At 42.9% G+C, this 144,179-nt stretch overlaps 3 protein-coding genes and 1 long non-coding RNA gene across 6 annotated transcripts in view; 2 read left to right on the forward strand and 2 right to left on the reverse strand.

Moving 5' to 3' along the window:
* The first annotated feature begins 3,757 nt into the window (after positions 1–3,757).
* Positions 3,758–83,267, forward strand: LOC144114902 (rap guanine nucleotide exchange factor 1-like). 3 transcript variants are annotated; one of them, XM_077648918.1, is made up of 21 exons: positions 3,762–3,985; positions 14,002–14,207; positions 15,350–15,522; positions 20,957–21,101; positions 30,425–30,525; positions 38,256–38,480; positions 53,509–53,761; positions 54,101–54,220; positions 55,200–55,358; positions 58,521–58,707; positions 60,543–60,772; positions 62,501–62,583; positions 63,830–63,935; positions 65,954–66,032; positions 72,103–72,280; positions 73,031–73,346; positions 75,769–75,863; positions 77,459–77,639; positions 77,737–77,834; positions 78,322–78,453; positions 78,907–83,267. In XM_077648918.1, exons 1-21 carry the CDS (start codon positions 3,961–3,963, stop codon positions 79,043–79,045), a joined length of 3,231 nt encoding a protein of 1,076 aa, XP_077505044.1. In that variant the 5' UTR covers positions 3,762–3,960; the 3' UTR covers positions 79,046–83,267. The 3 variants fall into 3 exon arrangements, with proteins under 3 accessions (XP_077505045.1, XP_077505044.1, XP_077505043.1); XM_077648917.1 differs by having other exon boundaries at positions 3,764–3,985; positions 38,217–38,480; XM_077648919.1 differs by lacking the exon at positions 38,256–38,480 and having other exon boundaries at positions 3,758–3,985.
* Positions 83,268–98,034: 14,767 nt separating this feature from the next.
* LOC144114903 (dolichyldiphosphatase 1-like) lies at positions 98,035–115,433 on the reverse strand. Its single transcript, XM_077648920.1, has 8 exons — positions 115,282–115,433; positions 114,506–114,606; positions 107,321–107,405; positions 107,133–107,226; positions 106,937–107,035; positions 103,765–103,893; positions 101,468–101,557; positions 98,035–98,503 (listed from the first exon to the last, which is right to left on the reverse strand). Exons 1-8 carry the CDS (start codon positions 115,382–115,384, stop codon positions 98,464–98,466), a joined length of 741 nt encoding a protein of 246 aa, XP_077505046.1. The 5' UTR covers positions 115,385–115,433; the 3' UTR covers positions 98,035–98,463.
* A 10,121-nt stretch (positions 115,434–125,554) lies between these two features.
* LOC144114906 (uncharacterized) lies at positions 125,555–126,998 on the reverse strand. The gene is made up of 3 exons (XR_013311162.1): positions 126,626–126,998; positions 126,385–126,554; positions 125,555–126,301 (listed from the first exon to the last, which is right to left on the reverse strand). It is a non-coding gene; the product is annotated as an uncharacterized LOC144114906 (long non-coding RNA).
* Positions 126,999–127,009: 11 nt separating this feature from the next.
* Positions 127,010–144,179, forward strand: part of Tgt (tRNA-guanine transglycosylase) — a 19,572-nt gene continuing 2,402 nt past the window's right edge. The window contains exons 1-6 of the mRNA XM_077648921.1: positions 127,010–127,259; positions 127,439–127,507; positions 127,621–127,838; positions 133,917–134,032; positions 134,150–134,288; positions 142,690–142,765. Of these exons, the coding sequence (XP_077505047.1) occupies positions 127,035–127,259; positions 127,439–127,507; positions 127,621–127,838; positions 133,917–134,032; positions 134,150–134,288; positions 142,690–142,765 (843 nt within the window). The 5' untranslated portion in view covers positions 127,010–127,034. The remainder of the gene's footprint in view (positions 127,260–127,438; positions 127,508–127,620; positions 127,839–133,916; positions 134,033–134,149; positions 134,289–142,689; positions 142,766–144,179) is intronic.

The raw sequence follows: 144,179 nt of genomic DNA on the forward strand, positions 1-144,179 counted from the left end.
AACGTGTCCACACGTACCGCTTCCCTGTGCCTGTTATATGTGAGCCCAACATGCCGTCTCCTTTCCGCATTTCTGGGTACGTGCTGCTGTGGCCTCACGAAGAAGAAGAAACGAGAAAAGTGTTAGTTTGCATACGCCCCGACATTGCGCACGTCCGCCACGTCCTACGGCCACACAACGCAAACCATTACATCTGTTTGATAGTCACGCTAAAAGGACGGGTCTTTTCGATAATCGGTGCCTACATTCCACCTAGAGATTCCATTGATACTTCGTACCTATATTCAGCTATCCAGAGCTGCCCATCTCATATAATAGTGGGAGATTTTAATGCTCATCACCCTCAGAGGGGCAGTGCTTTTATGAATAACCGAGGCAGGAACCTGTTTGACTTTATGCACTCCCAGAATTTCGTCAATATCAACGATGATTCACCTACGTTTTTGCGTGGCACGTCGTACAGCAGCTGCTTGGATCTGGCGTTTGTTTCAGGAAGTCTCCAGTCTTACATCAGCTGGTGCAGTGACGTGGAAACACATGGGAGTGACCACATTCCAACGTATGTATGCGTCAAGTGGTACGCACCTACTATTTCGTCTCGCGTGCGATATACAGACTGGCCTGCCTTTAGAACATCCGTGGAGACTTCCTGTGCGGACCTCACAACACCGTCCAAAGTATAAGGCTTGATTACGTCCTCTCTCGGTGAGACCACGCGGTATATATGTGCGTCTACGCCAGGATCTACTATTGACGTGGAATCGTGGAATTCGAAAGACTACGCGCAGTCCGTCGGCGCGCCGAAAGGAAATACAGAAGAACTAAATCCACGTATGATCTCGCCCTTTGTCGCCGAGCTCAACGACAAATAAAGCGCCACCTCGCGAGATTAGGAAGACAACATTGGAGGCAGTTCTGTTCATCGCTGGACCCTCGCAAACCGCTGTCGCGTATTTGGCATGTAGCCAGGAGCTTGCGTTCACCCCCACAAGAACGGTACCCTTTCCGTGCCATGTCCATTTACCAATGCCGTAATAACGTAGAGGTAGCAGAAGAATTCTGCAAAATGGTTGTGGGCACAACTCCGGTAGCATCAAACAGTTTGGAGGCTTTTGTGCCACCTTCACCAGACGACCACAACGATATGCTATTCATGATGCCTGAACTAGAAGCTGCTCTTTCCTCGTGTAGGCGTACATCTACACCTGGTCCTGACGGGATTTCGTACGCGTCTCTCTCTCACTTTGGCATGGAAGGCCGAACTGCGCTGCTCATTTACTACAATGATGCATGGGCTTCCGGAATCGTTCCAGAACACTGGAAGATCAGCCGCCCGGTTGCTCTTTTGAAGCCTGGAAAGCCTCCTTATGAGCTTACATCATACCGGCCAGTTGCACTAGCAAGCTGCGTCGGTAAGGTTATAGAGCGAATGTTGCTGGCGCGGCTCGAATGGTTTTTAGAGCAGAATGCTCTCTATCCGGACATGATGACCGGGTTCCGGCGAGGACGTTCTTCGATTGACAGCGTAATCGACCTCATATCGACAGTGTAACATGAAAAACGTAGTCGCCGACTCGTCGCTGCTGTTTTTTTTTTGGACATCAAAGGGGCCTACGATAATGTACTTAATGACGCCATCCTTGATGCCCTTGACGACATAGGCGTTGGCGGCCGGATGTACTCGTGGATTGTGAGCTATCTCAACGGCCGGTCCGTTTACATGTCTACGCCTGATGGAGAGACTACCCGTCATCAGGTTTGCCGTGGAGTTCCTCAGGGAGGAGTTCTCAGCCCAACCCTATTTATTGTGGCGTTGATTGGACTGGTGAATGAACTTCCCCCTCACATTCACATCAGTGCCTATGCTGATGATATCTGCATCTGGGTTTCGGGTTCGACATGTCCGCAAATGCGCGCGAGATTACAACGTGCCGTGTCATCTACTTCAAGGTACCTACGACGTCAGGGTTTGCACTTAGCAGCTGAAAAATGTGCTGTGGTCGCATTCACGCGCAAGTCTGTCTGCCGCTATCCGGTAACACTTCAAGGGGTCGCAATACCATATGTCTCCCACCACAGATTTTTGGGCATTATTGACCGCGATCTGTCATGGTCGAGGCATAGAAATATGCTAAAGAAAAGACTCACTCTTTTTTGCCATGTCCTTCGCTTCGTAGCAGGCATTAAATGGGGCCCAACGGAGCTCTCCTTGCTAAGACTTTACGATACTCTCTTTATAGGCTACATTCGTTACAGCCTTCCTGTACTCTCTACCATGAGCATTTCCTGCTTGCGGACATTAGAGAGTGTCCAAGCACAGGCGCTCAAGATATGCCTCGGATTAACACGTTGTGCCTCGAACAAAGGCACGATTGAGGAATCTCGTGCGTGCCCAATATCGATCTACTTGTCACATGAACCACTTCATGTATATTTACCCGCGCTTACACGGCACCGCTGCCACCCGCTGACGGAGATTTTTGATGAGCGACCGGACAGCAGTTTTGCACGTGCACTGCGCTTCCATCGGTCCGAATTGCCATCAGACTATGCCCTGCCGCATCATCCCTTGCAGCCACCATGGGTGATGGCCCAGCCTTCAGTATGTCTGCATGTCCCTGGCATAATCCAGAAATCTGTGATGCCGGTAAGCGGACTGAAGCAACTTGCTCTTGCCTACATCTGGTCAGAATACCAAAACTGTGTGCACGTATACACGGATGGATCTGCGTCACCAAAGGCATCAACAGCAGCTTTCGCAATCCCCGCTCAGCAGACGACCCGCAGATTCATTTTAGGACGCAAGTCTACTTCAACCGCTGCAGAGCTTGCGGGCCTTCGGGAAGCGATCCGCCACATCTGCGGAGAAACGCCTCAGGAGTGGTGCATTTTCACTGACTAAACATTTTGGGATGCTTCCTACACCACACCGCCTACCAAGCTCTGGCTCTTGATATCATTAGTCTCCTGTCATTTGCTCAGGAAAAAGGCCACCGTATAGTGTTTCTGTGGATCCCTGGACACTGCAGACTCGATGGAAATGAGACAGCCGACGCTGAAGCAAGGAGCGCCTTCAGCAGTGGCCTGCGTACAGCTGTGCCGTTCTCTAGATCGGGCACCACTTGTCTCATTTCGGAATCAATGAGGAGTGCAATGGCTAGGTACTGGGCCCTACCACTCGACACATACGCCTTGAACGGCTAGACCCGGCGATGACCTTTTCTGTTCCTCGCGGAATACCACGCCCTATAGCATGTGCAATCCATAGATTACGTTTAAACGTCGCCTTCACGCGCAAATACTTGCACTTAATAGGACAAGCGGACTCCCCGAACTGTACCACATGTGGCGTGCAAGAGACCATAGAACATGTTTTAGTGGTGTGTCCAGCATACACACGTGAAAGACTTCTGCTTGCATCTGTTTTCAGGTCTATGGACACAAGGCCCCTCTCGGAGGATTTGACCCTCGGCGCTTGGCCAGATAGTTTGAAAACTGTACAGACAACGCGAGCGCTCTCACGCTTTTTAAGCAACACGGGCCTTGCCTCGCGTTTGTGATGTTAGAAAGTGTGCATTTTTTAATGTATTTTTTCATCTGCCGCCTCCCATCATCACCACCCCCCATCGTGACCCTCTTTTTTCTCCACTGCCCGTTCCCCAGTGCAGAGTATCAGGCAACTACGGCTACCGAGTGACCGAGCAGCGAGCCGTCAGCCGTCGATCGCGGATTGCGCCTCACAACAATGGGTTCTTTCGTCTGTGCGAGGAGGCGCTGGCGTGAGCCGAGGCTGTAGCTGTAGCGCTGTAGTGTTGAAGTTGTTAAGGGACGATAGTGGACGACGGAGGGTATGCTTATAGTTTTTAACACGATGGAAATTCTTGTTAGAAGAGGTTTTGTTATAGGTCTCCAAAAACTTTCATTGTGTTAAAATGCCGGTGAAGATTGGACTGGTGAGCCATGTCAAAGAAACCAGACAAGCATGGTGAGCATCACTGTTAGCGATATTCATGTGAAACTAGAAGCTAGCGTGCATTTTACTGTACCAATATTTTCTCGTGCCTTTGTGCTACTCGCTGTCGTATTTTGAAGCTACCAACTTGCGCGAAATGTGGTATGCTGACTTTAAGTGAAGTTTTGTGTGAACTTGGCTCCAGAGGACTTCGTCGATCGGGTGCCTGTTACTCCTTGTGTTTACATATTCGATCACACTGCGCGTTTCGTGATCGTCTGTTGTGCGTGTGCTTTATTGCTTTTTTTTTAAAGCGTTCACGTTTCTCTCCCATCTTCGTACGTCTTGTACGTCGCGTAGCTCCACCCGTTTTTTACATGCAACTCGAGAGCGTTCGGAGCGTATCTAACCCACGCAAAATTCGCGTTCTACAGGAAGGTGAATCACAGCAAGAATGCTACCGAAGTGGCTGTGGTATTCACGCTGCCGACAGGCGCCAGTTTCTGGTTTCAACTCAATGGGTAGCAAATTAAACGGTCTCGGCGATGCATGCCCTCGTTATTCCGCATCTTGACGTCTGTGAGGTTATCACTGGCGAAAGCGGGAACTCGAGCATGCTCTTGGCGCGAATTACTCATATCAGTGACAAAAACTTCCCGACGTTGTCAGCGACTACCGAAGTCATCCTTTTTTGTTTCATGCATCTGCGTAAATAGTCGCACATACGTCAGCGTGCGAGCTAGCGACCTAATTAACTTAATTATAGTCCCGACTCGGCGTGTGGCGACCGGTTGTTTCTTGACGGTTTAAATCGCGAGAGTGATCGTAGAGATAAGTTCGCTGGATTTTGCCGCAAATAAATGCCACTGCGGTGAATGTTTCCGTTCTTCATTTTAAGTATTCGCAAGCCTATGTCGTTTGGGCCGCCCAGAAGGACATGTATTAATGCTTCTCTCGGCGGAATCACTGACTTGTTTGCTTTCAAATTTTCCTTTGGATAGGTTGGCGCAATGTAATATTAATGAAACACATTCACAAGTGACTGCCAGTGGTTCTTGAGTATGTTTTTTGGCTTAGCATCCTCACAAGCGCTTATCAGGTTGTTTTGTGGGAAAGATTAGGAGGGAAAAGAGAGAGTAGATACACCCTCAGAATGTAAGAAGAGTGTTGTGAAAGGTTAGATTTTATGGAGCATAAGTGTGTAAGGCTATCATGCATCAAACGCAGGGCTAGAAATGTCTTTTTATTGTGCTAAAGGACTAAAAGTTTGCAAAAAGTTGCAATTTGAGACATTTCCTCTAATGTGCCTAAACACTTGTGGCGGATCTCTTAGCAAGATAAAGTGGAAAAGGAATGTGGGTTTTTATAAAATTCTCTAAAAAGCAGGTTTACTGTGATCATTACTCATCATTGCTCACAGTGTAAAAGAAAACACAAAGCACATTTGTCTACTTTGTCAGCAATCCCTTGGTAGCTGCTTTCACTGTGAAATTATCTTAAACATTGATTCGCTGCAGTAGCCATGGATGTTGCTTTAAATGTTCCTCTTCACTGGCTGTGTTGCAGATTTTGGCGAAGGTAGAATGTACTGGGATGCTACAGCAGGGGTTACCAGCATATTTATTTTGTTGCATGAGTGCTAAGCTGCAGTTGCAGATTTTCATGATAAAGTTTTGCTTGTTGTCCCCCTTACTTCTTTTTAAGTGTAATCTGCATTTGTGATGTACAAAAGAGTCAGTTGATTAGCTTCAGAAATTCGATTCAGTAACATCTTTAGGTCAGGTGCTGCATGTAAGCTAGCACGATGATGCAAGAGGAGGGTTGCTTAGGCCAGTTGGTTTGGATTCTTGGTTTGTTTGTCCTGTTTTCATGTTTATCTTTCTTTCGCTGTGTTGGCTCAATACCACAAATAAAAAGATACACATGGGCCATGGTACTGTGCACTATAAACTCGGGTAGTTTCATTCTATTTGAACTTGAAGCATAGAGCAGTTAAGGCGCAATGCAAGAACCTGTCCTCATAGTTTCATTCCGACCTGTGAAGTAGAAAACAAGAAAATCAATTTTATTGAAGTGCTCGTGATGTGTACAGTGCACGTGTCTCGAACTGTCCGTTATAGCGATTTTCAAAGCATGCTCATGGTCCATCATGGATGCTCATGGATCCATCACTCCTTGCTCTTTCCAATGCATGTGAGCACTGCTGCTGCAGAGAGTAATAGTGTACACAAAAGCAGATTCTTAATGGGCAAAAATTTGAGTGAAATTTTTGTTTTGAAACAAATTTTGGAGATTTTTTTAACATGTAATTTCTGAAATTATATTTCAGTTCACTTTATGGGGTTTAACATCCCAAAGCGACTCAGGGTATGAGAGACACCGTAGTGGAGGGCTCCGGATAATTTCGGGCACCTGGGATTCTTTGACATGCTCTGACGTCGCACAGTACACGGGCCTCTATTATGCCTCCATGAAAACGCGGCCAAAAAAGGTGCCATAGTGGAGGGCTCCAGAATACTTTCGACCACCTAGGGATCTTTAACGTGCACTGACATCGCACTGCACACAGGCGCCTTAACGATTTGCCTCCATAAAAACCGCGGCGGCTGCGTTTTTATGGAGGCAAAACGCTAAGGTGCCTGTGTGCTGTGCGATGTCAGTGCACATTAAGGATCCTCAGGTGGTCAAAATTATTCCGGATCCGTCCACTACGGCACCTCTTTCTTCTTTTCTTCTTTCACTCCCCCTTTATCCTTTCCCTTAGGGTGGTGCGGTTCAGGTGTCCAATGATATGAGACAGATACTGCGCCATTTACTTTCCCCAAAAAACCAATTATTGTTATTATTGTTATTATTAGCCGGGATTGAACCCTTGTCTTTCGGGTCAGCAGCCGAGTGCTTGGCCACTGAGCCACCACGGCGGATGAAAAAAAACTATTTTTCACATTCTTGAAATTTTAAGTCAGTTTTTCTCAGTTTGTGTTTCTTCACTAAACTGCTTATCTAGTAAGAGTATTATTTGAATTACAGCAGTGCAGAAATTATTTGAGTGCACTTTCTTGACCAAAATTATGTGAGGAATGTAACTGTGGGAATGTTTTATGTAATTTTTACTATTTTTCTCCTCAAAAACTCTAGCGATTTTAACGTGCAGTCTTGCAGCAGGAACTGACGCCCTTCAAGAGAACATTTTTTCATTTATATAACCATAAACTAGCAAGTTCTTTTCACAGTTGATTAATAGAGGCCTTCCTTATGCTCTCTATTACATGAAAATGAGAAAATGTTTAGTATTTTCAGAATGATGGTTTTCTTAAGCACACTTATTTTCCTAATCCAGCATTCATAACTTCCTTTAAGAAATAAAAACAAGGTTTTGCTAAGGTGATTATAGTGCTAATATACATCAACCCTGAAAATTTAATTCAAATTGAACAAATAGTTAAAATTTTTGTTTTAGCCTTGCATCATTCTCACTTTCACTTAATTTTCAGAGCAAGCAAGAAAGGTTAAAGTGAAATCAGTTTTAGGTTTTCTTGAAACAGTAAACCTGAAGTTGCGTTATGTGCTAATTGTTTGTTTAAAGAACCCTAGGTGATCGAAATTAACTTGGAGCACTCCACGTGCCACTCTTTTTGTCTCCTTTCACTGGTTCCTTCATCCCTTCCCTTGCAGTGTCATTCAAGTGCTCACTGAGAGTGCAACAGTTTCTGCACCTTTCCTTTCTTCTTAAAACATACTTTTGTATTTAAAGTTGGCTTGGTACCAGTTCTTTACCAGACTAGTTGAAATCTTCATCCTAGCTTTGCAGAGATTGCTTTGGGTCAGTGTAGCTGATCTGTTGTGTTTATTTTTTCCAGGTTGTTAGTGTCAGTGTTTACATGCCAGCTGATCATATGAAGTCAGTTTGGTGATGGCAGAAAAAGAAGTTCCTGTCAAATTGGCAACTGCTTTGAGCCATTTATAAATTCTTGCCATGTAAGGCACATTACTAATGACATCCTCGTTTCTAAGCTGCATTTTTGTATTCATTACTTGAAAATGTTATGTTGCACATTTTTGACACATTAAATAATATGCTCCTTAATGTTTCTGGCATGATTTATGCATTCTCATGTTCCAGTTCTGGTGTAAAAAACCAGTATGTGGTCAGAAATCACAAAAATGGCGAAGCACTCGAGGGCCAAAAGTTATTTGTTCTAGAAAGCTAGCAGTTAGCACATTTTCTAAATTTCTGTAAAAATCTTATCATTGCAGCTACTAAGCCTAGCTAAGGTTGAATAATCTTGTTCATAAAAAACATTGTACTTTAAATCACATTGATTATTGAAGTAAACTGGGCAAGTTGGTGCAACTTGATCACATAACAAGAACTGCAAAAAATACTGATGAAAAAACTGTGCTAGTTAAACAAGAACAATGCTTGTCCTATCATCTGTTTTTTTTTTTATCATGCTGTTGTTACATGATGAATAGTAATGTGTTACATGCTAATGTAGATTACAGGCTGTTATTGCACGTGTTGTCGGACAGTACCTATTGACTTCTGAAAGATGTATGCAAATGTAGGTTTTTTTCACTCGCTTTAGTGTCTTTATTGAAGGGTTATGTCCAGAGCTTAAGAGCTGACAATCTGAGCTATTTAGTGGTAGTCCTTACAATGCACGATTTGTAAAATTTCTAAGGTACCGAATATCAATAAAGTAGTAATTACTCATTAGTGTCCACCTGAGCGCAGCCTTATGGCTACAAAAGAAAGCTTGCAGGTTTCTCAGAAACTTAAGTGTTGAAGATAAATTCACCCTGGCCTGGGGCTTAAGATATTCATTGAATTTCACTTCTGCAATGGAGTTTGGTTGAGCGTTTCTCAATTAAATGGTTTTATGTTCCTGAGTATTATCTTAGCTGTGCTGCTATATTAAGTCACTTGATGCATCCCAGATGTACATCCTTTGTCAAAAATATATAGCCCAATGGATTTGCTTTTGTGCCATGAAGTGTGACCTGTTTGTGTATCGCCAGCGTCATGCATGTGTCAAGGGTGGGACGAAGTCTGATCCTTATGCCTCAAGAGCTTGGGACATCCAGGAGCACTAGAGAAAGCCCCATTACATGGTTTATAAGCAAACCCTATGGACTGTATATTTTTGGCAAAGGCTGGTCTATATTTGAGCAATCTGAACGAAAGAGTCATGGGAAAAACTCATTAATCTTAAAGAGTGTAGTGAAATTTCTAGCATGCGTTTTTTTTAGTAAGGTAGACTTGTATGTTTTTGTTGTTGCATAGACATTGCTAGTAACAGGGATAAGTTCTTTTCCTGCTTTTATGTGGAAGTTTTGTGGTTCGATAATAGTAATTCGATTTTGAGGTTCGATAATAGGGTATTTTGGCATGACACGATGCATGATGTACTGCCTCTAGACAGTAGTTGCAGGTGTGCACATGCCAAAGTGCAGGCATGGTTAGCACCCCATGCAAATAGATCAGGTTATGGTCAAAGAGGCTGTTTCTTTCTCATGAAAGCAGCTTGAAATTAATTTAATAATTCCATGTCATGGCAAAATGAAGCAGATGTGCATCCTTTATAGTGCAGATGCCCATGCCAAGAGCAGAATGCTAATTTCAGGAGTTTAACAGGATGTTATGGAGTTTAAACTTGTGAACATTAAGTTCATGAGTTCTTTTGTCATTTGAGATCACTATGGTGTTACCTTTTTACAGCTTGTGAAATTGTTCCTTTGGTTTAAAATGTAAGACTGAAGGTATCTAGTTTTAAGTTTTAGACTGTAACTCTTAGGCGCCTGTTCCTGCATTCCACGTCATTGTCGGCGTAGTCGACATAACCAGTTGTCCAAGTAGCAGAACTAAACGCCACCTCGTAGGTGGCTTCCACGGGAAGATCTCCGAGTGTGGCTAGCAGCGTGACATGCCTCCTGCCAACATGCGTCAGTGCAGTCGACGCAGTTGGCGTCACACGCCACCTGACAGGTCACCCTGTCACCTGAGGGGACAGGTGACAGGTAGTAGCAGAGCGAAACACCAGCTGCCGAGATGAAAGTGGAAGAATGGATAGCTGTATGGTGGCTAGCAGCGTAACACGCCACCTGCCAGCGGTGGCAGGTGGCATGTGAAGAGCTGTGCTCAAACTTCACATTGCCAACTGTTGTAATCGTCTGTCAATTTTTTTAACCATCCTTCCACTGTAGTGGGCTGCTGTCCTAAATCTGTGAATTGCAACTGTGCAGTTGCCTGGCACACATGTAGTGATAGATGCATTATGAGGAAATTTTATGTCTGTGAAGATGCTTGCAGCAGTTAGGCAACTCATGAAGATGCTTGCGGCAGTTAGGCAACTCATCTCAGTGTTTTAGGTTTTTGCAGTGCATGTGGAATATTACACTACAGCTTCAAAATTTCCGTCTCCACCTTCATTTGGTTGACACTTGTGCTTTAGTTTTTACTCTCTCCTTAAACTTTTCAGCCTAGGTGTTTGGTACACTTGTTTACAGTGTTTACATTACTGCAAAATTATTCTGGCCATGGGTGTTTTTATAGAAAAGTACCATCATTCATATGTCAGCATTGATATGTACGCTGTCACTGCTGTTTTATATGTGTTTGTGGAGAATGTAAAGAAAGGAAGTGAAACTGTGAATATAACCCTCACTGCATAGATAAGGGGTCTGTTGGAAAGAATTGCTGAATTGCATGCACTATTCTTCAAAATGACGTGGTATGGTTTAAAATTATTTTCTGCATTCAGGGATTGAATGTTATGTTGTGAACAGGTTGAACTCATTACATCCAAGATTGGTTTTTGACTGTTTGAGGGTTGGCATGGTGCCATATATAGTAATTGGGAATGCTACCTGACAATGTAGTGAGAAAATAGAGTTGAAAGAAATAGCAACAGGCAAGGACATGCCCTAGGTGGTCATAATTCTGGCTTAAAGCCACAGGTTTTTATTTATTATTTCGTTAAAATAGGCATAGATTATTTATTTCTATTGTGTTTTATTTTTGACACCAAACTGTATCCTCGATGTGGCTATACCGAATGGCTCAGGTGATATCTCTGCTGTTGTTTTTGTTCATGCTGTGAGCATGCTGAGACAATCACCATAAGCACCTAACATAGCACAGTGATTCTGGAAAGCCAAAATTTTGGGTAACAGGCACTGCGCCATTGGATTAAGTAGGGGAGGGCGCCAGCCATGAGAATGCCAGTTTTTGAAAAATGTAAAGGTATTTCTGAATGAAACTGTTGCGCCTTGATGCTGGTGTGATGTCAAATGCCATTTTTTGGAATTATATTTTGTTTTCTGTGTAAAATGGGCCGGTAATTTATTGATGATAGGCAAGCATTGTTGACTAACACGCTATATTCATTCCACTTGTACCACGTGCATCCTGGTATACTGCGGCTATATCTGCTTGCACACATGCTCACTTGGCATATATGTTTGCTTTATTTGTAACATTGTTTTTTTATAGCTGAAGGCAAAGAAATGTAGTGAGTCATGTTTAAGCTATAGGATCAGGTGTCTGCATAGTGTACATTGCATTTGAATGTTTAAAAATTTTAAGTAATTTGAATCAGCACCTCTCATGCCCATTCCTTCTTATATTTCCTTGTACTGTTTATTTGCATAGTTTCTACAACAGCTCATGAGCAGTACTGCAACTTGTACACCTCTATTGCTCTTATTTCTATATCCATGGCATAAAGTGGCTTAATATCAAAAGCTGTTTTTAAAATTTAGCTTGTGCACACATTACATAGAAGCACGTCTGTCTCTATTAGTAGGCTATACATTAGTGCAATAGATAGTGGACATACAAAGGACATGTTGTTGGCCTGGCTGGTGTAATTCTTCAGACGTGGTAAAGTTGCACAAAAAACAACACACACAAGACAGGGTACCTCGTCCTGTACACAAGATAGAGCGTTTGTCCAGTGCCCTATCTTGCGTGCATTTCTTTCTCACAACTTTAGCATGTCTGAAGACATACGAAGAAATTTATGTGTGACTATGGAAAACTGGGGGCACATCAGCTAATATTACAGGTGCTTCCCTTTTGTGAAACAGCAGAAATAATCCTACTGATTTGCATGTTTGAAAGTATTTAGCATTGCAAGAAAGAGCCTAGTTTCTGCAGTTTTTTGCTCTTAATGATAAAAGATGTGGCACTTATTTCTAAATCGCCTAAATGTTTATGTATGTTCCTGGTTTGCTGTCATTTAAACTTTGGTTGTAGGCGTTGCTGGTTAAAATAAAATGGTGGAAAAACAAGGCATGTTACTAAGTGCCACCTTTGTCAGCACCAAGAGCGTTTTATTGAAGTTATCGTGTGTCACTTCGGATTGGGCATACGCACCGTACACATAGGTTCATACTCGTGAAACAAGGAATTCCTCTTTTTGAACTACGTGGTGAAGTGGTCACAATAACCCATGTTTTACTTTCATTGAGGAAGCTGTAGAAACTAAGAAAAAGGCATTTCACAGTAGCTTACAACGAACACATTCCTTTCCACTCCAACTTACTCTTAGAGGAGAGAATGCAATAATAGACTTATCGTGAGTTGTTAGATTCCTAAAAGAATGAAATGTCATGAGCAAACTGTTAATACCTTAAAATCCAGTAGTTCATCAGCACAACAGTGCAATCTTTCCAACCCTGTGTTTAGTGCATGATAGCCTCAGCTGCTTATGTGTCATTAAACCCAACACACCAACCAACCAGCCAGGCAATTTTTGCTACACAAATAGGTTTTCTCTTTGTTAATATTTATATGGTTTCAAACTAAGATTTCCTTAGTTTTTTCTGCTTCTCATTCGGCTCTCACTTACACCGTAACAATTGGCAGTGGCAAAGTTATTTGAATGAAGTCTAAGGGACTTACATTGCTGTGCTAGAGAGCTCTGTATAACTTGTCTGACCAGCTGTGTGGCTTTTACTCATGCGAAGTGAAATGAGTGGAATCAACCACCTCTCAAATATGCTATCACACTTGGGATTCCTAAAAAGTGATGCAGTGAAATACCATGTGCCTAAACAAACTTTTCAGGTGAACAAATTTTTTGCAAAATCCTGTGCCAAAACAGTGTTATGTCCAATGCAAATGAGGTTAAGTTGAATGAAGTTTAGCATGCTGCAACTTCAAGTTCACCGAACATGTTTGAAAGCACTTATCTAGGTCAGAATGCTTCGTTTTGTCAGATGTGCAGCAATTTTTGTCTACGAAACTTTTGTATCTTCTTTTAGGCAGATCTGGCTATGCAGCTGGCTTGTAGCTGAGCAGTAGTCCTGTGTATTGGCTTGTGCACCTGCCTTAGTCAGCCATTGCTGTAGCCAGACGGCAGTCACATTTCATGGAGCAGTGCAGCAGCTTTTTTTTTTTTTGAAATGGCAGACTGTTTTATGTTTTGAATGCCTATGTAAAATACCAAAGTTAAGCAGAAAATTACCATGTTTTATCTAAAGGGCTCAGTACACAATAAATGAATCTTATTTTCAGTATGTGAAATAAATGCCTTTAGGAGCCATTTAAATGCTTGATATTTGCTTCATTTGATCGAAATTGGCCGCTGTGTGCTCATTTCAGGTGAGCAAACTTTTCCATGCATCAACATTTCTTTAAGGTCCCCTGAAATTTTTTCACATCGTATTTCATTCTATATAACACTGTCAGAACCCGGCAGATTTTGTATTCTCCAGTACTGGTTTGTGCATGCAACACTTTCAATGTGTATTGGAGACCCTTATGTGGTAACGCTACCGGTCTATATTATGTCAGTTAGTATAGTTAGTGCATTTTTTCGTGACATGAAGTCCAACATTTTGCCTCTGCCTCTTGCCCTTTGATGAACCACACCTTGGCAAGTGTCCTTCCTGCTCTGGAGATAGGCGTCTACATTTTTCCTCTTACCTTTCGATGAGCCATACCTTGGCAAATGTCCTTCCTGCTCTGGAGATAGGTGTCTTTATTTTTCTGCTGTAGGGACATGAAAGTTTAAGCAGGTGGACTGGCTTTTCCCATGCAGAGGTGGGCCGTGCCAAAGGGAGTCGGCTGGCACGCCGAGCACGCTCCTTCAAGGAAGACATCCTGGGGAAGATCCACCAAATGCGGACACCCAGTCGAGCCGCCTCCCCACAGCAGACACATAAAGCCAGGCCTCGAGCACGGGATGCAGAGCAGCTGGATGCTCCAGCCACTGGCCCAGCAAGTCCTGCTGGCAGCCCAAGCAAGGCAAGCCTTGTCAAGAAAGCACTTGCCTTGTTCGCTTACGCCAATATGGCATTGCTGAACCACAGTGAAATCACAGTGGAACAATGCATTAGTTAAAACGTCTGAATGTATGCAAGCTTTTAGATATGCTAACAACCTGAGTGACATTTTAAAACCATTGCAGTAGGCTGAGTGACATTGTAAAATCGTTGCAGTAACACTTGTTTAGTCTTTGGAGGAAAATAGAGCTGGCCCTCCTTCGGACTGCGATGCTGTCTCAGTATGAAATAAGAACATTGTTAGACTTTTTTGTGTTGAGTTGTCCAGAATGTTTTCATTGAACATTTTACTGGCCATTTTGCCCAACGTTGGAAAGTAGTTTCATCGGGAAGTAAGCTATGTAAATTAAACACTGCCATGCAGTTGGGGAAGTGACACAGTGCACGCTTATTTCATAACTTGGGCTGTGCTAGTCTTAAGTCACCCACCACTGACATCTTATAGCCATTAAAGAGGCTGCGGCTTTAAACCACAGCTAGACACAAGGTCTCCCATGAAATGGAAGTTCTTTTGTAGCTGTGTAGCAGCAGTCCAGCGTGCTTAGGTCTGCAATTTTAATATGCAGCAAGCTTAGGCTTATGCCAGAACGAGGTAAAGGATTCTCATAGTAGTCCTTGATTTGAAGCTCAAATCATGCTTCACACGTAAGCTTAAAGTCTCTACAGCTGCTTGCTGCACTTCAGTTGCTGCTCTATCATCTTTTCATGTGTTTTGTAACTGTAAATTCAGTAACGTTTTGAGGGCAGTTTGAAAGCACACTGTTAACTGTATAATGCTCCCTAAAAAACAATGCATGTGTTTAAAAAAGAAAGAGTCTGTGAAGGAATATTGACTATTTGTTTTCAACTTCTCTGCTATTTAAATTTTATTTTTTAGCTTAATCCATTTTGCCTCATAATTGCTGAGTGCAGGCTTAATTCAGGTGATGACCAGATGCAGATTTGATTGCAAATGCACTTTGGCACCTGTGGTAATGTAGGTGCTGATAACACATACGAGTTAAAAATAAGTGAGTTGCTGATAAAGATTCTTTGCCATCTTTCAAAGGTTAAGGAAGTATAGCTTAATCCTGTGCTTTATCATGTACATTTGTACTCTTACAGGGGGATTCACAAGTGAACAACGACATGAAGCAGATCTCAAATGCCTTGCGATACTTTCAAGATTCTGTTGAGAAGAACACCTTGGGGCATTTGCCTGGTTCAGCCAGCATTGTGCTTGAGTATGTTTTGCACCTTATATCACTTCTCAAGAAAGACCTCATCAATGACCAGAGGTAAGCATCATTGCATGCAAGTTAGCTACAGTGCTGTATTGTTATCTATATGTCATTTGAATCTGTGTGCAGGAGTTTGATTGTTTTTGGTTTTATAGGGTTTAACGTCCCAAAGCAACTCAGGTTATGAGGGACACAATACACGAGACTCTAGCATTTCGCATCCACTGAAATGTGACCGCCGCGGCCGGCATCGAACCTGCATCTTTCGGGTCAGCAGTCAAGCACCGTAACGACTGAGCCGCTGCGGCAGGTAGATGGCTAGAATGTTTGGAGGAGCACTAGTCTTGTGGCCATGTTCACTCTTGCTGACCTAATTTCATGGGACTAAGCACCCTAATTCAGGTTTTCTATTCGATTTTATTTTATTTTTGGGCACATGGCTATGCTGTGGACAGCATGAGGGCCGCAGTTGTGGGGTCTCTTCTTATCATATAGGGTCATAATGCCTAGTGTCACAGGTGGGAGCCCTTTTTCTAATTTTTGACCCCATTGTATTTGTTCATGTTATGTGGTAAAGTGAGAAAAATAAAATGCCACCAAGCTAGGGGCAAGAAGCTAGCGTATAATATTTTATCGCAGGCATAGTCTTCACCCGCAACACATTAAATGACAGAAGTGAAAAATTCGACAGATACTGCAGTTTGGCAGCATTTGAAGGCACATTGCATTATCACATTAAGACACAATATATAAATTGAGGAATTTTTCCTTAATAAATTTAGAAAGAAGAAGTTTCTTTCTAAATTTATTAAAGAAAAATGTTCATGACAGTTGTGCCTACTGTAATAGCGGCTGACGGTAGTTTGTAATTAATGCTTATGTTTTGAATCGCCAAAATCATTTTTCAAATAATTTTTTCCAGGGCGCAGAATTCATGAACGATTCCTCAGGTGCTTTTTTGTGAGCAGAATGCTCTGCCTAAAATTTCCTGCTGAAGTAATAACAGTGGATGATATCCATCATGATAAACTCTGCGAAAGGCTAAATGCTTTCTGTGTTGAATAAGTTTCCTGATTACCGGGGAAAATTGTAAGGCACTCATTAGACCTTATCAGGTGCTTAGTTCACAGGCCAAAAAAAGTAATTATGCATGTATTGTTATGACAGCCATTACGCTGAATTATGCTTGAATAAAGAAATAAAGATGGAGCAGTTTCTCAAGCTTATGAGTTTGCACTTATGTTCATTTATATTTCTGTAGATGTTTAGCACAAGATTAGTGATTATATTTATGACATCAGTAAGTCATCACCCTTGATAAATCGTCACTGTAAGGAACAGAAAAATGCTTGCCCATGCAAAGCCGTAAAAATTATGGGGCATTTAAGCTCCTTAAGTGTGTGACATGTTAGCATTAATGAGTCTCGTCAGCGGCTCCTCTTGCCCACACAGACATGAACACTGTTTCCTCTTTATAAATCCTCGCTTTAACCAAGCCGTACGAACGTGCCTGCATGGCCTAGGGGTAGCATGTCTGACTCTCAAATCAAGGGTCAAGGGTTTGATTCCCAGCTGATTACCCCAGTTTTCTCTTCAGAACAGTTCATTTACCTTGTATAGACCAACACCATGTTTACAAACAAACTGGGGGTTTTCAGCAGGCAGTTACGACCGGGGGGGGGGGGGGGGGGGGAGGAAGGAATGCACGGAAGCAAATATTTTCGAAGCAGTTTTCTGATTTTGCAGCGCACCTGTGATGTCCTCCCTTCATGCAGAAAAAACAAATTCATCCTAGAACAGGCTGTGAACGTATGTAGCGTCTTTTCAAAGGTGATGTGTATTTAGAACACCTACACATGGGAGTGACTCCCGGCTGCGGGCACGGAATGGGAACGCGGCCCATATAATCGCATGTAACCAAAACTTTCTGAAGTATTTTTCTCTTCTGTTTGTTAACAGTTCGCGAGTGATTTGAAGAAAAGTGTGACAAAGTATGCTACGTCACTTCGAAGCAATCTTTGTAAAACACCACGATAAATGTGTTTTGTGAAGCCGGGCATACCTTAAAATGTGCTCTACCTGCTGGGTGTTTCCCCAAATCAAGCAAGCTTCTCGTGTACTCCTACATGCTGCCTCGTGGGCTACGTTTCCTCGCAAGTACCGCCGTTCGAATTACCTATACATCATCGATAGGTTTATTTTGAAGACAGTCCCCAAACAGTACGATAAATGAACAGTGCACTGTAGCAGACGACTCGCACCGTGATTACATACATAGGCAGCGCTGCCGGACGCCAAAGCCGTGCAGGCGGCTGTGGGTATCGTCTGTGCCGCTGTCTGTTACAGTGCGTGGCTCTCTTTCATGTGCTTCATGCCGCTTGAGAACTGCTTTTTCAGGTAATGCCGTCTAGGCTGTGTAGCTTGAAGAACTGTGTTAGTGAGCAAATGCAGCGTACGCGGCAACATGTTGGACTTGACAAGCTTGCACGATTCTGCGTGAAATGAGGAAGCGTACTTTGTCACACTCTTCTTCAAAAGCTCACCAACTGTTAACAAGCAACTGCCTCCAAGAGTACTCTGTGAAACAAGAAAAATATTTCTGAAAGTTTTGTTTACATACTGTAAAAACCAGAATGTAGGTCGAACTTTTTTTCACAAAACCATGGCGAAAAGTCGACCCCCGTCTTATATACCGGTCACTGGCAAAAAAAAATTACGGAAGTTTTGCAACAATGGGCGGCTGAAGTCAACAGCCTCCATCACCATCGCCATCGGTAGCAGCAGCGCGGTGTGGCTGGTGCGACGACGTTGTGGCACTGCCATTTTGAGTTTCCGTTGTTGCAAAGCTATTTTGGTTAAAGGCTGCTTTTTCACATTTTGTTTCAAAATGAGCGGAAGCCGACGCCAATTCACAGTCACCTTCAAGAAAAACAAGATTGAGTACGCGGAAGCTCTTGACAACCTGGCGGCACAGTGCAAATTTGGAGCATCCGAAAAGAGCATTCGGTACTGGCGGAGGCAGAAGCTGCGTATTACAACTTGCAGCAACCAGAAGAGAACATTTCGTGGGCGGACCGCAGCGTATCCAGAATTGGAAGGACAGGTTGCAGCCGGGAGCTGCCGAATGCATCCGCGTGAAAGCAGTGCTGTGATGATAAGGTGCTGACAAACACGCGGGTCGATGAGCGCGCGACACTGTTAAAAAATTGGCAGGGTGTACATACGAGCAGCACTTAAATAAATATAAATACTGTCACCATTGTGCAACCTGTTGAGTCACATTTGTTTCAAGGTAAGGGTGTCTTTCAATACTTTTCCCATTGAAAAATATTTTCTCATTTTTATAATTAGTTAGTTGGGGGGTCGACCTATATTATGGTCCAACCTGTAGTCCGGTTTTTACGGTACGTTTCTATGGGCCACACACCCATTCCCTGCTCGCAGCCAAAAGTCACTCTTTTGTAAGTTTTTTAAATATGCATTGCCTTCGAAATGACACTACATACTTTCAGAGCCTGTTATAGGATGAATTGGTTGTTCTGCATGGAGGGAGGACATCACAGGTGCACTGCGAATTCAGAAAACTGCTTTGAAAACTTTTGCTTCCATGTATTTCTATGGGCACTAAGCCTTCTGTTCACCCCCAAGTTTTTCACCAGTCGGCGAAAGAAGCGCCACCGAACCCTGCTTTACTTACATGTTCTAATGACGTTTGAGTCAGGTTGCAACCTTCTAATCACCAGTTTTCCAATTTCTTAATCACTTTTCAATTTCACCACTCCACTTGTGACATAGCCACCTTTTCTACCAATCCAAAGTTTCTCGACACAATACCGACAGATTACACCGAGTTTTCCGCTGCATGCGACCCTTAATGCTGTGGCGTTAAAACCTGTCACTCACTGCATTATTTGTCCTGCTGGCAAAGTTCAGTGGTACCATGAAAGAATGCATGAAGTTCGTAAAACGGGTCTTTTTGGGTGTAAAGTCAAGTTCAAGCGCTGTGCATAAACCTTGCATTTAAAAACTTTTCAAGATTGCAACTCTTCGCCGACAAAGGCTACACCACTCCACGTCTTTTGACCCATCTCTGCCCCACTGACATCACTCGAAGGAGCGCTGTCAAAATGAGTGCAAGATGCTATGTGTCTTGATATTTTGCCCTCTTATAGAAACATAACTTGACTAAAAGAACCTAACTTTATCGTTTAATCAACGCAGTGCAATTCCAGTTGGGAGAAAAATGTTTACTCTCATTAAAATTATATTGAGATTAAAATGCTGATATAAATTTTGGAGTTTGTTTGAACAAGAACATGTTCGACGAAAGTCAGTCTGGTTGAGTTTGAAATAAAATTTAAGAGATACTCAAACCAAGCAATAGTTTGTTTTAAGCGCAGTGTTTCGAGACCAACTCACGGTGACTGATCTCACCCCTGATTAGTCACCCCTGAAGAAGGGACCGAGTTGGTCTTGGCATGGTGGGCTTAAAATAAATTATTGGTTGGTGTGAGTATTTCTTAACTTTTGAGTTTATATTTATTTGCGAAGGGTTGTATTGACGCTATCTGCTTTCCTGTGTTCACTGTAGTATGAGGTGAGCGTAATCTTTCTGCGCTGCAATCACTGGCACATTGCACTTGCTGTCTAAAAACAGCAGCGCTATTACATATGGTCGGTGAGCGCATTCGTTTGTCAGGACCACGATTTTTATTTGTAGCACTTTGTAATTACTTTTTAATAATGTAGCTGTCCTTCGATTCGTTCTGAAAACCAAAAATTTTTGAAGCATGAATTCAGTCTGCACATAGTGGCGTATTGTGTGTTTTACACTCTTAGCACATTTGAACTGCAAGCAAAAAGTATGATTTTATGTACCTTTTACGGCTAAGCTTTGCTTTCAAATACTGGAGGAAAAGTTGTTTTAAAAAGAAAGTGAAAAAAATGGAAAAAAACCTAACTTGCTCACTTGTTGTAAGTTGATATAGTGCTCAAGCATTGATAGTAAAGATGAGGAATGTGAAAGACTAAATTTTCGCTTTGAGCGTTAAAGTACAATAAAAAAATTAAATCTTGACCAGAATATGCATTTCCAATGTAAAGGAGCTTTTTTACCACATGTTTCGTAAGGTTAGTGCTTGTAACAGCATTACTGTGTACATGTTTACTGTGCAATCTTCAACACTTGAGAAGTTTTTAAATATTTAAGCTGTCTCATTGAATTACAACTAATGCTTGGAGTGCTTTTTTGGGGGTACAGTATAATGTTAAGTGCATGCCATAAGTGACAAGTTGTCAGCTGTGTGAAAAATCGTGTGGTTGGTGTTCAACTTTTGCTTATTTCATAGCATTCATATTGCCACTAAGTTGTGATAATGCATTGCCACGTGACAACACTGGGTTATTGGTTTTGATTTTTATTTTTCTCTTGCTGAAGTGCAGAAAGCACTCCATTCTCATTGCTGTTTCGTTGCTGTGCACACTTGTTTAGCTCTGTGCTCATCTCTACGACCAACCAAGTCTACCAGAGCTTATCAAGGTTCATCGAATGGGCAGATGACGTGATGCTGAACAGAGAAAGGGCAACGATGGAAGGGGTTAACCAGGTTGTCCAGTCTCTTCAGGATTCTCTCAAGGTCAGTTGGATACATACACACTGTTCCGTTTCTGTTCTCATAATTTATTTGCCTAATGTGTTGTACGTGTACAGTGTTTTATTCTTCCTTTTCATGCTAAGCTTTTGTTGACATCACAAACTCCTAGTTTTGTAAAATGTAAGGGAACAAAAGTGCGGAGGATTTTTCAAAAATCCATTGTGTAGCTTAGGATTTTTTTTTTTTTTCTGACTAGTCCTTTGCATTGTAACTCTCAAAACAAGTGTGCATCTAAACTACTTTTCAGCAAGCACTCCTTCTTCACTTTTTCTTCATGTCATGCAAGAACTCTCTGATTTAGCAGAGTGTGAGTTCCATACTGAAAGTAAGCAGAAACATCTCTGCTCTGGTGCTGTCATTCACAGGCTTGACAATTATTATCCTCACATGGTTGCTGAAAAAGAAAAATAATTAGGATCTTGTTGACTATGCATAATATGTCTATGCCCCTTCAAGGAGTGTATTAATGGCCAGTTTACATGTTGGAAATTCCACTGGTACCTTTTGTCTCAATCGGCACGCATATCAGTGGAACCTCACACATTAGACGTTCCGAAAAATTTAGTAGCCACAAACATAAGTGATGTGCCAAAATTCTGGGGCCACAATAGTAGTTCATTTTGTAGTTTGTATTTCTTTGAACAGAGATGTAAAAATTATTGTAATATTTTATTAAAGCCGCCGCGGTGGCTGAGTGGTTATGGTGCTCGGCTGCCGGCCCGAAAGACGCAGGTTCGATCCCGGCCACGGCAGTCGAATTTCGATGGAGGCGAAGTTCCAGAGGCCCGTGTACTGTGCGATGTCAGTGCATGTTAAAGAACCCCAGGTGGTCGAAATTTTTGGAGCCCTTCACTACGGCGTCTCTCATAGCCTGAGTCGCTTTGGGACGTTAAACCTCCATAAACTATAAACCGTAATATTTTATTACTTAATGTTTGCTATTGTCCTACCCCTCATTCAGCATGTAATACTCTGTCAAGTGCACAAAATAAAGTGCACTTACGAAAAGTGTCACTTGCTAAAAGTGCACTCGGCGAAGTGTGCACTCAGGTCGGAGTGCATTCACAGAACACACTTTGAGGGCCGAGTGCATAGCCTCACCAGCAGTGACTTCAAACACACAATATGTATAGTGCATAAAAAAGTGCTCACAGTTTATTTTACTTGCTGTAACACTGTATATACAAAGAGAGATTTCTTCATTATAGCTACAAGCAAAGTAACACAACAAAGGAAAGTGGTGTGAGGCAACTCCACTGCACGCCGCTATCTTGTTAGTTGTCAAAATTCTGGGTAATCTTAGCTGGTGTTGGCTTTTTTTTATTTCTTTTTTTTTCATTATTGAAAACTGTTTTAGCTCGTTTTATTTGCGCTGTCACGTCAAGCAATCAATTTTTAAGAGTCCTTTTTCTTTTTCATCCACCTGTTCAAAAATTCTACTCATTTTCTTTTGCCATTTCTTTTTTACTGTGAGTGCACTTTGCTTTCCCATTTAGCACTGCATAGCCTGAAGTGTCACTCAAGATGCCGAAGTGCACTTCTCATAAGTGCACTTCACTTGCGTGGTTGACAGGGGTATAACGTGAACACAGCAACTACTTATGTTTTGTTTTGTACATAGTTGCTGACACTTAAGTGGTGTAAAGAGAGGTTCTGACTAATGTGAGCTTTCTTTCAAACATCATGCTAATGGAAATGTAATTATTTTGCATTTTCATCTGCATTTTGTCTTGTGGTGTGTTGTTATACTTATTTCTAGTCAAAGTTTAGCAGAAAATTGTCAAAGGCTGTCTGCAGAAATGAGTGTGTGGAATTACAGCAAATAAAGATATGCCTTTAGTGCAATGGCCTGTTTAAAGTTAAAATGATGTGCTGCTGTATGTTATACCATCTTTACTCACATAATTTGCGTACTTTTTTTCTTTAAATTAGGGCTTCAAAAAGGGGGTGCCCAAATCTCCTGGAAATTTTCTGAACACGTCCTAAAAATCCCTACAAAGGTCACAACGTGCAATATATACTATATATGGCCACCTACACAAGGACCCTCTCATCTGGCACCCCTCACTGGCCAACAAAAAAGTTGATTTCAAATATAAAACATACCCCCTCCCACCCCGCCCCGCCCCGCCCCACGTTATGTAGTTCCTCCTAGGATGGCATGGCGGTGCATGCACAGCTCAAAGCAATAAACTTGCAATGATACAATTGCAAAGCCAGCAGAGGGAGGAAAGGAGATAACAGGCTATCAGATAAAGCAGCGCCCTCGCATGCGGCCCAGCTGACTAGCGGCAAACCGAACAGCAAGCAGTTAGTTGTTTTGGGTTTGGGTGCATGCGCAACTGTTCATCCGGGAAAGCGACCGCCAGCACGAGTGAGCCAGTTAAACGGCGCACATTTCGTGCTCTTACCAATCGCACCTTTCGCAACCGCACACGGAGACACAGCCACGCCAATCTTCCCAAGCCTGCCTTGCATGCACTCATTTACATGCTGGTGGTCTGGTGCAGAAGAGAGCGTAAAATATGCTTTTCTTTTTCTTTCAAAAATCCTGGTGAAAAATTAGGGGTACGCAAATTATGCGTAGGTGGAAATTATGCAAGTAAATACAGTACTGGTTTTTGTCGCTGGAGCCTTCATTTTGTTTCATGTGAACTAAACTGTGGCCACCCATCAGCATCTCTTGCTTGTTTAGCTTTTACTAGAAATTTTGGGAAAATTGTGGCACTCACTGGTTATTCTTGATTGCAGCTGATAATAGCAAGGGAACCAGTGCAAAGTGATGCCACAAGCATTTTATTATTGTCCATCTTTGTGCAGTACAGAGTTAGTGAGGTAATTGTTGTTTATAGGTGAAGGTTCCTGGGAAGACGACTAAACTATGCAGGACTGTAGGCTACGTGTTCAGCTTTGCTTTCTTATCCCAAATGCAACACCAAGGTCCCACTCTCTAACCTGATTAGAAGCGATGTAGAGCAGAGATCTGGGTAACGGGGCGCACTGCAGTGCGTCCTAGTGTGGGTGAGGAAAAGGCACAGGAGGGCCACTGGAGCTAGCTCCTCTGGCGCCATTTGCACAAGGAATAGAATACCAAAGAAAGAGTGTCAGGCAGGGCAGTAGGGCCCAGCACCCGATATTGGAAGCCTTTGTGAGCCAAAGTTAGGCACATCCATCGGTGCGCTGAGAAAATTTCATGGCGAAACTATATATCTTTCATAAACAGTCATAAAAAAAAAATGTGGGAGCAAGTCCGTAAACTGAATGGCATTTACTCCCCATTCACAATCCCTTAGGCACACAAATAGTTTCTAGTTCCTCACACTACACACATTAATTTTTAAAGTACAAAAGCACAGCTGAAAATCAGACTTCAGAAGTGGCTGTTCAAACGAGCCTTATAACAACTTAATTACTCTTCAAGAAATCCATAAAGTTCTGTCGGCTGGTAAACAGACAGCACCTGGCCCCGATGAAATGCATTACGAAATGCTGGCCCACCTCTCCGAAGTTGCCATAGAGGCTGTTTTACAATTCTTCAACAAAATATGTAAATTGGAAAAATTACCGAAAACTTGGAAAAAAGCAGAATCCACCAACCTATCCTGGTAGTTATAGACCGATAGCACTCATGAGCTGTCTCGCAAAATGTTTCGAAAGTGCGTTGAATATGAGGTTAATGTTTGTCATTGAATCCCGTTGACTTCTTGACATCCACCAATGTGGATTCAAGAAAGCGTGTTCAACAACTGAGCGTCTCGTCCGCCGAAAACAGTATGAGAAGCATTTACACACAAATAACTCTTGTCTAGCAGTTTTCTTTGATTGATATGTAGAAGGCTTAAGATACTACCTGGAGGTTTGGGATTCTCCGCGACCTAGCAGACCTAGGTATCCGTGGAAGAATGCTCAACTAGCTCCTTGGAAGATTTTTTGTCTGAATGTTCATTTCATCTACACCTTGTACACCTTGGTTCAACTGTCTCGAGGAACTTCATTCAGGAAAATTGGGTGCAGCAGGGATGTATTTTAAGGACTACGCTTTTTGTCGTGAAAATGAATTCCATCGTCAAAATAATTCCAAACTCCATCATGTATTTCGTATATGTTGATGACCTTAAATTGCATGCATATTCTCCAGCTTATACCTTAAAATTGCATGCATATTCTCCAGCTTATCAACGTGTGAGAGACAGATACAACTCACATTGAACAAACTAGTGATTTTGGCAGATAAAAATGCATTTAAGTTTTCCCGCAAAAACAGTTGCCATACTTTTCTCACTCAAAAGAGGCTTGCAGATTGATCCCACCCTGCACCTAAATGAAATTATACTTCCAGAAACAAGGTATAGCATTCGACAAAAAACTCGACACTCATTCCTCCGGCATATAAACACGCTGAAAAAGAAAGCCTCACAATCTCTGAACATACCGTATTTACTCGCGTAATGAAACAACTTTTTTTTCCAGAAAAGTTGACACCAGTTTGGGGGGAGGGTTCATTACGCGGGAAAAAAAAGTTTCAACAGATTTTTTTGGAAGGGTTGATATTTCATATCATACCTCCGTCCACCTTCCATCATCAATCATCAACAAACGCGCGTGGTCGGACACATTCGTGCGGCTGGTGTTTAGTTTAGCATCGTTCACTTTGACGCAATTTTGCGGCAGCTGGTGACGCCAGCGTGCATGGAGATAACAGGAACATTCCGAACACCAGCCCTGCAGTGCAGGTCAGGCGGGCATTTTACCCCAGGTTAAAAAGACACAGGACGGTGACGAGCGCGTAAAGCGAGTGACTTAGCTTACAGCATACAACGTCTTAGCGGTCTGCCAAGTTCGCCAAGCGTGCTGCCGCTTTCCCCTGTCCCTGCCAGAGCTCTCCTCAAAAGATAAACAAGTGGTGGTGTTATCAGCGCCCCCCCCCCCCCCCCCCCCCCCCCGCCCTTCCTTCTGGTGGGAGCTCTTCTGAAAAGATAAACAAACAAATTATGTTATGGGGGGGGCAGCATCTTGCTGCACTGCCAAGGTAGGTCTGAGCTGGGATGGCGCGAAAACTGAGGAACCAGCTACAAAAGGCTAAAGGTGAAAAAAAAAAAAAAATTCTGACCGAAAAAAGGGGAGGGAGTCGGTTCATTACACGAGTAAATACCGTAATTGAAGTGCTCTCAAGGAAGCATTGGGAGTCTGATAGAGCATGCCTTCGGCACAATCATGGCTCTCTGGTATGTTCATCCTTAGATTATGGATGCTTTGTGTACAGTTCAGCAAGACCATCATACCAAAAAAAAATTGGATCCAGTGAATAACTCAGGCCTGCGCTCCTCTAGTGTAGTGCATACAGACCATCTCCCATAGTCAGCCTCTATGTAGAAACGAATGAGCCCCTGCTTGAAGTTAGAAGAACCGCTCTGACTTGTGCATATATCCTTAAAATAAAATCTCTTCCAAAACATACCTGCTATCCAGTTGTAACGAAGTGTATTTCTAGAATAATATTCAAAAACAAACCTCAAGCTACCAGGCCACTGCTGTTGCAATTTGACGAGATGTGCCAGATGGATGGATGGAAAAACTTTATTTTCATCAGTATGCATGTGCGGACGATACCGTGCTAGATGGCCATCAGCCCATGGCTGACAGCTACCTGAGTGGCCCACTCCACAGCCCGGGTCTGGACGACCGGGTCTGAGCTGGCCAACACGGCCTCCCACTGCTCGAGAGAAGGATCACGCATAATATCCACCGGTAGCGGCGTTATGCTACAGCTCCATAATATGTGGTCATAGGTTGCCAGTTCCTGACACCATTTGCATTCCGGCTGAACGTCCGGGTAGGGGTAGGTTCTGTTTAACACATATGGGTTATAGAAAGATCTCGTCTGCAATCTTCGCCAGGCACATTCCTGTGCCTTCACCAATTGCTTGTCTGGGGGCGGGTAAAATCTCCGCTCAAGCTTGTAATGGTTAGTAATGTCGTGAAAGGTCACCAGACCATCTCTCATGGACCTCACCAGAACGTCTGGCTCACCTGCTCGGCTGACGAAACCTCGAGCATTCATGGGAGCCGCCTCGTTCCCAGGGTTCCCAGAGTATGTCGGTACCCAGGCAATTGCCACGTCCGTAGTTCCTCGCCCCGTAGCCCAATTTAGCAATCGTGTCGCTGTGACAGATAATCTGCTCCTCACCAAATTTTGGATGGCTGTCTTAGAGTCGCTAAAAATCAGGTGAGCTTTAGTATTAGCTATAGCTAGCGCTATCACCGCCTCCTCTGCAGTTTCTGAGGAGCAGGTTTTGACTGATCGAGAGGTGACCAAGCGTCCCGGCCCGTCCACCACTGCAACTGCAAATGCGTCCTTGTCCTTATACTCGGCGACATCTACGTAGACTGCCCCATTGTACTTCCCGTACTTAGCATGTAAAGCTCTGGCTCTTGCCTTCCTGTAGTCCTCGTGATGTATCAGATGCATATTTTTGGGCAAAGGTTTTATGTACAAGCCCTTGTGCATTTCTCACTTACCTAAATTTTCATGTCCCCAGCTGGAGCATCAACTCCAATGCCGATCCTCTCCAATATGTCCCTTCCTCCTCTCGTTTTTGAAAGTCTACTGAGTTGCATCACCAAGTGTGCCTCCCGCAGTTCTTCCAGGGTGTTGTGCACCCCTAATCCCAGCAGCCTTTCGGTAGACGCATTGTTAGGCAACCCAAGGGCCGCCTTATACGCCTGCCTTATCATAGCCTCCACCTTGCCTTTCTCTGTCGCGTCCATCGTCATATAAGGCATCGCATACGCTATTCTACTGAGCACAAATGCCTGTACCAGCTTACCCAAGTCCTTTTCCTTGACACCTCGCTTACAGTTGGCAATTCTCCTGATTAGCCTCATGGTAACATTGACCGTATTTTTAAGCCTTTCCGAGGCGTCCCTATTCTTCCTGTTAGTCTGCAGATACATACCCAGGGTCCTGATCGTTTGGACCTCAGCGACCGGTGCACCCCCCACTTTCACCTGTGCCGGAATCTCGGCGTACTGGACACATTACCTGGTGTTGCACAAAGAAGAGATCTACTACCTCCATGGTAGAATTTCCCTGCAATAAGCAATTTCACTATTACACAGTTCCGTAAAAAACAAACTCCACAACAACATATCGTACAAAAATTCTTTGCACTCGAGGAAAAATACGGTGGCTTCACGGATTTTTATACTGATGGTTCGAAGACTGATATTTTTGTTGGAAATGCAGTGGTACGAGGGAATTGGGAGAAAACAGTACGACTGGTACGAGGGAATTGGGAGAAAACAGTATGACTTCCACAGTGTGCATCCATCTTCACTGCCAGATGTTATGCCATCTGTGTAGCCATAAAAAAAATAGTAAACAAGAGCCTTGCAAACAGTATCATTTTTGCAGACTCACGAAGTGTGCTCTCAGCTCTTCACCCTTGAAACGCAATCACTCTGTTACTTGGTCACATTATACACAACATAACAGCAGCAACAGCTCAAGGGCAAAACATAAAAACTCTGCTGGGTCCCATGTCATGTTGGAATAAAAGGCAATGGAAAAGCAGATTTGTGCACTTCTCAAGTTGTGGGAAGCAAATAAAGAAAGTAGATATGCCCTTTAGAGAGAGAGAGAGAGAGAGACGGAAAGGCAGGGAGGTTAACTAGGCAGCGCCCAGTATGCTACCCTGCACGTGGGAAGGGGAATGGAGGGAGAGATAGAAAGGGGAGAGAACAAAGAGAGATGCTCACTTTTGCACATGCCCGTTGGCCGTTACTTGCAGGGTACACAGGGCACACACGGATAGTTCACAACCTTGCACTCAGTCCTGAGTCTTTCGAGAACTTTAAAAGTGCCTTCAAAGCTGTCCTCTGCGATGAAGGCTTACTCCAAGGACCCAGAATCTTGGCTTCAGTGAGGGGCCGAGGATCTAAACGGCGGAGTGTTGCAGCGAGGAGTGCACGGTCACGCTGAAACTGAGGGCAATTACAAAGAAGGTGTTCTATAGTTTCGTCGCACCCACAGATCTCACACGCAGGAGAGTCTGCCATTGCCCTTTAAATATGCCCTTTAAAGATTGTATGAACTTAGCACATTGTAAATTAAGAAATAAATGGCAGTCTGTTGGAACAATGAAGTAAATAACAAACGATACTTGGTAAAGCCAGCTTCAATTGAATGTAAGTTTTGCACCCACTAGGAGCTTTTCAGGGAAGTGATTATGTGCTGTCTTCATATAAGACACACACACCTCACATATAACTTCGTACTGACAAAACAAGACAAACCCCTATGTGAATTATGCAGAGATGCGCTAACACTAAGCCATGTTTTATGTTCATGCCGAAAACTGGAAACACTTAAAAAAAAGGCATCTTGCAGTGTTTTACAATGATCACATACCATTCCGTCCAACGCTGCTCTTAGGTGAAAATGGTCTTGTTGATTTTTCCTGTATTTTTTGGCTTTGAAAATAAGCAAATGTTTTAAACACGATATAGTTTGGAAAAACAATGAAATAAATTAGCAGACGTTTTTAACCTTTTGTTCATTGCATGATAGCCTTAGTTATTTATGTGTCTTCTGTTAGTTATGTTAGTTGCTTTTTTGAAAGCTCTGCATGAACCCTACATATATTATAAATAATTTTCATAAATCACTGCTCGCAATATCTCGCAACCGGTTAAGGTGGCACCTCACCGCCGCTTCCCCCACCTTGATGATGTCGGTGTGCAGTCTGGGTGGGCCTTTAAAAATTATTTATTAATCATGGGGTCCGCGCGGAGCCTTAAAATTTGCCTCGAATACCCGCAAAGACCACCTCTACAGATCTGTTGCGCTAGAATATGCCCATTGAAATGATTTCAGGGTCCCTTTAATGTGCGCAACCTCCTGCGCTGATTTACCTTTCTTTGCTTTCTGTACTCCATTCAACTCTTCCAGTGCCTTCTCTTTCTCAGTGGCCCGCACCGCCTCTTTTTCTATATCCGTAGCCACGTTCTCCTTTGAACTTTCTCATCTTGGTTCTGAATGTTCTGGTGTATTCTGAAGTATTATTAGATGTCTCTCATGGAATATCAGTGATTCTTTGTTCTCAGTTTGAGGAATTTATAATTTTCTGCCGCAGAAGGTTAGGGACCTTAGGCATTACCACTTTTAAATAGGCCAAGTGGTCTCTGCTGGATGGCAAGGCCTAGCTACATGTAGACGGAGGAGGGGACCAAAAGGTTTTCATGCAGCACATCCATCAGGCGACACATGTAATACGTATTGATATTTTCTGCCTTTTTTTTTTCAGGCCTTGATTGAAGTTAGCCAGAAGCAGTCTCAAAGCAAAGATAAGAACAAGCATGTGGGTACCACCACACCCAATGGCATCTACAGTTCTAAAGCAGACAAGTGAGTTTATAAAAGCCTTCCTGCAGGGCTCTTGTGCACTGTCAAGAACTTTATGTGCAGTTGCAGCCAGAATAACATAGAGCACGCTTCACTTTTTCGACTGTTGTCATGTGTTACATAGGGAAAGTAGGAAGGTTTCTTCCGTTTGTGCACAAGCATAGCCATTCGCCAGCATATGTGTTAAATAGCACCCAAGTTTTTTGTAGGTAAGGCATGAGAGGACTTGTTCGCAGAAGCATGCTCCATATTATTATGGCTGCGGCTGGACCTTTGTTGATGGTCGCTAGTGATTCTGCATCATAATATTTTCTGGTTAACCCATTTTCTCATGTCCTCGCAAGAACACCATTTTAAGTGCCCTCACATGCTATGATGCGAGATCATTTTAAGAATTATAGTTATGCTTGATTAATCCTGCATTCATTAGATGAAATGGCTCATGCATACCAGCTTGAAATTATGGGTATACTTCTCTATTTCAACTCATTTTCGGAACTCGCAAACTTTATGCAACTTTGATTGACACAGTTACGCAAAAAACACACGGAGGAGTGAAGGCAACAGACAAGCGCTGTTCTGTTGTCTTCGCTTGTCCATATGTTTTCTGTGCTTTTATGCCAGTCATGATTTACCTACTATCCCAGACCCACACCTTGCTAAGCTTTATGTAACTCTGCACAGGATATTTATTTGCTTTTCTGTCGGCATTCCTTCTGTTTTTAAAGGGTGGTCATGCAGAAAAGCTTCACATGAAAACAGAAGTGAAGCTTAGTCACTGACAGTGTATAATGTTCACGTAAAATCTATGCTGTTGGTGTTTGGTAATACAGTTGAACCTTTTTAGAACAGACAGCAGAGAGCAGATTTTGGCTCTTATATGAGAGGTCCGTTGTAAGCAAGACTCCAAGCTTTCATCGTTTGCAGATGTGCTGCTACTTTGATCTTGCCGCCTTGTGAAAGACTTTCACAAAAAAGGCTACAAGCGTGTTGAACTAGTTCATTATCTGCAAGAGTAGCGGTGTAATTTTATCGGCTTGGCTAGTGGCGTTCCTGAGAACAGTTCATGACTTCCACTGCACCGCAGCTGCAGATATGTTGCCAAACATTTGTATGCCAATTTGCTGCAGAAAAGTACAGTTAGCCCACGGTAAGTAAAAGTTGCAAAATCGGAGAAATATTTCGGTAAATAGTGCTTCGAGATAAGCCAAGTACCAAAAATTCCAACATACTGATGGTGATTTGCAAAAATTTCAGTCTTTTCTGTGGAGTTATTTTGCAGAGCAGACTTCTTTACACAAACTGGGCACTTAATTATCGAAAAAGGAACCCTGTAAAGCGGCACAGCCGCTCATTAAACAGTGAACTATGAAGAGTGCTCGTGCTTCGAGTGCACAATTGCATTGATAACGCATCCGCGGCCGCCACTATGTGAGAAGGAGGGAGATGGTGGGGGCTTGAAAGCCCATGTCTTCTTGCATGTCCCTCCCTAGGTTTGCCAGTGTTGCCTCGGGAAACAGATTCTCCACATCTCCTGCCATTTATCCAAGCTACTAGGCCAGTAGCAGAGGCAATGCTCATCAGCTAAGAACGCAGCGCCGAAATCATACTTTACAGAATGGTGGCAAGGACGGCATTGCGCCGGGCTAGGATGTGTTTGCTTGTTAATTGTGGCACAACATGCAAGCTGCAAGCTGGCAGTCCTTTTCTTTTTTAATTTCTTGGTCGCAGGAGCACCACGAGCAGGAAAACCTGCTGTGCGAGGCGCAACATGTTAACTCCCTCCGTTATGTGCTTCTGTCACTCATGCTCGTATCCCTGTTAGTAGGTTGGAAGCTCTTTACGCAACAGTTGCATTTGAGAAGACTCTCCGATGTTTTGCAGTTATCGGGCCTGCTCTGTACTAGTTGCAGCTTTAACATCATATCACTGATCATGTCTTGCCTTCTTTCTCAAGCATGGACGCTGTGTGGTTTGCAAGTGATGGCAGCCCATTTGCGGAGTTGGAAGGAACTCCTACAATTTAATATGTCTGTTATAAGCAAGACAGTAGACAAAATTTGAAGGTAATTTATCCTTTATTACCGGATGTCTTCTATATCTGGCGTCTGTTAGAAAAGAGGTCCACTTAAATGGGAGAAATGGGGCGGCCAACCAAGTAGGCGAAAAATGTTTCTTAGTCCCAATTGTCCATTTCAGTTGTGTGTCTTATAACGGGGTTCAACCCACCCTCACACATTTTCAATGAGAGGCAAGCATTGCAGTCACCACCATTGCAAATGCATAGACTGCTATGCACTATGACAGCTTGCCTCATGGCCTTGAGGTCATTGCTTAAATCTATTTACAATTTCTTTTTTACATAATCAGTATTCCCAATTCTGTGTCTAGTTTTGTTTCTGTTTCAATATTTTCACTTAATTGCTGTCATTGCATCTTGTTAGCAAAGCCCTCAAGTAACAGATAGTTATGCACGGTGAACACTGCAACCTTATGTTTTCGTTATGATTTTGTTCATGTTTTGCACATACTGACATTGTTGTATATTAGCTGACTTACCATGTTCATTGCCACAAAGTGTGCCTGTGTCACGTGCATGCATTGTATCGGAAAACAAAAGTGCAGTTTGCAAGATGAGACATTATCACCATCAGTAATTGGTGTGCCAATGCTGTGCCTATCAATAGCCATGCTGACATGTGTGCCACAATATACATGCAGTCTAGTGGACAGATAAAGTATGCATTGTGGAAGCTTTTCTTCTACCTTGATTAAATTAGTTTTCTACCACGTAATGACCTATAGTTTATGGCTAGGCATACTGCTACAGCTCACAGCTTATTCCCTGTCATTGGTGTAATTTGGTACTCATTTTAAAAAAAGCATATTGAAATATAACAGCAAAATGTTTTCCACTCGTAGTCATGAAGGTAGGTTGTGGGGTTATAAACAATCTGCATAAAGCTGAGCTTTGAAAGTTTTTGCTTTTCCAGTAACTAAAGTGGGTCTGTAATTTTTTGTTACCATAGCTTCTCATGGGCCATAAATGTTATTTATACTGGGAGTCTTCCATTTGTTGTGTGTGATCCTTTTTTTTTTTGCGTGCTCGTCATTCTGCACTGTTAAACTAGTGTTAACCCCTTTTGGCCTTTTTTTTTCATTTTATTTTGTATTAATAGTTATTTTGTTTATTTTTTCTAATAGTAATAGTGATGATATTCTATTATTTTATTGTGTTTTTACTGAATTATGCATTAGTAATGAAGGCCTCAGCTTAGAACTGGTTCTGTATTGCATCTTTTTTGAGGAATTCAGATTGCTGATGTGTTTTTGAATTGAGGACAGCAGTAATTTTGCGCCCCTCCCTCTCTGCATTTCTCTCCACCTATTGCTTTCTTGTCTTGGGTTTCTTCCCCCCCTTCCACCTGCCATCTAATATTCAGGGGCGTGCCCTAAGCTAGGCATTTATGGTGTGGCTGGCATTCTTCTTTTGATTTTTTTTTTCTTAATAAACTGCTTTACTTTAGTTGAAGAGGTGCTCTATAAGGATGGAACATTAATAATCAGGCCACACAGGCATGTGTTGTAACTGCATAATGCCTCAAATTCACTAATGTCATCATTTTTGGAGCCAGTGCCACACACACATTTAATGTTTTTAGATGTCATGACAGTGACAACACAGAGAAACTTGTTTGTTTTTATCGAAATGTGTAACCTATAGAAATGTGGTGTAACAGCTGTAAACAAGTTCACTACAAATACAGTGTAATATAAAAGACATTTTGTGGTTGTTAACATGAACTTAAGTCAGCAAACAACTCAAGGTTGCTAACTCTAGAGGGATTGTCCTTGTTTTAGAAAGCATTCTTCGATCTATGTGGTCGATGTCCGTAAAAATGTATTCGTCCTTTCTTCTTGTCAATGTTTTGCACCACTTGATGGCTTGCAGGAAAGCCAGGAACTTGACTGTCGTTGATTGGGTATTTACAAACAACTGTGTACAGCAATACGTTAGTAACAGCATTGGACCTCTCTGGACGCCCTGTGAACCCACTTCATGGCTGCTCAAGGACACTGTCCACGTGCCTGACTCCAGACAAGAACAGAATCACAGTGGTGCGATTAGCGCCCCTCTTCGCACATAAAAGTAAAATACACAAACTAGATCTTCAGCCTTACATCACTGTGACATCATTTTTTAGCTTTTGTATTCTTCCAAACTGATGTCATCATTTTTCGCTCTTCGTCATACACTTTGCATGGGGATTACATAACACCATGTATGCTTGATGCAAATAGTGACCTTAGCGTGATGCCCCTCCGTGTGGGCCGGATGCGTACTGCCAGTTGTAGGTATCCAACACCTTTGATGTGCAGCACAGCTCTTCCATTGTTCACACAGGTCACTATAACCGAAGCTAATTGTAAAAGCACCTAACCTTACCTTGAAATTACCTTATTTTCACTGCATGTTATGGATCTGTTAATTGGCAGAAGTATGTTTCATGGAAAATAATGGCACCATCTAACAAGAGCGCTGCAGGCAATTGTGCACATTACATGCAGTGGTGAGGTGCAGCAAACTCAGTAGCTGGCAGATGGCATTAAGGCTACCTCTATTAAATTTGTGTCTGTAACACAGTGTAAGCATCATTGAAATGTGTGTAGGAGGGGCATAAAGGCTGTTTGACGTGGTGAAACTTCACCGACAAAAATCTGGAGCTGTTGCTTGAGTGGTTGCATGCCTGAGGGATTGTTTGAATGATTGATTTCGGGCTGTAAAACACTCATTTGCACTGCACACATGAGCCATGGTACATGTACAGTTGCGGCCAATTCACTGAAAACGGTTTATTAGATGAAATGACTTGCTTTTATTAAAACAAAATGATCAGTTATGCGGGCTATGCACTACCTAAACTGCCTTATTAATACTGAAAGTATGAAGGTCCACAAAACGCATGCTGCAGCAACACCCACCAATAAAGCCACAGCCAGTGGTGCACCCTATGTTGATAGCTCACGGCCTTCCCGCACTTGTCATGTAATGCACCGCCACGAATTTCTCATTGGTTTAGGCTAAAGCAATTGCAATGATTGCAACAACTACATGACACTGTGACCAACTTGTTGGAATCTTGTCATCGGGCAGTTGTGACTAGAGTGGCGGCCATTCCACTTGGAGTGCAACAGAAATTGAATACAGCGGAATCTCGGTGGTACGAACACGGTTGATACGAATTTCGCGATGATATGAATATGTAAAATTCCCCGGCCGGAGTGCACTGTGCACAACGTGCGAAATTTCTAATGTTCCGAACTGTCTCCCAAGCCACATCGGATGATACGAACATGCGAGCCGCAATCGCACCCTTGAGCACTAAGCACTGCCCTCACATTGCCGAAATTGCGCGGTACGCAGCCCTTACATCGCCGATATTGTGACCGCTAATTGCGCAGTACGCACCGCGAGTAGCGGTGCGCGACCCTCACATCGCTGAAATCGCAATCGCTAATCGCGCAGCACGCACCACAAGCAGCGAGTGGCGGTGCGCGGCCCTCACATCGCTGAAATCACGATCACTAATCGCGCGGTACACACCGCGAGCAGCATGGCCGCACGGCTGCGAATAAATCCCATCAGCCATAAACAGACCTGCGTGCATGCGTTTTCTAAGCTTCTGCATATGAATTTTGTTTGTTTGGATGATACAAAATTTCGGATGATACGAATTTTTTCGCGACCCCGTGAGATTCGTATCACCATGATTCTACTGTAATTGCTGCTGTAAATCGCATCATGTGAAACAGCCTGTACAACACTCATTCTTACTGCACACAGATTGCTCAAAATAATTTTTCCATCTTGTAAAAATTTGTTCTGCCTTGCATGAAATGGATGCTTTAACAAATTGGAAACAAAGCCTCTGCAGCTTCTTTCATAAAGGACTATAGACATCAAATTTTTGCTTGCGTGTTTTCTTCTTTCAAACGATGTGTTAGACATTCGTTTACATGGAGCATCCTGTGGTATTCGTGTACAACTGCTAAATAATTTATAATCAAATTCCTTCTTGATGCTGTTTCGAATTAATCCGTTGAACGATGACTGTGATACATAGTTGGTGTTTAGGTCACATGGGGCATAAAAATACGGCTATATAATTGATGACAGGTCATTTTTTGTCATTCCAGGTATTGGAAGAGGCTGGATTAAATGTCGTAGTGAATTAAAACTACATATCAACAATTATATTACACTTTTTCTAGTGGATCACGTGACCAAAACATCAACTTGACGTCACAGTCGTGGATGAAACCGAAACAGCATGAGAGAAGAAATTTAATTATAAATTATGTAGCATTTGTAGGTAAATATCAGCTGGTAATCCACTTATTCTAATGTCTATCACATTGTTTGACAGAAGAAAACGCATAATAAAATTAGGTGTCTATAGTCCTTTAAGCTTTTGAGCGCAGGAGCAAGGAAAGAACCCAGTAATTTTTAAATTCTGTAACGGCCATTTTTGTAAATATCACTTGCATTGTGCAGGGATTGGCACAAGGAGCAGAACCTAATGTATTTAAAGGAATTTGTGTTTGGGCATACTTCTTGTTAGGGCTGTTATGGTGTTACTTGTAAGTACACTGAGAAGTATCAGAGATTGGAGCAAGCATGTCTCTTTCAGGTTTCATTCACAATAGTTGAATGACCACCTTTCTATGAACAATTTATGACTCCTGGTTAGCTTTTGATGGAAATTGCTTGTTGTTGTTATTGCTAGGGGTGTGGGATAGCACTTTTTTCCAAACTGAATTGAATACAAATCGAATGTTTTTACGATTATTTGCTACTTGTGCAAATATTCATACAAAATGCGCAGTTGTGTAAAATAGCGAAGCACTAGTGGTGGTGACTCAACACTAATCTCCTCTAAGGGTCAACACAGTCAATATATAACTCTTATAACTGGCAAGTTATATACGTATAGGAAAATAACCTTTTGCTATTGATGGCAAAAAAGAATAAACTAGTACCATATCTCAGTACATGAGACTGGTGAGAGCTACATGTGAGCCATTGGGCTCCGAGATTGGGCACCAAAGCAGGATTTGCCAACTTTAGCCATTTTTGCGTCAAGTCTTGGAGGCCATGTATAGGCATTATGAACATCGCCACACGAATGAACTGCTTCGCGACACTAGACCCTACAGTGGACCTTATTCGAACTTTGTGCCAGTTATTTTAAATGTATTTGAGAACTGTGTAACATATTCAATCCATTTGAAATAATTTTGAGCTGCACTGTTTGATTTGTTTGACAAATCAAATAGAAGGATATTAAACTCGCTGTTCTAAATTTTCTAATACTCACAGAGCCCTGGTAATTGGTTTCAAGTGGAACTTGATGTATCTATTTGAATGCTTTGAGTATGTGGCATTGGAGAGAACATGCTAGCGGAAAATTACGAGCAGCGATGAATGATATTTCACTCCAGTGAGACACTGTGTTGTCTTGGATCCCACAAAAGCAAAAGTATCATCTTAGACTACAATTTCCAAGTACAAAAAAAATTGCATAAGGAGAAGGTAATAAGATGGTGAAAAGCTGAAATGCAGGGTTTGAGTAGCACTAGGATTGCACTATGTGAAATGGGAATGATAGTGAATGGCCTTAAAATAACCCCAGTGAACAACACACGTGTGTGTGCCACATGCTGGTTGACAGCAACAGCCACCGCAACTCTCTGCCGGAGCTGCCCCTGACCCCTCGTGAGCGGCAGATCCTGGAGTCCACGCGAATACCTGACAACGGGACCACAGTGGTGGCATCGGCAGCCCCTGCCAAAGGCCCTCTCTGCCACTCGGCTTCCTCCGACAGCATTCTGAGCTCGGCCCTGCGGCCAGACTTTCCACCCCCCAAGCCGCCCCTCCCGCACTTAACACCACCCAGGTAGGGGGCCCTGCATGCTGGCTTGCTTTCATGCACCTCTTTTTCTCCGCTTGGGGCCAAGAGCTGTGCTTTTGCAATTTTTTTCTCACCTAGCTCACCTGTGTCCATTAAACTGAGTGGCAATCTCAGAATAATAACCTGGGAGACTTGTGAGAAATGAAATATGTAATTTCAGTTAGATTATTTGGATCAAAGGCTGATAGGAGGGAGGCATGGAACTGTTATTACGCAGCTGTCACCTTTCCCTCCAGCTATGCCTCCCTGTGTGTGCAGATATCCAAGAGACAAAATTTGCTGCTTGATATAGTTTTCAGCAATATTTATCTTTGGTTATTAATTGCAATGAGACAGTTCCCCTTGAAGTTTTAATTTCTGGAAGCAGCATGCCTTCTGTACTTGTTCCAGGCTGAGGTGTCATGTCAAATTTTTAAGGCTTGCCTTCCACAATTGTCTGCGTATTCAGTGGACATGTAACTTCAGTGTATTGTGTGCAGTGAACTTTTTTTAATTTTGTACATTCCTAAAAAAATGTCAATGGTTGCACTATTTTGACATTGCTTTCTTACACAGTGGAGATTAAATTAAGCAGCAGCACTTAGATTAATAGTTGACATGAAGTTAGTGGACTGGTGGACTGAATTTTTTAAAGTCAAGGATAATCAATAGGTGTAGCAGTAGCCTGAGGATCCAGTGTTTTTTGTGATTGGAGACAGTGCAATTAAGCTTAGCAGTCCCGAAAACGTTAATAATGGTCATGCTTTTGGTATTCATGCCTCATAGAGGAGTTTTCCAGCAGTGCAAAGCAGTGTATCGTTTAGCATATTCATATTACATATGATTTAGTTGTTTTTTTTTTTGCAAGACAGTTGTGCTTTCAAATATGTGGAGCCCGCAAGAAAAGGGTGCAGAGCATGGGCACTGTGCAAAACCAAAATTTTTTCGCACCCTTGTCTTTTTGCAAACTGCCTTGGAATACTGCTTGCAGCAGGCATACACACAATATCTGTTGCAGAAAAATGCACACTACATAATTCAGTGGAGGCTACAGGGGTATTCACTTTTGTCGTGGCTCCCAGGTTCCATAAGTTGATGCACCTGACAATGCATTAATCACAGATTTTCAACACACATCAGGGAGCATAATGTTCACATTTTATGCTTTTGTGCATGGCACCTACAAATGGTGCATGGGTTCCTAACAATGTTTGTATATTGATTCACATATTTTCATTTGCTCTCAATTTTTTGCTGCAGCCATTTCAGCAGCTGCTATGCATGCATTATATAATGTGAGCATGTTTTAATCAATCCATAATCACTCTTTCACATTTTCTCTTTACATTTGCACTTGCCTTGCATTTTGTTTCTGAATGTGTTGCTTGCTTTTTTACTAATTGTGTTCCCTACTAAAACCTACTAACCTCAAGCTTCTATTAGTTCAGTGCACTGATGGTGCTATCACTACTGAATTTCTAGGTAGTAAGCAACATGTATTAAAAAAATGATGTATTTTAGTTTTCCTGGCTGCTCATACAGATCAATCTTTGTGTCACGTTATCCAGTAAGCCAAACATGTGTCTACTTTATATATATATATATAGTGTTCCAAGCTGCAATTTTTATAGGTGCACCTGAACTTCAGGTGTTTTTGTGCATATTGAGGAAAACTGCAGATGGAAAGCCAGGGATCACAAGGTTACTAAGGCCTCGCTATGCTATCCACTTAAACTGCATGTAATTTGGACCATAAGGAATGGAGAGTATTGTTACAGTCTTGTGATATTAGCCATTTCTTACAGTTGGATTAATGTTCTTCAGGTGTGAAAGATACCAGCATGCTTGAGAGCATGTGTAGTTATGAGTGTCATTAGCAAATAATGTCTTATTTCCTGAAAGCATGTGTAACTTATGCCATATGCTCCTATCATTCTGGAAGGTAATGCAAGGTTTGCCCAGCATTAATTAATGCCTGCTGTTACTAGAGAAGCTAGAACACTGTTTGGATGTTGCAACATTGTGCAGATTATGCACTTGTTGACTTAATTTATTAGTGCAGGAAATCATACTACATTTTATATTACCTTCTAATGAAGTAGAATGGTATAAATGCTGTGTTATCACTATGCATTTAATATCCAAACCTTATATGCTCACAGGACTCCTGTTTGGTAAGGTTTTGTGTAGATGTTGTACTCTAAGTTGCTTGCTGACCAGCTATAATATCTTTAAGCCTATTAAGTAGATTTTTTTTTTATTTATATTCTCAGTTTTATCCTTTGTACAGTCTATTTACGTTATGTTATATTCGTGTGGCCATGGCTCAGCACACACAGTGCTAATTATGGTTTTACTGAATTCATTAGACAAGGAGTTAATGTATTGGTACTGGAGCAGACACTGCAAGATCAGGACGTCGTCTTAGCTCAAAAGTCATTAAGCCTACAATAATGCAAACATGGTTTGTGGGCTTTTCATGATGAACTACAGGAAAAGTGTATAAGGACAAGGAACTAGTAACTTAGGCATGTGTTTTTAATCTCTAATTGTCTTCACAGCTGTAAAAAATTGCTCACAAAAGTTACCACAGTTTGAGAATGTTCTCACCTTTCAATTTTTTCTTGTGTTCTTGTATGGCACATCATAATTAGTGATGTTTCCCCATATTGCATTTTCTAAACTGGACAGCTGAGGACCTACAGGTGCATCAGATAACCTTCTACTACTCTAAAATTGCTTTGTTATTTAGTTTCTCAAACCACTGTACTTGTTTTCTTAGCTGTGATTCTGTTTGCTTGTTTTTTGTTTGTTTTTTACACTGCTTTACCACAGAAGGCTGCAGCTTTTAAAAACTCATTCTCCCTAAAATTGTCCTTTGAGATCACGTGCACTTGCCTTAGTGCACCCTTTAAAAGCGATAGCCTTAAGGCTCCCTCCCGTTCAGCGGAAAAGGCAGCATCGTCGTTGTGTCAAGAAACCCATGTCATATCCTCTTTACTTGATGTGCCATGGTATTGCCTGCATACGGCAGCCACTAGAAAACCTCCACAATCTGGTATATGCCGCTGCCTCAACAGATTGGCACGCGAGCAGTATAAAGTTTTCTCAGTGCGGAATCTGTGCCTAGGTGGAGCGCTCCATTGCCACCATGTGATTGTGTGTGTAGTGCAGGGAGTACTGATCAGTATGTGTGTATAAAGCATTATGTATGTAAGCTGCAGTGTGGAAGAGTTCAAAGACAAGAAGCGGAAACTGTGTTGTGATAAGTGTGTGGATGTGAACAAAGGACAGTGACTGTGTGTGAACAGAACGCTATCGCTTTATACTCTTAAAGGCGGAACCTAAGTGTTCCCCTGAATTTTAATATCATGCAAGATGAGTTATACAATACTAGCACTGTTGAATTAGGAATTAGGAGAGGAGACGAAAGGAAAGAAGTACATAGAAGTTTTTGTTTGTTCCTTTGAACAATCATGTTTTTTTTGCTAGAAGCTGCCTTGATTTGGCTTTTTTTTTTTTAATATTGCCTGCATGTTGTGACGACAAGAAACAATAAAGCATCTCAGTTTAAGTCTGCTGTTTGAGCAGGGAATATAGTAGAGTAGTGTCTTGTGAAAATGTGCATTTATGCAGTTTCATGTATCGCAGGGCTTTCAATGAATGGGTAGATGTAGAACGAGTTAGTCTTTCTGTGAAGATTGGTTTTGATGAGCCATGATAACGATGCATGCATTCAAATCGTGGTAACACCATTGTTGTCTATATTTTTGTGTTAAGGCTTGGAAAATATTTTCACTAAGTATCCTGTTTGGGCTTTTGTCCTTGATATGACCTTAGCGCATGCATGTTTTTACAATGCGCATGATGCACAAAATGCATGGTGATGAATTCATTCTAATTTTTTATGAAGTGTTGTATAAATCATTTTTTGTTTAGTGCTTTAGTTACAATTTTACCTTTATCGTGGGTTATGCAGCCATTTTATGTTATTTTTGGCCTTTTTAGAATGTTTAGAGACTGTGATGGATTGTAAAGTGTGTGCATGTGAAAGTGTGTAGGAAAGCTGATCTTTTGTCACTGCACTTTTCACTCTAGTTTGGTTTCTTGTATGACACATGGAAGGGTCTCAAATACTCTTCACTGTACAAGAACCAGCACTGCACATGCCTTACACACACTGCTTTCGGGCATCAGAATTATAGCTTCTCAGCTAAAATACCATGACGTCTGTGACTGCATTTTTCTGAAAGCCGCTTACATAAAAGGTAGCAGCTGTGGTCACATGATTTTGACAAAACAAGTGATTTGAGCTTAGTAAAAAGGTAATGCTCTTGATTGAAGCGTGTAGAGTGTGTCAGTTGTGCATAAGTGGCTGCGTCTGCAGTGCATCACATATGAATATGAAATGTGCACACTCCTGTATGTAGCAATACAGTCGCCGACCAATTTTTCGGGCTCGCCGGGACCCAGGAAATGGTCCGAATAATCGAGCAGTCCGGAAAATCCGTGAACTTCAAACAGATAACTTTTCTGCAAAAAACCAGCTTTCAAAATTGCAAAAATCGCCGCTCCCCATGTTCCGCCTACTAGCGGTAATATCGTAATAAGGAACGTCTTGCAAAGCACTGTGTCGCGAACAACCAGCGGTACAGTCCAGGCACAGACCAGAGGCAGCGGTCAGTCCAGAGCACGCACAAGGGACGCAGCGCTCGGCGCTTCTCGTCGTCTTCTTCGTTAAGCGCCAGCCTCTGAAGATTCCAAAGCCGAAGGCCAGTCTTACAATATTATGGTTTCTTCAACTAGTCACTTTAGATTGCTCTAGAGCGCTCTGAGAGACAACCGCACATTTGACTGGTTCTTTCTGTGTGCTCGCCTTCAGCTGAGAGCGCTCTGACGTGCTCCAAGAAAAAAGTCGGAGCGTCTCCGAGGCCTCGGCGTTCCCTACACGTAGGCAGAAGCAAGTGTAGGCTTATGATGCCGTCACGCAGTTGTAGCATCCTTGCTCTGTTGTGTTTTGTGAGTGCCGCGCTGTGTGAGGCAAAATGTCCAAGAGATGCCAGATAACTACGTTATGCGTTACGTTGAGCTTCCCACGGGATGCTCATTTTTGCCGCAGACGGAGAACCGGAGTAGTGATCGATACAGGCTAAGCGGCGACCGCGATGCAGGCTGTGTGCAACCACGTACGGCCACTGTTGACACCAGCAGCAGTGCCGCGTCGTGGTTCCAGAAGTTACATCCATCTTCTGCTTGCTGCACGTCTGCTCTAAAAATTTGCTGACCATTCGGCTTGACTAGTCTTGCTATGCACTCAGAGCAAGAGCGGCTCCCACTCTGGCAAATCCTAACCATCGACCAGACGACCAGACGAAGACACCATTAGACTGTATGTGAGCCATAGTCATGTATTTGTCATCTCCGCGCCCTCTCATGTCACAATACCAGACGGCGCGACACAGCCGCAAGTCATGCCATGAACGAATGCACCCACCATGCAAAGCAAGAACAGCCAGTTTGCATGGAGCAGCAATGCCCGCGAAGACCGAGAGGTAACGCATGGGAAGACGCGAGCAGAAGCCATTGCCTCCGAATGCACTCCCGCACTCCCCCCCCCCCCCCCCCCCTCTACCGCGTTTGCTGCCCCACACTGCGGGTGGCATCGTCCAAGCCACGGCGGACGCTGCCACTGTCCCACTGTCCTGTTGCACCATTTTCAATGCGATCGCGTGCTCTCGATGGCAACGGAGAGCGTCCCATTATCTCGAATGTCAACGATGGAGAACAAATAGCCAAGCCGATCCAAGCCAGTCCATCTGATTCACTCCGTCAGCGCCCGCCAATTTTGTTTTAACCCAAGATGACGCCTTTCACGGCGGAGAACGAGTTGGTTGTCACAGCGATGCCCGCGTGTCTATACTAGGACGAAATAATGAACTTTCAGTTGAAAATTGATCTCCTCGGTATTGTTGGTGTCTGTTTTAGTCCAAAAAATTGAACTTTTAGACCCCACAAAGTTCGAAGTATCGGCTGTGAAAATGTACACGTTCCTATGAGGTGCGCGACGGTTCCTCAGCGAATTCTGAAATATCGCGCAACTTCACATTATTGGAGCCCGAAAAATCGGTCGGCTACTTTGCAACCTTTAACTTTCGAAACTGAATTTTAGAGGTGCTGAACTATGCAATAAAGTTAACGCTGTCGTACCCAAGTAGTTAAACTGCAGGGTATTTTATTTTACTCCATACAGATTTTACCTTTAAAAGCCATGCATCATCGATCAGTGCAATCTGTGCAGGTGGATTGTGCAGCAAAGTGGACATTTTGTCTATGGCTGAGTGCGATTGAAAGGCAGGTAAATAACTAAAGATTCAGTGATTTAATTTTGACATTTTAATTTTACTTTTTGTGACTAGACTACATTGCGGAATTTAAAGGGATACTGAATAAAAATTGGGGAATATTGAGAAAGTACCTGATTTGCATTTGTAAAAACCCAAGTATACACTCATCATTCGGTTATTTTTAAGCGGATGGATGTATTTATGACATTTTGTGAGCGACCGCCGGGCTGCACTCCGTGCACACGTACGAGCTAGAGGGCATGACGTCAAGCTTACCCTTAGCAGTGCCATAGGCAAGCTGGCTTGGCAATGTGCAGTTCAGGAAAGCCCGTACGTTCACTCCTCTTGTGGGCACGAGATGGCACTACCAGTACTGTCTCTGCAAAATGTTACTTTTTTGGTTTGCTATCACTGCAGACAATGGGGATTTCTGATTAATTCTGACCAAATCAGGCAAGTAGACACCCAAAGTATACAACCTTGCGACGGGTAAAGTTGATGTCAAGTCCCGTATCGTGGTGCCCACTAGATGCGGTGGTCTGAGAAATATTCATTAAAATAATTCTGCTTATTTCTGTTTCAAAACTGCTGTATTGGTCACTCTTGGTGCCACAGCCGTCATTTCGGCCAGAAATCTTGTCTGCAGATTTTTTGTTCACTATCTCTTTAAGGCTGTCAACATTTAAGTCAAGCACATTTTTAAAAATATCTGAATCAGCATCATGGTTTGAGAAATCTATATGAAAGTTATTCTTATGAAATCACATGATACCAAAGCAAAATGCATGACTTACGCTGGAAGTATAGCCCAATTTTATGCTAGAAGGACACATAAACCATGAAACTGATGTCACTGCTCAATTCTGACCGTGCACTGGAGCCAACTGCATCAGCACTGCCTATCTGGCTGAGTAAAGTGACGACAGAGACTCGCACCCATGACTTGTTTTTGTTTGAGTAGTATTATTAGTATCTGATTGCACATACTCGAAGGTTAAAATCTGTGAAGATAATGAAAAACAAAGAAACTGGATTGATGGTTAGTGTTTGCAAGCTGAACCGTGATGTCAGTTCTGTCATTTATTGGTGCCCCTCGAGCAAAAAGTGGGGCTATGCTTCTGGCACAGGTTGCACGTTTGGTTTTAATATCAACTCATTTCATGAGCATAATCTCACTGTTGGTATTTTGAACCACGACAATCAGAAATTTTTTAAAACTGGGCTTGTTTTTGGTATTGACGACCTCCGATTCTGCAATATAATTTTTTGCCCTGAAAACAAAAATTTACAGGTAATTAGTCATATCTCATGTGCACTCTATCACAGACATAATGGCTGTGTTCTGCACAGACCACATTGACCTATGTTTCATGGTGTTTAAACGAAAACTCTGTATGGGTTAAGAAAAAACACCTTGTATGCACTTTCCGTCTCACGTGGGGCAAAGGGTGTTCTTTTTCATCTGAGCTCTCATGTTACCAGATCCTGATTTGTTTCCTAAGTTGTGCATAATGTTATTTGAGACTACTTTGCTAGAACTGTTAAATTATTCCAGTTTGTTTATCACAGAAAGGTGGCATATTGTGCATCGGTTATTTTTTTTAGAGCAGTTTTTAGAACTAGTAAAACAGCCTCAACAAGGATAACGATAGACACTAGGAAAGACTGACTGGGTGGGTGCTGTATTGAGGACTGAATATAATCTACCGAACCTTCTTTGATGCAGCATGCTTGTGAATAATGCTGTTTTTCTATGAAGTTTTAATACCCTCTCTGTAAGGACCCTTGCACGAGGGTTGACAGTATTGTTAATAAATAAATAAATAAATATGCCTGTCATAATCAGGGCTTCATATGATGCTGTCAGGCATCTATATCTTGCCCATCAGTTGCTTGTAGCATCCCATGGCACCTTGTTATGACTAGCATATTTCTGTTAGCATGCACTTTACTTTTTCCTCTCTCTCTCCGTTGAACATGCCAGCCAAGCTCTGCTATCGTGGATATTTTGAGAGGTAGCATACATAGTAGTAATTTTTTTAGGATTTTTTTTTTACTGACAAGTCACTGGCTCTGGCAGACAAAATAGTTGCGATCCAGTTTTATTGTGAAAGACCTGCAGCATTAGTGTGTACTCTTCAGTGTGCAACTTGTAAAGTTAGGTGCACACTAGTTCTGAGCTCCCTAAATGTACATGTGTGTTCATGGCTCATGCATGCATAACAAAAAAAAGATATTAAACAAGAGCTTCATTTGATCTTTGTAATTGTGATGATGTTGAAGCTACAAGCAGAAAACCAGGCCTTTAGGCTTGGATTATTTGTAATAAATGGCTAATCAAAGATATAGATATCAGGCTTATATCAGAGAAGGACTGTTTCCTTAAAAATAAGCATATGTCAAGCCTCGGATCATTTGTTTGAAGCTTTGCATGAAGCTGAATGGAATTAATGTTTCCTTTTATGGAACCCAATAAGCTGGAAAAAGCTTCGGGTAGAATAGACGGGAAGCTGTTCAGAGGTTTCATAGACAGCGAGTAGGAAGGGTTGTATGTTAAGGGAGACATGGCTTTCAGCAAAAACTTTATTTGTTGATCTGTTTACATGTCATTTTTTGAGCATACCCTATTTATTAGAAATAATTTTATGACTGCTGTCCCAAAATGTCACTGTTATATCTCTAGAAAAATTGTTTTTTAATATATATATTTTCCTCTGAACCTAGTGAAAAGGCTGCTTTATTTTTATTTTTTATTTGTTTGTAAAGCACAAATCTTGGTTTTAAATTACTGCAATGCAGTGTCCGTGGGCATATCTAGAGCAAGAAAAAAATTTCATACAAGAAGTGTAAAATTTACAAATTTGAAAAACAAAGCATGTAATTGACAAGTCCTGCACAATTGTCCTAGAAGTGCAACAAAACAAACTGGGTCAAAATAAATAAAGCAGTCATGCATAAATCTGCTCCACAAGGTTAGTATCTGGGCAGAAAACTGTCACTGAGAGAAACTCCCATTGTTCGAGCATTTCTCCGCAATGCAGAGCCGCCACAGTTCACAAAACAATTTTTTGGAGTACTTCCCAGTTGATTTCAGCAGTGAAGTTTAGGGACAGCATAAAAAAACAATGCATACAAGTGGATACAGCAATTCTCAAAAAATCAATTTTTTGGCCATTTTTGGGGGGATTTCAAAGCCGCATCCCCCCCTTAAACTTCATTCTTTTATTGCATGCAGAACTGGCACTGTTTATTACCACGATAGCGTTAAAGGCCCTGTTGCACAGAAAATCCGGCGGCGTTGGCGGCAGCATTGTGAGTGTTAAATAGGGCGGCGTAGGGTGGCTCAGGCAGCCACCCCCAGAGGAGCAACCTAGGTGGGCAAGCTAGGTCTTCACCTCGTGGGGTCTTCACAACCTAACCATCGGAATGTGAGCAAACTAACCACCCTGGGAGGTGGCAGTTAAATTCATGGGTGATTGCGAGAGGTTGCTCAGGAATAGCAACTTGCACTTGGGTCACACAAGACCCACCAGTGGCATCTCTTAACCGCTGCACCATTGCGCAAGGAGTGCATGGTATGAGGACTCCCAGGGACATATTAATGTAAAGTTGAGACTGACCAGTTTCGAATATGGGCTTGAACTCATTACTGCTGTTGCGTCATATCCTTGAGGCAGAGCTTAAGTGTTCCTTCCAATTTTTTTTACTACTTTCATAAGGACAAATGTACATAAAGCTGTCTGGATGATGGATTAACAACAATTTGTTGGAATGCAAAAATTTACACTTGCACATTATGGCGAATTCTGATGGAATCAAGGGTCTGAGAAAAATCCATCTGTTTGGGAATAATCATGGTGGAAAAGTACCAAGTGCCAATTACTCATTAAAACTCAACAGAGACACTGTGCAGCATTGTGGACAGTGTGGCTATTTTCTCATTTTCAGTGGCAGTGAGATTCTGTCCAAGCATGGCGATGAGTCACCAAAAGATGTGATTGAATCCTGCCACATAATTAAACTTAAGCATTTGTTGTTTTCTGTCATTTCAACTGACACAAAATTTTCTTTTCTTTATGGTTTGAATGAGTAGACAGTGGCTTGTTTGGGGCTTAGCACATCTACCCTCTAGGTCTCCCTTTTTGAAGGAAGTTTCTGTGTGTTCCTTACCTTTTGTCTCGGTATGGTCTCTATTGGTACATGTTAAAAAGGTTACTGCCAGCCAAAAACGATGCGCACACAACAGGGGATCGCACAGGAAGGCAGCTTTGGCTGTTAGTAACCCTCTTTGAATATGCATTACCAACAGGCCCGCCATTCAGCCTTGCTTGTTGGTACGTGGGCCACAAGTTTCTACTATGTGACTTATTCAGATTTACCATTTTCAGTGGGTTGTTCACTTCAACAAAAGCACAGTTGCAACTACAGCCCTTGAATGCCTGTTGCCTTTTTCTTCTTTGCCCATATTTGGTTGCCATTGTGTTTAACAGAAAGCTTGACCAATACCAACTTGGCAAATCGATAACTGTTTATGCTGTAGCATGTGGAGTTTCTCTGTCCATTCATACACTGTCATCATTGCTCCACCTTTTTGATCTAACCTTCTAGTTACCACCGTGTAGCTGTTATGGGTAGTCGACCTGATAGCTCACGAAGGTGAACAGTACTATAGTTTCGCAAATATCCCGCAGGGATGACGGTGGCAGCTATAAAGCATCAGTGTTAACACAAATGAGGAATAAAGCTACAATTTAGGACATATCCTTTGTCTTTATTGTAGGGGTGTGCGACTATTTGATAGCTTCGAATATTCACTCGAATAGTAAAGTATTCAATTTGATTCAAATGTTTGGTATTCGAAATATCGAAGTATTCGTCTCAAGCAAATAACATTTCTGGAACGCTTGTTTCATGTAGTTTCAGTTCAGCGTACCTTCTCTGGGATGGCACCGCAGCACGCTTGCAGCCAAAGCACTGACTCCACGGACACTTTATACGTGTACGCGCTGCGAGCATGTGCAAGTACGGAACCCAGATCCGTACCTGCCGATGTCTGCACTCACACTTCCACGGGACGAGTCTGAGCTGACTGCAGCTGCCGCAGATGCTGTTCTCCGCATTAAATTCATTAATCAAGCTTGACGGCGCAGGCACAAAGGGGAGCTAGCACGAGAATTATAGAAATGGGCGCCACTTTTCGACGTCTGATGCAGGGTGACGCTGGGTGCGCGGGGTGTACACCTAGCAGATGTAATGGAGTCACCACTTAAAAGCAACAGCTGCATAATGACGCAGTCTCATTTAAGAGCAGCAGTCTGAGGCTCCACGTGTAGGTCTCACACGCCACAAATATGTTGACTCCCCCAATTTCCGATAGCAGTTTTTGCCGGAAGTTCACACAGCTTCAGTGATCTTGGCAAAGCTTCAGTGCACTCTCTTCTTTTTTTCTGTAATGAATCGGCTACTGAACTGGAACACCCTGGTTCGAACTCGACCGCAGCAGCCGCGTTTCGATGAAGACGAAACGCTAAGTCACCCATGTGCTATGCAATGTCAGTGCACGTTAAATATCCCCAGATGGTCAAAAATAATTCTGGAGCCCTTCACTACGGCACCTCTTTCTTCCGTTCTTCTCTTAGTCCCTCCTTTATCCCTTCCCTTACGGCGCAGTTCAGGTGTCGGCCGATATGGGAGACAGATACTGCACCATTTCCTTTCACCAGAAACCAATTTCAAATTTTTCCTTGCTTAGAAAAATACATTGTTTTGAGAATGCTTATTGTGCTGTTCACCATTTTTTGTGTGCTAGATATACTCTAAATTATGGCTTTGAAATTATTCGAAGAAAATTACTGTTGTTCGCTTCAATTTTGCTTCGAGCCAAAAAACCACTATGCAGACACCCCCACTTCATTGCCTTGTTTGCCTCAGGTAGCCATAACAAATTCTTCAGTCAGATGTGCCTGTCGAATACTCTACATTTAAATTATTTGTTCTAAAAGAACAGTTTTCATTAAGGACAAATGAAATGAGTGGGAAAAGTGCTGTTTTTCTGCTTGGTGGCTTCTAAATCTGCTTTTGACCAGTCTTTTCATTCATGGCACTTTATATTTAAACTCCAGCAGCCCTCGGCTGCATTGTTTGATTATACAGGGCACCTCATATAAATGCAGGCTGAGAGCTTAAATAGCATTTGTACACATTGTGACAATGCAACTTAAACAGCATTGTTGGCAAGCACCTAGGGCATCAAACAATTATTTTTAATCCTTGCTAAATTAATCTTTAGTTAACTAATGAATCAACTATGAAACCATTACAGATAGTAGAAAATTTCAACTATAAAGCTGTGGAGCATATAAAGATGCTGCACAGGGAATTCTTTTGATGATGGCTGTTTTATTGTTAAAGTGCTGTCTGTGCTTTGACTGAAGTTCGCTATACCGGGTGTCCCAGCTAAATGTAACCCAGGTTTTTTTTAAAAAGAGTGTCCAGGGCAACTGGAATCAACTGAGTGCTTTTGAGAGTCGTTTTTCCTAATCTGCAGTAATTATTTTGTTCAGCAAGGTTAATTAATTAGTAAATATCGAGTAGGTAACTTTTTTAATATTGGGTTCAGGAGTAAAGTGTGAGTTCGGGAGTTGTAGATCACTTTGAAAAACAGCCAGCTGAAATGTTAGCAATACAATACCACTTTGTAGCTTTTTTTATCAGTCTTGAAAGAAGTCCCACGAAATAAGAAGCCTTCTACTTGACAGCAGTGCTGCTTGAGCATCCCAGGATGATGCGCTCTCAGGGAACAGAAGCCGCTGATCTCTGGGGCTTTCCTCATCAGGGCCTTGCATTTACACTGGGCACAAGATATGCAGCAGCAGCTGCTGGCACGTCAACAAAAAGTGTTCATCTCCGTAAGGGTTGCTTGTAGTTATAAGGAAAGGAAATGCAGTAGCAGTCTTACAGTGAGTGGACTACTGGACTATGCCATGAAGGAATTAAGGAAGGGTTGAAAGGAATATAAATTTTTAATATGTACATATTCATACCACACACAGTGCATACCACGCATGCCTAGGGGCCCTGTGTCTGTGCGGCTGGGGTAAAACATGATGCAGAACCACGCTATGAATCAGACGTGCGTCTCTCTAGCTTGCACGTACCATGATGCAGAATGGCGCTATAATCAGGCACGCGTCTCTCATGTGGAAATGTCTCATTGTACAGGTGACCGATGGTGATGCTGTGCAACAAGCCATTGTTATTGCTGAATTTCACAATTTATGCAATAAGACCATTGCAAACGCAAAGTCCCCTCGGGGGCAGCACTCTGGAGATAAGGAGATATCTTTCTCTGAGAACGGATCTTGGGATGCTCGGCCCTCAGCCCCCAGTGGCTGTGGAGCAACTGACCAAAGCGGCGTTCAGACCTGTGACTGAGGGTGCTAAGAATCACTGGCTCCGGACAGGCCGTCATTGGAATCTGAACTTGGCAAGCAGGGGGCGGCCGAAAGTTAGATGGGCGGATGAGATTAAGAAGTTTGCTGGCATACAGTGGGCATAGCTGACAAAGGACAGGGTCAATTGGAGAGACGTGGGAGAGGCCTTTGCCCTGCAGTGGGCGCAGTCAGGCTGATGATGATGATGATAATGTATTTCACAGGCTTTCTTTTAGGCCGGCAAAGAGCTATGTAAATGGTATCTTGTTGCAAACTTTTCACTCGGCTGTTTTTCAATGCAAAGTACAACTTCCAAATCAACGCTTTATTCCCGAAGATAATATTTTAAAGGTTAGCTAATTAATATTTACCAATTAATTGCCTTTATGGAACGAAAAAATACTTCAGACTAGAACACGTGACTCTCAACAGTACTCAGTTGGTTTCACTTGCCTGCAATGCTCTGTTTTTTTTTTTTTTTTTGAAAAGCTTAGTTACCCTTAGTTGGGACACCCAATGTATGGAATGTTCATGTCAGGAGCACATGCTATGAACATGGCATTGCTCTCCTACTGACCATTGCATGGTGCACCCAAGCTTGCCCAGTCGCAGCCATTAGTTAGCAGCACAAAGGATCACAATCTACTGCTTCTGCAGTTTCATGTACTTGATTCAAAGTATAAAAAATTATCTAGAATAACGGTGTCTTTTCAGATATTGTGCCATTTATGGTTTCACCGTACAACTCTCTGATTGAAACCTTTTATGCATCTTCTAGAGGGTAAAAGTTCATTAACATATCAAGTACAAGTTGGTGTAGAGGTATGGATGGGTTTCAAGGTAAGCAAATGTAGCAGGGGACAGCAGAGAGTCAGGTGGGTAGGCGAGATCAATTAGTGTAAAGGGGTAGGTTTGACGTAGGTCTCGCAGGACAGGATTAATTTGAGGTCAATTTTTCCAACAATGGACACATTTGGGCTGATGATGGTAATAATGGAGAAAGTTAGTGTGGATAACGAGATGCTGCCTCGGTTGTAGCACTACTGTCTCGATTTCACTTCCACAACATATGCCAATTTATGTTTTTACCTTTGACCTGTGTCATGTAGGACGTTCTACATTGCACTTAGTCTGGTAATACTAAACATTACAGTTCCATCGTTGTGCTGTTTGAAACCATGTGAAGTTCCTCAGAAACTAAGCTGATGGCATATTCTGAAAAGGGCTTCTGATTTGTGTGATACTATTACGATGCAGAAGCCAGATTGGAGGTCCCAGTTTGGATGCGGTGGCCCCTCCACTACCTCCGAAGAAGAAGTCTGGGGCACTAAGCTCAAACTCCAATCTCCTGGAGCCTTTGTCAGCTGCGCTGCAGCCGCCTCTGTTTGGAGACTGGCAAGGGAGCAGCCCCCTCAGTGGGGCCAGTAGCTTTGAATCCGTCCTGCACCATTCAGCCGATGATCTCTTGGGCATATCTTCCCCAACCCCCTGGACTACCACTACACACAAGGTTTGCCACTTGACTGGTGCTTAGTAATAACAGTCGTGGTTAATATTGGCATGGTCATTTCTAGTTCATGGCGGGCATAGTTAGTCAACTTATCAGCCACATCTTGACTTGTAACAGCTTCGAATTTTTCTGCATTTTTCAGTGCTCTCTGTGTGGTTTTTAGACAAGATTAACCTTTGAGAACTGCTTTCTCTGTAGATTATTGATACTTTCATGTACATTTTTACGTATTGAAGAAAAGGTAAAAGTATGGTTGGTACAATTATAGGTTTAGTGCAGTCTTTCATGGTGCCTTTTCACATGTTTTGTGTTGGTACATAATGGTTTTTTATTTTTTAGACAAGCTATCAGAGTTTCAGCTACAACGCTTGCACCACCACAGTCAGCAGCCGAAGTGACAGCGTGGACCAACTGCTCAGTCACTCTTCATCGTCAACACATATATCAGCTATGAAGCAGGTGTGCATGAGGACTCATGTATTGTTTGGTACATCTCTTGCCTCTTATGTCCTCAACTAGCAAAACAAAATGTCATTAGCTGGAGCTTTATAGATCTGGATTAATATTTGAGTATAACTTGTGAGCCACAATTTCAGATGGACAGAAAAAGTAATGAATGTTCTCCCACCTCCCACAGCATAAATGTAAAACAGTGCTAAAGACTAAGACAGATGGACACATAAGAGACAGATGGGAACTTTTGCTTTATTTATCATTTATGTGCCTTTGTCTTTTGCGCCATTTTATATTCTTGTCCTAGTGGACGAATAAACACAAACCAGCTATCTCATCCCATGAAATGTTTGTTTCCTTGACTGTGCAATGGTATGTTTTCCTTTATTATTTTATGCAGCGGTAAATGTTTTCGAACCTCTACAAGCTGTTAAGATTGCGCGTGAACTGTCGGCACTGTCATGGCAGATTTGTGAAACAGCAAGTGCTCCGGTAGACCTGCGAATCGTTTGTGCGCTTCTTGTAAGCGGATTATATTGCATGTCAAGTATGTCGGATTATATTAGTATAGTCATTAGTGCCCTCAAATTCTGCTGTGTTTATTTATTTATTATTCATAATTTCTTTACTGGGAATTCAAAACTAAAACTGAATGTTTTGACGCTTAGTATTCTAATTTCAACTGAGGCATTTACTGCAGTGGGTATCACAGTTGAGATAAACCTTTTGCATGTAGCATCAATGTACATTACACTGAAATACCACACCTCCTTGGTTTAAAGCTCTTGTGTATTACCTTACCACATGCTTAAACCTTTAGTGAACTTGAATTCATGGTGGCATTTTTCTGAGTTATTTGAAACTTTTGGATTCACAACCCAGTCATGCAATCATGCACTTGGTATGCATGATCGGGCCAATTATACATTCAGTGTGCACCGCATTCTGTTAATGCATATCAATTTTCGCTTGTTCCCTCTTACAGATGGACAAAACACTTGCATCTTTGAGCCATCAATCATTCGAACTAAAGGGGTCTGCTTTTGGAACAGCCATGGATGAAGTTAAACCAGCCCTTCCCATCAAGCAGCGTTGTGCCAGAACAAGGACTCCATCTCAGTATGACAATGTTTCAGATGCTGAGGTGTGGCATTTATGCATGTTGCATTTTTCTCCTTTCCTTTTTTGCCGGTGTTTGTGCATACACAGTTAAGCATTTATTTCTGTGTGCATATGAAACAGTAATACCCTTTTGACATGGTAGAGTATTCACTGAAACTTGCAAGTTGACACACATCCATATTCAAAATAATTCGGTACAAAGCCAAGCACATAGCAGAAAGGAGGTGTAAAAGGCTGAGAGTAATGCAGACCTTCACTTTTCTTAGTGAAAGCACTGGTTTGGTTTAGTTTGGTTTATGGGGTTTATTGCCCCAAAGCGACTCAGGCTAAGAGGGACGCCGTAGTGAAGGTCTCCGGAAATTTCGACCACCTGGGGTTCTTTAAAGGGACTATGCAATAAATTAATTGAAATTACGTAAAGCAGACGAGAGATAGGCATTCGATCACTCGTCACCCCAGTGCAAGAATTTTTGAGCTAGCATCAATAACAGCGAAGATATAGACGATTAAAAATTATGCTTCTCCTCTCCCCCCTCAACTCGTACACGAGGAGCACCAGAAAAAAATAAAGAAAACAGCTCTGGGACTGGGTCCTGCCCATGAATACGTCATCCGCTGACGTTCATTTTTCAACTTCCGGTTGTCGCTCCTAGCCCCCCAGCAGCAGCGTCGGCGGTGTGGCGGCATCTCTCCGGTCTCTTTGCCTTCTCCTGGATTGCGGCGCGCGGCTTGTTTCTTTGCTTGTCACCTGTGGTAATTAGCAGTAATAAATCCGGACCTCGAGACGCGACTGCTCGCTTTTACGGCCGCGATGGGCATCGAGCCCTATGCGTGCACACGAAGAGCCGTGCGAGTGGCTCCAGAACTCCTGACAGAAGGAGGCGGCAGAGGAAAATTGAAGCCATATGTGCGAATGCAATGCCCTGGCTAGCGCTTGCCCGAGGGGGTCGCGCGGCGGCACGAGCACGACGATTTTCACGGCTACCGGAAGTGTGCCCGTGACGTCGTGGCTGCCGTGGTTCCAGCGAATGACAGCGTGTGGTGGCCTGGCGACGTCTTAGTTCCGCGATTTTAGTTCCAAAATCAGTCACTACGAGCACACCAATCGGCCCGTGAATTTTGAAAAACACGGTTTTTAAAAGTTCATAATAAATTGCCGGCTCAGTTCTGAAGACTCATACTTGGTGTGAATGCTTCTTAGCATCATTTCTAAGCATTGAAAACATTTACAAGTGACTTTTTATTCGTTGCATAGTCCCTTTAACGTGCGCCGACATCGCACAGTACATGGGCCTGTAGAATTTCGATGGAACTGCCGCAGCTGGGATCGAACCCTTGTCTTTCGGGTCAGCAGCCGAGTGCCATAACCGCTGAGCCACCGCAGCGGCACTACTGATACATTACAGGTAAAATAATCACAAGTTACAAATCATGATATCAATTGCTGTCAGATCTTGGCATTGTTTATTGTCAGAAAACTTTGCACTTAAACACAAGACTTTAAAAAAGCGTAGCTCCCATTCACAGATGAACTGTCACATCTTAGCTGCAGCTGAAATTTCTTTTCTAAAGAAACATCTTCATAGGTTGCGATACATACCACATTAACACAAAAGGGAAGGGCTTAAATGAGGATCGTCATCTTATGCAGTCACCCTTCAGGTAGGATCATCCCACGTTTTCATGGGTTCGGTAGTTGGGCTTGATGATTAAAAAGTCAGCAAGCATGCCCAAAACCTGGAACACAACATGGTTTTGACTTTGAAGCATAGAGGGTCAACTGTTTGGCAATGGCTGCTTCATGCAGCCACACAGGAATGCATGAAGGCAGCTGAACGTTTCTGTAATGACAAAGGAAAAAAAAAGCAGATGATTGTCATGCCACACAGGCATACACAACTTGTCTGGTTCAAAGATATTGGCTAGCAATATCTATGAGCTGTCTTACAACGTACTACGCCTCTTGTGTGAAGCAGTTCATGCCGTCACCTGTATTTGGCTCTGAAATAGGCCTAAAATTATTTTGCATTTTGCCTTTAACAAAACGTTACCTCTGCAGCTGGGATTTGATCCTGCAAACTAGCTAGCTTTTGCTGCTTTAAAGCTGTTGAGTATTTTGAATTGGAGCTGTGATACGTACTTGGTTTTCACAGTGAGGCCATGCCTGGCAGGTCTAGAGTGATAAAGCTGTTGAGTATTTTGAATTGGAGCTGTGATACGTACTTGGTTTTCACAGTGAGGCCACCCCTGGCTGTCTAGAGTGATAAAGCTATTGAGCATTTTGAATTGTAGCTGTGATACGTACTTGGTTTTCACAGTTAGGCCACCCCTGGCAGTCTAGAGTGATAAAGCTATTGAGCATTTTGAATTGGAGCTGTGATACGTACTTGGTTTTCACAGTGAGGCCACGCCTGCCAAGTCTAGAGTGAGCACAACAGTGTTACGAATGCAGATGGTTATTAAGTGGAGAAAAATTTGTTGATACAGGAATAAATGAAAACATGAGTTTGTGAACACTTTTTTTGTAACCTAGGTTTTGTAGCTTGTTTGCTTAGATAAAGGATTTCATTCCACAACTAAACAAGTGCTCATGGTCAGTTGTCTTTTCTCGGCAAAGAACATGAAAAAAAAAAGAACAAATCACAGATCATGTTTCTACCTGACTTCTTACTCAAAATATAAAGCCTGATTTTTACCCCTGGACTTTCAGAAACATAAAACCCAGAAATGAAGGGGCCTGTGCGTACCAAACTACATGCTGAAGTATGTTGTCTGTTACAGCTGCGACCAGCAGTCACATGGTCAAGCTTTCAGTGCAGAGTGACGGAATGTGTGTGCACTGCACGTTGTAGTTTACAGAGCTGGTAACACTGAAGAGCCACACATGGCAGCTTGGCCTGTGCATGTACATGATGGACCACGCTTATCAGGAACATGTGGGTGCATGGCTCTGTGCTTTGAGCACTTTGCATAGAGAGTGTGACATGGAATAGACAATGTCACAGAGAGCACCTGTGGTGTAAGATGTCTGCAGCTGCTGCGCTGTGAAGCACGGAATCACACTCTCGCATGTTCTCAGTAAGCGTGGTGCACCCTCCACATAGGTCTGGTGCCCTCCAGAATTTACCAGCATTTAGTAGGAAAGCTTGGTTGCAACAAGAGCTGTGGATATTGGTTCTTCCAGGATGTGGTAGATGGCGAGAGGTGGAAAACTGAGCATTGGCGTACCACAGACATGATGGGCTGCAAAGTGGTCAGCCATGAGCCATCGTGCCCACAATACGCCCAGCAGACAAGTGCTCCTTCGACAAACACCTCCTCTATGGCTGAGGATGGCCGGCCTCCTCCCCTGCCTCCTAAGAAGAAAATGAGTATGTATCACTCTCCAGTGCCTCTTCTAACACACGTTTCAATTCAGCTTAAAGGGACACTGAGGAGAAATTGAAGTTGGCTTGTATCGATAGAATAGCAGCTCCTGATCACAAAAACGCCACTCTTACTGAAAACAAAGCTCTTGTAATGTAGAAAATAGCAGGAACCAAAATACAGCTGTCGCCGCCACAGGCCAATCTCGCAAGTACAAGCGTGATGACTTCCTAGGACAAGAGGCGCCACCTTGGAGGAATTTTCCTTACTTCATGGAAGCCACGAATCTCTGAGGCTGGCAAAGGAAGGTTGCGCACCGCACCGCTAGCCGTCAGAAATCACGGAGTCTGCGTTTACGTCACGTGTCACGTCACTCCGTTCTGTGACGTCATAAGAGTTCTCCGTGTCGTCATAAGAGTTCTCGAGTTTGAATCAGAGCGGCGGGAAAAACTTTCTCAACTTCGAATCCAAATTTCTTTGAAATAAATGCATCTTTCGCGCCCGGACAAGCGGCAACAAAGCCATGAAATGCCGAAGTATCAGATTTTGCTAACAAAAAAAAAATGATAGAGTTCTCCTCAGTGTCCCTTTAAGTAGGTATTCATTCCAAGAATTCTGAATCGCACAACACATTTGTTTTAATGGCATAACTTGAATAGACCTGTCTGCAGTTTGATTTGAATTATGGCTGTGTTAGTGAAGTTGAATAGATTTTTGAGGACAAACTTTACACAGCAGTGTTACCAAAAGGTATCCTCCAGTCACCCTAAATGTCGTTCTGAGTAAGGTTTTGCTTTGAAAAGTCTTTGATTGATCATACATAGATAGCAGGTATTTAATTTCACGTCGCTGTTTGTGAGACTGGCCTGCTGCCTTGTTGAGTTTGCTGTTTCCCTCTGCTGTGAGGCTGTGAATAGTGGTTGAAATGAATTTGCTTTTTCCAAATAGTGTCTCACTTGTTTCCATTCTTATTAGCCCCTCTTAAAGACATTATTCACATGCATACAGTGTCAGAAAATTTCATTATAGATGCAACTTTCTCGTGCACTCATCTTTTCATGTAGTTGTGCTGATCATGCAACACACATACCACCGTGATTACTCCATAATTATGTTACAAGCTCAGTTTTTTCTCTTTTCAAGCTATTTTTTTCTGCATGTATTGTATTCAAAATTCATTTTCAGCTTTAGGTGAGAAATAACCAGAAAATTTGCACTTCTGTGGAAAGTGACTGTTTCCTTTCATATTGCGCACACAGTTAATGCAGTGTAGCTGCCTTGTTCCCCGCCGAGCAGGCTTACCGCATCCCTCGCATTTCAAAGTTTGAGGCAGTGCCCTTCCGTTACTTGCAAGATGCACAGTTACAGTCAGTATTAAAGGGATTGCTTTTATATGAGCTGAAGGAAGCTAATAAACTTTTTCTGTTCTGATTGTCACTTTCTCTCCTTTGAAAGTAGCAGGGCATGACAGGTGACCCAAGGGGCCAGCTATGGTCATGAATCTTGTTTGGCCTTCATGCATGAGCCTTGGCAGAGCACTTCATTCTATTAGTTAAAGTGATCACCTTCATATTGATTCTGACTATCTATTCATTTACACTCACAAAGTGAACAAGGGAGGAGAAAGCCTCATGGTGTTTGCCATTATTTCCACATGCTTGCCAATGTGTTGGCAAGAGGTTTCGACAAGAAGGCAAGTCCTCTTGTCGAAACATTGGCAAGCACCCTGAGGCTTTGCCCTCCCTTGTTCACTTTGTGAGTGTCAAGAAACCACCTGCCTGCCCTGTCTCTGCCATGGACTCTGTAATTATTTAGTTTCTTTTCCACATTTGTACTGCAGTCCAGGAGTACATCCAGACATTTGGCAGCTACTCTCAGCCTACAGAGCAGCAGGATTTCTTCAACAGTGGCCGTTTGTTCACATACCAAGTGGCACACTATAAGCAAGTGCAGATGTCCTTTGCCAGCTTGGGAAGTGATGAATTCCCCAGCAGTTCCCTGCAAGATGCAACTTTGGCAGTGCCTTTTGAACTGAGTTCTCCACCTGCTCTGCCGCCCAAGAAGAACCGGGTAAGCCTGCCATGTGGAGCACCATGACCACCTTGTAGTAGTAGCTTTGGGAATAAGATGCACCTCATGTGTGGCCATGACACCATTGTGCTGTCACCTGCCACATTGCCAATACAATTTTCAGGTTAATTTCAATTAAAACTGCACCATCTGTTTTATTTGCACAGCTTGCTTTTAACTTGATATGTGAGCTTTAAGCAGACATGGAAAATAAAAAAGAAAGGAATGATTTTATACTACAACCTCAGTTTAACTGCACCAAAAAGCAATAAGCAATTTTTTTTTTTCACTTTTTATTTATTTCTGTGAGATTGAGCTTTTTCAGTGAATTTCAGTGGCTTACTTTCCTCATCGTAATTTAACAACACATGCAATGGGAAAACCTGTTGGCTTACTGTGTGCCATACAAGGGTGACTCATTTCTATGTTGAGGGACAAGCGCCTTATTCAAAATATCGTTCACTGTACATGTTTTTGTGAGCCACAGCAGGCGCGAATAGCCCTAATCCCTTTACGTCATAGGTGACCGGTGGGCTGCCTTTAGATTTTTTTGGGATTAACTTCAGGAATGTGTTAACTCTATCCTTGTTGTTTTTTAGCTAGTATTGTAAACTTCAGATTTAGATGTATAAACTAATGTAACCACTGAAAAACATTTTTAGACATTTAAGGCTAAAATTAAAATGCTACTTTCACCATGCATTAGGTTTCCAAATTTCCTTTTGAATGGAATAAATTTAATTCATATAAGAGCAGTGTTGCTGAAAAGGAACATTTTTGTGTTCCCATGCATTCAGATAGGCATGGTAGCGCATGCTTGCCCAACTGAAGCACTCGCAGCTCTGTCAGTCACAATTCATAAAACTGTATTACCGTATTTACTTGCATAATTTGCGTACCCCCGACTTTTTCCCTGGATTTTTTTTTTTTTTTTAATGTTACTCACATATTTCGCGCTCCCTGCTGTGCAAGCACACCAGCATGCACGCAGGTGCGCGCAGGGCAGGCTTGGGATGATTGGCACGGCCACTTCGCCATGTGCGGCTGCAAAAGGGGAGTGAGTGGTGTCAAAAATGTCGGCAATTCGTTTTTAAATTGGTTCAGGTAAGCAAAAGTCAACTCCGCGTCATTTACCCGAGCCACTCCTGTACGAAAAGCTGTCTACATCATGCCAGAATCTGAAAATGCCGAACCGTTGGCTATTGTTTGCTGCTGCTTGGCCGGGCCGCATGCGAGTGCGCTGTTTTATCGCCTTGTATCTCCATTCGCCTCTAACTGCTGGCTTTGTGATTGTATCATTCTGCATTTATTGCTTCGAGCTGCACACGTGCCGTAATGCCATCACGCTGAGAACTACATAATGTGGATCTAAGGTAGTGGTGGGTAGGATGGTATGTGTCGACTTATATTAGGAGTCAGCTTTTTTTTTTTGGGGGGGGGGGGGGGGGGGGGGGGGGGGGTTGCAGGGTAGATTTCTACGCAGCAATATACTGTACACATTGCGCATTATGACCTTTGTAGAGTTATTTAGAACGTGTTCGAGAAATCTCCATGCAATCTGCGCACTCCCTTTTTGGAGCCTTAATTTTAGGAAAAAAGTGCTCAAATGACACAATTAAATATAGTCAGTTGTGAGTTTAGTGAAATACAGCATATCTGTCTTGTTAACCGACTTCTTTGTGGCCGCTGAAGGAAATTTTAAGTTGCATTCTGCTTTGGTGGTTACAGAGTAGTTCCCTGGGTGTCCAAGATGGTCTCATGTTGCCTACACGCCAGTCCTATGCGTCTCTTGGCTCTGGGACCTGCTTAGAGTAAGTGTGTGTTTTGTGTGTGTGGTGTATGGGGGTTTAACGTCCCAAAGCGACTCAGGCTATGAGAGACGCTAAGTGTGTGTGTGTGTGTTTTAATCCTTCATCGTCATGCTTGGTTGTGAAGTGTATTGCTATAGCTATTATCTTGTTTATGAAGTCACAATTAAGAAATCTTTAGGGGACATGTATTTTTGTGTGCCGATTCTAAATATGTCACTTAATTTCATGTAAAACAATTCCTTGAGCACTTATGTTATTTTTGTGCATGTGTTTTGTGAAGAGCTTTGAAAAAATTTTGCTGTGGGAAACTTGCTGAAATGTATGCCGTTGGGCTCACTTGACACCAAGGAATGCAATAAGGTATAATTGTTTTCCTGCTTATCATAGAACTTAAGTTATAGGGTTTTGAAGTTGTCGCTGCGTAAATGCGAAGAAAAGTGCGTATTCCTGTTTCTGAAGTGGCAGCTTCAATACTCTATAACTCAAGTTCTGTGATAGCCAGGATGATAGCTTTACCCTTATTGCATTCCTTCATATCAAGAGAACCAAAGGCATACATTTCAGCAAGTTACCATAGCAAATTTTCTTCAAAGCTCTTCACAAAATACCTGCATAAAAATTACATAAGTGCTCAAGAAATTGTTTTACGTAATTAAATGACACATGCAGAATCAGCGTGCAAATATACATGTTCCCAGAAGACTTCATAATTATGACTGCATTAATAAAATTTTGTTTTCAAGACCAGCCTCCCCCTTAATCATTTAAAATGCATACTGGTAGTTAACAATTTAAAATGATGTTGCTTATTTGGAACTTTATGCATACTATAATAACTTATTTATCGCAAGTATACCAAATTTCATGAAGCACAGATGATAGGCCCCTTGTCCCAAATTATTCGCTGGACTGATTTTTCGGGAGGCTTAGGTGATTTGTGAAAAATGTTAAAATAAGGTATTCGTGAAAACTTAGCACCATTTTCTGTGAGGATGTGTATACCTCACAACTGTTAGTTACAACAGGTAAAGCACGTGGTCTTATTTTTGTACTAAAAAGAAGAATTAAAAATAAAAAATAAAAATACTCTCATTTGTACATTATGATGTCTAACACTAAGTTAATCTCACATTTGTGCAGTACTCTTTTTTTTTTTTTCCTCTCTTTAATTTTTGCCCTATTAAGATGCAACACCTTGTATGCTGCAAGAACCTCATTGTAACAGTCCTGTGTTGTGTTTGTTTAGCACCCCTCAGCCATTAAAAGCAATTGAAGATGCCTTGCCTGATGAGAATGGTGAAAGCTTGATTGACCAGCAAGATGTCAGTGATCACTTGATCTTTGGTGACAATGTAAGCACTTCTTTTTAATTTGATGTGTTTAATATATGCAATGTAGGTGCATTTTATCATAATGACTAATTATATATGCGTTTGACCACATCAAGGATGAACTTTGGTCAAACAGGGTTTATGTACACTTTAATTGGAAACTCTCTTAATTTGCGAATTTTTTTGGATCAAGTTACTTTTGCTTTGGCAATGCAGAGTTTATGCCCCATGTTTGAAAGGTGCTTTGTTTGGCTAAAGCCTTGTAAATTACTATTAGTAAATAACCTTCCAGTAGTAATTTCGACTGTGGTTATCCAACTGAAGTTCTCAGTTTTCTCATGCAGCTAATTCCCAGTAATGTTTATTGTAGCTTGGCTACCTCGGAGCATGGGAGACCTAAGAACACAGAGAACAAAATTGCAGTTGAAACTTATAGGAGGGCCTTGCATACTTGAAGCACATGAGAACATAAATTTGGGAAAATTGGTTAGGATTCACTGCAGGGTCATGTCTTATCTTCATTTTTGTCATTTGTTTTTAGTGGTCTGCATATACAGGGAATTCAGCTGGCAATTTCAATCTCAGTAATGCTGAGTACATGCTTACTAAGCCAATGAACTAAAACCACCATGCAGCTGTGATACATGGCCTCTGAGATTTACTCTGTGAGCAGTGCACAATGGATGCACTGGCAGCAGCTACTGTCAGTACTCTGCTTGGAGCAGGCATTGCTATTATAACCATTGCCTGCGAATGCATCAAAGCTATGGTTGGTCTGTTTTTAAGCTGCCATGAGGCCATGGCTACTGTTCTGTTTGCTGTGAGGTTGATCACACAAACATGCTTACTGTTAGCTGTTAATTTTTTAGAAGCACGCTTTGCTGGATAATGCACTTCAGTATGTCTCTGCGGCCACGAAAGCTTGTGCTTTGACCAGCTGTAGTGCTACCAGCTAGATCATTAGTGCATTGTAGCACAGCTACCATATCTTGCCTAACTTATGTCCAAAAATGTGCATGGATAAAAACAAACTAAGCCTGTCTTTCTCCTTTGTGTACTTTTGTTGATCAAGGATACTGCCAGTGTTTCTTCGAAGCACTGTACGTATGTATAAAGGCTTCTTCAAATGAAAGCATATACAAGAATTGCTTTGCTATATTGAGAAAGTAGGCTTTATTGGAAGCTAAGTAAAACAAATTGCTCTGCGCTGTATATTTTACTGATCTGGAGTTTTCTTGTACCGCTATTCAACAGTGCACCTTATGAAATAGATAGGAGCATGTTCTTTTGATGCTATGGCATCGCTTGTTGATGAAGCTTCAGTAACAAGAGGCATTTTTATGCGCAAAGCTGAAAATAATACATACCATGTGTATGTAAATTGAAATACTCCTGTAAAAACTTTCTAATGGGCTGCAGAAAGTATTTTCGTGGTTTTGTGGCCTAGACTTATGGTACTGCTAGGTAGATGTGAAATTAAATGCACATGCAAATTATTGTTTTATTATCAGCAGCAAAATGAAACGCGAATGAGACAATTGAAGCACGAGCAGCAAGATCTTAGCCAGGGGGAAACTCAATACTAGGGTAGGTTAATTTCACTTCGAAGATGCGAAGACTGTCCTTTAGAATTGTTCATCTACCTTGCTTGTACTTCCTCTCCAGGAGCTAATATGCTAATATGTTTTTCTCTTGGCATTTCAGTCCTTTTGTCCACATTTCATTTGTCACTGATACTACATATTGTTAAAAAGGTGAAACTCGCATTATGATAAGTCGAGAGCAGCTGACAAACTGCAGTGCTATAAGGGTAGCATCTTCAACTTTTTATAATTTGGTGTTATTGTGCTGTGATCTGCTTTTGCCTTTTTCTAGCTTTGTATCTTCATAAAAGCTTAGCTTAGATGATATCAAAGCACATTGAATTCCTGTTGAAAGAAATACTCAGCGGAAGTTAGATATGCTTCTGTAAGGGTAAAATTTGCATGTTGCTGTGCTTTGTGCACATATGCAACTCTCTTACCCTTTCCTCCCAACAGCCAAACGATGTAAGAGGACTGAAAGGAGGACCAGCCGATGCCCTCATAATTCATGCAACTGCAGTACCGGAAAACAGTGGCAAGTTTTATTTGTACTTTGTTAAAATGTGATTGACGGAATGGTAGGCTATCTTTCCATGTTGCCAGTTTTGTAGCTGAATGTGGCTGCTGACTAAGGCATTCATGCAAAAGCTTCCTCACCTTTTTTTCTGTTTATCTTCCTGTTCTCTATCTTTAGTTTGCTCAGGTGTTTTTAGTATTGCTGCACTGCTGCAGTCACTGCCATGTGCCTAATGTTCGTTTTCTTTTGCTGTATGCAAAGTCACATTGGTATACTTTTGGCACACTTGCACAGTCCAGTTGCTTTATCGCTGTGACTGCTGCAGCATTTTCTTAAACTGTCACAGCTAGAGATAAGGCAACCTAAGTGTACAGTGACACCCTGTAAACATGATCTCAGTGTTAGCAATGGAATTCTGCTGACTGTTGGCCACTTTGTCAGCTGATCTACTACTTAGGTCCTTTGTTCCTTTTGTGAGTGCATATTTACCAAAGAAGCAGTGTGTTATTTGTGTTTTTTTTTTTGTATCTACAATCTGTATGTAGTCAGCACCATGTGACAATGTTTTTAGAAGCGATACTATTCAAAAATTGTCTGATAAAGTTTACTTTTGACAGTGATACCTGTCTGGGGGACTTTCTTCAGAGTGAAACGATTTCATAGTATGTTGTTACTGAAAACTAGCGTATTCATCTGCTACCCAAACAACAGTGCTTCCCAAGTGTTCCTCGGCCATAACAAACATGTGGTCCAGGGAGTGGGCACTGTAAGAAACGTGCTGCCTGTAGCCATGTGGTTCAGGTGAGCCTGGAAGCAGGTGCAATCATGGGAGAAGTGTTTGGACAATACAGCTGTCACTGTGAGCCCTTTGCTCCAAGGGAGGGCAGTATGCCCGAGTTTTTTTTTATTTTTTTAAAAGAACCATGGAAATGTCTACTGTTCGTCACTTTAGCTATACTTTAACCTTGGTACAACCTATTTGTGTATAAAAAAAATTTCCATTAAAGGAAAATTTCATTTTTCTCTTTAGTCTAGTGGAGTATGCGGTTTGCATTTAACACGTATTTGCTCGCTTTATACATGTACAAGGGGTGTCCATTAATTTCAGTAAGTGCCTCCTGGCCTGCAGCATTGAAATAAAATGATGAAATTTTGAAAGAAGTTACATTTAGATGAAGTTTTAGAAGGACCTCTTTTCCAGAAGCACATCATCTTGCAGTGTGGTTTCCTCTAGCAGCAATGCGCTTCCATCACTCATGCACGAGTCTCTGCATGCCATTGTAGAATGAGGGCAACTGCCGTGCCCCATCGACCTTACAGCCAGGACATCATGCTGTCAGTCATCTCACTGTTTCTCACGACGAAGCAGCATACGAAGGGTGTGCTCTTCACGCCTAACGAGGTCACCAGTGTAGCATCCTATTGGTGTCGTCAGTAGGTACCCTCATTGTTTGACAACATGCACAGGTGACTGGTGCACTGGTACATTGCTGCTTATAGAAAATGTGTCAAAAAGTCATATGCTCCTTGGAAAGAAGACATTCTAGATGTTTGTTTTAATGTCACATCTTTAAATTCTGTCCGTTTATATAAGGGGACAAAACTTGTTTAGTATACCTCAAGCCAACGGGTTCTGAAAAGCCAAAAGGAATCTTTGGCTAAGATAGGTTATTGTTTAGGTGCAAATGGTAGTGGAAGAAGTCCTGTAGGGCATGGGATTCGCAAGGTAAATGCATCACTATGCTGTTGATGGCATCCTCTTGAGGCTCACACTAGATATATTCTTTCTGTGCTGACAAGAATTCTTAAGAATACGCTAGCTAGAACAGACATAAGCTTCTGTGACTTGGTAACAGCTGCCAAGCTGGACTGTGTTTGTCTGGCTGATTTTATAGTCAACAGTGATCAGTGTCTAACTACAGTGTAAGGAGTCTTCGTGTGGCTCCAAGAATTGCTATTCACACTATCATAATCACAAAAGCTTATAAGCTGTTGTGATTATGATAGTGTGAACAGCAATTCTCAGAGCCGGGACATCTGCATTACAGCAGTGCTGAGGTTTTGCTCCACAAGCTTATCTGCTTGCATCCTTGCAGTTTTTATCAGGCATTACTCTCATAACTTTGTGCTATCAGTGTCAGAGGAACTTATTCACGTTGTTACTATATCTGAAATCTCAGCATACGTTCACAAAATTTTACTCACAGAGGTGTTTAAAAAATTTCAAGGGTTGTTTTCACTGCTAGAAGTGTCAAAAAGGTAGCGTGATTAACCTCGCAATTTAGTAAATTTCGGTTGAAAGCATGACTGCTATACCAAGTTTCATCAATCAGTTGTTCAATCACTATAATTTTTTCTGAAGGATGGGGCAAAAAAAAAAAGCTGCTCTGAATGACAGCTTGGTACAGCGGCTACTCGTACATGCGGCAACCACAAGCGTGACACCGTAATAGGCAGCAGTGCAGTTGTATAAATAATGAACTGAGTGGAACATAGTTCTACTACAAGATGCATTTATCGTCAGCCTTATGAAATTTAGCAGACATTCTGTGCCAATGGGCGGGTGTCTAAGCACCACATACATGAGTTTGCTAATAATAGCATACATCTGAATTCTCAATGCGTCACATACCATAGATCAATTCATTTATTTATGTAAAAATGTTAGCCCACAGAGCCATGTTTTGTTTACTTTTGACATGACTGGTACATGCAGTACAAAAGTACAATTTATGAATAGCTACACAGATAATTGTTTTGTAGAGTGTACAATATAAACACTAGAGAAGAATAAAATTTTCATGCTTCTTAATGCAGCTGGAAAAATATCGCAAGCAATGCTGTAATGGCGGCTAGTTGGTTTTTCATCTTCAGGTTGGCGCGCTGTACTTTGGCACAAGGACTGGTTACAAAAAACAGGACAAGACAGGTATGTGCGTGAACTTTCAACTGTTTATTAAATGTACTGCTCTCCTTATAGACTCCCATACAAACTTACAAAGAACAAATGTACAAACGCGTATGAGATACAAGATGCTAAGTGCTAATTCATGAAACCGTAGCCCGTGATACAAGATGTTAAGTGCTATTCATGAAACCGTAACCTGTGTATCACCGCTTTCCATCGCGCTGCTTGTTAACATTTGAATTTTGCTGTGCGTCAGCACTATCGACGGATCGCTTACGCGTTCCGTGGAACCGGCCCGTGCCATTTCGTATGCTTCAAAGATTACTCTTTCATGCCGGTCTGTGAAATGCCTGATTATAGTGGTTTCCTCGAATCTTGGGATGCATTCTTTGCAGCGAGCTACATGCTTGACGAGATTGCTTGGATTGTTAATTTTGCCGCAGTTTCTTCGATGCTTAAACAGTCTGATATTTATGCATCTTTCGGTCTGGCCCACGTATCTCTTGCCGCAAGACAGCGGGATGTTGTACACAACACACTTATCACAATTCATGGTATTCTTTTTGATGGTCGATTCCCCATGCATAAACATCAGACTGGGTGAGCTTTGAAGAAACCGCACCAAAATTAACAATCCAAGCAATCTCGCCAAGCATAACTCGCTGCAAAGAATGCATCCCAAGATTCAAGGGAACCACTTTAATCGGACATTTCAGAGACCGGATTGAAAGAGTAATCTTTGAAGCATAGGAAATGGCATGGGCCGGTTCCACGGAATACGTAAGCGATCCGTCGATAGTGCTGACGCACAGCAAGATTCAACTGTTAACTAGCAGCGTGATGGAAAGCACTATCGCACTGATACAGTAATACACGGGTTAAGGTTTCATGAATAGCACTTAACATCTTGTATCACGGGTTACTGTTTCATGAATTAGCTCTTAACATCTTGTATCTCATACGTGTTTATACATTTGTTGTTTGTATGTGAGTATATAAGGCGAGGAGTACATTTAAGAAACAGTTGAAAGTTCGCGCACGTATCTGTCTTGTCTTGTTTTTTGTAACTAGGTAGCCCTTGTGGCAAAGTATAGCATGCCAACCTGAAGATGGAAAAATATGTATGGAAAACAGTAACAACGAAAGTACACAGTAGTATCCAAAAATTTTCATTCAATTAAGTTTCTTTAACAGTATGTACAATCAAAAAGTAAATAGTTACTATTTGAACATCTTATGCTCAGAAGCATACACTGTTCCTGCATTTCACAATTTGTTTCACAGCATGTTAGAAGGTTGCATGCATGTGATTGTAAGGCATTATTATTTCAAGTATTAGGAGTGCACCTCTCATCTGTAAAATGAATGATATAATGGGGTTGTTTCTTAATGTCAGGCTTATTTCTTTTACATGGCTTTGCAAAGCAGACATTATCTTTCAGAGCAGACACCATTGTGCAAGTGGCACTGTTGTGAAATTCTTGCAGCCCCATCATTATCATGTGGCTTGAAGAGCGCAGAGCTTCACTCACTTGTTTGTTGCTGTAGCTCGCAGCTTAATATAGAAGGGATCAAAAGTTAAGAAGGGAAGCTTTGTTTTTCTTTTGCCGTAGATGGTGAAGCTTGCTTATGATTCGCATCTCCAGTGTTGCATCTTTTCCTGTGCTCTGCATGAAAATGTGAAGTTGGACGTGCTCACCAAGGGATATGATCAGATTTTAATGCTACCCTCGAAGCTTATTGACACCCACTTCTTTCAACATGCCACACTCCCTTTATCAAGAACTTGCTTCACTGGCCTTTTCTTTTTTTTTATTGCTGCCTTCATTCCTTGAAAATAAAAAACAAATACAAGGGATGACAGGAAGACTTCAAAACACCTGTTTAGCAAAATAATTGCAGTGAGGCAGAGGATAAACGGGAGATGTTGACTGACCCTCTAGTCCTTACAGATGGCCATCATTTATGCTCTTTCTTTTAGTTTCAATCATAGCTGATGATTGGCTTAAAAACACAAAATGTTGAAAATTGCATAGGCATAGAATCAGCCTTTACATGTGGCTTTGTGGTTTGTAGTATCTTTATGCTACTGTAGTTAATGATGCTTCAACACTCTGTATGACAGCATTTATTTCAGCCCTTTGTTTTTACTTATTCTTATGAGAAAATGTAACATGTGCTATAGCAGTTGTAAGTTCTGAAAAACAGATTCTGAAAAGTACCTTCTTTTCTTTTAAACCGTTATTTATTCTATAGCTACCTTCTGGCCACTGTTGGAAAGCATTTCATTTATTTTTTTCTTAATGTATGTGTTAAAAACAGTGCCTGGTAATAAAACGAACGTATAGCTAATAATGACAATTCCTACCAACCGCAGTTGCTGTGCAGTGCACGTATAACTCACTAGGGTCTTTCTGCCAAGTTGCCGTTAATAGCAGAGTTATCAGTGTAGAAAGCATTTGAATGAGACGATTTCTTATCACAACTAAGCCAATGTCGTTGCCATTCTCACAACAGCATTAAAAGTGGTAATCCAAGGTGGTGCATATGTTGACTTACTTAATCAGGCTCAAAGCTGAGTGTTTGCTCCTTTTTCCAACAGTGTTGCTCATTAGTGAAGAGACTTTGTGTATGAACTGCATGCTTGCTTCAGCTACAACAGATATGTGAATAATTGCAATAATGAAAATGATACTTCATTATAGTTGTATATTATAATTTATAGAAAAGATGATGGTGCACTAAAGAGCACTTGAAACACAGCTGATCATTGGCATTCTGTCTTAGTACCAACAGTAGCATTGAGTGTGAAGTTCTTATATGTATGTGATGGCATAGTTTTACAGTATAATGAAACCATTGATTAAACATTATATAGTATACTTTACAAAATTTATTGTTATGATGATCATCTTAGTACCACTACATCCTGTGAGAAATCCTGTCAGATCCACATTCCTAAACCACATATCGAGTCCTATCTGGGACACTGTACGCCCATGGTGACACTCTCCTCCCCGAAGGATAATTCAGTAGTATGACCTGCTAGGTATGGTAGGTGTTAATGCTGTATTTAAATGCAGCCTACCACAGCTAGTTTTGTCTTTTCAACCTAATCGGTATCTCATTTCCAGCTTCATGTTTAAAAGGTTGGTGTATCTTCGGTTTTTCTTTCCTCAGAAAAAGAGTACTATTACCAGGAAGCCTTCCTGACAACCTACAAGACGTTTGTGAGCCCCATGGATCTAGTGAACAAGCTCATATACCGCTACAACAAGTTTATCCAGTTCTCGGACACACGGCAAAAGTATGCTCGCTGGGCTTTCTCGCTCCTGGTTCGTGTTGTGGATGACCTTGGGTAAGTACGATTGAAAAAATAGTTGCTGCAGCTCAGTGTGCATAATTTTGGAAATTAATTAGGTGTGCTTTCTTGAGTTTTTATCTAGAATGGAAATTTTCAGTTCTATTTGTAGACATGGATTCATTTGATGATTTTTCTTATGGTTTTATGGGCTGTGTCTTGCTTCTCTTCTTTTTTTTTTTGTTATGGGTGGCTATCTGTAGTTGCAAAAATAAGTGCTGGTAATAACTATGCTGTCACAAGGAATAATAACTAATAATTATGCTGTCACGTGAAGATATGATGACAGCATACGAGGCGTGCAGATATTGCAAGTTAATTAATCAAGTAATTTGACCCACGTTTTGAATGCCTATTATTTTAACTTATAAATAAATAAAACTGAAAAGTTATTGGAACATCATCTTTGACATGGTCATTGATGCATTTCTTCGTTATTATGATACGTGGTGCCAGACAAGTTTTGTCGAACTCTTGATTACGTCACAGAATAGTAGTTTAGTTAGAAGTTTTGGCTAAAGGTTTTACTTAAAGCATGTGCCTAATATGCAGTGCACAAAGGCTGCATGTTACGAAGTATGTTAGGAGCATTCTGCAAAAGGCAGGGTCTCAAAAACGCATGGAAATGTTGCGGTAACAAACTTTAATCACAGATTCCTGCTACCGGTGGATGTAGGCTGGCTCTTCTCGCCTCATTGAGCAAGTCCAGTAATGTGCGTTGTGGGTGTGCATCATGATTGTGTGTAGGCTGAGTGATGCGGGTCCAGACATGGTACGAGTCCTGACATCGTTCTCTCACCAACTGGTGGGCCGGGGAGACCTGAGCCTGGCAAGGGCTCTGCGGGCCAAGGTGGTAGAAAAGTGGGAGGCACACGCGCAGCTGCACACTGCCCTGGGGGGCCCCTGGGGCTCCACTGGTGCTGGGGGTGCCCCGCCTGGCTACGGTGGTAGCCTGGCCAACTTGCGCGTCACTACCCAGCCAGCCACCTTGCTCCACTTCAAGTCAGAGCTCCTGGCCGAGCAGATGACTCTGCTCGACGCTCACCTCTTCCAGCGCATTGATGTAAGTATGGAGAGCACCTACGGATTGAGCACTGAGAGGTTTTCTTGATAGGCGCTAGTAAAACCTGCTTGTAAAAACCTCCTTCGCTTATGAGCACCTGATGCTTCTAAACTAAAGCAATTTAGGTGCATCATTTGTGCACTTGCTGCACCCTTTCCTACCCAGTTTGGTGGCTCATTAGCTTTGGCATTCGTCTGCTGATCTCAAGGTCACAGGATCAAATCCTGGCCACTGCTACCACATTTTGGTGGAGACTAAATGCAGAAGCGCCCGTGTGCTGTGCAGTGTCAGTGCACGTTAAAGAACCACAGGTGGTCTAAATCAAATCTAAAGGTCTGATTTAAATCCAGTGGTCTAAATGAATCCAGATCCCTCCACGACGTTCCTCATAGCCCATGTGTCACTTTGGGACGTTAAACTTCACATACTTTGTGCCACCCTTGCATTACAAGAAATGAGAGATATTTGAACTGGCCTTCAGATGGGAGAAGGTCTATGCATGTATTTCACGTCAATGTCGCACCAGATGGTGCAAGAAATAGGGACAAACCTGTGAGCATGACTGACATCGCCGTGATAGAATAGACCAAAAATATTTGTATGCCTAGGTGTAAGTGTGTGCCTGTGCTTTGAGGTACTGATTTTTACGGGTGTGTAAACAGTACTTATTCAAAAGGATATCATTTATGAATAGAATAGCTTGACTGTCAAACTGAATAAAAATCAGACAGCAAAGCAACCAAACTAAATTAAGTGTGAACTAATTTATAAGTGATATTGTAATTTTATGCACACTGTTGTAAAGGATGGCAAAGAATCTTAAAAGCTTTAAAGTCTTTAAAAGTCAGGCAGGGAGACACGACCTTGCCAATGATATTCACCGCCTGTTTACGGGAGGTGTCCTGAAGCCTGGACTGGGAACAATTGGGGATAAGAGTTAATGGAGAATACCTAAGTAATCTGCGATTCGCTGATGACATTGCCTTGCTAAGTCACTCAGGAGATGAACTGCAAAGCATGATCAATGAGTTAGACAGGCAGAAGAGAACAGTGGGTCTAAAAATTAGCATATAATAAACCAAAGTAATGTTCAACAGTCTTGCAAGGGAACAGCAGTTCACAATTTGCTACGGGGTGTTGGAAGCGGTAAGGGAATACGTCTACTTAAGGCAGGTAGTGACTGCTGATCCAGAACATGAGAGAGAAATAACTGGATGTATAAGAATGGGGTGGAACGCATGTGGCAGGTTCTATCAGGTCATGAATAACAGCTTACTAATATCCCTTAAGAGAAAAATATGCAACAGCTTTGTCTTACTGATACTCACCTATGGGGCAGAAGTGTGGAGGCTAAGGAAAGGGTTCAGCTTAAGTTAGGGACAACACAGCAAGCTATGGAAAGAAAAATAAGTGTAACGTTAAGAGACCGGAAGCTGGCAAAGTGGGTGAGGGAACAAACGCAGGTTAATGACATCCTAGTCGAAATCAAGAGGAAGAACTGGGCTTGGGCAGGGCATGTAATGCAAAGGCAAGGTAACCACAGGTCCTTAAGGGTAATGGAGTTGATTCCAAGAGAAGGCAAGTGTAGCAGGGGGTGGTGGGAAGTTAGGTGGGCGGATGAGATTTAGAAGTTTGCGGGGATACTGTGGCCGTAGCTGGCAAAGGACAGGGTTAATTGGGGAGACATGTTGCCTTGCATTGGACGTAGTCTGGCTGATGTTGACAGTGATAACAGCACACACATGAAGAAAATAGAAGTGGTACCATTACGGTGATTCTTGTGCACAGGATGATAACAACAAAACCACCTCAAGGATGTTGAGTGTAAACTTTTACCACTAATGATGATGGTGAACAAATTGGTAGCACAATGCCACAGTGGAACAAATGGGTGCATGTTCAGGCTTTGGACACCACCAGGCAAACAAAATGCAACATGCAGTAGGCACAGAACAATGCCTGATCAGCTGCCAGGCCACATATATGGCTCAAGGGCCTGCAATGTATGACAGAGCTAGCTGGCACCAAACTCTGATGTTACGCCGAGCCTCCGAGACAGACATCCAGCATGAGTGATAGCAATAAAACACTTTGTACCTGTTAGGAATGATTGAACAAATGTATGTTTGCAAGCATTGTGACCTTAAAAAGATGGGTGGTGTGCAGTGCAATTTGCAACAGTACTTGTGTGTCTCGAACTGGCACAGTGATGCATATTAATCAATGCTTGTACACCATGTAAGCTTCCAGTGCTGAGTTATGTGTTATCTTCACAAGATACGCTCGTGTTTTCACAGTTTTTGAATAATTCTGAAGCATTTATGCCTTGGGCCTTTGTGGCAGCCTTGATATGTCAGATAATGTTCCCTCTGGGCCTGTTCCTTGATATGAAGTATGTGCTTACCATATTATGTTTATCTAGATCTCCGAGATTCTTATCTGGGCAAAAGAGCAAAATGAAGATTCAAGTCCAAACCTGACAAAGTTCACTGAACATTTCAACAAGATGTCCTACTGGTAAGGTTTCATTTCCAACCCCTTTGGCGCACTTCATTTAGTGATTAGCCACAGTCATGTTCTATCTACGCAGGCAGCTTTGTTGGGTGAGAGCCTTCAACAAATATAATTAATTCAAAGTGAAACATCTATCAAGTTTTGTCACCTTCTGAGCAGTTTTAGAGAATCACCTTCAGTGTTACATTATTTTTGTGGACTTCCTAATGTGTTTCACTTCTGGCATGGAATATTAAATGCCTGCAGAGTTCAGAAAGGAGCCGCCACGTTGGCTCAGTGGTTACGGGGCTTGGCTGCCGACTTGAAAGGCTCAGGTTTGATCCTGGCCGTGGCAGTCGCATTTAAATGGAGGCAAAATGCTGGAGGCCCATGTACTGTGCGATGTCAGTGCACGTTAAAAAAACCGCAGATGGTCGATATTATCAGGAGCCCTCCACTACGACGTCCCTTGTAGCCTGAGTCGCTCTGGGCCGTAAAACCCCAGAAAACCAAACCAACATCGCACAATTTACGTAAAAACTAAGTAGTGTGGGTTTGAGGACGCTCCCTTGTGGTAAGCTGGCATTTACAGATTTTATGGGTGAATAAATGATTCCATCTTGCCACTCATTCCTTCCATTATTGCAGGTATGAGGTTACTAGTACTAATACTACTCCTTCTATGTTGCACAATTCTAATTTGTTAGGCGGTGTTTGAGGACTTGCTTTTAAGATTGGCTCTTTTTGCACAAAAAGCGATAACTCTGTTAACCTATCTTTATGGAATCTGAATTGATCAGGACTGTTCAGATTAGAAGTGTTTGCAAACTTTGTTATATATAAGTGTATTTGTTTTTCTAACCTCTGAAAAAACAAGCATCAAAGAAATCAGGCTATTTTTTGTCATTGGACTTAAGAACTGCAAGAATTTTCTATATTTGAATTTTTTTTTTCAGGAGAGGTACTTGTTGAGAGACTAAGATATATACACACACATGCACATACGCACGCACGCGCACACACACACACGTGCGTTGTGGTAGAATGGAGGAGAGAACATGTTTGACAGGCATTACTTTACTGTTTCCATTACTGCTTTAATGACTTCTTCCGGGTTAAATATAATCTATATAAGTTTTGCTCACACAGTTTTTATTTAAATGAAGGGTATTTGAGTTCCTGTTAATACCACTCTGCACTTCACAGTAAAAGAAGGATTCGAAACTGTATAAACAGAAGAATTTTTGAATGTTTTTGCTAATTTTTTACCATGCGCTACTTCATTGTTCAGTATTACTTCATTAGTGCATCTGCTTGCGAGAAAATGGCTTGAATGTCTTAATGTTATTCTAAATTATTTTGGGTTTCCTGTTGCACCCAGGTTCGAAAATATTAACTACTATTTACATTTTGTGCTTCTGTTTAAAGCATTTGCCCTTTTCCAGTGTTAAATTTTTTGTCAGCTGTATGGGTCACAATCACATGCAGCTAGGAACATTATGAACGGCAGCTGTGTTGTAGTACACTGCATTTTTATGATGGTGTCATGTACACTGTATACTTGCTTATGTTTTTAGGATTGTGTCACTGTTTTACATGTTGCCTGGTTTTCTTGGCAGGGCACGCTCTTGTATCTTGAAGCAGTGCGACGCGAAAGAGCGCGAGCGAGTAGTAGTGAAGTTCATCAAGATCATGAAGCATCTGCGCAAAATCAACAACTTCAATTCTTACCTGGCCATCCTGTCAGCATTGGATTCTGCACCAATTCGCCGTCTTGAGTGGCAGAAGAATATCACTGAGGTGAATACAGTGCCTGGCTGCCCCTTTTTGCCACTGGCAGGTTGCTCTGTTACATTTAGATCTCATTTCGTGTTCACGTTTTATGTTTCTTTCTTAGGGCCTCAAGGAATACTGCGCCTTGATAGATAGCTCATCGTCTTTCCGTGCATACAGACAAGCTTTGGCAGAAACAACACCACCATGTATTCCTTACATGTGAGTACATTCAAGTAGTGTCACTGCTTTATGAGGTGGCAGAAAGCAGGAGCACCCACTGATGAAGAGGAAATAGCGCATTGCTCAGGTGCCCAGTTCTTAGTGCCTTCTTGACATGTGTTGCTACTCTGAAGTCACGCTAATGGCCATTTCATCATCATAATACTAAGTGCTTGCTAGGCGCACAAGTTTAATGCCTGCATGTTGACTCGCATAATTCTTTTTTTTTTCTTGTGGTGTGCTTTTAAAAAACCCTTACGGGCACTAGTCGGGTGTCACCCGACGCTGGATAAAAGTGTATTTACAGAGGATAGGGTGTCCTTCACAATACGGCGAATATTGCTGACCACAAAGAGCTCAGAAAGTTTACACACCAAAAAATCTTTGCTTCAGTAAATTGCAGCTTTGTGGAGGTGCTTTTAATGGCTTTACTTAAGCATTTTTCTTGAATTGCGGGCACTCTCAAAAGCCAGATGTTTCTTTTCAGTGGCCTGATACTGCAAGACTTGACTTTTGTTCATGTGGGAAACACGGATTACATCACGGACGCCATAGTGAACTTTACCAAATGCTGGCAGCAGTTTCACATCCTTGAGCCCATGAGGTGCTTCAAGAAAAAGTAAGCAATTGGTCTGCAATTTGTCGCTGTTTTCTTCACGTGCTTCATTGCCTTTTGTCTCTAAACATTTTCCCATGATGTATTGTTTCCATCTTACAGTTCAGACAAGTGTCAGCTTGGTGGATTGTGCATTAGGCTTTCTCACACACAATAAAAATAGAGCCTAAGTTGGCATTAACACCTGGTTCCTTTTATCGTTATGCGTATGCAGTTCCTTCAAGTTCATTTGAAACTTAGACTCTACATTATTATAGGGCACAGACTGTTTAAGCCAGGAAAAGAGTATTTTGTTAAAACCTGGAAGGTAAATACCACCATTTATTATTTTTGAGAGTGAAGCTTCTTAATGGAAATAAGATTAGAGGTGAGAGCAGGGAAGCATTATGTGCTAAATTCTTCTTGTTGCTATGTGTTGCCTCTCTGCTAATTGTTCTGTGTTGCATCATTCTACAGGCCATTTACATTTAAGCGCAATGAGCAGATAATCGACTTCTTCAACAACTTTGAAGACTACCTCTCAGAGGATGCAATGTGGGAGATCTCTGAGAACATCAAGCCACGTGCAGGCCAAAAGAAGAAAGACTACAGCTGAAGCAGTTATTTACACCTGGCATTTTATCATGTGCATCCCTTCATGGTGCCTGCTTGCTTTATAGTTCATTTACCAGGCCGGCCATTTTTGAAGGCGACGAATACTTAGTGCTGTTTCATACTAGGCTTTTTTTTTTCTCACTTTTATGTTTACTCATGCTTGTTTTATTATGTACTTTTAATTCTATGCCTTTATGATCTTAGTTTAAAAATTGATGTAAAATCTATGTAGTGTATAGCTGTGACAGCTGTGGACCATGTAGAATGTTTTCCTTATTGAGTCATTTCAAGGCGAGGCAATCACTGGCGCATTTTGCAGCCACAATCTAGCAACAGTGTAGTGTCAACCTTCAGAGTGCAATTATTTTATTAGATTTTTGTTACTGTATATGTGTGTTAGTATTGCCAATAATTTATTCTTGTCACTTAGCTATGTAAACTTTAGCTTAGGGGCTCGCTTGCCCTTCCAGACGTGAAAAGTATGCAAGCTTCAAAGTGTTTTTTGACTTACGATTAATATAGTACTATATATATTTATTGATAGGCAACCGTGCAGTTTTTTTGTTTTTTTTTGCAACTTATACCATACTTGGGACTACTGTTTATGCAATGTTGCCAAAAACTGGACCCTCCTTAACTAAGCCTTGCTGTCAAAGCTGTTCCGCTTGTATTGTAGACCCCCATCAACTCAGTCTCGGTTAGTTGTCAGTATATTTGCATGTGCAGCACTGTAAAACTTGGGCTACCATTTTGATCTAGGGCAACATTCCAGAGTGCAGAACTACATGTGCAGGGGCCTGGAAACGATTTTTTTCATATAGCAAACTCTTTAAGAACAAGATTCATTGATAGAGTACTTCAGTGAAGTTTAAGTGCTTGTTTATGGCTGCTTTATCTTAGTTGAAAAGGAAAAAAGGGTTTTTGCTAGAAAGCTTGAGCCCATGTAAGGTTCTTTAGCACTATGGTCAACAGCCCTATGGTACAGTCTGCATTCATTGTGGTTAGCATGCTTTCCTGCTATAAACAGTTCTCTCACATTTCAAATTTGCTGCCTAATTTTAGGGTGCAGAACACATGCAGCAAAGTAAACCATAAACCAGTGTGACAAATAATGGGACGTCCTTTTTTTTTTGCATACCTGGTGCTCTCAGGTGGTTGCCAAGACAGTTGGGCTTCAGATCTCAGGAGCTATACAGTGTGCTGAACCATAAGATACAGTAACATAGATGAGGCAGTATGGCTCAAAGTCATTCAGCCATTATATTCAGCCAAAAAAATATGTGCACAGAATTCTGGGACACTTCATTATATTTTTGCTCCATGTGTAGAAGATGCGGCAGCTGTTAGTCCCCTTTTAACAGCTGTTGTATCGGATTTGCAAAAATGGCCCAGTGTAATGTCTGAAACAATTGGTGCTAGTTTTAGCTGTTGGAAGTTTAGGAAACTGCTTGGTCTCTCTTATTAGCGACTGGAGTACTGTAAAAAAAAGTATCGATTTGGTTTTGTGCAGTGCTGGCATATTGCTGTCAAGTTTACAAGCCATGCCTAGCATGTGCAAGGAGGTGGTTCCTGATCCTCTTTTACATGTTAAGTCTTGCAACATGTACTTTTATTGAAAGAACTGTACCATTACTGTAGCTCATATTAATGCATTTTAATAGCCCCTACCATTAAACAATTGCCATGTATTGCTTGTTATAATTTGTTCGGCATTGAAGAAGCAGGGCCCAGTCTTCACTCTTCAGCTTATTCACATAGGCGGTGATGTAGCCCTATGCCTTGACAACAGACTCGATCTGTGTACAGAGTAACCTTTGTTGGTTTTTGCATTGGCAGGAATTTTTTTTTATTTCTCTGCTTTAGTGACTAGATTTTAGCCCTGTGATCATCATACTATGAGGATATCTTATGTGTGAGCACGCGACAGATAATTAATTTGTCGCTGTTTATTGTGACCGGTTTTAATTTTGATTGCGAAGGACTACTGTGCAGACTGTGACATCTAATACCGCCCTACAAACACAACTGGTAAATTTATACAACTCGAAAGCGCCAGTTGCACGCCATTGCCCGAGAGGAGCTAAAAATGCAGGCCAATCTTGAATGTTTGGAACTTCTTGCTGATGATGAGAGAAGTGCATGTTGTGTACCAAGTAAACCAATTTCTTCATGGTGATTTTCATGTCTCAAGGTGCTAAACCTTTGTGCATACAGGCTTTAAAAATCAAATATGTTCTACGCTGTGTTCACTAATACTTTTTAGAAAGTTTCTAAGAATACACAGAAACATGCCTCCATGATTTTGTATCAGTATTTTTTAATGCAGTTAATCATGTCTGAAGCAGAATAAGGCATTTCTGGGAGGAAGGGGGTGGGGGGGGGCAGTAGAAGCTGTTCGCAAAACTAGAGCTTTTTATTTATCACAGCATTAACAAAGAGACAACTTTCAATAAAAGGGTGATATTTTGTTTCCCTCAGAACCTTTCATATGCCTTTGACTGGGGAAAAAGGTAGCATATGTACCCTGTTAATGTCTCTTTGCCTATGTTATCCCCCCCCCCAACTCAAAAAAAAATTTCAATATCCCTGGTGAGCACTCACCACCATGTGGGTGCAGTGAAAAAATACTGCCTTACAGATTGAGTGAGAAAACACCTTTAACGTAACACCAAGTCCAATATTACGAAGCCAGGATAGCTCTGACTTGCTTTAGTAATGTTTCCTTCATGAAAAGGTGGCTAAGCTGCCTATATGTATGGACAGATTTCAAGAAAGACGTAAAAATGCTTTCACACGTGTTGTTGCAATGTTTTTAAAGTCTCCGCCTTTGGCATTGCACTGGCACTATTCAAGAAGTCAACAGATCCATCTTCATCAACTGAGTTTTGACATTATGTGCATAAAGCTAGATTTCCTGCATTGTTTCTTTGTGGTGTGAAGCTTGTTTGTGTGTGTGTGAAAGCATGTTCTGAACATTTATGTTATGTCATGGCAGGCAGCAAACTAACAGATTTGATTGCAAAATCTGCTACAGGTTTTTAATTATCACCTCGTTTGAAACACAGGCAAGTAGAAAACCAAGCTGGTCATTTTAATTTAAATATTGGCATGTGAACAAACTCCTTTTGATGTGTTGTATGGCCACCGAGGTGTTCAAAATGAGGGTGCCATTCGTAATGTAACCAGCTGCATCTTTTAAAACTTTGTCAGGTGTCGGCTAGTACACATATGGGAGGCTCAACGTTGGAGCCATTTGAATGAAGTCTTAGAGGTGCCCGACAGTTTGTGGCAGAGCACACCTTGAGCACTACTGCTAAGGTCTATTAGAGGCTCAGTAAAATGCTGTGCTCATCTTCACTGAATATTTTCTCTAAGGTGATGTACAGTATTCTAAATTAGCTACTCTAACAGTATCTAAATAAAGCGGGTACCATGCATGGTACATATAAGACCTTATTACTTTTGTTGCATTTTATTTTTGCACTTTACAGATGTTTGGGGGAGCTCTGTACATATTATAAAAGCCAGTGTGAAATTGTAAAATGTCGTGCACATGCCTGTGTAAATATATTAAAAGAATGAAGACTTATTTGAGGCACTTCAGTGACCTTTAAGTGAAGTATGCCCCTAAATCATAGCTTTATACTTCCAGGTATTCTGGAGGAAGTAGTTGTGATAAAAAAATAACACTTATATGGCACTAACACCCACAAGCAGCAAAACATTACAGAATAGTGCTATATACTGCTTGCCAGTATGTGTATGTGATAAAAATTTTTAATATGCCCAAGAATGAACTGTCAGTGGAGTTTGTTGTTCATGTCATCTAGTGCATGTCTTGTGCATGGTTCTTGGGGGCACATTTTTGCTTTTTTGTGCGTGTGTGTATAGCCCCATTGTTGCTGGCACTTGCATGTCCTTGGTAGGTGCTTATAGGAAGGTGAACTGCATAGCAAGCCATAACATAACTGTTTACTGCCGTAATGACGTGGGCCTGTGCCCAACTTCAATTATTGTTCATCACCTGAAGTCACAACAGTGTACAATTTGTTCTTCAGTGCATCATTAAAGCTGTATCTTGAGTTCTAGATAACTTGTCTTCATCAGCATCTGAAACGGTCTGACCTTAGTTACAAGTGTGATTAGAATGTCTAAAAAACATCAAATATGCCAAAGTACAAGTGCTTTGATGTGCATTAAAACCCCTATTTCGTAGAGTATGCATTTTTGCATGGTCTGTTATTTGGGCAGCTCAAAACGTACTTCTGTTTTGAGGTTACCTTCTCATTTAAGCACTAGATCTACTTGTCCTCCGTTCTTGTGTGAACTTAGCGCAATTCATTGCGCTAAAGGTTGGGAATGTGGCTTTCCCGGTACGGTGCTATAAGTTCGCACTGCCTGTTATTTTCCAAGGAAGCGCATAGCAGCAGTAACTGCAAAATTTACTGCATTCATTATTCCTTCTATCTGTAACCGCCTCCAAAAATTTTCATTTAAATGCAAACTTGTAATGAATCAGAAGCATTTTGAAGATCACAATAAAATTATTGCATTTATCAAGCTTTTATTGAAATTTAGAAGCTTTTTGTAAACTGGTAGGTCCAAATGCAGTTGCCCCGAGGGTTAAAGCTACTTGGAATTGCAATTTTTCTCCCTTTATGGGGCAACTCCGGAGTTTTTTTTTTTTTACCTCCACGCGTTTGCTGACACTTTCATGGTGGGTTCTCTGGGCTCTTTCAAACCTTAGCGCTACATGTCATAGCCAGGCAGCAGTTTGTTTCCGCACAAATGAATTACAAATTTTCCCCGTTTCATGGCCTCATTCGGGCCATTTTCTATGGACAATCTTGCATGTGCGACATTGCAAGCTGCATACTTGTTGATATTCACTCTGCAAAAGGAAAAAAATTTTCAGCTTGTTTTTGGCCATATCGGAGAAATGATGACAATTGTAAGTTAGTCTCCAAATTCGGCAATCAGCATGTACACGAGAGGTTTTGTGAGAGTATCTGTGACCACAATTTGGTCGAAACCTAGTTTTGGTTTCCTGATTTTGCTGTTTTGCAATTGTTTTCCTCATTATTTTTAAAAAAAAATTGCTGCTGCAGTATTTCAAACATAGGCGACTGCAGACCGAACACGCAGACGGAGGCAGACATGAGTTCAGGCATCGGCAGCGTGCACAGCGATCCGCCGCTGCTGAGCCTCTCAGACGAATCCTCAGTGGAAACATTTCCAAATGACGTTACAGCTTTGGTCACATGACAACGACGCACGCAAGGATGTCAGCTCGGGCTAATGTCATTCGTCGGAAATTACATTAAATTTCCGCCTGACGGGGCTGTTGCAGTCGCTTGGAATTGAATGGGTTCTGGAGCACAATTCAGTGCCTTATTTGCTGTCTTCTCTCTTCTTCAGATTCCTTAAATTTCTAGGGATTGATCATCAATTGCGCGCATAGTTGCTCATGTAACACACCATGTTACACACTATCTTCTCTTGCGCTACACCATTTAACACAAAACGTTACGCATCACTAGACACCTTTAGCGTACCATGTACCATGTTATTAGTACAGGAGTGCCAGGAGCCCGCGCGCGGCCAATGTGCATGCGCAAATCATTTTGACAGCACCAGGGCCTGGCACTGCGCGCGCGCCTGCAGCATCGGGACCAATCAGCCCGTGCTGACTGGTGGTGGGCGGGCTCCCGGTACTTCGGTAACGGTAACACGGTATGCTAAAGGTGTCTACTGTTAAAGTACAAACGGTCGCAAACGGGAGAAGGACACTTCCGCTTATGCTAATTAAAACGACACGGCAAATGCTGCGGCAACGGCCGGCACAGCTGCCCTTCAACACAGTAATTTCGATAAGGAGTTCATTCAGACAGATTGGGGGAAGAGCGGAGAGACAATTGCCGGACACCAAAGCCGGTAGTGCACAATGCCGTCGACGCACGATCGAGTATGCTGCCATAACGCCAAACACGAAATTTCAGGGAGTGGGCGGCGGTGCCGAGAAAGGAAGCAGGCGCCTCAGCTCATGTAAAGCTGCGTCTCCCTCCATGTACCTGACTGCTCGAGAGGGTTGGAAGCATCTAGAACCGCAAATCCACGCGCGCCGCTTTGCCAAGGTCGCGAGGAGAGAAGGACAAGGGCTGTGAGCTGAGATGCGCTAGCAGGAGCCCGAGCCTTCGAGCGTTCTCCAGAACAATCTTCATTTTCTTTTGCCCCCAACTCGCCGCAGCGCGACCTGCCTTCACGCTACCACGTTCCTCCTCGCCAGTCTGCGTTCACTCGGTTATGCCGAGGCACGCCGCTCAACGCAGGAATGGGCGCACAAGAGCTGCGTTCTTAAATATTCATCAGAACTAAGGCAGGGAGGTTCTAGAAATATAGTAATCCGATAGGCAACTCAAAAATCCGGTTAGTTGACCGGGCATGCGCTACAGTCGTGACCGCTGGAGCGCTGGACTAAGTGACCCGCCCGTTAAACTCTGTGTCAGATACTTTCAAGAGCAAATAAGTTTTTCACTCACTCAAAAATCCTCTCGAGTTCCCCTTCCAGACAATTGCGTGCGTACGCTAATTGCTAAGCTTCCTTTAGCGTTCTGCACATACGCATTCTACGTACGCTATTTTATTGTGTATGCAAAGGTTTTGCGTACGCTATACTAAAACTGTCTAATGTACAGTCGTGCCTTGTTAATATGGACACTTTGGTTCCCGAGCAAAACTGTCCATAAAGCGAGTCGCCCACAGTAACAAATCGCGAAGAAAGACCTTAACATGCTATGATTATAAGGTCTGCTTCTGTGCATACTGGTGGCCAGTGAAGTTGAACTTAAACATAATTTTGGGAGCTACAGGCCCGTTAGGCCTGCTCACCCATTGAGCTTGAAATAATGTGGTGCAGCTCAAGGCGGCTGGGGGACCCCACACCGGCTGAGCGAATGGTCCATTTTAGGCCATGTTCACACCAGCATTCTGCTCGTTCTTGTTCAACCAACACATGTAGGCATCGTTCGAAAGCTTAATGTGCACTGTCAATTGATGCACACTACTGTAGAGTAGCTGCATTATCAATTAACTGCACAAGACGTGGTATTGTAGATGACAAATTCGGTAGTTTCGTTGAACTTTTCTGAAGAAACTACTTCACTTAGGACAGTTTCGTCTGCCCCACATATGCCCCACATGCCTAGTATCAAATGGTCTGAGAATGTGCACACGCTGGACTGTATTAGGAGAATTTGGCTATTTTGGGCACGAATGTCTGCTCTGTATCATGGTGCACAGCAGCAGCATTTTTACCACTTGGGGCAGACAAATATACTGATGCAGTGCGTGAATTTTAATAAACTTATCATTAGTTCATTAATTGCCTTTCCAATTTGAATAATTCTGATCATGAGGCAGTATTACGGAAATCTTCAAAACTGGAAAGGAAAATTAAAAATGAATTAATGAAGATAACTTTATTAAACTTCGCATACTGCAAGTGCACTAAGTTCACGTACATGTGCAGAAGTGAACATGTAGTAAATGCTGCATCAGTGCCAAAGAGCAGCAAATATGGATTGGTTTTTGAGGAAAGGAAAGGAAATGGCGCAGATAACTGTCTCACATATCTTGATAGAAGCTCGAACCACGCTGTAAGGGAAGGGAGGAAGGTGGGAGTGAAAGAAGAGAGAAAGAGGTGCTGTAGTGGAGGGCTCTGTACTAATTTCGGCCACCTGTGGATATTTAACATGCACTGACATTGACATCGCACGTACAGCACGCTGGCGCCTTTGAGTTTCACCTCCATCGAAATGTGGTCACTTAGCAGCAAATATTGCAAAATTACTTTTTCTTGTGTAGTATGAACAGGATCATAAAAGGCTGCATCATCACAGAAAATTCATGCTCTTAATAGCTGTCTGGCTTAACACTGGAAAAAATAAGAGACCCTAATAAATTAACCTGTTTAAAGAATTCCTACACCTATCAGTCAGTCATGAGAAACACCTTAAATAAGTTGAGCGCCTTAAAGAGACATATCCTCCCGCAACATTCTTCCCACTCGGTTTTACCCTTGATTTGAACCTGCAGGTCATGGTTATCCGTGGTAACATTGCTTATCACTATCTTTGGAGGTGGCTCCAGCGGACAACTGCAGGCACTAATGTCACAGAGGTGACTGCTCTGTGTTCACACAGCCTTTTGAAAGCTGCTATGGGAAAAAAGATGAGCTAACTTTCTGCTTCATTGGTGAGCGCAAGTATCTCGTGGGAATATGTGAAACTTTTCAAGAATGTTCAAGAGTGTACCTGTGCCTGCTGAACATGTTAACCACCGCAGTTGGCGAGTGGTACAGGCTGCCTATGCATTCATATTTACATATTTTATACGAATGTGCGATGAGGCAATTTCAGTAACTGTACACGATTTTCAGAAACAATCGTTTCACATCTGTTGCTTTTAGGCAGTGAAAAATAAGGATGTAGAAGCACAAAAAGGTTGAGTGATAGCAGCCAATATACTAAAACTTCACCACGCAGCTGATCTCTTCCTAAAGATTTCTGTAAGGTTTTATGGGGGTTTAACGTCCCAAAGCAACTCAAGTTATGAGGGACGCCATAGTGAAGAGCTCTGGGAATTTCGACCACCTAGGGTTCTTTAACATGCACCAACATCACACAGTATACACAGGCCTGTAATATTTTGCCTCTATCGAAATGCGACCGCCATGGCAGGGATCGAACCCACATCTTTCGGGTCAGCAGCCGAGAACCATAACCAATGTTGTAGGCGTTACCGAAAAAAAGTAACCAAATACGTTACTCGTTACGCTAAGAAAAAAGGAACGCGTTACCACCCTACGTTACCTCTAAAGAAAAGTAACACGTTACTGTTACCGTTACTGAAAAAAACTACTGCACGTTACTTTGCCGTTACTTCATGGCTATAAATTTTAATTAGTGCGTCTTCGCTGCAAGAACTCAAGATAAGAATTTTATAAAGCCCATATTTCACATAAAGCTTTTAGCCCAAACAACCATTTTACGCGATATTTTGCACAAATGTGCAGGAGCTTAGCAATGTTATAATGGCCTAAAGTTGCCTGTAGAGTTGTGTTGGATTCTAACTCTGTGGCATATGGTGAAGCCATCTTCTGAATGTGGCACTAAACACAAAATGGCACTTCATCATCAAATCTAACTTCACAAAGAAAACATCATTGGAACTAATTCTGAAAAATGTGATGTTCCAGAATGCTCGGCATGCTTCCACTCTTTAGAGAATCGTGTGTGCGAGTTTTTTGGGAAGGAGAGGTAGGCGAAGGCGAGTGTGTGAATGCGTATTCGTGCACGTGTTTCGTGCTTTATGGCTATTGTTTGTTTTTTTAGTTGGGTGCGTCGTGAAGGGCAGGTGTTTTCTGGCATGCATGCGAGCCATAACAAAGGTCGTCGACAGCACCTGTTTGTTTATTTGCAACATCACTTTAGGTGTTCTGTGCTTTTTTTTTTAGAAAAAGGGAACAGAGTGGGTGACAACTGGAACAAAACGTAACTAGTAACGTGACACCTCACGTTACCGAAAAATGTTAACGTAAGTATGTTACTGTACTTTACTAAGTACTTTACTAAGTTACCGAAAAAAGTAACGCGTTACCGGTAACGCCGTTACTTGTAACGCGTCACTGCCAACACTGACCATAACCCCCGAGCCACCGCAGCGGCTTCCTGTAAGGTTGTGAAGAACAATGTTCAGTTTCTGACATGCGGCATTGCAATATTTATGTGTAAGATAGTGTGTTACCAAGTTGTGCAGGCCTTGCAAGATACAATTAAATGCCTGAAGAATATTCTTTTTGATTAATTTATTATTGTTTTTCACGTTTCTGTGAATAAATATAGGTTCAGTTGCAGACAACATAGCCGCAAATTAGGCCTACGGAAATAAAAATACGCATGGACCCTTTGATTTACGTATCACTCCGCCGATGGCAGAGCAGCAAGCCGCCATGGGACTGGCTAAAAGGCATTCCACGCTTTGGTTTACTCCTCCTACCTTCAGCGTCAAGTTTAAAAAAAAAAAGGCGAGAGCGGGACGTTTAATCCGATTTCAATTAGGGAAATTGGCTGCAACAGGACAATAATTTGAAGTTTCTAAGAATGCTCAGAACGTGTAGATCGTGTTCCCGCGGTAAAAAGCCGAGTTCAGATTCCTCTTTAGTGCAACCTCTTTAGTGATTCCTCTTAAGTGCTCATTAAACAAAAAAATCATGTTCCAAAATTGACAATTCTTTATTGACGTAAAATACTTAAGTAACATTGTTAATATTTGCAGCAGATAACATTTCCTTGGTGTTACGTTTCGCCTACGACGCGCGGTATAGCCGGCGCGGATGCAACGGACGCCGGGGCTTCGTTCAAAGTGGCGGACTTTTTGGCCCTTTCAGCGCTGCCGCAACGCCTCCCGCCAAGCGCGTCCAGGCAGGTTTCAATGCCACGTGTCTTCGTGTGCGCGTGTGTGCATGTTGGTGCCCACGCTTGTCAAAGCGCGGCAGCCGGGGAGAGGAGCTCCCCAACTGGGAGGCGAGGAGGTCTGACCGGCGCCGGCCCGGCGGACGCGTCACGTCACGTCTCAACATGTCCGTGCGTCGCCGTCTCGTGCGCCTCATCCCGAGCCGTTCCTTCTTGCCCTCGACTCCGAGGGTATAAAGGCAGCTGCCGCGGACGCCAAAAAGAGACTTCGATTTCTTCCGTCGAGTAACGTGGCCGCCCTGACCGGCTGCTCTTTTGCGATGCTAGAATAAACAAGTTGTTCTGTTGGCAGTCGACTCATCCTTTGCCAGGACCTTCGGATGTTTCCAGCTGTGCCCCAGGCCGCCAGGCCAACGCTACCCTTGGGGCTTGCGACCCATATGCAACAACTGGTGGCAGCGGTGGGATCGCGACAACGGAGGCCAGCAGCGAAGATATGCGGTCGACTGTATGCTGAGCAGCACAACGACCATCCGGGAGCAGTGCAACGAGCCCTGTGTGATGACTGGTTGCCTGCAGCGGAACGACTGCGCTGAATTCTTGGCTGCGAGGTTTGGTGAGTGCGGGACTTTCTTCTTCTGAGTTTTGCCAGGCTTTTGTTAGTGTCAGAAACAGAGCTGGTAATTGTGGTTGTCGTTGCTGCCGGGTTAGTTTGCGGCAAGACAATAGTAGGCAGTAGGGAAAGCAGCATTCGGAGCAGCCATGGATTTGAAGTCGTTGCGCAAACCGAAATTGCTGGAGCTTGCAAGAGAGTTGGGTCTGGATGTCTCAGACAAACTCAGAAAACCAGAACTGCTAAGGGCTATTCTTGAGTTGGAGGCTGAGGATGACGAGCTGTCGGAATGCCTTGAGACCATTGAGGAGAGGGAGCAAAAAGAGAAAGACGAGCGCGAACGTAAAGAGCAAAAAGAGAAAGACGAGCGCGAACGTAAAGAACAAAAAGATAAAGAGAAAGAAGAGCGCGACCGTCAACACGCTTTGGAAATGAAGCGTCTCGAGGTAGAGATGGAACGCGCTCGTAATGGAAGTCAGGCACACGGTGCAGGAGAACGAGTATCGTTCAAAATGACTGACCTGATGCGGCCGTTTAAGCTTGGAGAGGACATTGGTTTGTTCCTGGTTAACTTTGAGCGAACGTGCGAGAAGCAGGGGTTCTCTCGGGAAACGTGGCCACAGCGCTTGCTCACTTTGTTACCCGGCGAGGCGGCCGACGTAGTCGCTCGCTTGAAGAGAGAGGAGGCAGAGGATTTCGACCAAGTGAAATCGAGTCTGCTAAAAAAGTACAGGCTGTCAGCGGAGGCGTTCCGTCGGAAGTTTCGGGAAAATGAAAAAGGCAGAAGTGAGTCATATACAGAGTTTGCCTACAGGCTTATGTCAAACATGCAGGAGTGGCTCAAAGAAGAGAAAGCGTTTGGTGACCACGAGAAAAATCTGCAGTGTTTCGGGCTGGAACAGTTTTATAGTCGGTTACCTGAGAACGTGCGGTACTGGGTCTTGGATAGGCCAGACGTTAGTACAGTGGCTAAAGCCGCCGAGCTAGCCGAGGAGCTTGTGACGCGTCGGGCTCGCGAAGCTAAGGACGGTCAAAAGGGTGAATTTGGCTCCAAGTCTGAGAGGCCGAAGTTCACACCCATGAGAGCAAGGGGGGACACACGTAGTGCGGATGCGAGTGAAAGCAGTCCGACCGAACGTAAGGAGACGGCGGCAGCCGAAGCCGAACGCAGAAAGAGGTTCGAGACGAGGCAAGCGCGCGTGTGTTATACGTGCCAGAAGCCGGGTCACTTTTCGGCGCAGTGTCCAGAAACAAAAACAAAAGTCGTAGGTAGGTAAGAAAAACTTTATTGAAAATGCCGGCAACCGACGGTTTGACGCGTCGTGACGTTGGCCAAGCGTCGACCCGGGGTTATGCCCTCCTCTGCACTACCCCCGTTCGGCCCGTTTGTGGTGGGTCGTGAGGCTTGTGCTTTTCGAGCGCACCCCGGGCCTGCTGGACGGCCCATAGTTGAATGTCCTTGTCTGCAGACTGCACTGCACTTTGAAGTTCGGGCGGGTATATCCTGGAGGTAGCCTCGGTCGGGAAACAAAAGTCGTGTTTTTGTCATTATGCAGCACTGACGAGAACATGAAGCTTCTCGAGCCTTACATGCGAGACTTCCTCGTGAACGGGAAAGAGTGCCGAGTGCTTCGTGATTCCGCAGCTACAATGGATGTAGTTCACCCCTCTTACGTAGAACCGGATATGTTCACGGGCGAGTGCGCATGGATCAGGCAAGCCGTGGAAGCTCATAGCGTGTGTCTGCCCGTAGCAAAAGTGCTTATTGAAGGACCTTTCGGAGCAATTGAGACGGAGGCCGCAGTGTCATCTATGCTGCCCCCCCCCCCCCCCCAGTACCCGTACCTATTTTCGAACAGGTCCGATCACCTCCTGCGCGAGAAGGGGCTTTTGTTTGGTGAGGCTAGCGTTCAGGCCTTAACCAGATCGAGAGTTCGGGAGCTCGCTGCAAAGGCGGTAGTTGCGGGGCCGACGTTGTCGAACAATTAGAAAGGGTCGGAGGCGCAGCAAGCTGATATTCAGAGCACGTCCGAACTGAATAAAATTGAGCCTGTAGCGTTGAAGGCACCAGGTACTGGAGAGGAAATGCCCGACACGGGAAAGCTAGAGGAGCTATCTGCAGATTTGCTCATCGCGCCTACGTCAGATGGACTTAATAGGTTGCTAAAAGTCAGCCGGTCGGCTTTGATAGCCGAGCAAAAAAAGGATGGCAGCCTAGAAAACATGCGCTGCAATGTCAAGGAAGGTATCGCCAAGAAAAATACTCGTTTTGTGGAAAGAGGTGGGGTCCTGTACCGGAAGTATCTAGACCGCAGGGGAGTGGAGTTCGATCAGCTGATCGTGCCTCAGTGCTACCGTCAGGATCTGTTGCGCTTGTCGCATGGCGGTTCGTGGTCCGGACACCTAGGAGTTAAGAAGACTAAGAACCGTCTCTTGCAAGAGTACTAATGGCCAGGGTGTTTTCGTGACGCAGAACACTTTGTGAGGACATGTGACACCTGTCAGCGGGTTGGCAAACCAGGGGACAAATCGAGGGCGCCGTTGAAGTTGGTACCTATCATTACGGAGCCTTTTAGACGGCTCGTTATGGATACAGTGGGACCTCTGCCGGTAACAGCCACGGGGTACAGACACATTTTGACTGTGATCTGCCCAGCGACAAAGTTCCCTGAAGCAGTGCCGCTTAAAGAACTCAGCTCAGTTGAGATAGTCAGTGCACTACTGTCCATATTTGCGCGAGTTGGTTTTCCTGCGGAAATCCAGTCAGATCAGGGCACAGTGTTTACTAGCGCTTTGACGACAGCCTTTCTCGAAAGGTGTGGGGTAAAGCTGTTACACAGCTCAGTGTACCACCCACAGTCGAATTCCGTTGAGAAGCTCCACTCCGTCATGAAGCGCGTGTTGAGAGCATTGTGTTTTGAACAACAAAGTGATTGGGAGCTGTGTCTGCCTGGGGTGATGTTTGCATTAAGGACCGCGCCGCATGCGGCTACGGGGTTTTCGCCAGCTGAGCTGGTGTACGGTCGCTCGCTGCGGTCTCCGCTTCGCATGCTTCGAGATTCGTGGGAAGGCAGGGGCGACGACCCAGTCGTGGTCGAGTACGTGCTTAGGCTCCTCGAACGCTTAAGGGCACAGGAGTTGTCAGGTGAAGCAATGGCAAAGGCCCAGCAGAGGGCCAAGGTTTATTATGATCGGACAGCCAGGGCCCGTCGTTTTGAGGTGGGCGATGAGGTAATGATATTGCGCACATCGCTAAAAAACAAACTCGACTTGCAGTGGGAGGGCCCAGCACGGATTGTTCAAAAACTGTCGGACGTTAACTACGTGGTGAGTCTGCCAGGAAAACGGAAAGCACAGCAAGTTTACCACTGTAATCTGCTCAAACCCTATAGACAACGGGAAGCAGTGGTGTGTATGATGGTAAACGTTCCCGAAGAGCTTCCGGTCGAGCTTCCGGGACTAGGCCCAGTGACGAACAGGGAAGACACCGATCAGGTCATTAGTGACTTAATCAGTAAAGCACCGCTGTCGCCTGAGCAGAAAACCGAACTACACCAACTCTTACAAGAGTTTCAAGGTCAGTTCTCTGAGAGGCCTGGTAGGACTTCTGTCCTTACTCATGAAATAGAACTTACCTCCCCAGAGCCAGTACGATCCAAGGCGTACCGGGTGTCACCCCGCCAGCGCGATATTATGGAGGCTGGGGTAAAGAAAATGCTACAGCTCGGTGTTATTGAGGCGGGTGAGAGTGATTATACCTCCCCTTTGATTTTAGTTGAGGTACCGGGCAAGGAACCTCGTCCTTGCGTCGACTACCGCAGGCTTAATTCCATCACTAAGGATCAAATTTATCCGATCCCTAACATCGAGGAGCGCCTTGAGAAAGTTTGTAGCGCTCAGTTTATTTCCACCCTAGATCTTGTCAGGGGTTATTGGCAGGTTCCACTTACAGAAGAGGCTAGTAGGTATGCGGCGTTCATTTCACCAATGGGAACATTCCGTCCTAAAGTTTTGAGTTTTGGTTTGAAGAACGCGCCATACTGCTTTTCAAGCCTCATGGACAAAGTGTTGCGGGGACAGGAAGAATTCGCTTTACCGTATTTAGACGACGTAGCGATATTCTCCGCATCCTGGTCTGAGCATATGGCACACTTGCGGGCAGTGCTAACCCGCCTGCGCGAAGCGGGCTTGACAGTCAAGGCTCCCAAGTGCCAATTAGCACAGGTCGAGGTTGTCTACCTCGGTCACGTGATTGGACAGGGTCGTCGCCGCCCCTCTGAAATAAAGGTGGCCGCTGTGCGAGACTTCCCGCAACCGCGCACGAAGACCGATATTCGGTCGTTCTTAGGTGTCGCCGGCTACTATCAGAGGTACATCCCCAGGTACTCCGATATCGCGGCTCTCCTGACGGATGCTCTAAGAAAAACACAGCCCCAAACAGTCGTCTGGGGCGAGACAAAGGAAAGAGCTTTTAGCGCCCTAAAGAGCGCCCTAACAAGCCAGCCTGTGCTACGATCGCCAGACTACACAAAAGGGTTCGTTGTTCAGTGCGATGCTAGTGAGCGAGGCATGGGCGTTGTACTGTGCCAACGGGAAAATGGAGAAGTGGAACACCCCGTCCTGTATGCTAGTCGTAAGCTGACCTGTCGTGAGCAGGCGTACAGCGCCACCGAGAAAGAGTGTGCGTGTCTCGTGTGGGCCGTTCAGAAATTGTCATGCTACCTAGCCGGCTCGAGGTTTATCATTGAGACGGATCACTGCCCTCTCCAATGGCTGCAGACCATCTCTCTCAAAAATGGCCGCCTCCTGCGCTGGAGCCTCGCTTTGCAACAATATTCCTTTGAGGTGCGTTACAAAAAGGGGAGTCTCAACGGTAACGCCGATGGCTTAAGTCGAGGCCCCTAACGTAGGAATCCGCCTCAAAGTAGTTTGTTACTGATGTTTTCTTCCTGAGGCAGGTTTTTTAACATATTGCTTTTGTTTAGTGTTTCAAAGTGATGACGTGCTTTCTAGTGCAATTTTCCCATTTGTGGACGCGTTCTGAGTGCTGCTTGACTACTGTAAGGAACTAGGCAGTAGTATAAAAGGGGAAAGAGCCTGGCAGAGCTTAGTGAGGGCTGTCTCGTGCTTGCTGACTGAGCGGTTGCGTTTCGGCGTAGTTCTAACGCTTGCTGGGAACGAGAACAAGTGAACCTGAACCTGAGAACGAGGCCTTCTCTGCGCGCTGCGCTCAAGCAACGCCGAGGGACGACCGATTTCGATTACGAGCATCATCGAGCGACATCCCTCCGGACAGCGGATGCAGTCCCCTGACCATCGGGATCTCCTTCTCCCGGCGGGGCGGTCTGTTACGTTTCGCCTACGACGCGCGGTATAGCCGGCGCGGATGCAACGGACGCCGGGGCTTCGTTCAAAGTGGCGGACTTTTTGGCCCTTTCAGCGCTGCCGCAACGCCTCCCGCCAAGCGCGTCCAGGCAGGTTTCAATGCCACGTGTCTTCGTGTGCGCGTGTGTGCATGTTGGTGCCCACGCTTGTCAAAGCTCGGCAGCCGGGGAGAGGAGCTCCCCAACTGGGAGGCGAGGAGGTCTGACCGGCGCCGGCCCGGCGGACGCGTCACGTCACGTCTCAACATGTCCGTGCGCCTCATCCCGAGCCGTTCCTTCTTGCCCTCGACTCCGAGGGTATAAAGGCAGCTGCCGCGGACGCCAAAAAGAGACTTCGATTTCTTCCGTCGAGTAACGTGGTCGCCCTGACCGGCTGCTCTTTTGCGATGCTAGAATAAACAAGTTGTTCTGTTGGCAGTCGACTCATCCTTTGCCAGGACCTTCGGATGTTTCCAGCTGTGCCCCAGGCCGCCAGGCCAACGCTACCCTTGGGGCTTGCGACCCATATGCAACATTGGTCATTTCTCGCTCCATCATGTAATACCCCATGCCCGGTGCCTTTGAGGTGTATTAAATAAATTCCTGAAACTCCAGATTGTACGCGTTGGCTTTGAATTTCTGTATACAGAATGCACTATTGCTGCATAGTTCCCTTGAAACTAAATGAGACTACCATCCGTGTGGTAGCTTTCAAAGCGCGGCACTTTGCAAAGGGCATTCTAGCACCACCTGCACCAGATCCTGGTATCCCCGAGGATGTTTTTACCATTTGCGTCTCGCTTGAGGTAACAATAAAACATTTTGCTGGGCGAGTTGGTTCATTTTGCTAGATGGGATGCTTGTAGCGCGACAAAAAACACAAGGGACAGAGACGAACGGGACAAGCGCCAAGACTACACAGCGGCGTGTGTCGGTTACAAGGGTCTTCATGTGTAAGTGGAAACCATTTTTGGAAGCAAGAATGTTTACCCAGCTGGAGTTCAACAGCTGAGAGGCGTACCTGTTTGTCTCCACTATGACATCAAGCAGTTCATCATCAAAGTAAGCCTCAAAAAGGTCTAGAGGTTGGGGGGGGGGGGGGGGGGGGTTTACTGTGGGTGTCAGTCCTGGAGAACCCTTGAATTCAAACCGTGGAGGTCTGACTGGGATATTGTTGAGTTTTATCAGACACCATTTGGGGAAGCTGGCCATAGTCTCATCACTATCTTCTTCCACTTCAGACTCTGACGGTAAAAACGTCATCACTATCTTCCTCACTTGAAGAATAAAACATAACACTGACATCCTCATCACTTGTGCTATCATGACGGAGATTAATCTCCCGCACCAGAAATCCATACGGATGATGCTATGTTTGTTTGAAAGCGTGGGAAACAAGGCATGCCTTCAGTGCAAATGACGGAACCTGTGCTGCCATCTATGTTTTAAATAGAAAAATGCCATTTGACGAGTTGGACTCGCCAAAAGCCACTTGGAACATTGCAGAACACCCATGAAGACCTCAGCTCGTCATAAGCAAAAAAGTGGCGATCGCTCGTGATGAGTTGAGGTCGTCATAAGGCCTTTATGGGACTAAAAGAAGTGTGAAAAAAAAAATCAAGTGGAGAATCCCAAGAACATCAAGCACAAGGTACTACCGGACACTGCACTATGAAACAAAACTATGGGGCAACCCTTTACAGCAATGCCTATTTTAGAAAGGGCTGCCGCGGTGGCTCAGTGGTTATGGCGCTCGGCTGCTGGCCCGAAAGACACGGGTTTGATCCCTGCTGCGGCGGTCGAATTTCGATGAAGGCGAAATTTTCGAGGCCCGTGTACTGTGCGATGTCAGTGCATGCTAAAGAACACCAATTGGTCAAAATTTCCGGAGCCCTTCACTACGGCGTCCCTCATAGCCTGAGTCGCTTTGGGACGTTAAACCCCCATAAACCAAGCTTATTCTAGAAAGTTTTTACAAATTTGATGCACACCATAGTGTGTCTGTACACAGAGTGTGATGCTTTTACAATTGCCCGTTTTCTGGCTGAATGCACATTTAGAATTGCAGTACAGTTTGCCGATTTAATCGAACACCATAAATATTTACACCAGCACATGGCTGCACACGTGTGTAGCAGATTTTGCTTGTCAAAAATGTCTCGGAAATATAGATTTATACGGAATTAAAGAATACCATTGTGCTTGTAAGTGGTTGCTCTAAGGGGGATCCCACCACACTGTCCGACTGCTCTTAATTAAAACCTAGTTAATTTGACTTTAAAGCAGTGAAAAAAATATGAGCCACCTACAATAAAAGGTGGCAAAGGAGAATTCCTCTGTTACTTTTGATCTTGCACAAATAAAGTAATACTACTGCTGTTCCACCACAAAATGCATACACATCCACCCTGGCCATATGGCCCAAGAAGTTTTGTGACAAGCAATACATATGTACTACATACTACCTTTGAAGGTCCAGGATTACAATTAAGACGAGCAAAAATAATGGAAATCCAAGAATCAAGCTGATACGACACACAGGTGATGGATGAAAAGTCATGGCTTTTATTTTTTGCCGCAACCAGTCTCAAAATATGTGGAGATCATTACTGGCTTTGAAGATGTGTTACACCACGTTAAAGACAAGGGCAGAACCATATATGCAAATGCTGAGGGAGCACATGCAGGCATCAAAATATCTAAATTAAGTTATCAAGCCTGCACTCTTTGCACACACTCACACGCTCGATATAAAGTGGACATATAACTGCTGCCCATCCACCCATTTATTTTTTTTTCTTTACAAGCACGACACCTGCAACGAAATTCAAGTGCTTGTCTCTGTTGACAGATATCCTCATTGCACCTTTCTTATCCGCCCCAGTCCACCCAGAAAAAGACTTAGTCGTGTTGTCATCCCTTCATGCCGATGACTTGTGTAGGAGCGCCTGCGCAGGCGAGTGTCCCAATGTCACTGAGACTTCATGGACACGAGTTTCCGTTGCCTTGTCCTGAACAAAAAGCAACAACGCATACAGTGACACATCAACAGAAAGGCACAACCTCCTCAAAAGAAAGTATGACAGCAAGTACTGATTCTTCAGCACGATTACCACGTCAGTTGCATTTCTCGCAGTGTACATTACAAACATCGCACACTCTTTGTAATGTGCACTGGCCTTCCCAGCAATTTAAATGTATAAAAAACAGTGCTGCACTGATTCACTAAAAATATGTTTAACTTAAAGGTTGACCAAACAAGCTGAACCATTTCACCACAAGCCTTGATCTTCCTTACAGAAATGTTGATTTCAAGTGCTAAGTATACATCTTGGATCTGCCAAAAGAAATATCAAGGCTGTAATATTGCATAGTCAGCATAATCAAAGCAGACGTGACACCTTACATGTCATTCCATGTCAAATCTTCACCTCACATGAAGAATAAAAAACGTAAATGATGCAGCACTGTTACTAAAAAGCTACAATGGTAAACAACGACAAACTCTGAATTCTGTCATTTTTGGCAACTGTACTTAAGAGCTGTATATGCTGCTGCTGAAATTTAACTTTTTCTAGTTTAACTTTTTCTCTTATAAATCTAAGGATATCAGCCAAATCAGAGTAATTACATTATTTAAGATAAACTACATACAGATACAGGTAGCTGAAAAGGTTGGTTTCACTCCACATGCAAATGCTCATAAAGAATATAGCCCACCCAAGACTGCCATTCTCATGCAGAAATGTCACAAACACTTCAAATTAGGCCTGCCCATTTTAGTAGTAATCAACATTACTTAGGAGCAATGTAAAAAGTTCACTGAGCCAGTAAACCACATCAAGTTTAATAATGGCCATTCAAATGCCATCACCTATGGTAGATTAAGGTGAAGATCAATATCCTGCAGGAACTGTTGAACAGTTGAAAAAAAGAGCTCAATTAAGGGGAGACGCGGGTCTTGAAATGCTAAAAAAATGCGAAATTTTGATTTTGCAAAAATGGCATATTTGGGATCCATACACTCTAAAGTTCTCGACAAAGGTAAAAACAGCACTAAATTTGACACAAACCACTCAGAAAGACGGACAGGACAGGTGCGCTGTCCTGTCCGTCTTTCTGTGTGGTTTGTGTCAAATTTAGTGCCGTTTTTACCTTTGTTAGACAATGTTCACGAACTAGCGCAGCAAAAGGTAGCGTTAAGCGAACACTCTAAAGTTCCTGCCTAAAAAGTTTCGAGGTCTAAACTCAACCTCCAACTAATAAAATATCTACATATATCGCACCTACGAAGCCCAAGAATGGCGATTTTGGAGCAAAATGAGGCAGGACATCGCGCCGGTCGCTTCCCATCACCGCGTCCCCGATGGTCATCATTTTGGTTTTGTTTGAAAGCTGGGCCCCTTCCCTACTACGTGGTATTACTCGCGACTGCGAAATAATTTTTTAACGTCTGCATTCCGCTATTTTTTAGGCCTCTACAATGACCTCCAAATGGCTGGTGCGCACACTTCAAATGAATTTTCTCAGCTTCCTGTTTTTTGCCAACATGACTAGCCTTACGGAAGTTTTTATTATGTTCTTATGGTGCAATTTCAAAAAACCGTGTACCGTTAAATTCAGAAAGAAATAAACTGTGGAGCATTTCAAATTCAGTGAACCATAATGTCACCTAACTATACTGCATAATTATGGTGCTTGGACAAATTTAAGATTTTTATATGATGATTATTTCAACAATATATTTAGCATAGCTCCAGATGACAGGGCCTTGGCCACAGTTCCATTTCAATCGAAACTAAAAAATGTAGAAAGAATGTGTCTTAAGGACCCGTAAGAATTTAATTAGGCTCCAGTTATTTTCCTGTAATATGGAAACTAGTTGAGATATACTGAAACTAATTATATTTTTAAAAACAGGACGAAGAAACACATAAATGCACCTAATTTCATTACAATATCTTTAATTATAAAAATGTTCATTTCAAGACCCGCGCCTCCCCTTAAAGGAGTACATGCACTTAATTTCGGTAGCTTGTTTTTTTTTTTTTCTCTCTCTGCAATGATGCGGAAGACACTACTATGCATGAATCACCATGTGCTATTTGCCTACGACCGCTAAATAATTTATGATTGAATTTTTTTGTCATGCTGTTTCAATTTCGGTTTCAACTACAGAACGATGACTGTGACGTCAAACTGTGTTTACAAGTCATGTGACGCATGAGAAAACTACAATTTAATCGCTGCTTCTACATTCGTTGTCATTCTGGTTCTTGGGGCAGGCTGGCTATAGCATTGTGGCGAATTAAAACGATGAAGCAGCGATTATATCGGAGTTTTTTCATGTCTCGCATGACCTATAAGCACACTTTGACATCGCAGTCATCGTTTGGCTGTTGAAACTGAAACAGCATGAGAAAGAAATTCGAATAGTGGTCATGGGAGAACACCACGTAGTAATTATGTATAATAACGACTTACGCACCATTACAAAGAAGAAAACACACACCCAGAAGTTAGGCGTCTATACTCCTTTAAAGGTATTTCAAGGCTCAGCTCGCTGCTCACATGCATGCCGTACTGCCGGGCTCTTGGAGGCGCGAGGGTACACCACAACCCTACAACACAACAGCACACCTTTTTCATGCAGTGTGTGTTCACCCCAAGATGTAACAGTGGTATCTGTAGTATTGGTATCAACAGCTGTCACAGTTTCTTCAAAGCAATCCAGGATGCTTTGGATATCACAATAAGCTTGGATATCACAACACCACCGATGGTGCCATCAGCAGCGATAATAGACACAGCCACTGCTGAAGAGTGCAGGAGTTGAATCTGAATGAATTTGTGGGCTCTCTACCACAACACATAAAGCATTATAATTGGGCCAAGATAATCACAACATTCTCTAAAGACTGCTTTTGCTTATGTAAAATGTCTAAAGCTGTTCAGTAACCTTAAAAAGGCCGTACCTTGACTCTGCTCTGTAGGAGGTGTATTCAAACCACATCACATTAGGAATCAGAGTGGTGTCTCTCAGCATCAGCAATTCACTGAGGTGCCTAGAATGGTAACACAAAAGAGTGTACAAGTCCACAGTAAAAAAACAGTCACACCCAACAAATGGCAAGGAGTCTTGGCGTCATCCTTCATCTAAAACACATACATGACACTAAATGACATTTTACATTTTAGGGCAACTTGCCCAAACATTTTCTACATCACAATGCATTACAAGTAGCCCTGACACAACAGGGACCTGCTCTTTTGTAATTTTGAAGTTTTAATTGCATCACAAACATCAACCACTGTAACAAAACACCAAATTATATAAACACTTATTGAAACATTTATTTTTGGCATACTCCTGCATGCTAATATAGCAACAGTCTTTCAGTAATAATATGACTTTGCATGGGCGCGCTCAAAAGCACTCGAGGTAAAGAGCATGGTGTTTGTGACTAGCTTTGCAGTTACACCATCTCACTTCTGCCTCCTTCCAATTTCAGTGAAATTATCAGATGAACTTCCTGTGTCATTTGCGGAGGAAATGACCTCCTCACAAAAACTGCGTACATTCTCATTGAGCTCACAAGTCCCTCCCACAAAATATGAGCCTTAAGAACATCTCCATGACTGGCAATGGCAACACATCTAGCAAGAAATAGTCAGCAATTCTAAGCTGAATGGATGAAAAAAATGCTTGCCCAACATGTGGATAGGACAGCCATCTTAGACATCAGGTGGCACCTGACTAATGACAACCATGGATTAAGCATTATATCTTCTCAGCAAGTTTACATAAGTTTAACCTGTTTTTTTTTTTTGCTCCGCAGGCTGGCAAACCATGGCAAGTCTTCTGCTGTCACTAAGATGAAAAGAAACCAGCAACAGCAGCGAAAAAAGCACAACGATTCATTTCTTTACAAAAAAAAGTGGCACAACCTTTGGGTACCAATACGTAGCACAACTCGCTTACCCTCAACTAGCCGTTACAACATAAAACTTTGCCACTGCCAGGCGACCACATTCAAAATAATTTCAAGCATGAAAAGACAGACAACGACAACTTACGCAACGGTACAAATACATAAATTAATACACTTCCCAAAGGAAACAAAGCCGGACCCAACTGCTGTGACATAAAGGCACAAGTTTCTCAAACGCGATATTAGGTGTCAGTAAATTTCTGGACGCTATGGCTGGACAGAAATGAGCTCACTGACAAGGAGGCAAAGCTGATCCTTAATACTCCAGCACTATCGCTATTTAGTCTTCTCCATCAGAAGCTACAGTACGGCTTTCTAATGTTACATGCATGGCTACAGTGAGCAACCAGTATCAGCAGGACAACCACAATATTCACCAGCATAAAACGGACCTTTGACCAGCATTTCAGCTTGCCATCCACAATTCCAAGAAGCCATGCAAGCCCGCCCTAAAAACTGGAACAAGGGTGGCTCACTACTATCATCACCTTACTGGCTATGCAGATAGATCGACCGTGACAAGTGCTGCCACCAAAAAACAACAGACAGCCGCTGCATACATCCCTGTTACAAGCAAGAACAACAGTGGCTGAGCTTCATCTTGGCACACGTGGATAACTGGCATCTACTGCAAGTGGGCCTCTCCTAGAACCACGACGACGTGTGGTACAAGCAACAAGGGCTGTTGTGAACATCCTGTACACAAGCCATCTGGACGGACTGCTGACTCTGAAGAGAGCCTCCACTCTCCTTATTTTCCCTAATTTTTGTTTCCATTACATCTGTGCCACTTTGATTTCCATTGTCACCATCACCGACCCACCTTTTTCTTTTATTCCCCCTCCTGTTCCACTTTTGCTTAGTAAGTTGAACCTTCACGACTCAAGCTAACCTCTAAGCTTTCTTTTTTTTAATAAGTCCTCCTCCTCTACTGGGAGATGACATTAAACAAATGTCATTAAAATGGGTATGCATGCAGATATCAAAGACTGCAGCTTTTGCCAAATTAATCAGCTTCTTTAAGTCAGTGCAAACCATCTAAACTGATTACCCACCTCTACCATGTCAAGGAATTAAGGAATGCACATATCAATAAAAGGAAATGAAGAAGGTTTTCGAAAACTCTGACCAATACTCTGCATGGAAAGCAGAGGCCAGGAGTAAAGAGCGGGAGCAAAGCATGACTATGAAACTTAAATGCACACATCCAAAGCAAAGCATCGCACACCTCTGCACAATGTGCCAAAATCGCAGTGAAAAGACAAGTGCAAGGTGCCCACCAGGAAACAATACGAGGGTAGAGCGGTGTGAGTATGAACTGGGTTATGCAGAACCAGAGGCAGGCCAGCACGGAGCCTATCAAGGCTCCCCAGCACACCTGCGCCCATGTGTGGTATTCCAGGTACACTCTGTGAAAGGCAAAAAAGGGAGGGGGGGGGGGGGGGGTCATTAAGGCCACCAATTGAAACAGCAGTTAGATACAGCCAACCAGGATGATGCAACAACCTATATGGAACGCAAATACTAAAGGGCCACACACAGCAATGCCAAGTTGTTCAGCAACTCTGTGACTAAGACCAACACTAACTTTCAATTCACAGAGACCTTCACAGATGAAATTGTTAAAGTGACCGAGAATACTATTTCAACATTGCTCACGAACACAACTAGCACATGACATACTGGTGCCACAAAACTTCATGCAACATGAAAATCACACAGAAGCCTAATAGTTAGCAGTCTGAGCATTCAGCCAAAAACTGAAGGGTGTTTTCTGCGTTTCCCTGTGCTTTCTTCTGGCAAAACCAACTGGCAAAATATTAGCCACATGAAGCTTCCAGAGTTCACAATTTAGAATTTAACTCTTCCACAACATTCAGACATTTCTAACCATTTCATGACACAACAGAGCAAAAAATGACCGCACAAAACAGAAGAAATGAAACAAACAGCAAGTAGCAACTGGGGAAAAAATAAAACACTCACTCTGGTGATTAGGCAAGGGCAAGCAGAGAGCTCTCAACTTAGCTAGAGCCACAAGGGCAAGTTGAAAATGAAATGGGAAATGTACTACAACTCAAAATCTATGCTTTTTACAAATACTCTCAGAAGGACATAGTGACTGGCATGCTATTGTTCTGAGGATACTTTGTCCACCTAATAAAACAAAACAGAGCCCCAAATAAAAAAAATTTCCTTGATTTTTACTATAGCCGTGTGCCCGATTGTCCAACTCCACAAGAACCTTCACAATTTTGTTATAAAAGCTTAAGCAAAGTTTTTCAAGGACAGTACCACTTTGAGACTTTTTCCATTTCAACACCTCAACATGCCCAACAGCATGTATATAGGCACCTCCCAGTGATGCATTCCGGGAATTTTCCGTTTTTCAATGGTTCTGAGGGGTAATATTTAGCAAAATGGTAATTTTAGAGTTTCAGGAAATTTTAAGAACCAAAACTGTCTCGTGTTTTTCAAATTAAAGGGACTATGTAATAAATTAATTGAGGTTACATAAAGCAGACGATAAATTGGCATTCGATCACTCGTCACCCCAGTGCAAGAATTTTTGAGCTAGCATCAATAACAACCAAGATATAGACGATTAAAAATTACGCTCCTCCTCTCCCCCCTCAACTCGTACACGCGGGGCACCAGAAAAAAATGAAGACAACAGGTCTGGGACTGCGCCCCACCTATGAACATGTCATCCGCTGACGCTCGGTTTGCAACTTCCGGTTGTTGCACCCAGCGCCCCAGCAGCAGCATCGGCAGCGTCTCCACGGTCTTTCTTCGCCTTTCTGGATTGCGGCGCGCGTCGGATTCTTTTGCTTGTCGTGTGTTGTTGTGAATGAAAAAGACGCTGCGTGTGGCTCCCCAACTCCCGACAGAAAGAGGCGGCAGAGGTAAATTGAAACCATATGCGCAAAAGCCATGACCTGGCTCGCGCTTTCCCGAGGGGCTCGCACGGCGGAACGAGCAGACGACTTTTACAGCTACCGGAAGTGTGCCCGTGACGTCGTGGCTGACGAGGCTCCAGCGAATGACAGCATGTGGTGGCCTGCCGACGTCACGGAACTAGTGACGTGTATTTCCACGATTTTAGTTGCAAAATCCATCACGAGAACATTAATCAGCCCGCGAATTTTGAAAAAAAAAAAAAAAAAAACGGTTTTTAAAAATTCATAATAATTTGCCGGCTCAGTTCCGAAGGCTCATACTTAGTGTAAATGCTCCTTAGCATGATTTCTAAGCATTGAAAACATTTACAAGCGACTTTTAATTCATTGCATAGTCCCTTTAACAGAGTTTTCAAGCTTCTGTGGAGGAAAGGGCCTGAAATAGGGAAATAGCATAACACATCACTGACACCTATTTCTAGCGTTAATGATTTGCAATACTATTTGACAAATGCCTTCACGCTAAGTGTTAAGCACCCATATTCCTTAGTATTGTACTCCATGAATGCAGACAGAGCACTTAGAACAACTTTCATTTCATTTATTGCCCCTAAGGGCCCACAAGAGAAAAACATCAAAATACTAGTGCAAATAATATTACGAAGTACAACAGCAACCGCACTTAAGCGAAGGCATATCAGTTGAAGCAGCAAAAAAAAAGAAATAAATAGTTAAATATCACATATGCACTGATGAACATCAAGCAATTAGCAGAAACTAGTAGTACAACGCTAAAGACAGGAATAAAAATGCACACTTCTATTTCTTTCATGTACCAGCTGCCACAAAATCCTCAAGTTTTGTTATGAAGTTTTCTGGGTTTGTAGTCTCGGTCATCTCTTTCAGTAGCCGATTCTATTCATTGATGGCTAAGCGTAAAACGATTTAGGTCAGTGCGTGAGAATGATGGTTCAACTTTGAAGTTATGATCAATACGGGGGAAAATGTTCAAAGAAGGTGTGATAAGTGCTGCAGTGTAGGTAGTCACATTATGATAGAGCTTGTGAAAGAGCATAAGACAAGATATTTTTCGCCTGCTATCTAAAGAAAGAAGGCTGAGGTTACTTTTAATATGAGAGATGCTGGAGCCAGGTGAATATTGCCAGGAGACTGGGCAACCTTATTTTGTACGGATTCTAGCTTGTTAATAAGATATATCTGATGGAGACTTCATATAAATGACACGTAATCTAATTTGGAGCAGACTAACGCAGTAAAAGCAAAAAGCTTTGTGTTTTTGTTTGCTTGATAACATGTGCAAGGAATGAATCCATGTGTTCTGTAGGTGGTGGCTAGTATGTTTTCAATGTGAACAGTCCACTATAAGTACTTACAGGAATTTACAGATTCGATCACTGTGTTGTTAACAGTGTAGATAAAGATCAATACTTCAACATATTTAGTAAATCTGAAGAGCTTAAGTTTTTTTGGTGTTAAAATTCATCTGCCAAGCTCAACACCATTCTTGCTGTATGAAACAGAAAAGCCATACCTGCTGTATGAAACAGTTCCTGCCAGCAGGAACCAGCAGACTATCACAGTATACTTCCAGAGGTTCTCCCAAGGACAACTGCTATTGCCGTGGTGCAACCTGCAGTAGCAGAATGTTTATTAGGCTAAACGCACGCAAAATGAAAAAAAAGAGGCAATCATGTATAAATGCAAATGATTAAAAACCACAGACTCACCGAACGATAACAAAGAAAGCCAGGTATGTTGCCACAAACCACATGAGCTGAGAATGACTGGATGGCATGCCAAACTCGGTGAAGTTATCACGAGCTACAAACACAGGAAAGTAAACATCAACAATGTGCGTTAAAAAGAGTTCACATTAATCTTCTCTAAGTAGAAACTTTCCAGCTGATAAAGTTACCTTTATATGGCCTGGCTTCCTTAATTACATGCTTAAGTACAAAATTTATGGCCTCGCTGAGTAGAGTGCCGCACAGGAATGTGATCTGAAACAACAGGTGCCATGGAACTCTGTTAAACAGCCTTAACTCAAACACTGCATTGCAAACCATTCAGTAATACCTGCAAAGAGGTGCAGGCTCACATTAACAAGCACTAAGTTTGTGCATGTGTAAGCTCTGTGAAAGCACCTGTATATCTCCACAGAACATGCTTTCTGTTAAAAGGGCCCATCACCAACCTTTACGAGACCTTTATGCATTTCTTTAAATTCTATTTTCTATTTCACAGCATACTGGCATATAGCATCAGAGAAGTAACGTGCCATCAGTGTCCAGCACCCTTGCCCTAGAGGAAAGCAGAACGCCTTCACAAGCACATCATAAAAACATCCTGAAGACGACGCACTGTTGTGTTATGCAACCGACCTAGTGTACATGGAACATCATGTGTGCTGCACAGGTAGTAGTGTGCCATGGCAGCTGCCAGCATGGTGCTGATACTGAGAGGAGAGAGGAAAACTTGAAAACAAAACTGCAAGGTTGGCCATGGGCCATTTAAGGTCAACACTTTCTAAAAATGAAATGAACATGCTCTCTCATAAAGTGCTTAGTACACCAAGACTACTTCATGTTGCAGAGCTGGCATCTCAATTGGCTCAACATTTACTGAGAGATGGTATGAATTTTCTGCAATTTTTCTTTTATGTTATAGGTAACAGCAACAACTATTGGTGCACAACTCACAGCCATGAATTTCTATGCATAACATTTTTGTTCAAAGCACCATACATGTATGACAGAATTACAGTTTTACAACTACACTGATGGGAAAAGCTTCTGCCATACAGCTAGACTGCAAAATAATTAATTTTTAAAAGGGCCACAAAATACGCCTTTGTCAGTACCGAGGAATACCTTAAAGTATGTGGGACAGTTTACAAACAATGTTTTGCCAAAACAGCTTTCCCTAAATATGCAACGGGAGTGCAGGAATAGAAGGTACAATATTTAGCCCTCACAGTCTCTAGAACTTAAATTCTCTTCTACATTTTCCATTGGTCTGCACCATATCACACTGCTCGCATAGGTCACTCCCTAGAGCAGTGACATGGGGCAGTGCTGATACTAATTCCCCATGCCGGCTTTCTGTGGCGCAATAATTCCAGTGATAGAGCAGCCACAGGAAAGAAAAACATTTGACACTCCATTTATTAGTGCCATGAGCCATCTATGACTACACAACTTAGCTAAGATGTTCTCAGTGGTGTACCGTACCCTGATAACATTCATACATTTTGGGATTCCTCACATGTCTAATACCCCTGTCACACGGCATTCCTCAAAGGCCTTTCCAGCAAAGGCATCTTTTTTCACCAAAGGAGCAAAAGCTTAAAGGAGCAGCGACGCCACTACACGGCGCAGCCCAAAGGTGAAACAGTCGTTGAGGCTTAGCACCCGCTGCTGTGCTCGAGCCGGCTGAAGTGAGTGTTTCAAAATTAAACTGGGGAGTTCTGTTCATTCAATGAGCTCAGACAATTTTTTTCATTCTAATTGCTTGCTTGAAAGAACTGCAACAGCTGCTCTCATCAGCAGCAGCAGGTTTTTTGTATTGCCTTTGCCACCAGAGCACTCGGTGTTGCTGCAACACTTTTACTGTCTTGAAATCTGGGCATAAAATATAAACACCCTTCCAAAAAGAAAAGCCAGACACACCTTTTGTATTTTTAAAAGATGCTTTCAAACACTGTTGGCTGCATCTACTTTTTTTTCATTGCTTTTACTTTTTGACGTTGGATGGCACTGTGATCGCAGGTTCTCGAAGGCCACGCCTTTGGGCTCCAAAGGTCTCGGACGGGCGCCTTCGCCTCCAAGGCCCTTAGCAGCAAAGGCGCAACATTTGTGCCGTGTAGCTGCACACCTTATGCCTTTAGATATAATGACCCAATTCTCAAAGGCCTTTGCGGTGCCCGTGTGACAGGGGTATAAACTGCCCTACCTCTCGAGTGAAATGGAAAATTCGTACTGCCTCTACTTCTCTGCACATAGCAGAAAGCTCTGGCTAAGCATTCTAAAACAACTCTGACTTCTTAACGCCACATTTCTGTTTCATTCAAGGCATTCTCTTTTCCATGCTCAAGCCATGTTTCACGACTCCTTTACTACAGAACTGCTGATGGCTTAGGGTAAAAAAGGTAAGCTATAAGAACAACTTCTAGTGCTACTGTGCAACTAGAAAAGGAAGTTCACACAACATATGCAGACATCGTACACAGAACTGTGTGCTACCAAGCACACAGCCATAGCAAGTATAACATACAGACAGCGAGCCATGTTATAGCTCACACAAATTTTTATGATGCTGCACAAAAATCATTCGTGGCTTTCCTTTTTTGTTTTTTGAATAACTTGCAATTTAGAGTAACCCGAGTCAAAGCTTACATGTACTGCACTCCACTTTTCTCCCCTAGTTTGTGACAACATAGGTCAGTAAAGTGACTACTGGGTCTAGACATGAAGTTTGGGTACCTAAGATCATGCTGTAAAGCACTGACAAGATAAAGACCACCATTTCCACATAGCAAACTCATAATATAAAGCAGTCAATTCAACAAAGCTCTGCTTTCCATCTAAAAATGTAACCTCCTCAAACTGTACATCAAGCCTATCATGGTGCAAGCTACTTGCTTTTTTAGATACATTTAGACAACTTGCAGTGTGGCTCCAAGCATTAGTATGATTCTGCAAATGGGAGATAACTAACAAAAACCTACAATAAAATGAAAACGGGGTTCAAGAGAAGGCTAGTATAGACAGATTTCTTATGAGAGCAGAACATGGCCTAATAGTGACAAAAAAAAAAAAACAGGTTACAGCAAATGAACATCAACTATGAGAGCAGGGCTGTTCTTGCCAAGCCAAAATGTCTAGTCACCCAGCTCACTTGCCCAGAATTAAGCCAATAGGTCAAGCTTTCTCTGAAGTGCTTAACGAAAGACAATGCAACATGCATTAGTAATAAAGCAAATGTTATGTATGCATTAGCTAGTTATGACACAACTTGAATGAAACAAGCTTGGTTGGAGCAGTAACTAATATGAGCCTGCATGAAGCCTGCCAATTACGCTGTAAAAAATGTTAAATATTTATATTACCTCACAGGATACAACATGGAACATTGCATGAGGGGAGAGGGAATACAATAAATGCATAAAAACAGGTTGGACATCATTATGCAGTGCATACAAGTATTGGTACATGAACAAAAATAGAGAAAATAAAGAACTGCACAGAATATACAAGGTCTCAAGAATAAACAAATTAAATGCAGAAATGAACTCAAGAGAAACCAGGAGGGATATCATTACGCAAGCAGCTAGGAAAAATGCTGCTGATTCCAGCTCTGAATGCTACCAAATTACATACACCAGTGATGCAGTTAGGTAGACCATTGACAGCTATAAGATGACAGCTTGCGGCAATGCGGAAGTCAGGCAAGAATGACTTGTAAAGCTGTACTGGTTTTTTAAGTGGTAAGAGCAATGGTTTGCTTGGTCGAGAGGGAGGATGAACAGGTGGCTGCAGTAAATTCTGAGCAAAAGGCAGACTAGAGCAACTTTACTCCACATGATCGACACTGACAATGAAAATGATGCTTTCATACTGGTCACACTGGAGTGGCGACTATAACCTCTTGCAAGGAAGTGTGCAGCAAGATTTCAAATCAATTCAAGAGTAAAAAAATTAGAAAATCTTAGTCGGACAACGATATGGCTGAGATAATTTCGAAAAGCTGAAGGACGAAACTTTGTTAAGGTAAGTGTACAGTTGTACCAGCAGCACCAGGGAGACTGAGTTCCAAATAACCAAGAGTCAGTGAAGCTTTTGCTGTAGTTTCTATATGGACTGCCCATGAAATGTTGGGTGTGAAATGAACTTTAAGGTACTCATACAAAAACGCTGCGATGACTCAACTGTCTCGCAAGGTGTAAGTAAACACATAATGCTTGTGACTAAGTCCGATAGTTTGGATTTATCAATATTTATTAGGATTTGCCATAAAGCACTCCAGTATTACTATAGCTAAGGTCGCCATGAAGGATCTGGTGACCTGTGGGAAAGCAAAATTTTTGAAGGTCATGGTTTATGACAGTGTTGTTAGCTTTGTTGCAATCAAAGGCATGTTTAAGTTTTGTGCAAGATGGAAGCAATACCGTCAAGTAAAGAAATGAAGAAGTGAGATCACTAAAACTGCCAGTAGAGCCTGATCAGCCAACTATCAAGATGATTATCACAAATACCTAAATCACCAAAAATAAAAATATTTGCACTTAAAAACTTGGTTTTAACTGCACTCATGTTGCCATAAAAACTGAGGGCTAAAGTGTCAGTGCTATTTGTACATGTGTAACAGATCCTGGGGAATGTGTCAATGAAGGTGAATGAACACAAATTCAATAGCGAGATTTTTTTTTTTCCAATTAAAACCTCATCACCTTTACTGTCAAGACTACCATTGCTACATACAAAGAACCTGTTAGAATCAGACAGGACTTCATTCTTGATGTTAGAATGTAACCACATTTCAGTTTAAAAGGACACTAAAGAAAAAAATGCTAGACTGACAGATTAGATTTAAGAACACTACCAGCATTATTTCTGTGCCAAACGTGGCTGCACTGCTCAGAAAATAGCAAATAAGTCCACCACTTGTTCTCCCATTTGCAGGCGCAGCCAGAATAATACGGAGCCCGCGACAGGCGACGCATAAAGGAGAAACTGCACCTAAGCGCCACCTATCAACGACACAAAAAAACACTTGGCTCCCCGCGCGCAGCAAGAGTACCCGCCACAGAGCCCCACTCTTTGCTTCAACCCTGGCGTTATCTTTGCTCGAAAGATGCTGAGCTGTTCCGAGCAATTCTGCCAGGTGATGCCTTCAGTTTATCGTCGATGTCGCGCGCCGAGCGCCAAGCTGTGTTGCGCTAAGCAGCGCGCAATCTTTCCTTTGCTGCAGGCATACAGGCTATACGTTAAGCAGTGATAGGCCTGCGGCAAAAAAGCGGGTCTGTGCCCCTGTGCCTCTCTGTGCGTGCTGACATGCATAGTTCCCGACACTCATGCTAGGTAGCGCGCATAAGCAGTTCTCCGCAGTTCTGCAAACGTTCCTGTGCTCCGTATTATTATGGCCGCGCCTGTACACCCCAAGTGTTATGCCATTTTTAACACATTCCTCATTTTTTAACATCCGACTAGTGAATCATGCAAAATGGCGAATATCCCAACCATATCCTATTATACCGATGAATGAAAACTACTTTTTCTACCTAGCACATAGGGCCTGTCACAATACTTACCTACAGATGGTGCCACACACTGTTGGCCAAGAAACTCAGTGATCACCTTTCATGCTATGTCAGCCTCACTGTTCACAAAAGTGCCCTAGCAACTAGGGATGAGGGAATATTCTAAAGCTTCAAACAGCGAATTGAACATCCTGCTATTCAGTTCGTTGACCGAATCAAACAGTGCCAGTTCAAAATTATTTGCAACGGATCGAATATGACCTCAAGTTATCGAATACTTTTCAAATAATATGCATGAAGCTCAAATGGGGCACGCCATAGGTTTCTTCCCAATATCAAAGCCATGGATCATAAGTATCATCCCTCTCATATACTGAAATGTGGCACTAGTTTGTTCACTGTCATCATCAGTGGGGATCAATGTTGCTTCATTCATCAGCTACAGCTTTACCTCCAATACTTATAGCACTGCCACTGGTGCTTTACTGTTTCGCACAATAATTCGTTTTGTACGAATATTTGCATAATTAGTGAATAATAACACAAATATTTTATTCATATTAGATTCAATTCCTTCACTATTTGATTCATATTCAATTTTTAACTGAACTACTCCACTACTCATATTTGATTGGGTAGCAAAGCCAGCCTATTCTTATTCAATTCAATTTCGAAAAAGTACTATTTGCACACTCCTAGTTAACGTACTGACTTCATGTTGCTAGTGGTGATCAGTGCTGTGTCTTTTGGAACCTACAGCTATAACTGCTTGAGTTATAGTGCTACCACTAGTGCTTTGCTGCTTCACATGAATAATCGTTTTGTGCAAATATTCACACAAGTAGTGAATAATCATACAAATATTCATATTCGATCTAGTTCTTTCACTAGTCGATTCGTATCCGATTCGGTTTTTAACAACACTATTCATATTTGATTTGGTTAACAGAGCTAGGCTATGTATTCTATTTGGCTTTGAAAAAATACTAATCACACGCCCCTACAAATAACTATGAGACACTGTGTTTGGCTTTCGCTTCTGAAGCTGCTGTGCAGAACAGCTTCAGACAGGCCAACAAGGCAGCATGCAAAGCAAGTGACGCTTTGCACTCTAGTATCTCGTCAGCAGTCACATTGTGGCACACTGCTTTCCTATTTTACGGAGCTCAACACAACAGCGATCAGCCAATCAGAGCCAGCTGTAGTTCCACAAATCTTGTGGGGCATCACTACAGTCGATCGCTTTTACACAATTTTCTGGTTTATACAAGCTCTGATCTCGGCAAAAATGGCATACTTGCAACCTTGGGACACAAATCTCTCAATCCAGGTGGACTTATTATTCCCCTTTAGTGTTTGTTTAGCTAAAATATTGCAGTCACTATTATTTAAATAGGAACACAGTTCAGTACTGTTGGGGAGGTCACTGCATATGTTGGTATATGATAAAGACTGCCAGGAGTACACACTACTGTTACAATAACATCAAGAACTAGCCTGATAGTTCCAAGTTTGATGCTCCACTACATAAACATTTACTTTTCATTGCTTTGGCATACCTTTATGTTCCTGGCTTAACAAGAATAAAATACAAATTAAAGCAATAAGACCACCACAAGCCACCACAATAGAACTACAATGTGGGTTCCATTATTGTTGTAAAATGCTTACAGAAATGCACACTTAAATTTTATACTGCAAGAACTCCTTTCTGGGATGTATTCTGTACCTCAGGCTCTGACGGTCCGCCAGAAGGGGCAAAAAACCATGCTATATGTCAGCCTAAATAAAGATACTTATTTCATTTACAAAGTAAAGATATGCATTTTAATAATAGCTTACCGTGTGCAAATCTCTTCTGAAAATGACTAGCGTCCCAAATGACACCAAGATCACCAGCGGTGACAGGGAAATATAAGCTAGAGTCTTTCCAAACCAGTCACCTGGAACAAGAAATCGCCAATTCATTAGTAACGCTTGCTCCAAAATTGTCGGCAAAAAAGTATCCACGATATCTGCGAAACTTCGGCGCCACTTTCCCAAGTGCTTCCCGAAGTACAAAGCACCGAAATTGCCTGCCCTGATGCCGAACCAAAAAGGAAAAAAGCAAACACAGTGAAGAACTAAAAGTTCTGTGCACAGTACAAAGTGTACACAGTACAGCGTTACGACAATGCAAACATAACGGTTACTTATGTTTACATTATCGCACACATATCATTCACAGTTCTTCCGTCACCAGCTGATGACATTCTTGCTGCCCCGATAGAAAAGGTAATACGTTTGAAGCTCTGCTGTAGTCCTTAGGCGTGCCTGGATGCGACGCTAACATCGTCAACGTGGATCAGCACTTCAGGCAAACACAGCCATGTCAAATATATCTGGGCGCAGATAGTTAGTACGTTTCCCAGCAAGGGAACAAAAACTGTTCTGTGCCCACTGCACAGGACAGAGAATACATGGAGCAATAACCTGTTTTCTGAAATCTTTCAGACGTGAACGGTCGGATCACTTGCCAATGAATCGCTGTTGGAGTTGCCGACGCAACAAAAGTTCGGCTGAATTCTTTGTCGCGCTTCGAGAACTAAAAGCTTACAGAAATGCTCCACGCCACTCACCTGCAGGGTATTCGACGTGGGTCAGGGACAGTGGTACCCATGATCGAATTTCGTTGTCAAAATCGCCAGGTACCGGACCATTCCCAGGTCGACCACCGGCCATGTTGTGTTGGCGATTTTCCCGCAGAGGCAGTGTTATGAACACAAATGCCACTCACGGGATGTTCACTCAAGATGAGATATAAAAAAAAATATGCATGCTTAATCAATTTTGAACACGTACCTCTAGTCATATCACACTAAATGTAAATATAGGTGAAAGAACGTGCACCAAATGCTGACTGAACACCCGTAACAAATCTTGTTGCTCCGACGAAAACGCTAATCAGGCCATAATGGAAGCCATGGTGGAAGCCAAGATAGGATTGATAGACAAGCGTTTCGGTGCAGGCGGGCTGGAAACGCTGATTGGTCAAACAAAATGTGACGTCACGTCTAAAACGTCACGTGACGTCATGGCCACGTGACTTTTAATGACGTCGTGTCCGGTTGGGAAGAGACATATTTTCCCTAGGTTTTTCTCGGAATTCCCCACGTTTTTGACAGCGCGCGCGGGTTCAAAAAGCGCACCTGATGCGCCGCGCTTTCACACACTGCATGCGCGTTTCTATATTTTTATTATATATGATATCCTTGAACTGCTGGTGTATTATTTTAGTGCGCTCGAACGGCGCGCTTCGTTGTGCATTTATTATAATCGCCACTGCCTGGCGGACCCGATACAGCTTTTGCAGACCTGAGAGGTTAAACACGTACTATCCATGCAAAGCCACGCAAATGCGCCTACAGGTGACCACGCCCGTCTATCAGCGTTCCGTCGAGTGCCTGCATTTACAATCGAGTGCTGTAAGACTATGCACCTGACCTAGAGCATACATATTATAATTTTTCCTTGTATTCTACATTCTCTACATGCAGGAGACTACACTCATAGCTTTCGTTAGTGCAGAAATTTCGTACAACCGTGTCAAAATTTGGCGGTCCGGTTTTGTTCTACACGACGTTTTGGAGGAGAAAAGCATTGGGTCTTTGAAGGACGACAGTCTATATAAACTCCTATTCACTGTGTCGTCGTACCTATCGTAATTAATGACGACATATAAAGGCTTTTGATACAACTCTCGTGATTTAAAACAAAACTGTTCGTTTCACTAACCCGCGAAAAAATATTGCGCGCAATCATTCGCCACAGCCCGTTGCTGCGTAATTTTTGTTTTGTGCGGATTTTCTTTTATAATATGACAGCTGCACGCGATAGCTTATATATATAGTTGCGCAGCCGACCACTGCAGGTACCAGTAAACACGTACCCCGTTTAGAATGAATTTAAAAACGCGGTCGGGAGTTGGAATTATTTGTCCGGGACGCTGCGGTCAAAGTTCGCAGTTTTGAAAATTGAAACACGGAAATTTTTGCGCATAGCTAGTCACTCTTGCATAAGTAAATATCTTATTCCTACCCATCATCCCTTTGTCAGAACACATATATTAATGAGAAAAACGACCCATTTGATGCAATTAAGTTCACAGTCCTACAGGGTGGGTTCCACAACAAAGAGAGCAACGGGAGTCGTACTTTATTTACAAATTTGTAACAATTGCTCACGGCATTAATGAAAGTCCGGGTTTATTGACCTCCATCGCCCCTTTCAGAGCCAGTGCTGACCTTAGGAGTGCCGGCGCGTCAAACCTCGGTCGTTTGTCGCCAGCGGCATCTTTTTCAAGCTTCGCTGCCCGTCCGCTTACACAAAGCTCATAATTCATCCCCCACCCCTGTCTTCCCAGTTCGACGTACCACCTTGTCGAGCGGGGTGCAATTGAAGAACCAAGAACCCTTGATTAAATGCTCCTGCCATTCACCTTTACCCCACCCCCCCACAGGACACTTTCGCGAACTCGTATGTTTTGCCGCCTTTTTCTTTTTCTTTTTCTTTTGTGTGTGTGTTTCATGCACAGTGCACTTGTGTGTGTAGTTAAGCTAACTGCGCCGCTGATTCCGCCTTCACTATTCGTACCGAAGACGCTCCTGGAACGTCTCCTGCCCTGTCTGAATTTATTGTTTATTTGTTTGCTCGTTTTGGCCGGCGGCACGGGCAGCACATGCATCTATGATTCTTATCTGCTCCGGGACTCCGCCAAAGTCTGTCATTGTTGCTTTGAGGGCCCGGATGCCCTCCCTCCCCTCGTTATTCCTTTTTTCCCCCGAGCTGGCCTCCCGCGCAAGCTCGCTGGGCGGCAGGGGACAAAGCGTTTTTCTTTTTCTCTTTATTTCTTTCTCCTTTTTCTAGTATTTTTCTTTTGTGCCCATCAAGGGTTATTGGTCCTTCAATTGCACCCCGCTCGACAAGGTGGTACGTCGAACTGGGAAGACAGGGGTGGGGGATGAATTATGAGCTTTGTGTAAGCGGACGGGCAGCGAAGCTTGAAAAAGATGCCGCTGGCGGCAAACGACCGAGGTTTGTCGCGCCGGAATTCCTAAGGTCAGCATTGGCTCTGCAAGGGGCGATGGAGATCAATGCACCCGGACTTTCATTAATGCCGTGAGGAATTGTTATTAAGTTTGTAAATAAAGTACGACTCGCGTTGCTCGAGATCTCTTTGTTGTGGAACCCACCCTGTAGGACTGTTAACTTAATTGCATCAAATGGGTCGTTTTTCTCATTAATATATGTGTTTTAACAAGGGGAGGTAGGGATAAAATATGCGCGCGGTGGTTATTAAAGCGAATTCGTATAAAGTTAACGGCCTGCCCAATGTACTGCGTACTGCACACACTGCATCCTAGGAGGTATATTACGTTGCAGAAATCCCAATCAGAGTTGTCATTAATTTTCCATTTGAATCCTGAAGCTGTGCTTATTTCACAGCTTGATGTTTGTAATGTGTTTGCAGACCTGGAATCTACTTTTTCCACAAGGTCGACACCCCAAAACCGGCTCTTTATGTGACTGAGTGTATTAGAATGTTTCGAATGTTTTTCGGTCGTCTGTAGACTGCATGAGGGAGAGCAGTGAAATTTTTGGCGAGGCGCTAGCTCGCTTTGTTTGAGAATGTTGAAATGTTTTTTTGAAGATTTTGTTTACGTACGTTAGGCGGCTGGGTTACTGGTGAAGGGAAGTACGAGATTTGCCTGATGGTCTGTTTGCTCGCTGTATCAACGTCACTCCAGTATTTGCTCTCGGTTGGGTTTAGATGTCCTTTGAATGGCATCGTCGGCAATGGCGACGGGTATCGCTGCTTAATGAGGACTTCTTGCATGCGTTTGGAATTTTTTACGAAGTCTTCATCTTGGGAACATATTCCTTTAGATCGATGTGCCTGAGATTATGGGATGCTTGTTTTAGAGTGACGAGGATGGCAGCTTTGGAAGTGTACGTATTGTTGACGGTCCGTCGGTTTTCTATATACACTGGTGGTGAGTGAGCTTTCGTTTACCAAAATCTCAACATCTAGGAAGTTAATTGTGGTGTGGGCGCACGTGTAAGTGAAAGATATGTTGGGGTGGACGAGGTGTGTCAGTCCAAATTAAAAAGATGTCATCCAAGTAGCGTTTGTATAGGGTGGGCTTAATGGGACAATCTTTCAAAAATTTAGACTTATTACTATGCATGAAGATGCTGACGTAGGTGTGGGCCATCCTTGTACCCATGGCTGTGCCGTTAATTTGTGAATAGTGTTGATTGATGAATTCGAAGTTGTTTTATTCGAGTACGATTTTCGACAGTATTTATAAAACACGTGGAGCAGGGGAGCATCAAAGCACACTCCAAGGGAATGTTGAAAATCCGCTGCAGCACGAAGAGGCTCATGACTGAAAAAATGCAGATGCAGGAACCATTGGAAGCAAGCTGTTGTCAATGCACAGTGTTTAGAGTAAATGGTACCACAGGCCCACAAAGCGCAGATTTTGTTTAAAAAATCGGCCGTCTTGTTAGCATCAATGCCGCTGTGTCCAGGTATCCAGTGAAAGCGCATTTCTTTAACATGTAGTGGAATGAAAAATCTTAGAGAATGGCCCAGAAGAGCGTCCTTCGAGCCTTCGAGTGAGTCAGGACAGAAAGGCTGTCAGCAAGTATAATGACATCAGTAACGATGCAAGAGACCTTATCTATAGGGCCAACTGAACCCCTAGAAAATGAACAGCGAATATAGGTGTATAATCAGGGGCCCGAAACGAATAACTGCAATCTAGAGCCAATAGCTGCCTATAGGCGACTTCATGCAAACATTTAAAGCGAAAGCCTTTAATGGCTCTCGTTATCCATCCGTCCGCGAAATCTGTCACATTATGACGTCATCAATGGTATAATAATTGATATAACCCATATAGTCTTAGCAATTAAGAAGTAATTGGTGATTAGAAATTGCGCATTAGTTTGTAATTACACATTAATTTGTGAAGTAAATTAATAGCTCAAAACGAAACGTTAAAAATAAAAATAAATAACAATTTTAAAGAAACAAAAATAAAAAGGAAAAATTAACTTATGTGACAATGCAGTTTCAGAAGCGAAAAATTAAAAATAATTAAATAAAAATTAAAAGAAGCAGCCACAGTGGGCGCAGAAAGGCTTTCGCCTCGCGCACTTTACATCGCCAAAGTGACCACTGAATTTAAAAAAAAAAGTGCCTCTTCGTACAAGCGATTAATCGCCTTTTCCCGGTTCGCCCTGCACCTTCGAGCAACAATTTCATCCTATGAAGTTGTCCGACGCAACGCCAGAAACGAGCTGATCACGAACAACAGTGTTCACGGAATTGTCGAAGTCGCAGTTCTACGCAGGTTCGCGTAACTGAGCAATGTAAACCTGCAGCTGACAGGCTCGCCAGGGTTCTGTAAACATATCTTGAACCGCGGTAGCGTTCCGTCGTGGCTGAGGACAGACGGTTGCAAGTGCTGAGCGCGGTTTGAAACGTATCTTCGCCTTTCGTAACTTCACTTATGGCGAATTCCACTGGTGGATCTGAAGTGAGGCGCTCGAATCGCAAAAGAGCGCCCCAAACCGCCTCGGAGCAGATCCGCCACTGGTCGGCGTATCAACCTTGTGAGCTCCGTTGGAACGGAGTTGCTCCAATCGACCAGCGGAATTCGCGCGGTCGGTCCAGGTCGACCAGTTGAACTCGAATTCGTCGTCGCGGAGCAAGAAAAGCTGCTCCAGCACGACCAGTGGAAATCGCCATTAATTTAGGTCCCTGCTCCTTCATTTTGCGCTCGTGGCAGGAGGCGTTAATTGCGGAACGACGCTGACCTTCGACGCCGCGCGACTGCAAAGGCATGGCTTTGCGCCGGGTTGCAGCAAACTCAGGCCAGACGCCTCTAAGTAGGTAGAAAACAGTGCCTTCCACTGGTTCCATGGTACTGGTGACTGGCCCGGTGTTTCTAGGAATGTACGAGGGGGCGTAAGATCCCGTGCAACTCATAGTAACTGTTTACCTCGTCGACACGTTGTTGTATTGTAGATGCAAGATCGAACGACACACCGGAGCGACCGATGTCATGATGACGCCAAGTTTCCGCCGAACCCCCCCCCCCCCCCCCCCTCTACTTTTCTTGCGTCACGTATACGTGGTGTCAAGAGACATGCATGTGACTGAAACTCTGAAGAAGCGAAACTGAAAGTAAGACAACCGAAACTGAAAATAAGAGAAGAGAAACTGAAACTGCCGCACAGTTCATTGCCTGATGGACACATGCAGTGTCACGTATTATTTAACGTCTTCATAAAACCGCTGTTTGTTCTTCTATAGGATTAGCAGCATTAGTATATGTTTGCTATTAATGACACCCAGGTAATGAACATGATTTACCAACTTAAGTAGTGTTGGTTCTGGTGTAACACACGAAAAATTTATAGGCATGCCTTTGTGTATACGCCAGAAATGAAATTGTGAAGCAAGCCTTGAAACTGCCTGTGCATTTCTCATAAAAAAAAAGAAAAACATTATCTTGTTTTCAAAGCATGCGTGTCATCTATATCAGATGTGACTAATGTTGAGCTATAACTTTAAATGGCTCATGCTGGCTGCCATCAAAAATCACTTTTTTTTATTCAACAAACCTCATAACTCATTTCTGTCACGAAAGCAACGAAATGCTTCACTTATATCTCATTGCTTTGGTGCAGTCATGGTTCATTATGCAATGTAAAATCTGATTCACGAATATTTTTGTTACTTGTTGCACGATACGTTTGTTCCTGAAATTCAGCACATCCACCAGTATTGCGTTCCCGCGCGGCTTTCTTTTTTTTAACTGAGTACAGGTGAATAGCCACCGGATTCTTGGCTGATCGCCCAGTGTAGGTATGTGCCATCTTTTGATAGGCTAACAACATCAAAAAAATTCGTCTTTCACTTCCAATCATGTGTGCTGCGGTATACTTTTTCTTCGACTTTGTATTGATTCCATCCGTAGTAGGCATGGGAGGCATTGGCCACGCTATCAGCTTCCGCAAGTTAGGTTCACGCAGAATTTGTTAGCTCCGCTTCAAGTTGATCTGATCTCCTTGCAACGAGTTGCTGAAGAAAACGGGTGGACGGGGCAGTGCGGGAAGAAGAGTCGTCGAAGGAAGACATTTGTAATGTTTCTTGAATATAGCCAAAGTTTCTGTTACCGTTATTCAGTTTTTGTCCCCCTGTGATTTATCAGCTATTATTCGAACCCCCAAAGTTTAAAGTTCAAAGTAGTAGCATTACTTTTAAATTCAGAAGAAGCTACTAAACATTACAATTGGGATATATTCGCAGGATCTGGCTTGGAGCTATTCTGTTTGTATCCCTGATTATACTCCTATATTCTTCGTAGATTTTTTGGTTATTTTGGCTCTTCTCTTAATTCCCAGGCATGTAGCTTGAGTTCTCATTCTTGCAGACTGCCTTTCAGTTCTAGTCTCCAAAATTCCGGAAAATCGTTATTGAATTGGTCGCTTAGGTTTTATGTTCCGTGCACAGTGCGTGAGATCCACTTGGTCTGAGTACCTGCCTATTCGGGTGTTTATTTTAACGAGGTGGCTGATTTATTGGCAAGGTCAGCTCTCAGCGCTCCTGTAATCTTTCCTGTCCTTCACCTCATTATGTTGGAAACTTCACGTTTCCAGCGGTTCCAACATATTTCAGCCAGCTTGAGTGATCCGTTGCTCAATACCGTGGATTTTCACCACTTAAATTACCCATGGAATGTCCAGTGGTGTAAATCAAGGCGTTGCGAGGTGTCAGTGACGCTTCTGCGATGCAAAATCCCTCACTTAAATTTATACTTGCGCCGATGCGGGTTCGCTGCGACAAACCTTTGTGTCTCATGTGGGCAAGTTGAAACAATAGGTCATTTTCTCGTCTCTTGCCGGCGGTTCGCAGTTCAAGGAAAGCAGTATTTGGAGGTCCCTCTTTCGAGGTTAGGCCTCCCTCTATCTCTTCCAGTTCTTCTCTCGTTCGGTGCGAGCGCCAAGGAATTCCCGTTAAGCAGTGTTTGTGGCTACCTTCATGATCGCATAAGTGCGACTGATCGGTCACCTTGTTAGCTGCATACAAAATTCTGTTGCATGTCTAAAATGCTTGATTCTATTCTCGGTAATTCATATTTCTTAAATTTTATTGAATTTTCCAATTTTTATTCTGATTCAGTCTTCTACGCCGCCGCCTCACGTCTTTTTTTCCCCCGTGCAAATATTTCATTGGCAATCTCCACTGTACCTTGGCAAATCCCCCCGCGTGGGTATGTGCCATATATATTTACTGACGTGAAGAAGAAGAGTGTGGGCTACAAACACTCTCTGTACTTGTGCTCTTCCTTTTATTTGTTGTCTGTTTGCATTGTAAGGCATTAATAGGTAGAAAGGCATGCACGTAATGGGCATACCCTGTGCGCATGAATGCGGAAGATGGTCATGGTTGTCCAAGCATTGCCATCAAAGCAACGGGACCTTCAAGAAACAGCTAGGATATGGTTGTGACCCCTCACATGCAGTGATACTCACACAATTTGAAAATGTTGCAAGTTACAGCAGTCCCGTGGTTATATTGCTGCAAAACAATTAAGCTAGCCCATTCCATTCATGCGGAAATATTTTTAGAGGCTGCCAAAAAGGAACATGTCAAAAAGTTACACGTCCTGTTTCATTGTGTTTGAAATGAGGCTTAAGATTAAATTAATGTTACAAATACGCGCTGAAGAAATGAAACGATTAAACTCTCATGTGAAGGAAATACAAAAGGGTATATTTACGAAAACTTATTTACAAGCTAAAATAGCATCGCACACACACTCTCACGGGTTCCTTGTCGTCTGTCACTTGACTGAGTCGCCTCCAAGCGCTGCAGGCTACCGCGCACCTGCAGTGCACCGGAAGCGCACACACACACAAACACACACACTCTCACGCGCACACGTGCATGGGTCCACTTGAAAGGAGACGCCGCACGGCTCTCCGGTTCGTACTTCTGGCAGCGGCGGCATTTCCCGCGGCCCTAACGACCACACCAATAAGCTAACGAAGCGGGCGCCCATCGGTCCGTTCGCAGAACGGAGGGTGCCGCCAAGGACGCACTCCCGCACCGAAAGCACACATGCGGGCACAAAAGAACGCTCGCTGCGCAGAACGACACTCGCAGAGAAACACATGTATATGAGAAATGGCCCCTTCTTACAAATGATGGTGGTAAACGAAATGAACAAGCAACTGCTGTGCAATCCATGCACTGTCATGCAGTACTTACACAATCACAGTCCAGTGACTGCAGAGCGGTCTGCAACCAGTAACTTGCAAAAAAACTATACTATGCAGCGAGCTTGTTTGCACGGTATTTGTTACATTTATCGAACGATCACATGAAATTGGTATGGCTATTTCTACACAGTGCATTTCCTAAAGACTCCTTTCTGCCATACTGTACTTTTTACCCAAAATGCTTCTTACAGAGTCATAAATTGTTACGTACGCGTATAAAGATGTTTGTAGCAGGTGTGTGAGCCTGAACAAAAAAAAAACCTTTTATTTTCCTTAATTCTTCAGTATTCCTGATTATGACGACATATGGGCATTTATATGTTAGTACAATTTTTTTCACGCATCACAATTAACTGATGCACCGATGTGTTTGGTACACATTCATCTTCAGACATTTCATGTCTGTTTGGTCAAAAAAATACGAAATAATAGTTGACGGCATTAGTTTTGACTACCATCACACAGCATGCTCTTGAAATTCCTCTAGCTGTTGTACAGAAGTCTGTAATTGGCTTCATTGCATAGCTTCATACTTGAACCATTTAAACTCTGCAAACTGTTCTTTTTACCGCACATGGCATGCGAAGCCGCGTGGGAACGGGCGAGGAGGATTCGGAGGTACAGCTGCAACTTCGCTGGAATCCAAAGACAGCTAGGCACTTGTCACGGTTAATTTCGGAAAGGCGGCTATGCCCCAGTAAAGTTGCGTAAGGTCTTTCCTTGCAGACCTTACTAAGTTCCTTCACTTCGCACCAGAAATGCTCACCGCCCGATTTTCACGGCAATGAATAAGCTTGCAAGGAATGTTATCGGCGGTCGCACGTGCATGACAATCCTTTCGACATGCGTGACGATGCCCACCGAAGGCATTTCAGGCTGTCGAAGGGACTTGTACGCTGGCTAAGCGAAGAGCGCGGAACATGCGTCACTGACAGCCCCCTTCCTTTCGCCGTCTTGTCCATCGTGCGTCGCGCCGAGCCCGACAAAGAAAAGGCCGTCACCCCCCCCCCCCCCCTTCCCCTTCTGAATCGAGGGGCGGGGGGGGGGGGGCGGAAATTCCGCAAATAGTTTCCCAGAGGCATCCTTTTTTTTTTCATGGGGTCAAGGAAGGTGGCCCAAACAGTGCGAGGCAACGTTCTCTGTTCATTCTAGAGAAGCAAGCTTACACTGCAAAATTAAACCTTGTCTTTCTCTTCCAAATGCAATTAACTAGGAGTCCTGTCCAAAACCATTTCAGGTTGTTATGTGGGCACCCCCAACCTTTTTTATTTCCGTGTAACTCCAGCACTTCTTCACCTTTGTCATTGTAGCCGCTATTGTTCAAGTACCATGCAACATCTTGTTATTAAAGGACCTTTTTAATTGGAAATGAGAGCATGTGCACAGGGTGGAAAGCGCGTGATCTGCCAGGAAACACTAAAGCGGCCCCGAGAAGGGATCTTTATTAAGGATGCCAGCCATCTTGGGCCTCTCCACTCGGCAACGACGACAAAGCGTGTGCGCTCCCTATGGTTAGGCCCCAGCTGTGGAAGCCATCCTCGGACACGACCATGACCTTCGACATCTGATGTTTTTATTTAAAAACACAGGGACCAAAGTCGTGCTGTATGCAGTGCAATCGCCATGTGGTTCCATAATCATCCACCTAGCCCGGCTCTTTGGACGGATTCAGGAAACGACTGAAAAGAACAAAAGTAACGAGCAAACAAAGGTGCGCTGCATAAAAGTTAGAACGTAAAGAAACGAAGGCACGCTGCGCTAATGCTGTAGCGAGGTCTAACATGTAAAATTTCGCGGCTGGCGTCGATTTCTACAAAGCGCGAGTAGTGCCTACGGAAATAAACAAAGGCGCACTGGAGATGGGTAAGTCTATACAAGCACGAGTTTTTGTCTCTACCAGCGATTTACTAGCTCACACCGCGCGATTTTGATGTCTGGCGTCGATTTCGACAGAGAGGGAATACGGGCACGAAACGGGACGCTCGCGATCTGCCAGGAAACAATGAGGTGGCCCTAAAAAGGGCCGTTTGCAGGAGCACTTCAACCGCGACCTGCAGCGGCGTGGCGGCGCGGTGAGCAGTAGGCCCAGCAGTGGTCCGTCTTGTGCCCTTTGGCTCCGCACCGACGACACCGGTGCACGACGTACACCTCTCCTGGTCTTGCCCTTGAAGCCGACGCTATCCCTGGTCCGTAGATCTTGACGAGGGCCGCGACGATAATCTTTGACATCTGGTCGATGCCCCGGTCTGCGGCAAACAAGGACAGCATCGGCTCGCCAGAAGCATCCAGGAAACGATGCTGCAAAAAAAGTTACGTTACAAGCGCCGCAATTTAGCGAGTTCTGCACGAGAAAACTTGCGAAAACGTTGTTCAACCCTTACCTCGTGATTGAGAACGTGCACGCCAGACAAGCGCTTCATCGTGGCTGTCAGACGGCGGTTCAGATGGCGACGCCGGCGGTCCTCAAACCGCACCTTATGTGGGTCGTCGTAATGGAGTTGCAAAATTTTGAACACCAGAAGACGTGCTCCTGCAGCAGGAAAACGAGGTCCTGGAATGCGCAAGGCATGTAGGTAAGCGGTACAGCACTTCATGAAGCGAAATTTGAGATAAAATGCGTACCTTTATGTCGCTGGCGATTTCTCGCGGGTCAGCGCCTTTTGGGGGTCATCGCAATGTCGTGGAAGCAAGAACTGTACAGAAATTTCAGCTGGCTGCGCCGACGAGCGCACCACGCAAAAAAAAAAAAGCCATACCTGGACAGCTTCCGAAACGCGCGCGCCGCCGCCTACGCTCACGAAGAGAATGCCCGCAGACCACGCACGCCCGGCGGCCGGCCAGCCGGCCCTAGCGATTCCCTAGGCACTCTAGGGACAGGCCGAGAGAGGCGCGGCGAACCCACGTCCGGTTGAGAACGAGGGAGAAGCAGAAAAACGTCACGGAGAAGCGCATCCCATCGACCAATCAGCGTTTCCAGCCCACCTGCACCGAAACGCTTCTATTGATAGCACAGTTAAATCTGAATGACAATATGGCGGCGCCCTTAAAACATGCTTTGAAATTTGAAATTGTCGCGGAGTGTAATGTTACGAAAGCAAGAGCCTCACTTTTAACGCTTCCGCATGCAGTTGTAGAGACACCGGTATTCATGCCAGTGGGCACACAGGGCACACTCAAAGGTCTTGTGCCCGAGCAGATTGAGGAGCAGAAGTGCAATATGATCCTGGCAAACACTTACCATCTCGGCATGCGACCCGTAAGTTGTCAGTAAAGCAAATCTGCAGCCAGCACAGTACTGCGCTTAACGAATATCTAACCGAGCGTTTAGTCTGTGTAATTTTTTTAAGGGTGAAAATAACGGCAAAAGTGTATTGAATGCTGATAATGCATACTGAATTTATTTTCACCATAGAAGTGTGTGTGCTCTTTCTGCAGGGAACGGACATTTTGCAAAAGGCTGGCGGTCTTCACAAATTCATGAATTGGAAAAATGGTCTGCTTACTGTAAGTTATACGATATATTTGCTGTCTACATTGCTGATTTGTGCAGGACTAGCGAGCAAGCTCATTTGCGTTGTTGTTCTAATGTGCCACTGACACGCACTTCCATATTCAAGGACAGCGGCGGTTTTCAAATGGTCTCCCTTGTCAAGCTGAGCGAAGTTACAGAGGAGGGCGTGAGGTTTGTGTCGCCATACGACCAGCGCGAGATCATGCTCAGCCCTGAAAAGTCGACCGAAATACAGAACACAATTCACGCGGACATTATGATGCAACTGGACGACGTCGTCAGCAGCACGATATCCGGACCGCGGGTTGAAGAAGCCATGCACAGGTTCTTTTCAATTTTATTTTCATTTATTGCTGTAGATGGGATTGCTATTCTGCTGTAGTGGTATTGCAGAATTTTATTTTAATTGGGCCACATTTTAGGGCTACAAAATTGTGAAAATTTGCTGCGTTGTAAAATGTATGCTACTGCTTTCTTGCCAAATTTCATTTAGGTTGCAGCACATAATTTCCATAGCTTCAAGTGTTTCATGTAGGTGCTGTATTGTAAGATACTTCAAGTTTCTTGCTAATGTCTGATATTTTCAGTGTTGACTAATCATTTCGCCCTTTACTGGAATCAAGCCGCACAGTATTTTCTACTACATTTCAGTAGGGGAAAGCAGTGAATTTGGCAAAAAGCATGCATAGAGTTTGCAGCTTGGATGCATACTTGCATCTGCCATATTATTAAAAACTGTGAACGTCTACTGTTTCAAATATTTGTGCTGGTGTAATTTTTGTGAGATTCGATCTCTCGTAAAATATGCATTGCAAAAATGCTAGCATAAAGCTTTTCTGTGTACACCACACTGATGAGTCTTTTCTGCATACCTTTTCATTATAGTTAAGGGTTGGACTTTTCAGTTTAAAATGAAAAAGGTACACCCAATTCAATTTTCGAAATCGAGTTTTAACCAAAAAAGGTCAGTATCCATGGTATGGAAGCCACAGCTAGCTTGATAGTAAGTAAGAATTACCCAGTAAAAAGAAGAAATTAATCGTATGCCAGCCAGGGGTGTGGTGAGATGGTGGTACCTTTGGATTAAGCAGCGCAGTCGTGCGTTTTGAGGCATTGCTCTGCTACCTTGCATGCCTCTGCATACCGAGAGGCTCCACTAAACTCCTCGCCAAGCATCGGGGAACTCTTGTTAACGTAAAGGTATCGGTCATGAGGTAATTGATTTTCTACAGGAAATATACTGAGATAATAAAGTTTAAATTACATGGGAAGGGATAAAAAGTACGACAACTGTTGAGGTATGCAAAGGATTGAGGCAAGGTTGTCCTCTATCACCACTGCTTTTCATGCTTTATATGATAAATATAGAAAGACGGCTACAAGCAAGTATTCTAGGTTATAATCTTTCGTACAGATTAGGAGGAAAGGTTTTAATGCAGCGGCTCCCTGATTTACTGTATGCAGACAATATTGTACCATTAGCAGATAGCCTTTACCACTTCGAGCACCTCACTGCCAGTTGTGAACTCCTGTTCCCTTGCTAGACTGTTGAACATTACTTTGGTTTTTTGCATGTTAATATTTAGACCCACCGTTCTGCTCTGTCTGTCTAACTCATTGATCATGATTTGCAGTTCATCTCCTGAGTGACTCAGCAAAGCAATGTCATCAGCGAATCACAGATTATTTAGGTATTCTTCATTAACTCTTATCCCTAACTGTTCCCAATTCAGGCCTCGGAATACCTCCTGTAAACAGGTGGTGAATAGCATTGGCGAGATCATGTCTCCTTGCCTGACGCCCTTCCTTATTGGAATTTTAATGCTGACTTTATGGAGGACTATGGTAGCTGTGCAATTCCTATATATATCTTCCAGTATTTCGACATAAGGCTCTTCTACACCCTGATTCCGCAATGCCTGTATGACTGCTGAGGTTTCCACCGAGTCTTATGCTTTCTCATAATTAATGAAGGCTATAGGGGTTGGTTGTATATTGCGCATTTCTCTATCACCTGATTGATAGTGCTGATATGATCTATTGTGGAATATACTTTACGAAAGCCTGCCTGATCATTTGGTTGATTAAAGGCTAAGGTTGCCGTGACTCTATTAGCGATTACCTTAGTAAATACCTTGTAGGCAACGGACAGTAAGCTGATCGGTCTGTAATTTATCAAGTCCTTGGCATCTCCTTTCTTATGAATTAAGATTATGTTTACGTTCTTCCAAGCTTCTGACATGGTCTAGGTCATAAGGCTTTGCATATACAGGGTGGTTAGTTTTTCTAGCACAATCTCCCCTCCATCCTTCAACAGATTTGCTGTTGTCTGATCCTCAGCAGCTGCTTTTCTCCTTTGCGTTGCTCCTAAGGCTTTCTTTACTTCCTCTTTCGTTACCAGCGGGATGACGCATTGCTGTGCGCTACTGTCTCTATCATTAACGTTCTGATTACATTGGCTACTGTATAGATATGTGTAGACCTCTTTGGCTACATTAATTATCTTATCCATATTGCTAATGACATTGCCCTCCTTGTCTTTTAACGCATACATTTGGTTTTTACCTATGCCTAGTTTCCTCTTCACTGCTTTTTCACTTAGGGCAGGTAGTGACAGCTGATCCAGATCATGAAAGGGAAATGACTAGAAGGATAAGAATGGGGTGGAACGCATATGGCAGGTTCTCTCAGATCATGATTAGCAGGTTACCACTATCACTCAAAATAAAAGTGTACAACAGCTGTACCTTACCGGTGCTCACCTATGGGGCAGAAACGTGGAGGCTAACGAAAAGGGTTCAGCTTAAGTTAAGGACAATGCAGCGAGCCATGGAAAGAAAAATGATAGGTGTAACGTTAAGAGACCGGAAGTGGGCAGAGTGGGTGAGGGAACAAGCGCGGGTTAATGACATCCTAGTCGAAATCATGAGGAAGAAATGGGCTTGGGCAGGGAATGTAATGCGAAGGCAAGATAACTGCTAGTCCTTAAGGGTAATGGAGTGGACTCCAAGAGAAGGCAAGCGTAGCAGGGGTCGGCAGAAGGTTAGGTGGGCGGATGAGATTAGGAAGTTTGCAGGCATAGGGTGGCTGCAGCTGGCAAAGGACAGAGCTAATTGGAGAGACATGGGAGAGGCATTTGCCCTGCAGTGGGTGTAGTCAGGCTGATGATGATGATGACAAGCAGATCCCCAGGAAGATTTGCAGACTTTGGTTAACTCTTGTGGAGGCGGTGTAGCCTTCGGTTTTAGCACAATTAAGTCAGGTCCGATGATTTTCAATGGTTAAACTGATGAGTTGCTTGCAATATAAGGCCGTGAAATACTGAGTAGCATTACAAATGTCTCAGGGGTATTGGTAAACGAAGGATAGATACACATGAAAAAGCACAGACTGTTAGGACAAAAGGGCGAAGAGATGCCACAAGGGCATAATGGGTGTTTAACAAATATGAAGTACTGAGAGGTATTTGGAAAGGAATAATGGTGCCAGGGCTTACTTCTGGGAATGCAGTTTTATGCCTAAGGCCAGAAGTTCAGTCAAGATTGAGAATAAACCAGAGAGCTGTTTGAAGATCAGCACTGAGTGCCCACGGCAAAACAAACCACAAATGAGGCAGTACAGTAGGATAAGGGCTGGGCATCATTCGAAGCATGGAAAGCTCAAAGTAAAATATTATATGAAGATTGCCTGAGGAAATTGGATAACAACAGGTGGGCAGCTAATATATTTAAATACTTATACAGAAAGATTGTTGGCTCACAGTGACGGAAAAGGAATAGGAAACTAGCCAGTGAGTATGCAGGACACAAGGATGGAGAAATAAAGAGCTTTAAATGGCAGATAAAAAACGCAGAAGGTAAAAACTGGATTAATTCTGTTGAAAAGAAGCAGAGTGTAGAACTATATTGAAATTGGAAAAGGTAGATCAGGAAGGAATCGTTCAATGATAACTCAAGAGGCAGCGCCCTGCTCTTTTAAACTAGATCAGGGTGTCTTAGGACGCAAAACTACAAAAAGATATTTAACCAAGAAGATGACACACGTGCAGTGTGTGGTAAATCTGTAAAATCAATTGAACATCCTATACTCAAATGTGGCGGTATCCATCCAGATGTCGATGCAGGCACGGTTGCTTTCCCTGAAGCCCTAGGGTTTTGAGTTAACAATGGTCATGTTAATGAACCTACAGTGGAAGTTAACAAAAAGTGATTTGAAGATTGGTGGCTCGAAAGCAGAGAGGTGACATAAGGTTAGAAGCATATGATTAAAAATGTATTTAAAGAAACTGGCGAATATATAGATTCATTTATAACCGTTAAAGGAAAAAACGCCGAGCATGAGGTGGCAACTGCCACCACCCTGCTTAAAAGGGGACGCTCCTATCTTCCTTCCATCCATCCATCTGTCCGTCCATCTCTTTAGTTTTCACTTTTCATTCTAAGTTATCTCTAGGGTGCCTGAAGGCCAGCGCTGGCATCGGAGCAGCCTAGTTTTCGTCTTTTTTCTTGGAAGTTGGTGGCGTTGGCCATAATTGCTCCCGACAGCCTTGTATGAAAGACAGTTGCAGATAAGTATTTATTGTTGCGTTGTTGGAGATGACAAGTGTTCATTTCGATTGATCTCTATCCACCAGCCACGCTCAGCTAATGCGCAGGTGCCGGAGCCGAGAGTGGCAGGATTAGGAAATGGTCCATCTCCCTACTATGGAAGGTGGCAACCTCAAGCGCTTTAATGGTGGAATTCACTACACTGGTGGTCTTGATTATTGGGGCTCCAAGATCGACAGGGAAGGGGGTATCACTGGGAAGTATTACTTTGTGATGAGTATGAACTGAACACAAACGTGCGTTAAAAAAATGTTCTGGGCCAAACTGGGCCAAATTTTACCACAAATTTAGTCCACTGTAATCGACCAGCTGTTGTAACCCGGTCCGTTAAAACAAACTTTTTGGATTTAAAATGTGTGATGGCCAAACAAAATTACTCGCAATGTCCGTAATATCCGCTTGTCCATTTTATCCAGGTCCGCTCTAGCGAGCATCAATTGTATTGGGCATGGGGCAGTCCTTGTTTTTTTTTTTTAACAATAGCTGCAATAGTACTGTACAGCAATGCAAGTCTTCTGTGTTTGACTGACATTATTCTTTTTCTTTTCCATGTTTGTGTGTCAGTAGTTTTTTGTCCCACTGGAAAGCCTCTATATCATTGGCATAGAGAAAGGCATTGCAAAAGATATTCATCCTTCATATATTGTTTGCACTGATTCAGGAACAACTGTTTCTTTTTTTCTTCTCAAGGATGACAGGATTTCAATCAAGTGTATCAGTTACAATGCATGTTGTGCTCTGTAATTATACGAAAGTGCACTAACAATGCATATTTAATGTGAAGTCATGATAGAGCCTGCCCATGGTTCACAAAGTCACTGCCTGAATTCTGCAGGGTGTTGATCATTTTCACAAAACAACATGTGTAATCTTCTCTGGTGGCAACATGTGAGAGCACTGGCTGATACAAATGTAGGAGTCAGCCTAACTGAATGCATCACTTCATTAGGCGCATAAGGCTGGCCATAACCATCATTGACATGGCATTTTTTAAAGCTTTGCGAATTTCCTTTTTAACAAAGAAAAAGGATCACTTGCAAAGCAACATAGTGTGAGCAGATGAAACAAATACTTTCAAAGGTGATGTAGAAGATTATAATTAAGACCTTACCTAAGTAATCAGTATTTAAAAGAATAATAACTACACAAAGCATTGAGGCAAAATATAATATAATAATAATAATTTTATTTCTGCCTACAAAACTACAGTGACTGAGGAGCTGCAGAAAAAGCTGTCATAAACAGCTTGACTGGGCCTCAGCCCCTATATACCAAGCAGCAGCGACAAGCAGTCAAAAGTAAAATATCACATGCATGGATTTCTCCAATGAATGAAAAAAAAATAGCAGAATTCATTGCAAAACAAAATAATAAGACCAAAAAAAATTTATCTGTAGTTCTGCACACACAGCACAAATTCCATATTCATTGAAGCAGGATTACACATGTTCAAGACATTCATGTAACAGATAACATCTCATGTAACAAGCACAATGGAATAAACAATTCAAAATAGGGAAAGCTAAACACACACAATGCAGTTTCAAATATGAAATCTGTTCCCCTTTACCTACCTAAATTTGGTCAGGGACACTTCTTTCATCATAAAAAAAATGTAAAAAGTACCCTTGCAAGATGACTACAGACAACGTTGGTTTGGATTTTCCTCTGAAGACACTACATTTTTTTAAGCTTTAAATTCTAAGGAAACACACTTTGCAATACTCAAGGTTACTTGTTTGTATTCTCGATATGTTGTACATGATGTGGGTTCCTATTTACATTGCTTTTGCAGAACAATCAGATGGCTTGATCGATGCATGGCAGCACACAAGAATTCAGCAACCCAAAACATTTTTCCAATTGTTCAGGGTGGCTTGGATGCTGCTTTGCGTGAACGGTGTGCTCTGGGTGAGACTTCATTTTTCAAACATGATTTAGCCACTGGTGTACTGGAAATGAAAGCTTTTTTTTTTGTTTTTGTTGTCGGGCATCTGTGCTCAAACATATGTTGATTTCCTCTTGCAGAACTGCTAAAAAGGGACGTTGCAGGCTATGCCATTGGGGGCCTTAGTGGAGGAGAGAGCAAAGATGATTTTTGGCCAATGGTGGACATTAGCACAAATTTGCTTCCAAAGAACAAACCACGATATCTTATGGGTGTTGGGTAAGTCTCTGGACTGCTATTGTAGAAAGAAAGTGCGAGCATTGGTTAAAATATAGGCAGTTTTTAATTTATCCATTTTATTGACGACGAAATGCATTTTATGCTATCTTGATAATACCATCTTCATCCATGCTATACCATTGATGTATGTGACAGCACTTTGGACAGTTACACTTGGATTCTTATCACTGTTTAGGTTAACACTACATACCCGCATGATTTTAAATTGCAGGCAAGTGTAGTAGGTTACTAATGAAATCTAGGTGAACAAGTATTTGTGACCACATGGATATGTTATAAAGAATGGAATAGGCTTGGGCAGATTGGCAATTCATTGTAACACAGTAAACATAGCGCGGGAAGAACGCAGGACAAAGACGAGACGGGACAAGCGCTAACTTTCAACACAGCGAATTTATTGCAGACCAGGAGCATATATACGCAACTGATACAGCCGATGGAAAGATGAAAAAACATAACAAAAGTGCTGCATGCCGTCATGCCAAGAAATCAAGCTCTTTCCTTGATAATGCCTCAGGCGGCCTGCTGAAGCATTATTCTCCTGTCCATGCCATCTCATGCGCTTCCTTGATTTCTCTAGTCAAGCCGTTATTGTGCCGATACAGAATGACATTCTTGTCGAGCAGGGGATGGCAAGGTGGTTCTGTGTCACATTTTTTTGCAATGGGCCGCCAGATGGCCGTCTGTGGTGATGTTTCCAACTTTATTGTTGTGCTCTAGGAGGCGCACATTCAAACACCTGCCCATTTGCCCTATGTAGTGCCTACCACATGAAAGTGGAATTTTGTATACCACTCCCTTCCTGCAAGGCACGTGGGCATTTCTGTGCTTAATTCTGCACTTAGGTTTTTGCGTTCGGGTAGGGCAGCTCTTTTTGCACACACTCAAAAGCTTTTTAGAAGCCGTGAATGCTGTTTTTATGCCAGAACGTTGCCCTACCTTCCTTAGATTGTGAGAGACCTTATGCAGGTAGGAAATTATGGCTACCTTTTCTTTCTTTCTTTTTTTCTTCCATTTCCTTTCTCTCCTCCACTCTCTGTTCGTCGCTCATGTGTGACACAACTTTTCTTCTGCGATGCATGCCTTCGGCGACTGAAACAATGACATGTTTGGGATAACTCGCTGCCTCCAAACGTTCTACCTGCTTTTTTACACTTTCTTCCACGGCATGTTCGCATGACTTGCAGAGAGCGCTCGACAAGAAGGAAAGAACAATGCTTCTTTTTACCAACTTTGAGTGTGCAGAGCTGTACGGCAAAGGAGGCTTGTTGGCTCTAGTCTCATACATCCAGCAGGCATGATCGGGGTTGAAACGCAGCCACAGCTCTAAAAATGTAATGCTGTCCTGCACAGGCAACTCATGAGTAAATGCTAGGGGCCTAAAGAACTCATTAAAAGAGTCTAAAACACATGATACATTAGGGTCAGTAAAAACAGATCCACCTAAAACAATTAAAAATCATCAACGTACCGTAAAGTATTTAAAATCCTAAGGTCATCTAGCCGCTCAAAAAAGAGCCTTGTCACAATGAGCTAAAAACAGATCGCTTAAAATCGGCGCAATACACTATCCTATGCAAACACCCTGCTTTTGTAGGTAAATTTTATTGTCAAAGGCAACAAACGTTGATGTCAAGTACAAAGATAAGAGCTCTAAAAAACACGCTGTACTCAAGCCACAGGCGTTCTGGAAATCACCACACTCGTCAAAGGCTGCAATTGACGAGTGTGGTGCCATTGCGTATATGTGCTCCTGGTCTGCAGTAAATCCACTGTGTTGAAGGTTAACGCTTGTCCCGTCTCGGCTTTGTCCTGCATTCTTCCCGCACTATGTTTACTGTATGTTATTAAGGCAGCCGTGCAAAAGGCAGCAAGTTAACTTTGCAGTGTCATAATTGAATAGGTGACATCTTAGTCTTGTAATTGCTGGAGATATATATACTTGTGGTGGTGGTGGTGTGTGGAGCTCAGTGTCCTAAAGCTACATGTGGGCTATGAGATGCCATAGTGGAGGGCTCTGGATTAGTTTTGGCCACCTGTGGTTTTTAACATACACTGAAATCACACTGCACACTGGCATTTTCACGTTTCACCTCAATGCAGCCACTGTGTAATTATAAGCATGGTGATCATAGGCCATGCTTGACCATAGAAGAAATAGTGCCCACTGAAGTGGCATTTATTAGACTTATTTACAGTATTCCAACTAGGAGACAATGCAGTTTCCTCTCAAGAGCCTGAACTAAAGAATCGGGGACCCATCCACTCTGCACAGAGGCATCAAAGGGTAGGGGGTTCACAGGCACACCAGATGTCTGTTCCATATGGTTGCCATGTTGCCGTGCATGTGTACACTTGCTCGTACACATACATTGCAGCAGGTTACAGATGCAGACTTCTGCACAGTTAGGATTACTATTATATTGAATGAATAGAAAATGGCATCATTGACTGCAAAATATCTATCACAATTGACAGCCATGGAAAGAGGGGCTAGGCAGGGAGGTCATTAAGAAGAGTGTTTCAGTTAGCTTTCCTGCACCGAGGGAAGAGAAGAGGGGATGTAAAAGGGAAAGAGATAGCGTAGTTTAATGGAACAATTGTTCTTGAGAAAACGCGCAAGGAGGCTAGCAGCTATTGGCTGTGATATTTAATCTGCAGCTTACAAGAATGAACCACGGAGGCTTTGATTGCAGTAGTGCCACATTTCATGGTTCAGAAGCGAAGGATAAGAAGCTGGAAGTTTGAGCAACTTAGCTGTGATGTTCTCCTAACCAGAGCAATATGACCATGAGTTTTGTTTTTTTTATGTAGAATCTTTCAAGATTCACTTTATATCCCATTGCTGTTGGCTATAGTGTTTCAGAGATATTGCTGGGGCATTCACAGATTTCCGTTTAGGACAGTGGCGTATGCTCAAAAAGCTGGCGAAGTGTAGGGGGATTTGAGCTCTCGTAAAATGCAGCAGAGCATTTTAGGAGCTGGAAGGACAATGGCGTATGCTTAAAAAGCTGGCCAAGTGTAGGATGATGTGAGCTTTCGTAAAATGCAGCAGAGCATTTTAGGAGCTGGAAGGAGCGTGGCCTTCCAGTTATTTAACTTGTCTCAAGTTCTTGCTAGTGAAATACAAAGAAAAAGGTTCCAAGGCTTTTCAACCTACCCCATGGAAAAAATGACCTTTTCAACTCTACTGGCCCCCCTGAAGGGGCCCATAGATCACTGACCACATATCACTTCACATGAGACTCGCATTGCTGCATACGGCGCATTCTTGTTGGCGAGCAGGTGAACGTGGCAATGCCGCATTCTCACCTGTAAGAAAGTGATCATGTGGTCATGGAGTGATGGCATCATTAGGTTTTCTTTTACAACATATATACTACCACTTCTATAAAACTTATAAAACTACTATTACCACAATACTATAAGCCCTGAAAAACATCCATGACAAAGCTATTATCAGGGCAAAACAATTTATTACAATTATCATCTGTTCATTTTGAAGTAGGTAAAAATACGAAGGTATGAAGTTGGCTATGAGGGCATGAAGCATTGTTATAGGCACAATCACTGAGACTCTTTTATGCTTTAAAAGCCCTCATAGGGATTGGTTCATATAGGTATACTATTTTTCAAATGTTCAACTTTCTAGACCTGCTGCATCATTGTATTTATTTCTAGCAGTCATATAACGAGAGCACATAGCACAATAACTGGCCATCTTTATCATGCCTTGTCATTCATTGGAATGGATAGCTTCCCTTATGAACTTCTTACTCAAGGAACAGTACCTGATGCAAATGTTTCAGTGGCTTGTGTGCAACTAACAATTGCCTACTGTTTGTGCATGACAATGGGAACAAAAAATTTTTGCTATAGAGTTACACCAAATTTTTAAACCTTGTTGCTAGCCAGCCTTCATTGTCCAGCATGTACAGTACTGTTTAAGCTGTCAAACATTATTTATTCAAGAACAGTCTTCGGTTTGTTAAGGGGAAATTGATGAAAGGGAATGATATTCTACATTTTGGTCTTATCTTCCATAACTAGTTTTGATTACAGTTGGATTCTTTGTAAAAAATATGCAGCCCACAGGCTTTGTTTCTAAGCTGTGTAGTAGGGCCCTCCCTTGTAGCACACATGGAAGCCCTAAGTTGACAACAAGAATTATTATTACCTTCAAGAGATTTGAAACACTGGTAAACAAGGATCCTGCAGCAATGCATGGCCCAGAAGCAAACTCAATGGGCTGTACATTTCTGACTAAGACTGTAAATCATTTTCACGAAGGACTCATTTATTTATTTAACAATACTGTCAACCCTTGTGCGAGGCTCCTTACAGAGAGCGTAGGAAAACTTCATAAAAGAACAGCATTATTTACAAGCACTGAATACATCAGCACGAAACGATACAGTCAAGCATCAAATGGCACTTTCAAGCAAATGGTTATCCAGAGATCGTTCGAATTTATGCAGGTCACTCTGTTCCACAACACTCATTGGCAAGTCATTCCACATTTCAATTACATGATTGGGGAAGAAGGAATGTCTGAAAGTTTCACTACGGCGTAGTACAGCTGAATTATCTGACTATGAATTGTTCTAGAACTCCATTTGCCTGGTGCTTGTATGTATGTTTTCATCTGAATATTTATCTGTCCTTGGAGCATCTGGAATAATAGCTTCAGCCGATTTTTTTGTCTACGTGTTTCTAGTAAATCCAGGTTACAGGAAGAGAGCATATCTGCAACTGAGTCTGTCCTTCGATATCGGCAGCAAATAAAGCGGACTGCGTACCTCTGAACTCTTTCTAATTGTTTCTTTAAATAATTCTGTTTAGAGCGCCATACTACTGACGCATACTTGAGGATTGGCCTCACAAAAGCTTTATATGCAATTAGTCTTGCATACCGTGTAGCATGCTCCAGTTTTTTTCTCAAAAAACATAACCTCCGGTATGCTTTAGAACATACCTCTTCTATATGTGTGCCCCAATTTAAATTTTGTGTTATTGTCATTCCTAGATACTTAAACGGAGTTGCGTTTACCGAACACTTGTCACCAATGAAATATGGGAACGAAAGAACAGACTTCTTCGTTGTAATGTGCATTTATGTTGATTTCGAATAATTTATTTCCATGTTCCATTTTTTGCACCATTCGCTTAATGCCTGTGAAGAATTGCTAATTCTAAGCTGGTCGTCCGTGTTTCTAACTGTAGAATAAATTAAACAGTCATCTGCGAATAGCTTTAGTCATACATTTGGTTCCATGGCAGCAGAGATATTAAAATACACCAAAAATAACAACGATCCCAGAACAGAACCCTGCGGAACTCCTGAAAGCACTGCTAGTGAGCCGGACACATGGCCATCCATTTTGACCACCTGGTTACTATTTGTTAAGTACGCTTTAATTCATTTCACAATTTTCATATTAATTCCAGCTTTTTCTAGTTTAAAAACTAATTTATTGTGCGGCACTTCATTAAACGCTTTGGCAAAATCTACAGTGATTAAGTCAATCTACTGCTTCGCATCAGTCGTCATTGCCAAATCATGAATTGTCTCTGTGAGTTGTGTAGCGGTCGAAAGGCCTGCTCTGAATCAGTGTTGGTGACGGTAAAGTAAACAGCTTGTTTCTAGGTGATGAAAGATGTGCTTCGCTATAATATCTTCCATAAGTTTACAAGAAATCGATGTAAGAGATATTGGGTGGTAGTTATTTACAAGTGTTCGGTTGCCCCCTTTAAACACCAGAATTACTAGTGCATTATACCAATATTGTGGTACAGAATGGGTGTGCAAAGGATTTTTGAAAAATAAGTTTAAGGTATCGCGACGCCCACTCGGCATATCTTCAGAGAAACTGGGTTGGTATGTTGTCTGGTCCATTGGCCTTTTTAGCATCCAAATTGAGGAGCTGCTGAAATACGCCCTTCTGCAAAATTATGACGCCAGTCATTTGACTAGGCAACAAAAGTTCTGAACTGAGGTCTATGTCATCTTTGGTTGAGGTGAATACAGTCTGGAAAAAGTGATTAAAGTGATCTTCTATATGCTCCTTTCTTATCAGTACCTGATTTTTGTGCTTAATCTCCTGTATTCTCTCCTTCCTATCACTAAAGTATCGCCAGAACTTTTGCGATGACATTTTGAGGAAGCGGCTAAGTGTTTCATTGAATAACACTTGCTTCAGCTCAGCACAGTCGCAAAACTTGAATGCGTTTATTTTTTTTTTTACATAGCCTTTTTATTTTACGTTTCATATAAATGATGTCCCTGGTGATCCAGGGGCTTCGGTGCTTCGTCTTTTTAACACGACTTGGAATATACCTGTCAACGCAGTGTTGTCTAATTTTCTTAAATTGCTGCCACAACTCTTCTACTGTTTTGGAATCATAGTCATTTTCAAAATCATCAAAGGCAGATTCCAGATCGTCAAAAATGGAGGTGTTGTCCGCACGCTCATAATCCTTAACGCGCACAGGGATATAAGGCCTTGAGCACTCACTGATTCTAAGTGGTATGGCAACAACAACCACCTTGTGGTCAGAGACACCATCTTCAACATTAACAGTGTGTTCTTTTATATTATTTGACAGGAACACAGGAAGTCCAACAATGATCGCGAATTGGGCATTATTCTTGTATCCTCTTGCACAATTTGTTTTAGGTTATACGCGAACATAATTTCTAATAGTTTCTCTTTGTTAGACGAATCAGGACCAACAAAACATAGGTGTTGCCAATTTATGTGTGGTAGGTTAAAATCACCAGTCATTATCAGTCTCGTATTCGTTTTGACATGCGCACATAAAAAAGTATTTAGTTCATCAAGGAAATCGGGTGAAGCAGAGGGTGCACGGTACATAGCTCCAATAATGTAAGTAACATTATAAAACTCTATCTTGCACCAAACTGTTCCAGCAACATTGCAATCCATCATTACAGCAGATAAAGAGTTTTTTACTATGACACAAACGCCCCCACCACGTGTGTCTCAGTCCTTTCTAAACAATATATAGTCCGGAGGAACAATGCAGTTATATGCAAATATATCGTTACTCAACCAGGTTTCTGTTATTGTTACAACATGCGGACTTTGTGAAAGGAGCAAGTATTCTAATCCTGTAGTCTTATTTACAGTTCTTCGCGCGTTCAGACTTAAAAGGCGTAGCTATATCTGCGATGACGTGTCCCACGTCGCACTCTTGATTGACTGGTGCTGTCTGGAATTATCAGCCTTATCTCCGCGGCCTGTAGACAGCAGACAGCATTCGTTTCGGCTGTGATCCCAGATATAGGTTTCGTTGTTTACGTGAAGTTTATCATGGACGAGGAAGACCTTTGCCTTCTTAGCCCTGACTGCGGCCGCACTGTCCCATAGTTTTCGGCGTATTTCTACAGTTTCTTTGGCATAGTCAGGGCTGATACGCCAAGAAGTTCCTTTCAGCTTTGTGCCTTTTTTCAGGAGACTCTCCTTTTCTCTGGAATCGTAAAATTTAAGAATAACTGGTCTGCATTTCTGTGGTTGGGCTTTACCAAGGTAATGAATTCGCTCCACTGTGTCAACCCGCACGCCCATAGTCTTCCGAAATATATTCTCCACAACAAGTTCCTTCAGTTTTGATTCTGTTTCCGTTTCAGTGTCTGTCTCAGTTTCAGTGACACTAAATACTAGTAAACTGTTACGTCGGCTTCGGTTCTCATAATTGCAGCCTGCTGTTGGACTGTTTCTTTTAACTTACAAATCCTGTTATTCATCGCATCAAATGCATCAAGAAGGCCCTGTAAGTTGTCGGTTTTTGCGCTCACTGCAACAATTTCACCTTTGATGTCATCCATCTTAAGCGCAAACGCAGCTTGGTTCTCAAGAATTTCTTCCAACTTCTCAGTTACTTTTGGCCCGGGATTCTGTTGAACCTCACCCGACATAAGCAATAAAAGAAGCATTCACCAGCAGTCGTACAAAATTTCACAGCACAACACTGATATTGGAACTTTAGACTGCTGCATGCATTGTTGTGTCATGAAGCTGAGAAGTACATAGAAATCTGGCAGTTGATTTTATGTACCTGTAGGAGCAACTGCAGATACTGTAACCCAAAATAGGCACTTGTATCTATAAGAGTGCACTGTAAAAATTCTTTAGGAAATCCACTCATAGTAACCCTAGAAGGGCACTCTTTTAAGTCATTGTGCGAAATTTGAGCTCTTGTTAGCTCATGACTAGTACAAAACAATTTTTTGGGCTTGTTGTACAAATTAAAAAGGTTGTGGTAGTGTGCTGGGTGGTCATGATTTTCTCTAATCTTTAGCTCTACTTAGCACTTGTGCAGAGTTTCTGAAGGACTTTTTTTTTCTCTCCCTGCTTAGCTTTGCCGTTGATCTTGTTGTCTGCAGTGCACTGGGGTGTGACATGTTTGACTGTGTTTTTCCTACGAGGACAGCGGTATGTGGCAGTTTATCGTTATTTGTGTGAAAAATTTTGTTATGGTGATTCTTTATTACTTGACAGGTGTTACCATATTTACTCGCGTAGTGAACACTCTTTTTCCATACAAGTTGACATCAAATTGGGGAGAGGGCTCACTATGGGAGGGAAAAAAGTTTCGTCAGTTTTATTTGTAAGGGTCAAAATTTAATATCATATGTCAGTACACCTGTCCATCCATCCATCATCAACAAAAGCACAGGGTCGGCAAGTTGCATCTTTACATCACGCATATTTGTGTCACCGGTGTTTAGCATCGTTTGCTTCAAAAGGTGTTTGCTGTACCACTGCGGGATCTTGTGGTTTTGTGATAGCCAACGTCGCCAGCCCATGGTGGTGCGGTAAAGCAAACATGCTGAATACCAGCCCTGAATGTTAGCTGTGCGTTTTTATGCAACTTTAAAAAAAAGTATATTCTAAACGACAAACTTTGGGGGGGGGGTTATTACGCGAGTAAATATGGTATTTACTTTATACTTGATATTGGTGATAACCAGTTATGAACACTTTGTATGTTTATCTAGCAGTTGTTAATAACGAGAAAATGCATTTAAATTTACATGCTGTAAAAGTTTTGTCACAAGATGTCAGGTTTTATTGTGGTGTTATTCGTGCCCAACACAGATTACTTCTTATATGCAGAGCAGATTGAGAAGAGGAACATGGAGTGCAGGGTAGTTCCTGTGTCCTTGCTCTACTTCATTCACTACCATATATATCATCGTTGTGCAGCCCCTAGACAGCATACTATACTGTCCCATGGTGCTTTGAACTTTGTCTTCATGTGTTCAGCCTCTTGCCCAGATTTTGCGCAAACGTTGCTAGCCCAAAACATGTTGCTGGAAGCCCTAGCAATTGAGTTCTTGTTTAAGCAAATACATTGAAAACACATAACTGCTCCAGAGTTCAAATAGATGCAGTGATATGAAAAACTGCCATATTAGAGGAGAGCAAAATGTTATGTAGCACTTTAAAGGGCCACAGAAAGGGGTGTTTGAGCTTGACTTTAAAATACTTGCACCTTGTAGAGTACAGGCCACCTAGCATCCATGGCATGTATGAGACCTCAAATGAGACCTCAATTTACAATACAAATTTAAAAACTCCCGCTTTCACACCTCGTGGCCGTGCGTGGTGCCAGGCTTTCGTGCGAAACCTGTCATACGACATCACGTCGTGCAAGTGACGTCAGCAGCCAGGGGGTTATCATTGGTTCGCTGCACCAAATTTCTTCAGATGTCATGCACTACCACAACCGCAGCCACTCCGCACGCGCAGGTGGCGGAGGTAGGGGAGGGGCCGAGTGAGTGGGGCTGGCGGAGGAGCGCCGCCGTTTTGGCATGCGAGAGGAGAGGGAAAGGCGCGAAGACGC

This window comes from Amblyomma americanum, chromosome 1, assembly GCF_052857255.1.
Source record: "Amblyomma americanum isolate KBUSLIRL-KWMA chromosome 1, ASM5285725v1, whole genome shotgun sequence".
Taxonomy (NCBI): Eukaryota; Metazoa; Arthropoda; class Arachnida; order Ixodida; family Ixodidae; genus Amblyomma; species Amblyomma americanum.

What these genes read in the sequence shown, in the direction of transcription:
- LOC144114902 (XM_077648917.1), top strand. Translation starts at nt 3,961, where the DNA reads ATGTCAAAGAAACCAGACAAGCATG. An exon ending in CCACCATGTATTCCTTACAT is followed by an intron (nt 77,835 to 78,321) that starts GTGAGTACATTC and finishes GTTTCTTTTCAG; the next exon opens with TGGCCTGATACTGCAAGACT. An exon ending in ATGAGGTGCTTCAAGAAAAA is followed by an intron (nt 78,454 to 78,906) that starts GTAAGCAATTGG and finishes ATCATTCTACAG; the next exon opens with GCCATTTACATTTAAGCGCA.
- LOC144114903 (XM_077648920.1), bottom strand. Translation starts at nt 115,384, where the DNA reads ATGGCCGGTGGTCGACCTGGGAATGGTCCGGTACCTGGCGATTTTGAC. An exon ending in GGAAGCCAGGCCATATAAAG is followed by an intron (nt 107,227 to 107,320) that starts GTAACTTTATCA and finishes CTGTGTTTGTAG; the next exon opens with CTCGTGATAACTTCACCGAG. An exon ending in GCTTTCTTTGTTATCGTTCG is followed by an intron (nt 107,036 to 107,132) that starts GTGAGTCTGTGG and finishes CTGCTACTGCAG; the next exon opens with GTTGCACCACGGCAATAGCA.